Source organism: Neoarius graeffei, chromosome 8 (genome assembly GCF_027579695.1).
Source record: "Neoarius graeffei isolate fNeoGra1 chromosome 8, fNeoGra1.pri, whole genome shotgun sequence".
NCBI lineage: Eukaryota > Metazoa > Chordata > Actinopteri > Siluriformes > Ariidae > Neoarius > Neoarius graeffei.
This window is the reverse complement of record NC_083576.1, coordinates 14038049-14149360: the sequence shown is the minus strand read 5'-3', so window position 1 is coordinate 14149360 and position 111312 is coordinate 14038049. Positions and strand designations below refer to the sequence as shown.

Below are 111312 nucleotides of genomic sequence, written 5' to 3'. Positions count from 1 at the left end.
GCCACACAGAAAGGCCCTCGCTGGCGACGGGGCTCGAACCCGGACCTTCTTGCTGTGAGGCGACAGCGCTAACCACTACACCACCGTGCCGCCCTAGTTATCATATCATCGTGATCATTTGCATATCCAAACACATTATTTCACAATTATTTGCCAAAGGCAAGGTGAATATCTGTGAATAATAACAGCGGCAATGTCAGGGTAGTAGTAGTGGTTAGCACTATCACCTCATAATAGTAAAAGGACTAAAATGGACACACAAACATACATTATTATGAAGGGCAGCACGGTCACCTCACAGCAAGAAGGTTCCGGGTTCGAACCCAGTGAACGGCGAGGGCCTTTCTGTGTGGAGTTTGCATGTTCTCCCCATGTCCGCATGGGTTTCCTCTTGTACTCCGGTTTCCCCGACAGTCCAAAGACATGCAGTTAGGTTAACGTGGGGCAGCCTTGGGCTGAAGTGCCCTTGAGCAAGGTACCAAACCCCTGACTGCTCCCCGGGCGCTGTAGTGTGGCTGCCCACTGCTCTGGGCGTGTGTGCGTGTGTTCACTGCTTCAAATGGGTTAAATGCAGAGGATAAATTTCACTGTGCTTGAAGTGTGCATGTGACAAATAAAAGTTTCTTCTTCTTCTTCACAGCAAGAAGGTTCCAGGTTCAAACCTCATGGCTGACGGGGGCCTTTCTGTGTAGAGTATGCATGTTCTGTCTGTGTGGGTTTCTTCTCACAGTCCAAAGACATGTGGATTAGGTCAAATGGCGAGTCTAAATTGGTAGCCGATACATCGGTGTGTATGTGTACCTGTGACCAGATGAGGATTTGGATCCATCTGGTGTGCTATAATCTCATCTCATCTCATCTCATTATCTCTAGCCGCTTTATCCTTCTACAGGGTCGCAGGCAAGCTGGAGCCTATCCCAGCTGACTACGGGCGAAAGGCGGGGTACACCCTGGACAAGTCGCCAGGTCATCACAGGGCTGACACATAGACACAGACAACCATTCACACTCACATTCACACCTACGGTCAATTTAGAGTAACCAGTTAACCTAACCTGCATGTCTTTGGACTGTGGGGGAAACCGGAGCACCCGGAGGAAACCCACGCGGACACGGGGAGAACATGCAAACTCCACACAGAAAGGCCCTCGCCGGCCCCGGGGCTCGAACCCAGGACCTTCTTGCTGTGAGGCGACAGCGCTAACCACTACACCACCGTGCCGCCCGGTGTGCTATAATCACCCAAGAAAATTAATGGAAGCTAGTTGATGGCTTCCTGGATCGCCAACCCTCAACTAATTTGCATAGTCATCATATCGTCATGATCATTTGCATATCCAAACACATTATTTCACAGTTATTTGCCGAAGGCAAGGTGAATATCTGTGAATAATAACAGCGGCAATGTCAGGGTAGCAGTAGTGGTTAGCACTATCACGTCACAGCAAGAAGGGTCCAGGTTCAAACCTCATGGCTGATGGGGGCCTTTCTGTGTAAAGTATGCATGTTCTGTCTGTGTGGGTTTCCTCTCACAGTCCAAAGACATGTGGATTAGGTCAAATAGCGAGTCTAAATTGGTAGCCGATACATCGGTGTGTATGTGTACCTGTGACCAGATGAGGGTTTGGGTCCACCCAATCACCCAATCACCCAAGAAAATTAATGGAAGCTAGTTGATGGCTTCCTGGATCGCCGACCCTCAACTATGAAAATGGCAGCAGACAGACAGAATAAAAAAGAAAAAAGCGTGACTCGGTTGTTTGATTTACACGTTAGGTCCCATTTGTATTACCTATTAACAGCACAGGCTAACTGTACTAGCTACAAACCCTCTCCAGAGATACCATTAATCTTTGTTATTTTCTTCCAAGCTTTATTTTTCAGCATAAATACACATTAATAGGAGTATACGACAGGAAAACAATTTTATGTTTGTTTTTTTTTACTGCATCATACCCAATGGACTACTTGCACAAACACTTCTGCATTATAACCGAAACAGCACTTCTGCTCATCTACTATAAAGACAATGCTGCTGTTTTACACCTGGTGTCTGCAGGAGTTTCTGAAAATGAATATCCATCCATCCATTATCTATAGCCACTTATCCTGTTCTACAGGGTCGCAGGCAAGCTGGAGCCTATCCCAGCTGACTATGGGCGAAAGGCAGGGTACACCCTGGACAAGTCGCCAGGTCATCACAGGGCTGACACATAGACACAGACAACCATTCACACTCTCATTCACACCTACGGTCAATTTAGAGTCACCAGTTAACCTAACCTGCATGTCTTTGGACTGTGGGGGAAACCGGAGCACCCGGAGGAAACCCACGCGGACACGGGGAGAACATGCAAACTCCACACAGAAAGGCCCTCGCCGGCCCCGGGGCTCGAACCCAGGACCTTCTTGCTGTGAGGCGACAGCGCTAACCACTACACCACCGTGCCGCCCGGTGTGCTATAATCACCCAAGAAAATTAATGGAAGCTAGTTGATGGCTTCCTGGATCGCCAACCCTCAACTAATTTGCATAGTCATCATATCGTCATGATCATTTGCATATCCAAACACATTATTTCACAGTTATTTGCCGAAGGCAAGGTGAATATCTGTGAATAATAACAGCGGCAATGTCAGGGTAGCAGTAGTGGTTAGCACTATCACGTCACAGCAAGAAGGGTCCAGGTTCAAACCTCATGGCTGATGGGGGCCTTTCTGTGTAAAGTATGCATGTTCTGTCTGTGTGGGTTTCCTCTCACAGTCCAAAGACATGTGGATTAGGTCAAATAGCGAGTCTAAATTGGTAGCCGATACATCGGTGTGTATGTGTACCTGTGACCAGATGAGGGTTTGGGTCCACCCAATCACCCAATCACCCAAGAAAATTAATGGAAGCTAGTTGATGGCTTCCTGGATCGCCGACCCTCAACTATGAAAATGGCAGCAGACAGACAGAATAAAAAAGAAAAAAGCGTGACTCGGTTGTTTGATTTACACGTTAGGTCCCATTTGTATTACCTATTAACAGCACAGGCTAACTGTACTAGCTACAAACCCTCTCCAGAGATACCATTAATCTTTGTTATTTTCTTCCAAGCTTTATTTTTCAGCATAAATACACATTAATAGGAGTATACGACAGGAAAACAATTTTATGTTTTTTTTTTTTTACTGCATCATACCCAATGGACTACTTGCACAAACACTTCTGCATTATAACCGAAACAGCACTTCTGCTCATCTACTATAAAGACAATGCTGCTGTTTTACACCTGGTGTCTGCAGGAGTTTCTGAAAATGAATATCCATCCATCCATTATCTATAGCCACTTATCCTGTTCTACAGGGTCGCAGGCAAGCTGGAGCCTATCCCAGCTGACTATGGGCGAAAGGCAGGGTACACCCTGGACAAGTCGCCAGGTCATCACAGGGCTGACACATAGACACAGACAACCATTCACACTCTCATTCACACCTACGGTCAATTTAGAGTCACCAGTTAACCTAACCTGCATGTCTTTGGACTGTGGGGGAAACCGGAGCACCCGGAGGAAACCCACGTGGACACGGGGAGAACATGCAAACTCCACACAGAAAGGCTCTTGCCGGTCGAACTCAGGACCTTCTTGCTGTGAGGTGACAGCGCTAACCACTACACCACCGTGCCACCAAGAATGAATATCAATTATATTTATTGTATATGTAAGAATGACACTGGTGGCACGATGGTGTAGTGGTTAGCGCTGTCGCCTCACAGCAAGAAGGTCCGGGTTCGAGCCCCGTGGCCGGCAAGGGTCTTTCTGTGTGGAGTTTGCATGTTCTCCCCGTGTCCGCGTGGGTTTCCTCCGGGTGCTCCGGTTTCCCCCACATTCCAAAGACATGCAGGTTAGGTTAACTGGTGACTCTAAATTGACCGTAGGTGTGAATGAGAGTGTGAATGGTTGTCTGTGTCTATGTGTCAGCCCTGTGATGACCTGGCGACTTGTCCAGGGTGTACCCCGCCTTTCGCCCGTAGTCAGCTGGGATAGGCTCCAGCTTGCCTGCGACCCTGTAGAACAGGATAAAGCGGCTAGAGATAATGAGATGAGATGAGATGAGATGAGAATGGCACTGCAAAGCTCCTTTGAGTAAGTTGGAGAAAAGCATCAGACTGTGTGGTTTGTCATACTTACACTATTATAAAGGTAAGAAAATACCTGTTAATAGAACCAAACGCCCAATCTAACATCAACCCAACACTTTGACTTTATTGTAAAACTGAAAAAAAAAAAATTAGATGTTGCTGTTAGTGTCGTTGTACTTGAGATTGGACTTGGTCTCAAGACTGGTCTCGTCTTGGAATCGATCGCATTTTTACTCGGTCTTGTCTGAGGCTCGGACATAGAGGACTCGGGATTTTATTTCAAGACTGGTCAAGACCACAACTGTGGCAATTTCACTAAATTGCCTGTGCATTGTCTGATTTATTTGTTAACATCGTTAACTGTGATTGAATGTAAAATTCCCTGCTTCAGATTCGACCAATAACTTGACTCATTGCTAATTTATATATTTTTCTTCCTGTTAATGGCTGTCACCCCTCCCCCACCCCCTTCACACACACTGGTCTGGTTCTGGTCTTGATTCGGTCTCGCCCTGCCTTGGTCTTGGTCTTGACTTGATCTTAAATCCTCAAAGTCTTGGTCTTATCCTGGTCTTGATACACTTTGGTCTCGGTCATGACTTCCCTTAGCAAAAAGTAGTATACTTAAAGTTAATTTTATTAAGTATGCTTCAGTATAAGTATAGCAAGTATACTACAGACCATGTACTTTTAGTGTACTAGAAAGTATACACATTTAATACTTTTTCGGACTAAATTGGAACATTTCAAGTTTATAAAAGTATACTTTAAAGTTCATTTTAAGTTTGCAAAAGTACACTTTAAAGTACACAACAAGTACACTCATCTATATACTATCAATGTACTTGGTATATCCCTCTCGTATGCTTAAAGTATACCACAAGTACACTTATCGATATACTGCCATTGCACTAGTTATATACTTTTTTTTTTAGATTTTTTTGGGCTTTTTTCACCTTTATTGGATAGGACAGTGTAGAGACAGGAAATGAGCTGGAGAGAGAGACGGGGAGGGATCGGGAAATGACCTTGGGTCGGAATCGAACCAAGGATTTATGGGCTGGCCCCTTAGTTGACTGAGCCACGACGCCCCTTAGTTATATACTTCGAGTCCCTATTTTTAGTTTATTATTGTATACTTTAAGTATACTGTTATAAACGTTGGTTATTTCACTAGTTTACTTGTTATACTTTAAGTTTGCTTGGCATATTACTTGTAGCTTACTATTTATATACTGGAAATATACTCCTTAAAGTATTCTTAAAGTTTACTCATACTGTATGTACACAAGAGTGTGATGCATTTACAAAATCACAAGACAGAATGTTGAAAACAAGTTTGATATATTTTCAAACATTTCAAAAACCAAGACCTATGAAATCAAGTCCTTCCTTACTGGAGAAATTGATCAATAAAGTCAAGTCAAAAGTTTCTGTTTTTGTGTATGATTTTAAGGTACATAAAGATAATGCAATTGAGCACACATACTATATACTGTAAAGTTTTAAACTCCAGCATTATATTAGATTAATATATAAATTAAATGTTAAGCATGAGTCAATGACTTGACCTTATTATGCACTTGGAGCAAGATATACTAAGTATTAGTACTTTGTGGCAGAAAAACGTAAAAAGTATACTAAAGTATAAGTTTTAGTATTAAAGTATAAATGTAAGTCTTAGTATTAATGTACTTAGTCTTAGACTTTTGTTTATACTTTTCAGTATAAGCCAAGTATACTTCACTATACTATTCTTAAGTATCTAAAATATAGTTTATAAAAAGTCAACTTCAAGTATACTTCCTCAGTTTTAGTAAAAAATAAGTATACTCACAGTACACTTGAATAAACTTCTTTTTGCTAAGGGTTGGTCTCGGTTTAGGTGGTCTTTACTACAACACTATTTGTTCTCTTGTTGTACTGCCGAATGTAAACTCCCCATGGAAGCCCATTTCCTCTACTTGAAAAAATAGGTACCCTATGGGTCCATGTGGCGACTGCTTATAAATAAAATTGTTTTCTGATCCCATGTCTATACAATAAATATAGCATATATATATTTACTCTATGAGGCAGTAGCCACAAAAATGAAATGTAATCCAAAAAATGAACAATTTAAAAATCACAGAAGTAAAATATACCAAGTGTCAGTACTTTATATTATTCAACTCTTACCTTTTACAGTTTTCGAAACTGAAGCCTCCGAACCAAGGCTGACATACACACTCTGTCGCCATAACCCAAACTCTTATTTCCCAGAAATGGCCTGGCGCTAGAGCTCAGTGGTCTCAATATTCTTTTCGACAACTTCCCGTAACAACTCTGAAGTGCGTCACATCTCCATTACACATGGGACCACTGGCCAAAGAAGGCGAGGAAAGGGGGACAACTTGGAGTATATTTTAAAATAGGAACACACTTCCCCTCAGTAATAAGCATAAACATGTCTGAAAGCGATTTCTTTAGTCTAGTCCATTTATTTTGAATGGTGAACCGAATTGTTTACACTCACTGGTCATTTTAATAGCAACACGTGTATGCGCATGCTGCAGTGCGCTATTATTACACTCATTCTGACATTCTTACAACATGATGACATAGTGGTTGCAGTCTCTATATGAGGCAGTAGCCACAAAAAGTGAAGTCATATATTATGTCATAATAAGGAGAACATATGTATCTCATAATTACTATGTGCTGCATCATAATAGACTTACTATTTCATAATAATGAGAACATTATCTTAAAATTATGATGTAATATGACATTATTATGAGATAGTAAGTCATAATTATGAGACAATTGACATTCTACAATAAAAAAATTCTGCCAGTTGGCAGAAATGCTGTTGTATAAGAGGAACAAAATACATCGGGATGTGCTTTGATTGGAAAATAGTCAACTTCAGTGTTTGTGTTTACACATTAAATGATTTCATCGTTAACTATTTTATAACAACGTACACTCACACCCGCACCCACATACACTACACACTTATGACAAAAGTTTCAGCAATACTATAAATAACATTCCCTTCTTCTGCTTGTGGTACTTGTGGCTGTCTACATTCATCTTAACAACAAAGGACACTCATTTCAGGATTGTAACGTACGCATTTTAGCCAGAGAGGATCATTGGCAGAGAAGCCATTTTTGTCAACCTGGAACGGCCATCACTGAACAGAGGTGGGGGTCTAAGACATCATTTATCAACCATCTACAATGCGGTCTTGGACACTCTTCCCAGACGGCTGGGTGTACGCCAGGACCCAGCTGTTTTCGGTGACTCACAGGAGGACAGAAAGAGTCAGCTTGCCATTGATCACCCTAACGGGCAATCCTTTGATCACCCTAATGACTCGCCGTTCACATCCAGCCTCCAGTGACCCACACCAACATGATGCCTCAGGCCAAGTTTACATTAGACCGTATCTGTCTCGTTTTCTTCGCGGATGCACTGTCCGTTTACATTAAAACGCCTGGAAACGCCGGGAAACGGGAATCCGCCAGGGTCCACGTATTCAATCCAGATCGTGTCTGGTCCGGTGCTGTGTAAACATTGAGAATACGCGGATACGCTGTGCTGAGCTCTAGCTGGCGTCGTCATTGGACAACGTCACTGTGACATCGACCTTCCTGATTCGCTGGCGTTGGTCATGTGACGCGACTGCTGAAAAACGGCGCGGACTTCCGCCTTGTATCACCTTTCATTAAAGAGTATAAAAGTATGAAAATACTGCAAATACTGATGCAAATACTGCCCATTGTGTAGTTATGATTGTCTTTAGGCTTGCCATCCTTCCACTTGCAAGTGGTAAGTGACGCGCATGCCCGATATGCACTGGGATCACACACACAGCGGCTCAGTCCCGAATCACTGCTCATGCGCTTCACTCGCGCGCTCTGTGAGCTGCGCAGGGCCGGAGTGCGCACCCTCCAGAGGGCACTCGCTGTTCAGGGCGGAGTGATTTGGAGCGCAAGATGCCTGCGGAGCCGAGCGTATCCGTGTATTGGCGTTGCTGTGTGCACGCTAATCGTTTTAAAAACGTTAATCTGATGATCCGCTGATACGGTCTAATGTAAACCCCACCTTAGATGAGCTGGTCGTCAGAATTCTGATTCTGATTCTGATCCAGGAGAGGATAAATTTATCCTCTCCTGGATTATGTCCAGTTGCCCATTTCTACCACCCACAGTTTACTATGACCTGGATGATTGAGAATCTTCACAGACATGCTTGTGGTACTGATTTCATGCTTGCACACAGTAACAGGACAGAAAATGATGCAGTTCACAAAAATTCAAAGAAAATGCTTTCTTTTCTTTGATCTCTGGTACTCTGTTTCCTGAAACTGAAAATCTTCAAGAGATTATTTATTGTTGCTCCAGCTTCATGTGCACACCAGATGATCATATTACATAATCTCCTGTGGATTAGCATGTCCAAACTGCTCTCAGGGGAGACGACACAATCAGGCTGTCCATAGAGTATACAGTTAGGTCCATATATATTTGGACACTGACACAAATTTTGTTTGTTTTTTTACCTGTTTACTGAAACATATTCAAGTTATAGTTTTATAATGGATATGGACATAAAGTCCAGACTTTCAGCTTTCATTTGAGGGTATCCACATTAAAATTGGATGAAGGGTTTAGGAATTTCAGCTCCTTAACATGTGCCACCCTGTTTTTAAAGGGACCAAAAGTAATTGGACAATTGACTCAAAGGCTATTTCATGGGCAGGTGTGGGCAATTCCTTCGTTATGTCATTCTCAGTTAAGCAGATAAAAGGCCTGGAGTTGATTTGAGGTGTGGTGCTTGCATTTGGAAGATTTTGCTGTGAAGAAAACATGCGGTCAAAGGAGCTCTTCATGCAGGTGAAACAAGCCATCCTTAAGCTGCGAAAACAGAAAACACCCATCCGAGAAATTGCTACAATATTAGGAGTGGCAAAATCTACAGTTTGGTACATCCTGAGAAAGAAAGAAAGCACTGGTGAACTCATCAATGCAAAAAGACCTGGACGCCCACAGAAGACAACAGTAGTGGATGATCGCAGAATAATTTCCATGGTGAAGAGAAACCCCTTCACAACAGCCAACCAAGTGAACACTCTCCAGGAGGTAGGTGTATCAATATCCAAATCTACCATAAAGAGAAGACTGCATGAAAGTAAATACAGAGGGTTCACTGCACAGTGCAAGCCACTCATAAGCCTCAAGAATAAAAAGGCTAGATTGGATTTTACTAAAAAACATTTAAAAAAGCCAGCACAGTTCTGGAAGAACATTCTTTGGACAGATGAAACCAAGATCAACCTCTACCAGAATGATGGAAAGAAAAAAGTATGGCGAAGGCGTGGTACAGCTCATGATCCAAAGCATACCACATCATCTGTAAAACACGGCAGAGGCAGTGTGATGGCTTGGGCATGCATGGCTGCCAGTGGCACTGGGTCATTAGTGTTTATTGATGATGTGACACAGGACAGAAGCAGCCGGATTAATTCTGAGGTATTCAGAGACATACTGTGTGCTCAAATCCAGCCAAACTGATTGGTCAGTGTTTCATAATACAGATGGACAATGACCCAAAACATAAAGCCAAAGCAACCCAGGAGTTTATTAAAGCAAAGAAGTGGAATATTCTTGAATGGCCAAGTCAGTCACCTGATCTCAACCCAATTGAGCATGCATTTCACTTGTTAAAGACTAAACTTCAGACAGGAAGGCCCACAAACAAACAGCAACTGAAAACCGCTGCAGTAAAGGCCTGGCAGAGCATTAAAAAGGAGGAAACACAGCGTCTGGTGATGTCCATGAGTTCAAGACTTCAGGCAGTCATTGCCAACAAAGGGTTTTCAACCAAGTATTAGAAATGAACATTTTATTTACAATTATTTAATTTGTCCAATTACTTTTGAGCCCCTGAAATGAAGGGATTGTGTTTAAAAAATGCTTTAGTTCCTCACATTTTTATGCAATCATTTTGTTCAACCCACTGAATTAAAGCTGAAAGTCTGAACTTCAACTGCATCTGAATTGTTTTGTTCACAATTCATTGTGGTAATGTACAGAACCAAAATTAGAAAAATGTTGCCTATGTCCGAATATTTATGGACCTAACTGTATTTTCCGGTATTAAAAAAAAATAGTGACCTCTCGTCGATAGATAGATAGATAGATAGATAGATAGATAGATAGATAGATAGATTGGTTCTCATCATTAGAACAGTGTATCTACACTATAGTAGAATCCTCTTTGGATTAAGAGACTGATTACACCAGGACAGTGCTGGCAGTGAATGGAGTTGTATGAAATATTGGAAAGGAAAAAGAGAGTCGGAAAGCTTTAGGTCTTCTTCCTGTTTCACTTTGTTATCAGTGGCATGTCCAGGTTTTAAACAGGATTTTAGAGGACAAAGTTGCATTGATGGGCAGCACAGTGGTTAGCCTTGTTGCTTCACAGATTCTGGTTTTGAGCATGCTGGTCAACTAGGGCCTTTCTATGTGGTGCTTGGATGGGTTTCTTCTGGGTTCCTCAGTTTCCTCCCAGTCCAAAGACATCCAGAATAAGCTATCTGGCTACTCTAAATTACCCATAGGTGTGAATGCGAGCATGAATGGCTGTCTGTCTCTCTGTGTCAGCCCCGCGATAGATTGGCGACCTGTCCAGGGTATACCCCGCCTCTCGCCCAACGTCAGCTGGGATTGGCTCCAGCTAACCCTTGAACTGCAATGGATAAATAGTACAGATAATGAATGGATTCATGAAATTGCCGGCTTCCACTGGCAATTCTGATTTGTTAATCAAATAATGACATTACAGTGTTGACATTTTTGGCTTAATAATGAAATTACTCATTCATCTTCAGTAACTGATGATCAGGGTTCTATTAAACTGGGTGTAATGAGGAAATACACCTGGAATGGGACACCAGATCATTACTGACCACCACAGACCCACTCATTCACATCTATGGCCAATTTAAGGTCCGGTCCCACAATACCGATAACTATAACTATAACTAATAACTACAACTATAGCGATAACTATAAATAAATCGGTCCCCTGTAGTTTGTGGTCACACCAGACCAATAACGATACCTACTGTATAGCCCAGGTCTGGGTTTATCCGTATTGGTGAGATTACTTCTGGAGCCATTTTTCCAGGCCTGGACCTGATCCGATAAAACATCTGACCAATCAGGTAATTGTTTACATGTGACATTGTTTAAGCATATGCTATTTTCCCCAGGCATCTTTGTACATCCTTGCTGCATCATAAAGTCATGGAATACGGATTCACAGAAAATAAAAAATATAATACAAAGCACGGCTCTTTGTATTATGTGATTTTCCGTGAAATATCAATAGTAAATTGATAAAAATATAAATGCAGGTAAGGTATTTTAATTATGAACTTCAGCAGTCCAAACATTTGTTTTAGACTTTTTAATTTTTTATCCGTGATGCAGGGTGGCACGGTGGTGTAGTGGTTAGCGCTGTCGCCTCACAGCAAGAAGGTCCTGGGTTCGAGCCCCGTGGCCGGCAAGGGCCTTTCTGTGTGGAGTTTGCATGTTCTCCCCATGTCCGCGTGGGTTTCCTCCAGGTGCTCCGGTTTCCCCCACAGTCCAAAGACATGCAGGTTAGGTTAACTGGTGACTCTAAATTGACCGTAGGTGTGAATGTGAGTGTGAATGGTTGTCTGTGTCTATGTGTCGGCCCTGTGATGACCTGGCGACTTGTCCAGGGTGTACCCCGCCTTTCGCCCGTAGTCAGCTGGGATAGGCTCCAGCTTGCCTGCGACCCTGTAGAACAGGATAAAGCGGCTAGAGATAATGAGATGAGATGAGATCCGTGATGCATCATACGTATGAAATCGGTAACCAATCTGTAATATACTGAAACGTCTGTAAACTATTAGCATCCGAGATGCATCCAAATTAAAATCCGGAACCACTCCGTATTTTGAATCCTTTTTTATTATATTTCCTTAGTCCGTGACCTATCTGTATTATATCAACCACCGGAGTGTGTACATGGGTTGTTTTGAATTCAAGCTGTACAGTATGACCCGGAATAATGTGCTACTACTTGGATAAAAACTTCCATGACTATTCCTAAGTTGCATGCATTTATTTCCTTGAGTGGCAGGACCAAGCGAGATTATAGTGGGGATTATAGTTGTGGTGTTTCTGCTCCAGACTGGAACTAAATTCAGGCAGAGGTATAGTCATAATTGTAGTTATAGGTATAGTTATCGGTGTTGTGGGACCGGGCCCTTAGTATCGCCAATCCTACATGGACCTATGGAAAACACGTGAAACTCCACCGAGACAGCAGCCCAAGCTCAAGATCGAACCAAGAATCCTGACAATGCTACCTGATGTGCGACCGCACTACCCAGGCTTAATCAGTTATCAAGAAATTTGGTGAAAATACCTAGAACACTCCAATGATGCTTTCAACCAATGTATTTATTAGGCCTGCATGAAATTTGAATAAGAGTACAGAGGTACTGTATTGTGACAGTTGAGGAGGCAAGGCAACACTGGTCCAGAGATGTTTATTACTTTCCTGGCTTATTTGTCAGGAAGAGTAGAGCAGACATAAGACATCACAATACAATACAGGGAAACAGACAAAGAATGAAGAAAGTTTAACATTTAAATAATATTGGCTGCCTTTTTTTCGTGGTATATCAGATATATTCCATTTGGCTAGCATGATATTGGATGAACAAGTCGCTGAATGGAATATATCTGATATACCACTAAAAAAAGCCAGCCGATATCTCTTATCTCATCTCATTATCTCTAGCCGCTTTATCCTGTTCTACAGGGTCGCAGGCAAGCTGGAGCCTATCCCAGCTGACTACGGGCGAAAGGCGGGGTACACCCTGGACAAGTCGCCAGGTCATCACAGGGCTGACACATAGACACAGACAACCATTCACACTCACATTCACACCTACGGTCAATTTAGAGTCACCAGTTAACCTAACCTGCATGTCTTTGGACTGTGGGGGAAACCGGAGCACCCGGAGGAAACCCACGCAGACACGGGGAGAACATGCAAACTCCGCACAGAAAGGCCCTCACCGGCCACGGGGCTCGAACCCGGACCTTCTTGCTGTGAGGCGACAGCGTGAACCACTACACCACTGTGCCGCCTATTATTATTATTATTATTATTATACATGCACATTTGTTTTGGGGGCGGCACGGTGGTGTAATGGTTAGCGCTGTCGCCTCACATCAAGAAGGTCCGGGTTCGAGCCCCGTGGCCGGCGAGGGCCTTTCTGTGTGGAGTTTGCATGTTCTCCCCGTGTCCGCGTGGGTTTCCTCTGGGTGCTCCGGTTTCCATCTAAATTGACCGTAGGTGTGAATGTGAGCGTGAATGGTTGTCTGTGTCTATGTGCAGCCCTGTGATGACCTGGCGACTTGTCCAGGGTGTACCCCGCCTTTCGCCCGTAGTCAGCTGGGATAGGCTCCAGCTTGCCAGCGACCCTGTAGAACAGGATAAAGCGGCTAGAGATGAGATGAGATATTCAACACTCATTCTCCATTGGGTAGAGTGACGTAATACACGTAGGATAAGCGATATGCTAACAATATTGCATGCTCTCAAACCAAATGAACGAAACCTGCTAGAAGGGAACAGAACACATGTTTTTATTGCACCGAAAAAGTCTCCTGTATGCATAATAATAGATCATATTATAGTACATTCAATGATAGTTGAATCAATTTTGGATGGAAAGTGTCAACGTGTTTTTTTTTCACTCGTTTACTCTTGAATGCAAACACATTTTTATACTCCTACACATACATTTAATCTCAAACTCTTGCTACAGGTTTAATTCTCAACTATTCGGATTACCAATCCCATCATAGATTAAATTTACTAGCTTTACTCTGATCACATCCTTTAATCCTTTCACTCATGGCTTGTTTGTGAACTTTCCTCAAGCATGTGCACACACACTCTCTCTCGCTCTCTCTCTCACACACACACACACACAACCCCTACAGCGGAAGTATTATTTTTTTTCAGTTCTGTCTTCCCTCCCATAGCAGCACAATTACACCTTATAGTTAGACAGTTGCATCCGAAGGTAAGTACTTTCTTGTAAGAATGTACGGTAATTCTTACATTTTTCATTTTCATCTTCAATTTCCCAAAACCAAGCTGTACAACTCGCACACAAACACACACACACACACACACACTTGAGCAAGAGAAATGATGCAGAGGATGTGAGCTTTAGGTGTGTCGAAACAGCTCAGTCATCACTGTGAGAAAAGTAATTAATATTCGTGTTAATTTTCTTGCTCCTGAGTTGAAATTTCTCTCTTTCTTTCAGGTGATGTCTCTCCGTTCAGACCAGCGAGAAGATGGAGAGAGCACCTCCGGCTCCTCAGAGGCTAAAACAGACCGTTATGGATTCCTACTTGTTAATGGAGACTTGAATAACGATAGGTCAGTGTTACCACACACGCGCACACAGAGTGTGTAAGAGCTGGGTGTTCAGCTTAGTGTGTGTGTGTGTTCAATAAGGAATTTTTGTAAACTTGTTCTCAACCGTCATCTACCATTGCTTTCTCTGCTGCTCTCAACATCCTGCCACATTACCATGGTGATATTGGCCCTGTCAGAGTGTGGTTTCCTGTTGTGTGCATGTGTGTGTGTGTGTGTTAGGGTGTTTATTATGGCAGTTGTGCTTTGTCCTCTGATAATCTCAGAGATTTACATTTAAAGGCAGTTTGCTGCAAGGAACGATGTAAGCGTAAAGGTCAAATGTCAACAGTTTGGGAGAGAAAACATACAAATCTGTCCTGATGGAAATGGAAATATATTGCAGTATACTTTCTAACATATTGACCCATATGTAGATGTGTGCAAAAGTTTGCATACATCTCTGTTTTTTGTTTTTTTGGCTGTACAGTCAAAATATTACAGCAACTGTTATCTTTATTTGAAATATTTAGCAAGTTTATTCAAAATTTTGCATTCCTGCTGACATGCTGTCGTTATGTCATAGTTTGTTCTAGTTTATTTAAATATGCCCCATTGCAACATTCCTTTGTGGATAATGAGATCACAAGGTGATACGGTGGTGTAGTGGTTAGCACTGTTGCCTCACAGCAAGAAGGTTCTGGGTTCGAGCCCAGTGGTCGACGAGGGCCTTTCTGTGTGGAGTTTGCATGTTCTCCCCGTGTCTGCGTGGGTTTCCTTCGGGTGCTCTGATTTCTCCTACAGTCCAAAGACATGCAGATTGGGTTAATTAGTGGCTCTAAATTGACCGTAGGTGTGAATGTGAGTGTGAATGGTTGTTTGTGTCTATGGTGGGGTTTACATTAGACCGTATCAGCGGATCATCAGATTAACGTTTTTAAAACGATTAGCGTGCACACAGCAACACCAATACACGGATACGCTCGGCTCCGCAGGCATCCTGCGCTCCAAATCACTCTGCCCTGAACAGCGAGCGCCCTCTGGAGGGTGTGCACTCCGGCCCTGCGCAGCTCACAGAGCGCGCGAGTGGAGCGCACGAGCAGTGATTCGGGACTGAGCCGCTGTGTGTGTGATCTCAGTGCATATCACTTACCACTTGCAAGTGGAAGGATGGCAAGCCTAAAGACAATCATAACTACACAATGGGCAGTATTTGCATCAGTATTTGCAGTATTTTCATACTTTTATACTCTTTAATGAAAGGTGATACAAGGCGGAAGTCCGCGCCGTTTTTCAGCAGTCGCGTCACATGACCAACGCCAGCGAATCAGGAAGGTGGATGTCACAGTGACGTTGTCCAATGACGACGCCAGCTAGAGCTCAGCACAGCGTATCCGCATATTCTCAATGTTTACACAGCACCGGACCACACACGATTTGGATTGAATACGTGGACGCTGGCGGATTCCCGTTTCCCGGCGTTTCCAGGCGGTTTAATGTAAACGGACAGTGCATCCGCGAAGAAAACGAGACAGATACGGTCTAATGTAAACTTGGCCTATGTGTCAGCCCTGTGATGACCTGGCGACTTGTACAGGGTATACCCCGCCTCTCGGCCATAGTCAGCTGGGATAGGCTCCAGCTTGCCTGCGACCCTGTACAGGATAAGTGGTTATGGCTGGCTGGCTGGATTTGAAACAAGCAACATGTTTACTTTAAACATAGGGTATCGAATTCAACTCATTTTAGAGGTTGGGGTGGGGGACTGGAGAATGCAGAGGAAATCCAGAAGGACACAGGGAGGCAAGCAGGCAATTATCTGAGTTCAGGATCATTTGTGGGATCCTGGAGTTGTGGAACAGCAATGCTCCCTGCTGTAAAAAAACAACAACAAAAAAACGCTATAGAGTTGCAAAAATGCCAACCGCAGGAAACCTGATAAAGTCACATTAAATGTTTAGTTGAATTCATGGTTTTGTGGTAAGGGAATGCAAACCTTTGCACTGTGTGTATATAAATATATGTACATACTGTATATGTGTACAGTATAACATTTAGTCATGTAATTTTTTTTATTTGTCAGTAATGTCAGTACTGACAGATTTGTCATAATGTCAGTATCATCATAATGTCATTTTGTCATAGATTTGTCAGTAATGTTATTGTCAGATTTTTCGTAATGTTAGTAACGTCATTATTATCATAGATTTATCATAATGTAAGTACTGCAGTAGATTTGTCAGTAATTTCATTATTGTCATAATGTCCTTATCATCATAGATTTGCCATAATGTCATTTTGTCATAGATTTGTCAGTACTGTCATAGAATTGTCAATAATGTTATTGTCAGATTTTTCGTAAAGTCAGTAATGTCATAGATTTATCATAATGTAAGTATTGCAGTAGATTTGTCAGTAATTTCATTAGTGTCATATATTTGTTAGTCATGTCAGTATTGACAGATTTGTCGTAATGTCAATATCATCATGTATTTGTCAGTAATATAATGTAACATAGCCTTGTCATAATGTCAGTATCATCATAGATTTGTTAGTAATGTCAGTATTGACAGATTTGTCAGAATGCCAGTATCATCATGTATTTGTCAGTAATGTAATGTAACATAGACTTGTCATAATGTCAGTATCATCATAGATTTGCCATAATGTCATTTTGTCATAGATTTGTCAGTACTGTCATAGAATTGTCAATAATGTTATTATTGTCAGATTTTTCGTAAAGTCAGTAATGTCATAGATTTATCATAATGTAAGTATTGCAGTAGATTTGTCAGTAATTTCATTATTGTCATATATTTGTTAGTAGTGTCAGTATTGACAGATTTGTCATAATGTCAGTATCATCATGTATTTGTCAGTAATGTAATGTAACATAGATTTGTCATAATGTCATAGAATTGTCAATAATGTTATTATTGTCATAGATTTTTCGTAATGCCAGTAATGTCACTATTGTCATAGATTTATCATAATGTCAGTATTGCAGTAGATTTGTCAGTAATTTCATTATTGTCATAGATTTGTCATAATGTCAATATTGTCCTGTATTTGTCAGTAATGTCAGTATTGTCATTATTGTGAGATATTTCTAATGTCATTATTGTGATCAATTTGTCAGTAATGGCATTATTGTAATATAATTGTCAGTAATGTCCTTATTGTTATATATTTATCATAATGTCAATATTACAGTAGATTTGTCAGTAATTACATTATTGGCAGAATGTCATTATTGCCATACATTGTGTGTGCGTGCATACCACAAAGAGCAGTAATAAGCATACTTGAACCTTACAACAATATTGTTTACATGCTGTACTTGTGTCACCAGCAGTGATGACCCCTGTCCCGAGTTGGTGAGACATCGTGAAATGAAATGGATAAACCTTATGAGCCAGTGGGATCATGTTCTAGAGAAGAAGCACAGCAAGGTATGTTTGTGGGGCAAAAGACAGAAACATCCACAATTTATCAATCATCACACTCTCAGAAACCCCAAATCTCCTTCATCATCCTCATCCTCTCTTGGCTACAGATCAAAGCTAAGTGTCAGAAGGGCATCCCAGCGTCTGTGAGGTCCAAGTGCTGGCCCCTGCTGTGTGGAGCAAAACAGAGGAAAGAGAATAACAAAGATCTCTACAAAGTAAGTGAATATGTTAGTGAGCAATCGAGAAAAGAAAAGGAAATAGTTACTGGCTGTCTGTACATCTTTTCAGACATTTTACTATCATTATTCTAGAAAACATCTTTCTCCATGGTCGTCACATGATGCAGTTCAGCTCACATAATTATCCTGATTTCCATGTACCTACAACCCCAATTCAAAAAAAGTTGGGACAAAGTACAAATTGTAAATAAAAACAGAATGCAATGATGTGGAAGTTTCAAAATTCCATCTTTTATTCAGAACAGAACATAGATGACATATCAAATGTTTAAACTGAGAAAATGTATCATTTAAAGAGAAAAATTAGGTGATTTTAAATTTCATGACAACAACACATCTCAAAAAAGTTGGGACAAGGCCATGTTTACCACTGTGAGACATCCCCTTTTCTCTTTACAACAGTCTGTAAACGTCTGGGGACTGAGGAGACAAGTTGCTCAAGTTTAGGGACAGGAAGGTTAACCCATTCTTGTCTAATGTAGGATTCTAGTTGCTCAACTGTCTTAGGTCTTTTTTGTCGTATCTTCCGTTTTATGATGCGCCAAATGTTTTCTATGGGTGAAAGATCTGGACTGCAGGCTGGCCAGTTCAGTACCCGGACCCTTCTTCTACGCAGCCATGATGCTGTAATTGATGCAGTATGTGGTTTGGCATTGTCATGTTGGAAAATGCAAGGTCTTCCCTGAAAGAGACGTCATCTGGATGGGAGCATATGTTGCTCTAGAACCTGGATATACCTTTCAGCATTGATGGTGTCTTTCCAGATGTGTAAGCTGCCCATGCCACATGCACTAATGCAACCCCATACCATCAGAGATGCAGGCTTCTGAACTGAGCACTGATAACAACTTGGGTCGTCCTTCTCCTCTTTAGTCCGAATGACACGACGTCCCTGATTTCCATAAAGAACTTCAAATTTTGATTCGTCTAACCACAGAACAGTTTTCCACTTTGCCACAGTCCATTTTAAATGAGCCTTGGCCCAGAGAACACGTCTGCGCTTCTGGATCATGTTTAGATACGGCTTCTTCTTTGAACTATAGAGTTTTAGCTGGCAACAGCGGATGGCACGGTGAATTGTGTTCACAGATAATGTTCTCTGGAAATATTCCTGAGCCCATTTTGTGATTTCCAATACAGAAGCACGCCTGTATGTGATGCAGTGCCGTCTAAGGGCCCGAAGATCACGGGCACCCAGTATGGTTTTCCGGCCTTGACCCTTACGCACAGAGATTCTTCCAGATTCTCTGAATGTTTTGATGATATTATGCATTGTAGATGATGATATGGTCAAACTCTTTGCAATTTTACACTGTCGAACTCCTTTCTGATATTGCTCCACTATTTGTCGGCGCAGAATTAGGCGGATTGGTGATCCTCTTCCCATCTTTACTTCTGAGAGCCGCTGCCACTCCAAGATGCTCTTTTTATACCCAGTCATGTTAATGACCTATTGCCAATTGACCTAATGAGTTGCAATTTGGTCCTCCAGCTGTTCCTTTTTTGTACCTTTAACTTTTCCAGCCTCTTATTGCCCCTGTCCCAACTTTTTTGAGATGTGTTGCTGTCATGAAATTTCAAATGAGCCAATATTTGGCATGAAATTTCAAAATGTCTCACTTTCGACATTTGATATGTTGTCTATGTTCTATTGTGAATACAATTTCAGTTTTTGAGATTTGTAAATTATTGCATTCCGTTTTTATTTACAATTTGTACTTTGTCCCAACTTTTTTGGAATCGGGGTTGTATATTTTGTTCCCCTATTTACACCTAGGGGAAATTTAATTTCACCAATCCACCAAGTAGTGAACATAGTAGGTGTGAGGGAACTGGAGAACCTGAAGGAAACTGGCGTTCCCACAAAGAGAGCCACCAAGCAGTGAGGCTTGGCAACAACAAATCCAAACTCTGGATTATCCAGATACAGATAATCTTGAGTTTGGATTTGTTGCCAAGCCTTACTACTTGGTGGATCTCTTTGTGGGAACGTTCACAAAGTTCTACATAGAACCCAACAGTAATTAACCATCCAAAGAACCCTTGAGGTTCTTCAAATTGTTGCAGTTGCTTGCAAAACATCCGTTTCCTCCTTTGTCCAATAAACTTAATTTGGGTTGCTTGTGTTTTGTAAACAAAATGTTGCTGCCCCCAAGTCCCTGATGTCACTAGTTGTTGGTGCTGGAACCAGTCAAGAACTGTTTGTTTTAGCATGGAAACAAGCGAAACAGTTCCAGATTAGACAACAGTGAAATGCAGCTCCTGGTTGACAGGGTTAGAGTAGCAAAATACCTTTCGTTTCCCATGACTTTTTGACCTGTTAGTTCAAGTTTGTCTTTCATTCCTCTGGTAATTTCTCTCTGTAAGGTTCTGGAGTCATCCCCGGGTCAGCAAAGTTGGATTGATGTCATCAAGAGAGATACAGACAGACAGTTTCCCTTCCATGAGATGTTTCAAACCAAAGACAGCCATGGGTAAACACACTCTTATTCTCTATCCTTCTCCTTCTTCCTTAATCATCATTCATGTCTCTGTTCTGACAAACCACCAGCTACCAAAACACAGGCCGTGCTTTTGAAACTGGTACATGATAATGATTTGCCATTACTACATTTTTTCACACCTTACAAAGAAAGTTAGAAAATCACAAAGGAAGATGGGCAGTCCAGAATTCACAAACTTTGTGTCTGAAATTGAGATCATATATAGTATTTCAATTAAACTGATTCACACCAACTCAGCCTGTGTTTTAACAGCATCCATCCATCCATTATCTGTAGCCGCTTATCCTGTCCTACAGGGTCACAGGCAAGCTGGAGCCTATCCCAGCTGACTACGGGCGAAAGGCGGGGTACACCCTGGACAAGTCGCCAGGTCATCACAGGGCTGACACATAGACACAGACAACCATTCACACTCACATTCACACCTACGGTCAATTTAGAGTCACCAGTTAACCTAACCTGCATGTCTTTGGACTGTGGGGGAAACCGGAGCACCCGGAGGAAACCCACGCGGACACGGGGAGAACATGCAAACTCCACATAGAAAGGCCCCCATCGGCCACTGGGCTAGAACCCAGGACCTTCTTGCTGTGAGGCGACAGTGCTAACCACTACATCACCGTGCCGCCTGTTTTAACAGCATGGGATTTTTTATTTTTTATTTTTGGCAGGGGTTACAGTGAAACTAATACAAATGTCTGGGGTTTTTTTCTATTTCTTTCTGCTTCCATGTGAGAAGTCAGCAGGGCTTGTTGCAGGTTCTGAAGGCGTACACTCAGTTTCGGCCTGACGAGGGGTACTGCCAGGCACAGGGTCCTGTGGCAGCAGTGCTACTAATGAACATGCCCATGGAGGTACATATCTGCAATCAGAAACTTGGCTATATAATGAAATTTAAGACTATTTAACAGTTATTCCACGAAATCAAGTCGTACGTGAGCTGATAGCTGACGAGACACGTAGCACCTAGTTGGCTATAAGCCATGTACGACGAGATTGAGTGGAATAACTGTTTTATTCTATCCACATTCACTGGATTTTGAGAAACAGAACATTTTGATTTTGATTTTTTGCAAATTCAATAAATAAAAACTTTATACAAAACGTCCGACAAAATCATTTCCGCTTAGAATGTAAACAAACCAGCGAAATGACAGTAGCAATTTGTGAAAAATGCGATAATAATAATAATTCTTGAATTAAAAAAAAATATATATATGTTCTTACCATCAAATACTTTTATTCCATATTTTGTTGCTTTTTTTTGTATTTTTGGGAAGTTTTGTTTTCAAGTAGAGTTTTTATTTCGTACTTGGTTACTTCAGCAACACACTTCGCCATTTTGTTGTTTTTGTTCTTCTTCTTTAGGTTTTTTGGTGGTTGGCAAATCAACTTAAAAATTCATTACCGCCACCGACTGGGCTGGAGTGTGGAACAGGAGATATCAGGGAAATAAAACTATGTTCTTTTAGTTATTTCTGTTTCTTTTAAATACTTGATAACAAAGCCGCCATTTTGTTTTCCTCTACTCACGGTATATGAGCTGATAGCCTAGTAGTAGAGTAACCAATCAGAGCGCACGATTGCTCATATCCAGTGAATATGGATAGAATAATTATGTATATACAGATTGGTGACAAATTAATGGAAATTATGACTCTGTTATACTGTGGGGGGCATTTATTTTTGATGGTATGGTTTGGGTCCAATTGTCCCATTAGATGGAAGCATCAGTGGAAATCAGTGCATACTTATTTTGATTGATCACCATCCTGAAGGAAGTGGTACCTTCCAGGATGACACTGCCCCCATCCACAGGGCATGAGGGCTCACTGATTGGTTTGTTGAGGATGAAAATAATGTAAAGCACATGCTATCGTTTTCACATTCATTAGATAGCTCAGTTGAACACCTATGGGAGATTTGAGTCATGTTTTAGGCCCTGTCCACACGGCAACGGATTCAGGTGAATCTGATAAAATTGTTTATCGTTTCGGCCTGGCGTCCACACGGCACCGGCGTTTTGGGTGCCCCAAAACGAAATCTTTTGAGAACGGGTTCCAGAGTGGAAAAATCTGGCAACGGCCCCGTTGCGAAGTCGTCTGGATGAGTAGAACGGATTTGTTTACGATGACGTCACAGCCACATGACTGTCAGTGCTTCACGCCGGGTAGAAGTGTAACGAACTCGATGCGAGTTGTCAACAAATCCTATAACTTGGTTCATGAAACGCGCTTACAAAATATTTTCACTGTGAATATTTATTGTGTAATGGTGCAAAGTGAGAGAGAGAGAGAGAGAGTGAGAGAATATCCCTTAGGGCAGAGTCAATCCCGCCAGCAAAAATAGGGAAAAAAAGGAGCGATCTCACCTCTTCAGATGTTGGTTTAAGTCCAACAATACATTCCTCAAAAAGGGCGTAGAAGAACAAAGTAATCCATCAACGTGTAGCATTCAATTTATTCCGGACCATTAAAGAATTCTGGAGGATATCAGAATGTTGGCGCACCGGCTTCCATCTACCCCCGTTCATTCCTCTCTCTCTCCATCTACCCCCGTTCATTCCTCTTTCCGCGTCTCCATTCAAAAAACGAGCACGTGATTTAAAGGGACTATAGTCATAGGATAGGGACTGAGAAAGTGTGTGCGTGTGACAGTGACAGGGATAGTCACTGTGCGCATGCGCAGTTATGCGCATGTGTCTACTTCTATTGTTCTGGTGTCTCCGATGGGACCGTCTTACAGCGCACGTAGAGGTGTGGCATGTGTATTGCATCATTTTCAGCAAGCGTTGTGTTGCCATATGAACCTGATATTTTACTGATCCGTTGCCCATGTGGACGCGATATTTAAAAAAAAAAATCTCGTTGCCGTTGTCGTGTGAATATAGCCTTAGACAGCGCTCCTCATAAAAACACCAATGAATGGAAGTATCTTGTGGAAGAACAGTGTTCATCCCCTCACTTACACTCCAGAGACTTGTAGAGTCCATTGCTGGGTTTCATGTGACGTCATATCCGCCTCATTAGTTATTCAAAACTTTAGCTGGTGGTCTACCAAAGCTCAGTTGACAAAGTGTTTGTACGGAGAAGGTGCGTTGCTTTAAGTTGTTTGAATTAATCAAACTGTGAAACTGATAAAAGTTTCTTCAGGGTTCCCCGTGAACTAATAAAAAAGGGTGAACGAATACAGGATTTCACAAAAAGACGCCGAGAAAGGTGGCTTTTGAACCTCTCACTGAAATCGAAAGGAACCGAGTCGAAGCATGCTTGAGTTTGCAGTGATCACTTGGTGAAATATTTGTATTTCCCTCTCAGCTACGGCCTTAGTGTTTTCCAAGTACTTTTCTTGCTATGTGTCGTTATTTTACAGTACTTTTTTAAAGTCACGAAGCGCTAAAGTCTCCAGCTGTTTCTTTGTTTACTCCCCACAAAGTCTATATGCATGAAGGTCGCGACAAAATTCTTACCCAGCCATACAGTTACAATGCGCCGTGATCACTTCTTCTCCGTCTTGTTTAACTAAGATCCAGGTCTTTAAAAGGGTTTCTGATGATCTTTGCGAATGATTTACCTCAGAGATAAGAGCCAACACAAGTGAGAATCCAGCAACCTGTTGTTTGTTTACACTTCAACTTGCAGCGCTTCGTTGTAAAGACGCGAACGAAAAGCTTTAAAAAAAAAACATACACAGGCAAAACCAATCCAGAATTCATTCGGCAGCGACTTGATAGCGAGGTCCTTTACCCAGCCACATACAAAAAAGTTGTAAGCCTCCATACTCTTCCACGCTTTCATCTGTTTTGCGGTGTAGAAGGACATTTGCAACACCAGATAGTTCGAGATGTCGGGGAACTCGACTGAAGGGTAGTTTTCGAGATCGTATGACAAATCCTTCTTTCCCAGACTGTAGGGGTCGATTCCATTGCACATAGCGATCTTCTGAATATATCTAAAGCCAGCAGCGGCTTCTAGAATACGAGCGAACTCTGATACGTTATCGCTAGTTGCTTGCACTACGGCAGCTGTTTAGACCACCAGCTCATCTCATCTCATCTCATCTCATTATCTCTAGCCGCTTTATCCTTCTACAGGGTCGCAGGCAAGCTGGAGCCTATCCCAGCTGACTATGGGCGAAAGGCGGGGTACACCCTGGACAAGTCAGCGGTAAAACCGCTAAGAAAAGTCACAAGACTGAAACCCAGTGCTCATGGTGGTTCAAAACCTTACACTTCCTTTAATTTGTCATCCGTTTGTATGTGTATGATTAGGTTGAGAAGCCTAGATAGTCATTTTATAAAATGCTAATCCAACTGCTAAACTTTGCAATACAACTGCTAATCTTTGAACTTCCTTGACAATTTCAGGAAGCGTTCTGGTGTTTGGTCCAGATCAGTGAACTCTACCTCCCTGGCTACTACAGCCCTCTGCTGGTAGGGTAGAATTACTACAACTCACAAGTCACAAATGGGGAGAAAATCCAGCATGATACATTTTTATGTTCCATTGTGTTTTCTATATCCACAGGAGGGAGTTTTGTTTGATGCTGCAATTCTCTTTAGCGTGCTAAAAAGGACATGCCCGGCTGCATACAAACACATGCAGAGACAGGGGGTGGAGCCTCTCATGTTTGCCACTGATTGGCTGATGTGCCTGTATAGTCGCCACCTGCCCTTCAACACTTTACTCCGAGTCTGGGACCTCTTCTTCTGCAATGGTGAGGGATGACTGTGATACAGGTTTGACTGTTTCAGCGAGTCTAATACGTGTGTGACTGATATATGTGCATCCTGCAGGTGTACGTGTGCTGTTTCAGGTGGCCGTGGTCTTAGTGCGACGGTGCTTAGGGGAGGCTCGGCAACGGAAAGAGTGTGAGGGCCAGATGGAAACGCTGGAGAGACTGCGGTCAGTTCGGGGGCGTGTCCAACATGAACAAGCTGACGCCTTTATTCAAGAGGTGAGGAATTTGGGTGGGGTTCTCAAACTGGAATAACCATACTTACAGATGCATAGGCTAATTAAAGATTCTAGTAGTTGTCAATAAAATATTGCTTAGAGTAGAAAAACCATCCACCCATTATCTGTAGCCGCTTATCCTGTACAGGGTCATGGGCAAGCTGGAGCCTATCCCAGCTGACTACGGGCGAAAGGCGGGGTACACCCTGGACAAGTCGCCAGGTCATCACAGGGCTGACACATAGACACAGACAACCATTCACACTCACATTCTCACCTACGGTCAATTTAGAGCCACCAGTTAACCTAACCTGCATGTCTTTGGACTGTGGTGGAAATCAGAGCACCCGGAGGAAACCCACGCGGACACGGGGAGAACATGCAAACCCCGCACAGAAAGGCCCTCGTCGGCCACTGGGCTCGAACCCAGAACCTTCTTGCTGTGAGGTGACAGTGCTAACCACTACACCACTGTGCCACAGAGTAGAAAAACCAACCTTTGTAAAACTCCAGTTTCTTTAAACATGCGAAAAAACAAATAATGATGATAACTGAGGGTTGACAGATCTCAGCAAAAGTTTCCAGCCAAACTACATCTCAAAAGACATGGAACTAGTCAAAAATGATTTGCTTTTTTCTCTTGTGCAGGGAAACAAGGTCACCATAGTGCACACGCATTTCTGATTTGAAGTAATATTTAACAGTTATTCCACGAAATCGAGTCGTACATGAGCTGATAGCCGGTGAAGCGCGTAGCACCGAGCTGTCTCTAAGCCATGTACGACGAGATTGAGTGGAATAACTGTTTTATTCTATCCACATTCACTGGATTTTGAAAAACAGAGCATTTTTATTTTTACTTTTTGCAAATTCGATAAATAAAAACTTTATCCGGCGGCACGGTGGTGTAGTGGTTAGCGCTGTCGCCTCACAGCAAGAAGGTCCGGGTTCGAGCCCCGTGGCCGGCGAGGGCCTTTCTGTGCGGAGTTTGCATGTTCTCCCCGTGTCCGCGTGGGTTTCCTCCGGGTGCTCCGGTTTCCCCCACAGTCCAAAGACATGCAGGTTAGGTTAACTGGTGACTCTAAATTGACCGTAGGTGTGAATGTGAGTGTGAATGGTTGTCTGTGTCTATGTGTCAGCCCTGTGATGACCTGGCGACTTGTCCAGGGTGTACCCCGCCTTTCGCCCGTAGTCAGCTGGGATAGGCTCCAGCTTGCCTGCGACCCTGTAGAACAGGATAAAGCGGCTACAGATAATGAGATGAGAAAAACTTTATCCAAAACGGCCGACAAAATCATTTCCTCTTCGGCGGACTTCTTAAAAACCTATCGATGGCTGCACGGATTGACTTTCGTGGTGTTGCTTTTTGTAGAAAGTGCCGTCTTGCTGTAGCCTGCGCCCGCCCATCCTAAGTGTGACGCAACACGGGGGCCTGTTGCGAACTTAGTCTGGCAAGGCAAGCTATCTCCAGCTCTTCCAAGCTCCCGAAAAATCAGGAGCCAATCAACTTTGAGCATCTCCAACGGCCCTGGGTAGAGGCGTGTTCAAGGCAGTGACATAGTAGAACTGCGATCGGAAGCCATAGATTGTTTACAGAATCTATGCTGGAAGCGCTTCATTCACTAGAAACATTACGAACATGGAGCAGCGGCAAGCCTTTGACACAGCGGTAGATGCTGTATTGAAAGCATTCAACGGGAAGTTCTCATTGAAAATGGAGCAAAGAGCAGCCCTGGAGGTATTTATCTTCTTCCTGTTACTCAAGCGGTTTCCGTTGCGTCACATACGTCAGAGGAAAGAGTGATGTGATTGGTTTAAGCTTCGTCACAGCCTTTTCTGGCTTCGACCAGTAGCAAACTGAGGCATTTCAGGGAGGCGGGTCAACCACGCGCTTTGGGAAACGGTTGGGCTTAATATCTTTGCCAGACCAAATGCTCGCAGAGCTTTGAAGTTTTCGTTAGCCAGACTAGTCTTGCTGTTGTGTTGAGGTATAGAATAGCTTTAGACATTTATCTAATTCTTCCTTGGACATTTCAGTTCTGTCATTTCCAAACTTCTTTGAGCTTTTGAACCAGTCTAAAAAAAATTCAACAAATTTTAAAACTGGCGAAATGACAGGAGCAATTTGTGAAAAATGCGATAATTATTCTCATCTCATCTCATTGTCTGTAGCCGCTTTATCCTGTTCTACAGGGTCGCAGGCAAGCTGGAGCCTATCCCAGCTGACTACGGGCGAAAGGCGGGGTACACCCTGGACAAGTCGCCAGGTCATCACAGGGCTGACACATAGACACAGACAACCATTCACACTCACATTCACACCTACGGTCAATTTAGAGTCACCAGTTAACCTAATCTGCATGTCTTTGGACTGTGGGGGAAACCGGAGCACCCGGAGGAAACCCACGCGGACACGGGGAGAACATGCAAACTCCGCACAGAAAGGCCCTCGCCGGCCACGGGGCTCGAACCTGGACCTTCTTGCTGTGAGGCGACAGCGCTAACCACTACACCACCGTGCTGCCTGCAATAATTATTATTATTGAAAAATAAAAAAAGATACATTCTTACCATCAAATACTTTAATTCCATATTTTGTTGCTTTTTTGTATTTTTGGGGTTTTGTTTTCGAGTAGAGGTTTTATTTCATCCTCGGTTGGTTCGGCAAAACACTCCACCATTTTGTTTTTCTCTACTCACGGTATATGAGCTGATAGCCTAGTAGTAGAGTAGCCAATCAGAGCGCACGATTGCTCATATCCAGTGAATGTGGATAGAATAATCCTTTTTATCCTTATTTCATATCGCCAATATCAATTCCATCATCTCCTTTCCCCTGTTCCAGTCTTTGAAATCTTTTATAAAACAGAAATTGTACGTTATACATCAAGTGTACATGGTAGATACACTGTCTGCACTTATAATCCAATCTATGGTGTATTCCTGCCTTGCCTCCAGTGTTCCCAGGATAGACTCTGGATGCACGGCAACTCTTATTGAAGATGCATGAATGAGGTTTAAGCAGACTGAAACTCTTGGACAATCTGCTGTGGGCAGTTAGGCGTCAGGAAAACAGCCCTCATAAACCATAAAGAAGAAATTAATGTCATTTAACAGAACAGGGATTTAAACAATTGTAGTGGATCCAGAGCCTCTACGAGGAAGACTGTATGCAGCCATGGCCCAAAGGGTCGCTGGTTCGATTCTCTGGACCAGCAGGAAAATCCATGGCTGAAGTGCCCTTGAGCAAGGCACCTAAACCGCAATTGTTCCCCCAGGCGCGTGTGCTCGTTGTATGTCGCTCTGGATAAGAGCGTCTGCTAAACACCTGTAATGTAATATATGCCTCGTATATAACAAATCAAAAAACGATTCATTCTCATTCTCTCCTTAATCCTAGGTGTGTTCGGTGCCCCTGTCATTGGCAGATCTCCAGCGCCAGACTGAGAAGGAGTTAGAGAAATGGAGGAAAGAGCACCCAGGCTCGACCTTTGACCCTCGAGATCGTTGCCATGGATATCATATGATATGGGAGAAAGGGAAGGATAGGGAGACGGAGAATGAAAAGAAGGCGAGTCAGAGCGGAAACCTGAGTGCTTCTCTGCTGCGTTCGCACTCATCTCTCTCTCCCGCAATACTTCGTAAAAAATGGAGAAAGAGAGGAAGTAAAGCAGAGACTGAGGACTGGGAGGGACGAAGGCTCTCAAAACAAGACAGTGATGATGAAGAGAAAAGGAGGGCGAGCGTGTGCGGTGTAACCGGAGAGCTACGGGCGAAGACGCACAAGACCTCACAGGAGTTTAGTGCACACTTACAAAAAGACCGTAACACAAGTACAAACACACAGCGTATATCAGTTACGGAAACACTGCCGGGTTCTGATTCGTCAGATCACAATGCCGATGTGTTTGAGGAGGAGGAGGAGGAGGAAGAAAACGATACAGCTGTCACTGCCATCCCATCACACACAGACAGTAGTGAACGTGAAGAAGAAACAAGGCTGCCTTCCAACCTGAAAGAAGATGATTTACAAACAGGTAACAGTCAACAGGAAATAGAAAAACAGCACAGCACTGAGACATGGCAAGATGAACAAGAAAAGAAAGTACAGACTCCCAGAGACGACAAGGAGGAAGAAATTTCAACGCAGCAAGACCAACAAGAGGCTGAAACACAAGAGGAATCGCAACCTTCACAACTAGAGGAAGCGGACGATGCAAGAAACAAACCTGAAGAGGAAACACAAGAAAACAGAAGTAAACAGGAAGAGGAAACTGAAATTAAGTCCTGTAAACCTGAAGAGGAAGTACAGTTTAATATCAGCACACAAGAACAGGAAGTGAATATCACTCAACAGGAAGTGGGAATGGAGGTAAATACTGACACACAGGAACAGGAAATACATGTCTGTATAACGTCATGTGAACAGGAGCAGGAAAATGAAATGAACTGTAAACAGGAAGAGGAAATGCAGATGAGTAGTAGTAAACAAGAAGAGGAAATAGGGACAAATAGGCAAGAACAAGAAGACATACATCTGTGCAGCACTGAAGAGGAAGCAATATATAACAGCAATGAACAGGAAAAGGAAATAAAGATAAAGGGCAGTCAACAGGAAGTGGAAATACAGGAAGAAAAGGAAATAAAGGCAAGCAGCAGTGAACAGGAAGTGGAAATACAGATAGAAACGGAACTAAACGTAAGCAGCAGCGAACAGGAAGAGGAAATACAGGAAGAAAAGGAAATAAAGGCAAGCAACAGCGAACAGGAAGAGGAAATACAGGAAGAAAAGGAAATAAAGTCAAACAACAGCGAACAGGAAGAGGAAATACAGGAAGAAAAGGAAATAAAGGCAAGCAACAGCGAACAGGAAGAGGAAATACAGGAAGAAAAGGAAATAAAGGCAAGCAACAGCGAACAGGAAGAGGAAATGCAGGAAGAAAAGGAAATAAAGGCATGCAACAGCGAACAGGAAGTGGAAATACAGGAAGAAAACCCCCCAGCAAATAGTGATAATGAAGAAGAGAATCTTAAAACATGTCTCATGAATGAAAAAGACCTGGCTAAAGATGAGCAGCAGCAAAAGGAAGATAGCGAACAAAACAATGAATTTGAACAAAGATTGGAAACGGAAGAGGAAATGCATTCAAACGTACAAACTCTAGAAGATCATGAGGACACAGAGGATCACACACCTTCTGTTCAAGAGGAAGATCATGTCAGAGGTGTCCGCTGTGAAAGCAGAAGTAATACAGACGTAGAAATGGCACAGCAAGGGCAGGAAGGTGAAACGGAGCATTCAGAAGAGACGGAAAAGGAGGCACAGATTAGTGATGCACCACGGGAGGAAACGGAGAGAACCATCATGGATGAAGAAAAGAGAAGTAGCAATAATCTCACAGCAGATCCACAGGAATCAGAAACAGCACCATCTTCACCTTGCGTTCCACCAGCGACAGTGATGGAGCATTCTGGAGAATCAGAGACACCACAGGACTCCAACAAGACCCAGGATGAAAGCATGGAGGTTCAGAAAATCTCCACACCTGAGCATGGAGAACCTGAAAGAACCAATGGATCTAGCAATCCAGAGCCTCTACAACCAGACAACAAGGAAGAGGAAACGGGAATAGAGATAAATATTACAGCTGGCTCAAACCCACACCCTCAGCTCCGGCTTCGGAGGTCCTCCAGCTCCCACACCTCCTATCCAACGATCCTCTCTGAGGACACGTTCAGAGAGCCAGACCAAAGCATCAAACAAGAGTCAAAGCCAGAAGAATCAGACACCACACAGCCAACACGAACACAAAGCTCCAAACCCGAGGATCCACAGAAACCACAATCAAAGTCAGGCAAACCCAAACGCCGGGGTCTGTTTCACCGACTCCGGGCTGACACGCCTTCTAAATCCACCATCCCCAAGATCGTCATCCAGGACTTCAGTGAGGGAGAGGAGAAGCTGAGCTCAAAAGAGAGGAGGCGGCGGAGGAGGATGCAGGAGAGGAAAGAAAAGGAGGAAGAGAAGGAGAGGAAGAAGCTCGAGAAAGAGCTGGAGAAGGAAAAGGGGAGGGAGAGGAAAAAGCCTCAGACGAGAGGGAAGAGTTTTCAGGTGCTCAGTAGAAAGCATGACGACAACGATGACGTTTTCTCTGGGAAGAGCGGCTCTCAGACGATCGGACCTAAAAGAACCTCTTACTCTGAGAGCTACTTCTGACGGCAGTGTTTTGTTTTGTTTTTTTGCTAAATGGACTGTAGTACAAGTCATTCGTTTTGCATCAGAGCAAAATAATCCAAGAATAAACGAGGACAGCCCCATCATGATACTGAAAAAATGCTGTGTGCCAAATATTACTGAGTAAGAAGACTGTAACGAACATTGGCCATCAACGTTACCCAAAACTTGGAAACAAATAAAGCTTCAAATAATGTTTATCCCAAACCCCAACCTTGGGTTACGTGAACAGCAAATAGAGCTGATGGAAATGTAAATCATAGCATGTAATAATAATAATAATAATAATAATAATAATGCAATAGTTTAACTTTCTGCTTTATAGAGAAATGCTTGTAAAACTCATTCCTCTTTTCAAAGCAACTGTTAACATCCATGTATATACATCTGATCATTAAAGCAAAATATGCTGATTTTACTTTTTTAATGCTTTACTCTCTATCGTCTGTCTTTAAATCAGAAATTAATGCCAAAGCTGAAAAGCATGGACGTTTATCCAGCCAAGTGTAGTTACTGTACTTATTTACATAAGGGAAAAAAAAAATCACCACAGGGTATGCTGTTAAAGGAAAACAATCAACCCAGGGATGGTGTGGATTATTTTTCTGAAACACCAAATCCCAAAATGTTTTAATTCCATTCTACTTACACCACAACAAACTGCCAACAATTACACTACCGTTCAAAAGTTTGGGGTCACTTTGAAATGTCCTTATTTTTGAAAGAAGAGCACTGTTCTTTTCAATGAAGATCACTTTAAACTAATCAGAAATCCACTCTATACATTGCTAATGTGGTAAATGACTATTCTAGCTGGTTTTTGGTGCAATATCTCCATAGGTGTATAGAGGCCCATTTCCAGCAACTCTCACTCCAGTGTTCTAATGGTACAATGTGTTTGCTCATTGCCTCAGAAGGATAATGGATGATTAGAAAACCCTTGTACAATCATGTTAGCACAGCTGAAAACAGTTTAGCTCTTTAGCCCATGTTTACATTAGACCGTATCAGCGGATCATCAGATTAACGTTTTTAAAACGATTTGCGTGCACACAGCAACACCAATACACGATTTGCGTGCACACAGCAACACCAATACACGGATACGCTCGGCTCCGCAGGCATCCTGCGCTCCAAATCACTCCGCCCTGAACAGCGAGTGCCCTCTGGAGGGTGCGCACTCCGGCCCTGCGCAGCTCACAGAGCACGCGAGTGAAGCGCACGAGCTGTGATTCGGGACTGAGCCGCTGTGTGTGTGATCCCAGCGCATATCACTTACCACTTGCAAGTGGAAGGATGGCAAGCCTAAAGACAATCATAACTACACAATGGGCAGTATTTGCATCAGTATTTGCAGTATTTTCATACTTTTATACTCTTTAATGAAAGGTGATACAAAGCGGAAGTCCGCGCCGTTTTTCAGCAGTCGCGTCACATGACCAACGCCAGCGAATCAGGAAGGTGGATGTCACAGTGACGTTGTCCAATGACGACGCCAGCTAGAGCTCAGCACAGCGTATCCGCGTATTCTCAATGTTTACACAGCACCGGACCAGACACGATCTGGATCGAATACGTGGACCCTGGCGGATTCCCGTTTCCCGGCGTTTCCAGGCGGTTTAATGTAAACGGACAGTGCATCCGAAGAAAACGAGACAGATACGGTCTAATGTAAACTTGGCCTTATTAGAGAAGCTATAAAACTGACCTTCCTTTGAGCAGATTGAGTTTCTGGAGCATCACATTTGTGGGGTCGATTAAATGCTCAAAATGGCCGGAAAAATGTCTTGACTATATTTTCTATTCATTTTACAACTTATGGTGGTAAATAAAAGTGTGACTTTTCATGGAAAACACAAAATTGTCTGGGTGACCCCAAACTTTTGAACGGTAGTGTAAAACGTGTCAATTTTTTAAAAATAAATAACACATCATGTTTTTTATGTTTATACATTTATTACAAAGAGTTGTTTCATTGCCAGTGTCTTTTTCTCTAAGCTAGTTTGGGGAAAAAAAACAACAACAACACAGCTTGTCATGTTAATGAGAAACCAGCAAATGTAAAGCAAGTCCTCCGTCCTGAACACTTTCCCACTGAGGAAAAACGGAACAAAGCGCCAAAACAACACCAAGACTCCTTATATAACTGTTAAACAAGCATCTGCTTACAGAAAACTTAACATTATTTGTGAAAACGCAGTTTGTATCCATTTATCATCAGCCTTCGACTATATGGAGCTGTAAGCGCTGCTGTTGTAGAAAATGAATCGATACCCAATGACCAATTAATCAGATTAAGAATCCAGCGGCACTATGGTATAAATTACTTGGTATTTGAATGTTGTGACTTCCTGAATCAGAATTTAACCTCAGTAAAAGCCAAAAAAAAAAAAAAAGAGTGATGCTTTAATGGTAATGTACGGAAGCCGCGAGAGGCCCTTCATATGATCTTTTTTTATTCACCTTGTTATCCCGAGATAACGACATAATTAATTCAGGATCTCGAGAAAACAACACAACTAATTTGAGATCTCGAGAAAACAAGACCGTTATTCCGAGATCTCGAGAAAACAAAACAATTATTCCGAGATAACGACATAATTAATTCAGGATGTCGAGAAAACAACACAACTAATTCGAGATCTCGAGAAAACAAAACAACAAATTCGAGATCTTGAGAAAACAAAACCGTTATTCTGAGATAACGACATAATTAATTCAGGATGTCGAGAAAACAACACAACTAATTCGAGATCTCGAGAAAACAAAACAATTATTCCGAGATAACGACATAATTAATTCAGGATGTCGAGAAAACACAACTAATTCGAGATCTCGAGAAAACAAAACAACTAATTCGAGATCTCGAGAAAACAAAACCGTTATTCCGAGATAACGACATAATTAATTCAGGATGTCGAGAAAACAACACAACTAATTCGAGATCTCGAGAAAACAAAACAATTATTCCGAGATAACGACACAATTAATTCAGGATGTCGAGAAAACAACACAACTAATTCGAGATCTCGAGAAAACAAAACAACTAATTCGAGATCTCGAGAAAACAAAACAACTAATTCGAGATCTCGAGAAAACAAAACAACTAATTCGAGATCTCGAGAAAACAAAACCGTTATTCCGAGATAACGACATAATTAATTCAGGATGTCGAGAAAACAACACAACTAATTCGTGATCTCGAGAAAACAAGACAATTATTCCGTGATCTCGAGAAAACAAGACAATTATTTCATGATCTCGAGTCAACCCCTGATCAAAATACTGCCTTATTAGGTGATCGATTATTCCAGACATTCTAATGACCAAAGTTGCGTCTATACAGGATGAGAAATAGCCCCAAAGTCAGCATATCACAAGTCTCTTGGCGCACCTGAATGAACCATTTCTCAGCTGTTTACTCGAGATCATGAAATAATTGTTTTGTTTTCTCGAGATCTCGGAATAACGGTTTTGTTTTCTCGAGATCTCGAATTAGTTGTGTTGTTTTCTCGAGATCCTGAATTAATTATGTCGTTATCTCGGGATAACAAGGTGAATAAAAAAAAGGATTATATGAAGGGCCTCTCGCGGCTTCCGTAGTAATGACTGGTTTTATTGTGTAAACCAGTCATTTATAGGTAACTCATTTGTGCTTGAAGTGTCCTTTAATGGCTGCTGCAAGGTCAGGAATGAAATTTGACTTTGACTTGTGAGTTCAGTACAGTGATTTGGGCGTGACGTGTCTTCTTTTGACCGCTTCACTTCTGATTCAACTTTTAAAACAAACAAAAACTTTGAAATGACAATAAAAAGGACGTTCCATGTGGATCATCCATTTGTTTTTTCTTGTTTCTGGTTTCCGAGTGCGTCGCTGCTGTAGGGTTCATTCTGACTGTCTCTCGTCCTCGCTGTCGCTGGCGAGCACTTCCTGACTCTGCACTGTCTGGTTGGTCGGCTGAGAACCAGCCGGCAGCACGGAGCCAAAGAAAAGCGAGCAGAACTGACAACGAGAGAATGAAAACGTGATGAATAACAGCTGATCAGATATGCACGTCTTTTTAAAATACAATAACGTTGTAAAACCTTCTTATTGGGGGGTCTCTCGACTGGCTCCTCCTCCTCCTCTTCGCTGAGCGGAAGGCTTTTGCGATTGGTGGAGGAAGTTTGCGGTTGAGGTTGAAGTTTGTGGGACGGCCCAGCGATATCACTGGTCTCCATGGCGATGAGATACGAGTCTATGTCATCGCACATGAAGTCATCGACTGGGAGTTCAGGTTCAGGGCGGGGCCTGGGAGACGGTAAGGAAGAGAGCCTGAGCAAAGTTATACATTAATAAAAATGTATGTAATTAGTAAATAGTGCCAATAGTGTCTGCTCACAAACATCTCCTTACCCATCGGGTTTGTTGATGTGGTTACGTTGGTGTGCGTCTTCAGAGAGAGTAGCGAGTACAAAATCCACCTCTAAGACACTGTCGGAGACACTCAGGACAACGGGGCTAACACACACACACAGTACAAATTAACTATAAAGTACATACATTTAGGACAAAACAGAACAATCTGTGGTTAATGTATTAAGTAGTTTACCTTCCAGGTTCATCAAAGTACATAGAGATGGGAAGACCAGCTGTCTCAGCAAAGACCAACAAACCCTGTGAGCCAGGGAGAAAGGGTTTAAACGAACATACAGCATTCTGAAGTCATTTTCCACGAGCAACATTTAAGTACCTCATGTCATTATCTCTGGCCGCTTAATCCTGTTCTACAGGGTCGCAGGCAAGCTGGAGCCTATCCCAGCTGACTACGGGCGAAAGGCGGGGTACACCCTGGACAAGTCGCCAGGTCATCACAGGGCTGACACATAGACACAGACAACCATTCACACTCACATTCACACCTACGGTCAATTTAGAGTCACCAGTTAACCTAACCTGCATGTCTTTGGACTGTGGGGGAAACCGGAGCACCCGGAGGAAACCCACGCGGACACGGGGAGAACATGCAAACTCCGCACAGAAAGGCCCTCGCCGGCCACGGGGCTCGAACCCGGACCTTCCTGCTGTGAGGCGACAGCGCTAACCACTACACCACCGTGCCGCCCCAACATTTAAGTATTAGGAAAGCAAAAGAAACTGCGGTCACTGAAAACAATAAGACGACAAATAACAATTGAACACACAATAAACTCAGGGTTCTCCAGAAAATCTGAAGTAGCCGGCTAAAAAAAACAAAGTAATAGGGGCCAAAGGCATGCTAATGCTAGGGGGTCTAGCCCCACCCCTACAGAAAATTTAGAAGTTTACATGCCTTCTGGTGCACTCAGCTAATAAATAACTCACCATTTCCCTGTAAAACACTTGCAAAATGTGTGTGAAATTTCCCTCCAGATGCGTGTGTGTGTGTGTGTGTGTGTGTGTGTGTGTGTGGCTTTCTCAGTTACCCTCTAGTACTGGCTCTGTAACATACAGTTGTGGTCAGAAGTTTACATACAGTGACATGAATGTCATCTTGGATTTGAATGTCAAGGCAATATTTGGGCTTTCAGTCATTTCTCTGAACTGTTCTTTTTCTGTGGCAGAATGATTGTACAGCATACATCTTTAATTAAAAAAAATAGAATTTGGTGCACAAGTTTTAATTTTCTTTGGGTTTTCTGAAATCAACACAGGGTCAAAATTATACATACAGCACACCTAATATTTGGGTAAAATGTCTCTTTGCAAGATTCACCTTGACCAAACGTTTTTGTTTACCATGAACAAGCTTCTGGCAGAATTCTGGCTGGATATTTCACGACTCTTCATGGTAAAATTGGTTGAGTTCAATTAAATTTGTTTTTTTTTTCCCTTGGCATGGACTCGACTTACAAGCACGGTCCATATATTTTCAACAGGGTTGAAGTCAGGACTTGTTTTAAGCTTAATGTTAGCCCGCTTTATCCTCCACAACCAGCTTTGATGTGTGTTTGGGTTCATTGTCCTGTTGTAACTCCCAAATCCCAAGTCGTGTTCAAGTTTCTGATGGTTTATGTTGAAGAATTCTGAGGTAGTCCTCCTTCTTCATTATTCCATCCACTTTGTGCAATGAACCAGTTCCACTGGCAGCAAAACAGCCCCAGAGCATGATGATCCTACCACCACCACCAGCTGGTACAGTGTCCCTCTGTACATGGCGGTCATTGTGGCCAAACAACTCAATCTTTGTCTCATCTGACCATACAGCTTTCCTCCAGAAGGCTTTTCTTTGTCCGTGTGGTCAGCTTCAAACTTTAGTTAAGCTTGAAGGTGTCAATTTTGGAGCAGGGGGTTATTTCTTGGATAGCAGCCTCTTAGTCCATAGTGATCTGAACTGTAGACAGTGATCCATCAGCTTCCAGTTCATGGCAGGGATGTGCCATGGTGGTTTCCAGGTTGTTCCTGACCATCCAAACCAATTTCCTTTCAGCTGAGGGTGACAGTTTGGGTTTTCTTGAAGCAAAGTGGCTTGGCAAAGTGACTCCACCTCACAATAACTTGCATACAATTGTTTGAACTGATCTTAGAATTTGCAGTTGTTTAGAAATGGCTCCAAGAAACATTCCGGAGTTGTGTATATCTGCGATCCTCTTTCTCAGATCTGCACGGAGCTCCTTGGACTTTCCCATTTTACTGTGTCTTGGTCAAGCCAACGAGTGCTGTAAACAAACCCTTTTTATGAAGGCACAGAGAAGCTACCAGCTGTAGTGAATCATAATTAGTAACAGGAAGTTAAGAGACCTCAGCCTTGGCAAGATAAGAGACAGTTTGGAAGTTTCAGCACCTCTGAATTAATAATCTAAGTGAGCATATGTAAATTTTTGACCCTGTATGTATAATTTTGACCCTGTGTTGATTTCAGAAAACTAAAACTTATGCACCAAATTCTAGTGTTTGTTTTTTTTAATTAAAGCTGTATGCTGTACAATCGTTCTGCCACAGAAAAAGAACAGTTCAAAGAAATGACTGAAAGCCCAATTAGTTATTTGCACTTTATAAAGTATGAAACCTTAGCTAAGGGACCAGACATCTCTATACTTCAGGTAGCTTTTGGATATGCAAATAATTCTTAGATAAAGAATGATGAATTTTCTAATTATTTTCTCTAAGTTCACTTATCATTCATACCCTTCTAATCTAATAAATTGAAGAAAACAAAACTGAATTCACACAACTTTATTTACATTTCAATTTTGCTTGTTGTACCCCAAATAAAACAATGATAATACTTTACAGTCTTTGGATCTGGGCGCACAATATTCATGTCAACTTTGTTTAAATATCCTATCAGTGAAAACTGAATGAAAGCCAATCAGAGCATGAGAACCGATCAACAAATATGTCGTCGTTTCCGGTCATGTTAGACCTGAATCGAAAACAAACAAACAAACAAACAATTTTGTAGTGAAATAACTGGATTTGCAGCAAATTATGAGCAGCGGAGACTATATAAATCGCTTGAACATTGAAAGGCAAGGGTTTTTTTCCCCCTCTGGGCACGAGTAGGTGGAGAAAACCGCTGGTCGCCGGAGCTTGTGGACATCTCTGAAGCTTAACCAGTGGAGAAGCTAAGAAACGCTTTTATTTTCTCATCTCATCTCATTATCTGTAGCCGCTTTATCCTGTTCTACAGGGTCGCAGGCAAGCTGGAGCCTATCCCAGCTGACTACGGGCGAAAGGCGGGGTACACCCTGGACAAGTCGCCAGGTCATCACAGGGCTGACACATAGACACAGACAACCATTCACACTCACATTCACACCTACGCTCAATTTAGAGTCACCAGTTAACCTAACCTGCATGTCTTTGGACTGTGGGGGAAACCGGAGCACCCGGAGGAAACCCACGCGGACACGGGGAGAACATGCAAACTCCACACAGAAAGGCCCTCGCCGGTCACGGGGCTCGAACCCGGACCTTCTTGCTGTGAGGCGACAGCGCTAACCACTACACCACCGTGCCGCCCCGCTTTTATTTTCTACCAAATGTTATTTTTGGCCATTTATAATTAATACATCAAATATTCTCACCATGTTTACTAAAAATCCAATTATGCATTTTTCAAGCATCTGTATGAATCCTGATCATCTGTGTTTCATACAGAAAGGGACAAATTAAAGGAAAAACTGTACTTATGATGTATGTATGTGGGTCTGTCTCAGAAACTGGGTACTGTGGGGGTCCCCCACTAAATATACTCACAGTCAATAAACTATACGGTTTTGAATGGTGATGTTGGTTTTAATTTGAAATAAAATGATGAAAGAAATAATACAGATAAAACTAAATCTTTGATGTGAATACTTTATTCAGAATTTGGCAAAAATTCTGCAAATTTGTGGAAAAATGGCGGCTTGATCTGGGACATGATAAACGGTCGACTACATCGCATTCCCTTAAAAAGGTTGTAGTCCACTGAAAAGTCGACAGTTATCACTAATTGTATTTTAAGTTGTAACTTTATCCACCTAAGGATTGGCGCGCTCACAGAATAATCATAACCGTAATAAAACATCATGCAAAATATTTGATCACCGTTGTAACTCCATTTTCCGCAAAACCAATACGATCGTGTGTTTTGATCTAAACGGAAAGCCTCAGGGTCGAGGTCACTACCTCACCAAAAGTAGTAACTTAAAATCACTACGCCATATAAAAATTTAGTTATAAATCTGCAATTTTGTTTTTTAAAACGAAAGCTGAAAGTTAGGTATAGAATATGTTTCTTACAGAATATGTTACGATGGTAGCTGGTCTTGTATGAATTTCTGAGCTATAAAATGAGTTGTGGTCTATTTTTTACCGTAGCGTGTTATTTGTGTGCGGGGAAGGACACACATTAACAATTTGCATGTGTAGAATGGAATTTTCCACTCCAACAGTTAGAATTTGATCGTGCTTCCATTTGCGGTCTGTTACGCCGGTGATCTGTTCGGACGTTATCACTGAAAAGGTGAGTTTTGACAGTTTTATTTTGTTTTAGTCTTGCAGTATAAAGCAATAGAATGTTTCTTTTTCATCTTACTTTCATATTTCGCAGTGTTTGCGTATTTTTGGCCAATATTTTGCAACCATGGTCAATTTAGATCAAACTTTTGATAGAATCTACGGCCAGTCATTTTGCCCCGCCCCCACCTCGCGTTCCGTCCGGTGCGGTAGTGATGTCCCGTTGCTCGCGCGCCGCAGCAGAGACCCGCGCGACCTTCAGCCGGTACAGTCGCTGTTCTTTTACCACCGCCGTTATTCTCATTTTTCCGGTGTGTTCTTGATTTTTCCATTGTGTCCTATTTCGCCATATCAAATACCCAAAATGTATCATATGATTCATATTTAAGTGAATAATCAATTCAGTCATCATAACTTGGCATTTTTAACCCAAGCAATCAAAAGAGGAAATTTATTCAATATTTTCACTCATCTGTGAAGGAGGGGCTTTAATTCTTCATGACGTAGTTATTTTATATGTAAATCAATTTTACAAAAGCATTTGAATTGTAATAAAAAAAATTGTCCACAGTGGAGGCCAGATAAAGCACGATAGTATCTTTATTCTTATTAAACATGACAAAAGAAACATTGAGTGTTAGGTAAATGCAAAAAAAAAAAGTAAAATTAGAAAATTTCTTTTTTGACCATAATGTCCCAAATGAGAGACCAGTTTCTGAGACGGACCCAGGTATGTGTGTGTGTGTGTGTGTGGGGGGGGGGGGGGGGGGGGGGGGGGATTTATTTTTGCTAGCATGGTTTGCATCTACTTGTCCCTTAGACTGAAGCATCACTGCAAATCAACGCAAAGATTTTCTGACTGCTCTATAATGAAACGTTTCTCTCCTGATGGGTGTGGCCTCTTTCAGGATGTCTCCACCCCCATCTACCAGGTACCAGTGCTGATTGAATGACTTGATAAGGATGAAAATGAAGTAAATTCTTTGCTATGGCTTAAAAAAACCCATTCGAGGAAATATCTTGAAGGAAGTTCCGTAAGTCGATGCAGAATTGATGCTAGTGTATGGATGTTTACCCTGAGCTCTTTGAGGCAGAAGGTGATGCTGGTCTGAGAGCCGATAGCAAAGTGATCAAACTCTTCGGAGCTCAAACACAACTCGGTCATCATGGCTTTTGAGGAGTCTGGTGAGAAATGGAGGAAGAGACCAGTTAAATTTAAGTTTTTCTTCAGAAAAAAACCCCAAAAACATCTGGATGTCAAATTAAAATCAATACATATTTTGGTTGTAAAAGAAGTCGGTTATTTGGGGGCGTAAATGTAATTTGAGTGCTCCGGTTAAAAGTTCTCTAAAAGTTACAGCCACTATTCAGTTTAGACTTCAGCTTCACTAATTTTGTACGTTTAATATCTCATCTCATCTCATTATCTCTAGCCGCTTTAACCTTCTACAGGGTTGCAGGCAAGCTGGAGCCTATCCCAGCTGACTACGGGAGAAAGGCGGGGTACACCCTGGACAAGTCGCCAGGTCATCACAGGGCTGACACATAGACACAGACAACCATTCACACTCACATTCACACCTACGGTCAATTTAGAGTCACCAGTTAACCTAACCTGCATGTCTTTGGACTGTGGGGGAAACCGGAGCACCCGGAGGAAACCCACGCAGACACGGGGAGAACATGCAAACTCCACACAGAAAGGCCCTCGCTGACCACGGGGCTCGAACCCGGACCTTCTTGCTGTGAGGCGATGGCGCTAACCACTACACCACTGTCAGGGTTTCTGCAGGCTTGAACAAGTTCAATTTAAGACTTTTTAAGACCTTTTTAAGACCATAACAGGTTAAATTTAAGACTTATGCCGCACAAAAAAAATAAAGAAAATTGGGAGAGCCTGAATTACTTTCGAAATAACAAAATTTATTATCATTCACCAATGAACTCATTACATCCCTAGGGTGTGCTCTTGCGTTAATGAGGAACTAAGTTGCAGTGGAGCCAAAGACATCCCGCAAATCACTTGAGGATGAGGCATTCGATTCTGTACGGTTTGTGTGTTGTAACGTTACAGTTCGCATGGAGTTAGCTGATACACCGTCTCGAGATGTGCCTGGACCTGACAACGGTGAACAAAATTGAGTGATGGCATGCGAATGTTGCAGACTTTTATGGGCAGCCTGGTGCTTCTCCGCTTTCGCGTGCGATTCCGGTGCCTTTACACCCAGGGTGCTGAGTTTGAGTTTGAGTGTTCTTTTGCACAATGTGCAGTACGCCTTAAACGGATTGTTTGGTACACGTTTTAACCAGTCTACGAAATCATTGCGTTCAAGCCAGCAGTCGTTAAACTTGCATTTGCCCATTTTGCTACAAACCGTGACAATAGGGCTGTGCGATATGGGAAAAAATTTATATCCCGATACATTTTCTCCATTTCACGATATACATCTCGATATATTTAAACCTCCTCTAAAGAACCCCATGAAATCTAACTTTTACTCTTTACTGTTTTCACTACAATCCCTGCAGATTAAATAACATTCTTGGTTAACTTTACAGGTGGTTTTCAACAACACATTTTACATTTTCATGTTGGTGATTAATCACAATTGAATTGAAATAAGACTATTTTTATTCAACAAAGATGTGGCACAAACTGCAAAAACAATCTTGAAAATTGCAACAAAGGGGCAACACAATACAGAGCTGCTCAGAGCTCAAACCAATAAAGCGCAAGCTCAACACTGAGGAAGACATTTAGCCTCAATAAGAAAAGTGCTCACTCATTAAATTATTTAAAAAAATAGATCTCCAAGCTATTAACCTGACTACTGAGAACCACTGGAACATTCACAATAGAGAGAGAGATTGAGGGAGAGAAGAGAGAGATCTGCAAAGCATAATTTTCCTCTTTGCACACTTTTGAACTGAATGTTTTCTGGCTCTGCCTCTCAGATGGGTATAATTCCGGTATTGCCTCCTCTGTAAAATGTCTGCGACCAGGCAACTCATATTTGGGATCGAGTGTGTTTGGTCATTTTTGGAAGCCTGGTTTTTCCACTGTACTAATTGGGATCATGTCTTCGGCAATGAAGTCAGTGATTGCATCCGTTATAGCTCTCCATCTCTGACTCGTTTTCCCATATGGGGTGGCTTTGGAGAACGAGGCCGCTATGGTCATTTGTTTAGCTTGGGTTAGCTCGTGGGCAAGTAGTTCGGAGTTTAAGAGACTCTTCATACTGTCCCGGGTGAGTTTTCAGGTGATGGAACACAGGGGCGCAGAAACGTTTTTTGACCTGGGGGGGATAAAGCTGCCAGCAAACCAACCCCAACCCCACCATGTGTTGTGCGAGGAATATACTCTGATGCCCTCAGGGCAGTGGCATTACTCAGCTAAGACAAAAAAACCATCACTCCTTCATCCCTGCAACCTTTAGCTTAGGCCTACTAATAAATAAAGAGTAGGAATAGAGCACACCTGTGATGTCTGGTGCGCTCATGTGCTATTTACCACTGACACGACAGGATGTCATGTGGGTTGAATATGTGTGTGTGTTCTGGATGACTGCTGACTGTTTTGTCTACCCTTTGTATTTATCTATAGCATCTAGGTCTGTGTAAAGTGTAAACCAGTGCATCCTGACTTTCTAACTATGCCTGTGTGTTGCGTGAGCAGCAGTCAGTCAACAACTCTTCGCAAAGTTTCCTTATGAAACAATATGCTCGCTGAAATTATGGCAGGGAACGCCAGATTAAAGGTCTGATGACACGAACATGACTCTATGCAATTTCTTAAATAAACTATACAACATGGCAAACATGTTAGATTTCTGTTATAATTACGTGAAAAGAAGCTGTTGTTACGCGAATATCCAACTTTTAATTGCACAGCGCAAGAAAACTGGGTCCGTGGCTCGCGGCCATGCTGTGACGTCAGCGGAAGAACACGCTGCGGTTCACTGGCTGTTCTACTCAATGGAAATGGCGCATGAAAACGCCGGTGAACTCTCTAGTGCTAGCTCTTCCTCTGAACAAAAGAACAACCAAATACTGGTACTTTAAGCAGTGATCATGATGGCATGATTTTATCTGATATTAAATAAATGAGATTGATAATAATGTGAATGTTCACAACTAGTACATACAAACTCTGCAGCTTCTGATTCAGCAGCTGCGTCATACTCCGCAAAAACATCAGCAAGCACCTACAATATAAATGGAAATGCAATACACCAAGCTCAAATGACTTTTGGAAAGTATAATTTCTAAATTTTTTCTACATATTCTTGAAGTCGGTCATCGGGGTACTTGCTACCGTTCCCTAACAACGCATGGCAAAGGGTAAAGTGTAGTGTTGCTACGAGTACTTGCTAAAACCTCCGGTGGAAGATCCTCGATGTGCTGATAAGACATACAGTTCTATATAACACACAAGTGTCACGATAATCACAAAACCGATGCAAATTGTTAAAATACCTAATTTTTAAGCAATCATGTGTTGATCTCTTCCGAATAGAATCTATGATAGCCTCCCCTCTTTACCCTTTGCCTCTCGTTGCTAGGCGGCAGTTGCATGAAAGCCGCAAGCTTTCACAAGCAAATACATGACTGATATCACGCCGACTTTATGATTACATTTATGATTATCATGAATGTGTACTCTATGAGCGCTCTGGAGCGAGTCACTTCCAAGATGGCCGTGCAGACCGCAGTGTTACTATTTTTAGCATCATGTCGGAGCACTCTATAGCTCTACGTGCCTTTATCTTATGTCGTTTCTCAACACATGTTCTGACAGGAGGACTGTCTTTGGAGGAGTCGCCTTGTCCCAGACGACTGCTGGATCCGGCATAGCTACTAGTAGACCCCCTCCGGAATACTGTAGGCACTGCTGATGGTAGTAACACACGTTTGTGCTGAACTGCACACCCAAGAGATTCTTTTAAGCTGGGAAGGGTGTCAAAACAATCCAAATCGAAGTGTTCAGAGCACAGGACGGATGTTGGTGAGGGCTCCCACTTGTCACGAGTGCGCCTGACTTGCCTCACCACTTCGCATGCAGCTCGGGATCTCTGGGAAACTTGAATAAACTTACCCCATCCTTGTGGGTTTTGGAGCAAAAGCCGGCAACACAATGCGAAGGCATAATAACTATATATATAATACTAATAATGATAAACTGAACACCTGTCGCATCAACAACAAACTGGTAAGTGAGGAGGAAGATTCTTTCGCTGACGTCATATAGCTCCTCCTCTTTCGTCTCCTGGGTGCTGCAGCCCCGTCAAATTTGCCCAAATAGCCGCGTTTTTTATCATAACTTGTAAAATAGGCGCCTTCGTGAATTAATATATGGATCATCGGGAATTACTTTTTATGTTATAAAACATCGCCAAAGATGTCAAAAACGTGTCATCAGACCTTTAAACATTAAAACTGCCTTCTGAGCACTGTATCTACAGGCTACCACCGAAAGAAGGAGGCTACCAGAAAGGCATCTCTACTCCGTACGATTTTACTTTCACTACGACATTACTTTGAACAGACTATCAAAAAATTGCAAGGTGATATGATAAAGTAAGGCACAGTTTACTTACAGTCGTTGTTTTTTGAAAAAACGATGCAATCGTTTTCTACCTTTTCGGTTTGGCACCCTTCATCATGCCGTGTTGGGGTCCTGAACTAGGAGCTGTCCCCGATATGCCTGTCAAACTTGTTGTGGGTAACCACAGCAACCAAGCTCGAGCTCGCAACCTGTGCAGTCTGCGCAGCTCAACCAACCGAATATCAGTCTTTGTTTTGTTTTATGTGAGTTGTTGCAACTATGTATGTACTGCTGTGCACCTCAATAAACCGAATGGTAATTAGTCTTTTGATTTTTCCGTGAGGTTTGCCTTATGCAAAGAAAGACAGCATAGACGTTTTTTCCTCCCTATAAGTGGGGGGACCAAACGAGGTGAATTTAAATCTGGATGGGACGAATCCCACCCATCCCACCCTCTATCTGCGCCCGTGATGGAACATATATGTAGCGCTGCTGCCTTTCGTGATGACAGGTTTTTTTGCACACTTTACAAACTGGCATTTGCTGTTCCACGTCCTCCTCGCGATATCCAAAAAAAATGCCAGATGACTGACCCCTTACTAGTTCTTTTAGGAACCAATTCGCCCGCTTCCATTTTTAATTTGTCGCTGAAATTGACAGAGCTTACACGGTAGCCTACGCAACACCAGCGATTGCACGAACTGAGTCAGCGCTGTAAACCGGAACCAGGAAATCTTCCCGCCGGCAGTGTTGCCAGATACTGCTGACGTTTTCCAGCCCGAAATATGTTCAAAACCCGCCAAAACGCACTTAAAACCGCCCAATCTGGCAACACAACCGAAACTAGAAAATCTTTCTGGAAGTTCCTTTCAGCACCGAGATGCCAACCAATCCCGGGTGACATCTAGGTGCTGAAAGGAACTTCCGGGAAGATTTTCTAGGTGCAGAATAATTCTGCACGTAACCTAGGTCTTAAATGACCCAAATGATATTTTAGACCAACAGTGCAAAATATCTCTGTATTTTAGACTTAAAATTGAAAATGTGTAATTTTAGACTTTTTTAGACTCCGCGGACACCCTGCACCGTGCCGCCCTTCGTTTAATATGTCCGCCATATTTGCGATGAACCTAATTTTTGACTGAAGATATAAAAATGTACAATGCAAACCAGTGTGTAACAAAATGGGACAATCTTAAATGCTGAAGACGGAGGGGGGATATAAAAGTGAAAAATAAAGACGTAAGGGCTTAAGAGGGCTCGATTGCAGACCTGGGTTTGAGCTTGTACTGAGTTGAGAGAGAGAGAGAGAGAGAGAGAGAGAGAGAGAGAGAGAGAGATGCTCTTTCAGCCACCTGATGCATCTGAAACATGTTGGAAAACCACACTGACCACAATTACCAGTGTACCAGCATCAGGCCCAGTAAAAAAGGAACAGTGTCTCGTTCTTGTGAAGACGTTTTACAGAACAGAAAATAACAGGGAAACCCGACACACCATCACCTGCATCGTCTTCCACGTGGGTCCTGAGCCAAACTCGATCACCGCTCACAGACACACTCACTTCCTCCAGAGAGGGCGGGAAATGCAGAACTGTATCCACCCACAACCTGCACACAGACGACAGCGGAGACGCTATAGAAGAAACTGAGAGATACAGAGTGAACTACAGATACAGGAAAAGAGAGATAGAGGGAGGAAGGAGGACCTGGGTTGGGCTTGAAGCACGTTGGTGCAGGTGTCCTTGTCAAACACTGCTTGCAAGCTTTCACAGTCCTGAAAGGATAGGTTGTGTGTCTTTAAAAGCCCTGAAACACACACACACACTTCATTATTTTCATGTCCCAAAGTGTTTTATTCCTTTTACACCCCACTAATGTGTCAACAATTACCTTTTTTTTTAGTTCATGTTATTACTTACAATTATACTGTAGTAGCTATAAAGCGCTGTTGCCTCACCAACCTTTCTTCCTCTCTCATGAAGTTAAGGTGACTTATTTTAGATTTTTCGGATCACGGCTCCGCCGACGGCAGTTAAATACTACCGCTAGAAAAATAAAACATCTGTGCGTATTTTTATTTTAACCGCCGAAACGTACAAAAAGAAATGTAAAAAAAAAAGTCACATTTTTCTTGTAACAGCACTGTATCCCTGGTACTAGGTCATATTTCTTTAAGTAAAAAGTATTAGAATCGCAAATACAAACGACAAAGTGTGTTGTATATATCCACTTCAGCCGAGTCCGAAAACGAAACTATTTACGACTGAGTATTCACTTGAATGTTTTTATGGTATTTACGACCGCTTTACGACAGTGTCAACCTCGTGCTGACCATGGCTGACGCTGACAGCATGGATTCCGAGCTATCGCCTCAACTGTACGTAAGCATAAAGTGTGGTAAAGAAAAGGCTTTTCACTGTCTCACTAACCAAAACGTGGGCGATTTCGTCTCTCAAGCGTTGAAAGTAAACAATGAAAAGATCAAAACGATCTTTGGTTCTCAGAAAGAAGGTGGTGATGTAACGAGCGCGATGCCGAATATGCCTGCCATAACGTTAGTTCGCGATTTTGGCTGCAAGTATCTGACTGTGGAATTAGAAGAGGATGGTGCCGCAGAGAGTCCTATCGAATCAAGTAGCACGAACGCATCAGCCTTCAATGTGCATATATATATATATATATATATATATATATATATATATATATACATACTAGTGCATCTCAAAAAATTAGAATATTGTGAAAAAGTTCAATATTTTCCATCAGTTACTTAAGAAAGTGAAAATGTTGTATATTATAGACTTATTACACATAAACTAAAATGTTTCAAGCATTTTTCTATTTTAATCAGTATGGCATACAGTACAAAAACATAAAAAAACCCATCTCAAAATATTAGAATATTTCATTTCGAGTTTGAGTAAAACAGTATGAACACAGTGTATCTCTCGGTCTAGTTCAGTACACACAACCACAATCATGGGGAAGACTGCTGACTTGACTGTTGTCCAGAAGATGATCACTGATGCCCTCCACAAGGAGGGTAAGCCACAAAAGGTCATTGCTGAAAAGGGTGGCTGGAAAAGGTGCACAAGCAACAGGGATGGCCGCAGTCTTGAGGGGATTGTCAAGAAAAGTTGATTCAAGAACTTGGGAGAGCTTCACAAGGAGTGGACTGAGGCTGGTGTCAGTGTATCAAGACCCATCACGAACAGACATCTTCAAGAAAGGGGATACAACTTTCGCATTCCTAATATCAAGCTACTCCTGAGCCAGAGACAATGTCAGAAGTGTCTTATCTGGGCTAAGGAGAGAAAGAAATGGACTGTTGCTCAGTGGCCCAAAGTCCTCTTTTCAGATGAAAGTACATTTTGCATTTAATTTGGAAATCACGGTTCTAGAGTCTGGAGGAAGAGTGGAGAGGCACAGAATCCAAGGTGTTTGAAGCCCAGTGTGAAGTCTCCACAGTCTGATGATTTGGGGTGCCATGTCATCTGCTGGTGTTGGTCCACTGTATTTTATCAAGTCCAAAGTCAACACAGCCATCTACCAGGAGATTTTAGAGCACTTCATGCTTCCATCTGCTGACGAGCTTTTTGGAGATGCTGATTTCCTTTTCCAGCAGGACTTAGCACCTACCCACAGTGCCAAAACTACTACCAAATGGTTTGCTGACCATGATATTACTGTGTGTGTTTGGCCAGCCAACTTGCCTGACCTGAACCCCATAGAGAATCTATGGGGTATTGTCAAGAGGAAGATGAGAAACACCCGACCCAAAAATACAGATACGCTGAAGGCCACTATCAAAGCAACCTGGGCTTCAATAACACCTCAGCAGTGCCACAGACTGATCACCTCCATGCCACATCGCATTGATACAGTAATTCATGGTAAAGGAGCCCCAATTTATTGAGCGTATAAATGAATATACTTTTCAGAAGTTGGACATTTCTGTATTGTAAATCCTTTTTTTGATTGATCTTAGGGAATATTCTAATAATTTGAGATGCTGGATTTCTGATTTTCATGAGCTATAAGCCATAATCATCAAAATTAAAACAAAAAAGGCTTTAAATATTTCACTTTACATGTAATGAATGTAGAATATATGAAAGTTTACCTTTTTGAATTAAATTATGAAAAAAGGAACTTTTCCATGGTATTCTAATTTTTTGAGATGCACTAGTATGTATGTGTGTGTGTATGTATATAAAGTGTGTCTCTTGAATTTAAATTATTTTATCATCTTAATCCGACATTGAAATTTTGCCATGCAAAAAAAAAAAATTGGACAAGGACACTTTTATTTTCATTTCGACCGGCATCATCAAAAACATGTTGAAAAAATCCGTGAACCTAAAGATAAAAAATGGGTGGCCTAAAGGAAAAAAAATAAATACACAGCTTGTCATGTTATAAAGACATGTTCCTGAAGACTTTCCCATGGCGGAAAACATACTGACTGTTAAAGGGATAGTTCGGGATTTTTGACATGAATCTGTATGGCATCCCCATCAATAGTGTCGTGCAAACACACTGACTTACCCCTGACAGCATCCTGTGAGTCCAGTTCTTGTCCAGTTTTGGTCCAGACGAAAGTAGTCCGGCAAGTTTGTTGGGGTCACGAAAGTAAAACGTTTTTCGTCTCAAAACAGTATGTGTTCAAAAGAGTGATATATTTGCATCACAAAACCACTGCCAAATAAAAAGTCAGACCTCGAAATCGCTTGGCGCTATTTTCTCTCCCTTCTTATCACTGCGAGCTGCCGCCAGGTGACAGCCACGGCTGTTTCATTCATTGTTTACTAGTGATGGGAATTTCGGCTCTTTTTCGGGAGCCGGCTCTTTTGGCTCTTCTTACTATAAGGAGCCGGCTCTTTCGGCTCCCAAACGGCTCCTGAGATTTTATTTTTGATTTAAAGGAATACGCCACCCCCAGATGAAATTGAGTCAGTCCCTGCAGTCCCTAGAGTTGGATGAATGAGCCAAAGCGTTTTGTAGCCGACCCAGCCATTGTCCTGATCTATAAACGCCCAGGTTAGCTTAGCTTAGCTTAGCGTAGTCGCTGTAATCCGGCGTGTCCAGCTAGCATTGTCGTTGCAAAAGTGAATTAAATAACTCAAGATTTTTTATAATTATTTCTCATGACTTGTACAGTCACATCGAGTACACATATCAATGCAAATTAACACGAAGGGATTTACTAGACCAATTTATATCTGGAACTATCTTCAGCCACAGCACAGGCAAAGCACCGCTGCAGGCGCAAAGACACCGCGCAGCACCTGAAAACGGGTGCGCAGCGCCTGAAAACCCATTTTCAGGCGCTGCGCGGTGTCTTTGCGCCTTCCTTTTCCTACCTATTCCTTTAATTGCTGCAATTAACTAGTTAATTCTGATTCTATTTCTCCTCTCAGTTATAATCTGTCCTGCTTTTGAAAAGATCCTCTCTGGGGGGACAGATGCTGCCACTATACACATCCTCCGTGCCATCACGTGTGTAAGCCGTGGATAGAGTGCAGCCTTGGTCTCCCACCAGCTTAGTGGGTCTGCATTTCGCTGTCACCTGGCGGCAGCGCGCAGTGATACCGAGGGAGAGAAAATAGTGCCAAGCGATTTCGAGGTCTGACTTTTTATTTGGCAACGGTTTTGTGATGCAAATATATCACTCTTTTGAACACGTACTGTTTTGAGACGAAAAACGTTTTACTTTCGTGACCCCAACAAACTTGCCGGACTACTTTCGTCTGGACCAAAACTGGACAAGAACTGGACTCACAGGATGCTGTCAGGGGTAAGTCAGTGTGTTTGCACGACACTATTGATGGGGATGCCATACAGATTCATGTCAAAAATCCCGAACTATCCTTTTAAGGCCTGGTCCCACAATACTGAAAACTATAACTACAACTATAACGATATGTATGAATAAATCGGTCCCCTGCAGGTTGTGCTCGGTGCTCACACCAGACCGATCACGATCCCTACAGCCCAGGTCTGGGTTTATCCGTATCGGTGAGATCAACATCTGACAAATCAGGTAATTGTTTACATGTGATGCTGTCTAAGCACATGCTGTTTTCCCCGGGCATCTTTGTACATCTTTGTTGCCTCATGAAGTCACGAAATACAGATTCGCGGAAAATAAAAAATATAATACAAAGCACAGATTCATGGATATGTGAATAGTAAATTGATAAAACATATAAATGCAGGTACGATATTTTAATTATGAACTTCGGCATTTAATTGTTTTATACTTCTTAACCTTCATCCTACCAAGTGGGGTCCATCTGGACCCCGCACCTATATGTTTGTTTGCCATTTTAAAAATATGTGACATACTGCCTCACCGTTTTATGAATTTGTCGGAATTTATGTCTTAATTAAAACACTAAAGCACCGGAAGATCAGCTTTTTGCATTGTGAAGGTATAATTAATTTGTTACTGGGGTCCAACCGGACCCCAGAGTAAAGTTTATCTGTCTTTCATTTTATAATTGAATAGCACACTGAAAGTTAACTTCTTTTATTTCTTTTATGTTCCATAATGAAACTACCAAGGCATTCCTTCTTGGGGTCCGTGTGGACCCCACTGCTGCAATAAGCACAGGCTGCAAAACAAAAGCCTGAAATTATTTTACAATTACTTTTTTGTTTTAAATTCTGTAAGAAAAGACCTAAGTTGTAATCCAGAATGTTTTACAGCTGCATGAGCTGCAAAAATCATGTATATAATGCCAATTTTTTTTGGTGCGCTATAATTTGCTACATGTATGCTAGTTATTGCAATATTATTGCAATGTTATTGCATTTATAATACATTATTGATATTCAGCCATAGTGGATTTTGTTCTTCAATAAAGTTATGTCTGTTTGCTGCATTGAATTGGTTCTTACTGCATTGATTTCAAGGTATTCCCTCCTGGGGTCCATACGGACCCCGCCTGGTAGTTTGTGTATGTAAAATTGGCTGGTAGGATGAAGGTTAAGTGTGTTCTTTATGCCTTGGGCCCTTTAGTGTATTGCTGTTATTAATACAAGATGTTCTGAACAAAACTTATCTGGTGATTTTGTCTTTATAAGCTTTAATTTTAAAGAAAAGTATTGGGGTCCAAACGGACCCCACATGGTAAGACTAAGGTGTAAAATAGCATGGTAGGATGAGGGTTAATTTTTTTTTTTTTTATCCGTGATGCATTATCTGTATGAAATCGGTAACCAATCTGTAATATACTGAAACGTCCGTGACCAATCTGTGAATTATTAACGTCTGTATTAAAATCCGTAACCACTCCGTATTTTGGATCCTTTTTTATTATATTTCCGTAGTCCGTGATCTATCTGTATTATATCAACCACCGGAGTGTGTACATGGGTTGTTTTGAAGTCCAAGCTGTACAGTATGACCCGGAATAATGTGCTACTACTTGGAAAAAAATTCCATGACTATTCCTAAGTTGCATGCATTTATTTCCCTGAGTGTCAAGACCAAGTGATATTAGAGTCGGGGTTATAGTTGTGGTGTTTCTGCTCCAGACTGGAAGTAAATTCAGGCAGAGGTGGAGTTATGGTTGTAGTTACAGGTATAGTTATCGGTGTTGTAGGACCGGGCCCTTACAAAGCACCAACACTTGAGACTCCTTCCATAAATGTTTCCTTCATGAAAGCTCCACTATATCAAGGACCAAGCTTGTGTTTACCATGTTTGCAGTGCAGCGTGATTCTCAGACGACTCTTCTCAGCGTTCATCTCAATCCGGCACTTCTCCACAGAGCGCTCAAGAGACGAGAGAGACCTGAACACCGCCTGTACACTCTGAGACAGAGAGCGAGAGAAAACAGAAACACATTAAAACACTGACTCTACACAAAGACATTCAGGAATCAAAGAGTTGTAAAGATTCATTGATTTGAATCATTGCTCACATACATATTCACACCTAGGCAAAATGTACAGTATCCAATCCTCCTACTGGCACGTTTTTAGAGGACGGGGGAAAAAAAAACAACAACACAGAGACATGCAAACTATAACATAATAAATAAATAAATAAACAAACAAACTGGCGGGGCGGCACGGTGGTGTAGTGGTTAGTGCTGTCGCCTCACAGCAAGAAGGTCCGGGTTCGAGCCCCGTGGCCGGCGAGGGCCTTTCTGTGCGGAGTTTGCATGTTCTCCCCGTGTCCGCGTGGGTTTCCTCCGGGTGCTCCGGTTTCCCCCACAGTCCAAAGACATGCAGGTTAGGTTAACTGGTGACTCTAAATTGACCGTAGGTGTGAATGTGAGTGTGAATGGTTGTCTGTGTCTATGTGTCAGCCCTGTGATGACCTGGCGACTTGTCCAGCGTGTACCCCGCCTTTCGCCCGTAGTCAGCTGGGATAGGCTCCAGCTTGCCTGCGGCCCTGTAGAACAGGATAAAGCGGCTAGAGGTAATGAGATGAGATGAGAACAAACTGGCACACAAGAAAGTAATATCACAGACTTTAAAAAAAAGAAAAAAAAGAGGGTGAGAAGAAACCCATGAACGTAGTAAGACTTTGCCTGTTACCTTGATGGGCATCTTGCAGCGAAAGGCTTGGTCTGGAGGAGCCTGGTACCTCTGGAAGAAGAGCGGAGACATCAGGAAGCAGGCGAACGCTGATCGGGATGAGTTCACTGTCCGCAGGGTTAGCTGCAGAGACGCAAGCACATGATGTACGGAACATACCAAGGCACACAAACATATTGGATAAATAAATAAAAATATCAAAAGCAGAAACAATACATCACACTTTTTGCATAAAGACCTTTAAAGGTGCTATATGTAAAAACTGGCCATCTGTCGAATTCCTACTCCAAACAAATAGGGGGCAGTATAATCACCAGAAAGTTGGATGTCCATTCCTGTTATAAGCAACAAGGAAATGTACAGTCCTTCCTCTCCCTTCCCCTTTTCTCTTTGCCCTTCTCCATCAGATTTGACTGATTTAACCAACTTTTTAGCGAAACAAAACAAAAGGTATCCACTGTAACCGGCAAAGCAAACGAGGCAGGTTAGTCACAAGATGGCGCCCCGTCCCAAAATGCAACACAGTGTGATGTAACTTGACATTCTCTATAATCGGGGCCAGTACCTTCAATATGATAACATGATTGACAAGAGGTTACAACATGCATACCTGCCAACCTTGAAAAAATTTTATGAGTACAATTTTACAATTTCATGAGTAACCCCCCCTCGCGTCAACCTCACCCCAACCCGGCGCGCATGCGCCCCCACAGACCAAAAACACACTTTCAATCCAGTTTTATTGATTGACCTTGGGAACATAGTCCAGTTTTGTAAAACATTCCTATTGATAGACTTTGGGAAACTGTTATTGATGGCTCTTGGGAACTTCCTTCCGTTTTGAAAAGCACAACAAACATTAAATACATGTGCAAATGAAATGAAATTAAACCAGAGCCACTCTTTCAAAATAAATAACAACACATTAAATTAATACAGTATGTAAAAAAGGCACTTTCAACACAAAACATGGTATGCACAAATTTCCCATGCAATAGGTTTAGACTTTTGCATTTTTTAACAAGTTCACCAAGGCTCTGTCCTCAGTCTTCTTCTGTTCATCATCGTCCTTGAGGCTCTTTCAAGAGACTTCCGTACGGGCTGCCCCTAGGAGCTACTCTATGCAGACGACCTGGTTCTGATATCTGAATCTCTCGAGGATGTGCTCAATAAATTCCAACGTTGGAAGGCAGGGTTCGAGTCCAAGGGCCTGCGAGTGAATGTGGACAAGACAAAGGTGATGTTTCTTGGCCCCAATCTAAACCCCCTAAAAGACTCGGGAAAGTTCCCGTGTGGTGTTTGCCGGGGTGGCGTGGGTAGCAACTCTATCTTCTGCACAGGCTGTTCTCATTGGATCCATAAAAGGTGTAGCGACATCAAAGGAAGGCTCACTGCTGACCCATGCTTCAGATGTAGAAGGTGTCTAGGAACAGCCCGCCCAATTGACAACAGGCCATGCGAACATGTCACTGTTGACGGTCAGACGCTTGGAGTCGTTGACTCCTTTTGCTATCTGGGTGACACCATCACATCGGGTGGTGGCTGTGAGGCTGCTACTATTACAAGAACTAGATGTGCATGGGGCAAGTTCAGAGAACTCCTCCCAGTCCTGACATGCAGGTGTTTGTCTCTATCAACACGTGGGAAAGTGTACGAAAGCTGTGTAAGGAGTGCTATGCTTTATGCTAGCGAGTGTTGGCCCCTGAAAAGTTGTGAGCTCGGAAGATTAGAAAGAAACGAGAGGGCCATGCTGTGTTGGATTTTGCATACCAAGCCTGACGATAGATCGAGCACATCTATCTTGAGAAGGAGGCTCGGTCTGACAGACCTGGAGTCTACCCTCAGGCGTCGGCGACTTCGCTGGTTTGGCCACGTGCAGCGTAGCAACTCCATCATCAATCGCGGATGCCACCTTGAAGTCGCCGGTCGTAAACGTCCTGGCAGGCCCCAGAAGTCCTGGCAGGAATGCGTGAAAAATGATCTGAAGGCTGCTGGTCTGTCTGCCAGCGACACCCAAGACAGAGCTCGATGGCATGCTGCTGTTCTCCATGCGACGTCCGACCCACTCTGATGTGGATACACGGACGCTAATTTCCGGATAGTGAGTGAGTGAGTGAGTGTTGCATTATACAGTAAAAATACTGCATTATACAGTACACTGCAGTATTTTGTAGTACGCTTTTTTCATGTGCAAACTATTGCATTTGCATTCGAAATATTGCATTTACTGCAGTAATACTGTATAAAAAAAGCATTTGATACTGCAGTACCACGCAGGTTTTTTCATAAGAGGGATGACCAATTTTCGACTTCACATCATCTGCAAACATTCTAGGCTACCATTGACAGAAGTTACCGACTGCCCTTAAGATATACAACACGCTACGTTTTGTTGAGCACATCAATAAAGTGGTACTTATCATAGTGATTCAATGACCGCGCGAGAGGAATTGTAATCAGGTTTCGTTGGTTACCGCATCGAATATGCAACCTCGAGTGACGGCTTCGAACTTAAATGAAGAACTAGCCTGTACTGCTGGTATTGTAAATGCACAAAATAACGGCTAGGAAGCTCGAGTACACGTGAAACAACCGTTTCTGTTACAAATATAAAAACGACGTCTCTAACCGACATTTCAATCCCCGACTCGCTCTAGCCACCTGGCTGCACCGCTGCACTCAAGTCAGAGACGCGAAGGAGGAAGGGGAGGGGTGAAGAGGGCAGAGCCACACGCTCTGGAAGAGGGGCGGTGGGATTGGGCAAAGCGTTCCATTCTGGCTTTGAGTTTTCTCACAGATCAGCGGTATCAACTTCAGCGAGAACTTGACTGAAATGCGAGTTCGGACGATATGCGTACTTTTTAATGTGAAAACGTACAGTCGTACAATGAGGTAAAAATACGTAGCGGCTACGCAAGATGCGTACAGGTTGGCAGGTATGCAACATGTCCTTGGGGCAGCACTTGTACTTCTCCTCTCCTCCACGGTCTAGAGGTTAGAGAAGTAGCTTTGGGACCAAAAGGTCGCTGGTTTGATTCCCTGGACCAGCAGGAATGGATGACGTGTCCTTGAGCAAGGCACCTAACCCCCAATTGCTCCCAGGGTGGGGTGTGTTAGGGTCCTGTTGCAAATTGCTCTGGATAAGAGCATCTGCTAAATGCCCGTAATGTACTGTAATGTAATGGATGCTACAGTGACCCACTATCGCCTTTTGAGGTACAAAGTATTTCGAGATGGACAGCCCGTCCTGTCTCAGGGCTCACTGGTTAACATGCTAACTTCAGTAGATATCTCTGAAACAGAATACATACTGTAGATGCCTTTGACATAACATCAAATCTTATTTCTTCACATGCTGTTGATAATTTTAGTTAATTTTTGAACGTTTTAAACTAAAGTTCTTACATATAGCACCTTTAATACAGCAATATTAATGGCCACATGACCACGCAGGCATAGACACTAACCCCATCCGCAGTGGGCTCCAAGTAAAGCTCTTCTCCAATCCTTGAAAGGGAGTGTATTGCTTTGGCCAGCACTGTAAGATACATACAGAAGGGTTAGGGTTACATACAAAAAACACACTAATGATACCATGAAAATATACAAATAATATCCCAGCAAACGCAGAACCTTTCCCTAATGTTGGCTTTTGATCGCCTTTTTTGTGAATCGTTTTATAACATTTTGGGAATGTTCTATCATGGTTAAAAAAAAAAAACAAAATCAGCACTATTCCTGAAATATTCTTCGAAAGGAAATTAAATAGGTATAATTTTTTCATCTCATCTCATTATCTCTAGCCGCTTTATCCTTCTACAGGGTCGCAGGCAAGCTGGAGCCTATCCCAGCCGACTACGGGCGAAAGGCGGGGTACACCCTGGACAAGTCGCCAGGTCATCACAGGGCTGACACATAGACACAGACAACCATTCACACTCACATTCACACCTACGGTCAATTTAGAGTCACCAGTTAACCTAACCTGCATGTCTTTGGACTGTGGGGGAAACCGGAGCACCCGGAGGAAACCCACGCGGACACGGGGAGAACATGCAAACTCCGCACAGAAAGGCCCTCGCCGGCCACGGGGCTCGAACCCAGACCTTCTTGCTGTGAGGCGACAGCGCTAACCACTACACCACCGTGCCGCCCGGTATAATTTTTTATTTTATAAAAATTATTATACCCATTTTTTTTTCAAAATAGGTATAATTTTTTTAACTACAAACTAACAGGCTTTTGCAGGAAGTTCTCAGAGTTTGCCAAAGGTTGCTTTTATTTTTGCAGAGAAACTAATGTTCTGGATGCAGTCCATTCTGGAACATTTACACGGAAATTACAATAAATAGGACACTGTTGAAAATATTTTGCTGATAAAAAGGAAATGCAGATTTAAAATATTATTACAGATGCAGGATACTTAGAAACATGTATTCTATTCCTTTCCAGCATGTCTCATTCATTTGGTTTGATAGCATGCAATATTATTAGCATATTACTTATCCGATGTGTATTACGTCACTCTACCCAATGGAAAATGAGGGTTAAATATGGTTTACAATATTGCATGATTGTCAAGACAACATGACATCACATGTCAGATATGATGCGAGTAGCCAATGAGAAAGTTTTCTGCTGTGCATGTGCAGAAGCATTTCTGTGTTTGCCGGTGGCGTGGTAAACCATCACAGTGAACTGAAAATGCCATAAGATACGTATTACAAGTAAAACTTCTGCGCTAGTGAGCGACTAACAATTTGTAAACCCTGTTAACTTCTTGTAAAATCTATCATTGTTCCATCGAATGTGTTTGTATTATAATAATAATAATATTGGCTGGCTTTTTTTTTGGTATATCAGATATATTCCATTCAGCTAGCATGATATTTAGTGAGTTGAACGATATCTGATATACCACTCAACGTCAGCCAGTATTATTTAAAATATTCTGTATTACATTTGTGATTGTGTATTCTGTAATGACAATAATAAATATATGTGGTTACAGATATTATTCATGTGAGGCGGCACGGTGGTGTAGTGGTTAGCGCTGTCGCCTCACAGCAAGAAGGTCCGGGTTCGAGCCCCGTGGCTGGCGAGGGCCTTTCTGTGCGGAGTTTGCATGTTCTCCCCGTGTCCGCGTGGGTTTCCTCCGGGTGCTCCGGTTTCCCCCACAGTCCAAAGACATGCAGGTTAGGTTAACTGGTGACTCTAAATTGACCGTAGGTGTGAATGTGAGTGTGAATGGTTGTCTGTGTGTATGTGTCAGCCCTGTGATGACCTGGCGACTTGTCCAGGGTGTACCCCGCCTTTCGCCCGTAGTCAGCTGGGATAGGCTCCAGCTTGCCTGCGACCCTGTAGAACAGGATAAAGTGGCTAGAGATAATGAGATGAGACTATGTCTGCCCTGTTCTATTATATACTAATTAGATGACAACCAACCAAGGGTGGGTTTCCCAAAAGCCTCTTAACACTAAGAGCATCTTAACTAGGATTGAGAGCGTTTATTGTGCTGCTCGCTTTACCATTTAACGATGATCTTTGTGCTACGATGCTTTTGGGAAACTCAGGCCAGGTCTGTACGAGTACAATAACAGGTTTGTCTAGGGATGGTTCAGAGAATGTTCCCCCAATGTTCCCCTAACGTTAGAAGAACGTTCTCCTAACCATCCAGAGTTATTTCAAATTATTTAAAAGTTACAGAACCATTAAGGGAACCTTCTCTGAACTATAACACGCAATGAAACTTTATTTCCATAAAGAAAACTTTCCTGGAAAACAAAACAGTAAATTATTCACATATCTATGTCACCTTTGACATTTCCTCCAGTTGCAACGCAGTCCATCCTTATACACTTTGCACAGCATTAATTCTGAAAAACAAATTATCTAACTATTTCCGGAGACATTATTCCAATTACTGTAGTGATATTTTTTTTCATTTACAGTTAAACGCAGATGCTGGTATAAAACATCCTTTATAACAAGCAATTATTTAGATAAATAAAATCATGAAAACCCTTCTAAACTGTTTACAAAACTTCGCCATGTCGCGCGCTGAGATCAACCAATCAAATCGTTCCACGTCATATTAATGCGACAGGGCTTCTGTCACCTCCTGACATCGGAGGAATCTCAAATCACTTCCTGTTCAACAAACAGGAGAGTTCACTCCCTGTAGAAGCTGTTACTTCATTCCCTATGTAGTGTACTCATGTAGGAGCTAGGGAGCTATTTGAAATTTAGCCATAAGTGAGGCAAAGAACAAACATTGTAAATGTAGTTCCAAGCAATTGCTTATTTATCTAATATTATTTATGTTCTGTCTTAGTTTAGAAAGTCATTAATTATCAGTGTTTCACGTTCAAAACATAAACTGGGAATGTAGAATGTATGGAAAGCATCGAATAAACTTCTCAAACGGTTTCCAGCCCAGAAAACAGACAGCCTGGGAATGTTTTATTTTAGTCAACAAAGTCAGCATTCCACCAGAAATGTTCTGGGAACGTTCTGTTTTGGTTAACAAAAGTCAAAATTCTTCCAGCAATGTTCTATTTTGGTTAACAAAGTCAGCATTCTTCCAGAAATGTTCTTGGAACGTTCTATTTTGGTTAACACAAGTCAAAATTCTTCCAGCAATGCTCTATTTTGGTTAACAAAGTCAGCATTCTTCCAGAAATATTATGGGAATGTTATATTTGAGTTAATAAAGTCAGTATTCTTCCAGAAACGTTCTGGGAACGTTCTATTTTGGTTAACAAAGTCAAAATTCTTCCAGCAATGTTCTATTTTAGTTAAAAAAGTCAGCATTCCACCAGAAATGTTCTTGGAACATTCTATTTTGGTTAACAAAAGTCAAAATTCTTCCAGCAATGTTCTGGGAACATTCTATTTTGGTTAACAAAAGTCAAATTTCTTCCAGCAATGTTCTATTTTGGTTAGCAAAAGTCAAAATTCTTCCAGAAATGTTCTGGGAACGTTCTGTTTTGGTTAACAAAAGTCAAAATTCTTCCAGAAATCTGGTCCGTGTACTTTTTCAATCATTCATTATTCTATTTTGGAAGTCACATGAGAAATGAAAAAGGACTCTCATCTCATCTCATCATCTCTAGCCGCTTATCCTTCTACAGGGTCGCAGGCAAGCTGGAGCCTATCCCAGCTGACTACGGGCGAAAGGCGGGGTACACCCTGGACAAGTCGCCAGGTCATCACAGGGCTGACACATAGACACAGACAACCATTCACACTCACATTCACACCTACGGTCAATTTAGAGTCACCAGTTAACCTAACCTGCATGTCTTTGGACTGTGGGGGAAACCGGAGCACCCGGAGGAAACCCACGCGGACACGGGGAGAACATGCAAACTCCACACAGAAAGGCCCTCGCCAGCCCCAGGGCTCGAACCCAGGACCTTCTTGCTGTGAGGCGACAGCGCTAACCACTACACCACCGTGCCGCCCCTGAAAAAGGACTCGTTTATGAATTTTTACACTTGTGTATGACTTGTGAAATGGAATCCAGAGCCATGTTTTGATGTTTTTTTAGTTATTGAAAATGAGTCATTGAACAGCAGAAAAAGGGAAAAAGCAATTTTGAAAAATGCCGTTCTGAATTGCGTTTTAGTTTATTTAGAACTTAGGTTTTGGGTGACCTGGAAGTCTAAGCTTGTGGGCGGGTTGGGAGCGTTATGGTTTGTTTATTCTCATCCGCATGACATGGCGTCTTTGGAGGCATATTCCGACTTAATTTGCGAAATGTTGCGAAGGCATGCTACGCATGCAGATATTTCACAGCACCTCAAAGACATTGGCGCAGGACATGGCTGTTCTGTTATGAGTGTAGGGAGGTTTTGTGACGCTTGGAATAAATGAATATTACAAAATAAGAAAACGATCAGGAATGTTGTCCACTTTTCTAATACTACTATTTGCTGATGGCAATACATTTCGAAAACAAAATAGAGCCATTTCTGCTTGTATTGTTTTAAATAAAACACCAAGCTGCACCCTTTTTTAAATTTCATCTTTCATTCCAAAATAGAATAATGAATGAACGAACAGACCATTCTTCCAAAAACATTCTGAGAACATTCCATTTTGGTTAACAAAGTCAGCATTCTTCCAGAAATGTTATCTGAACGTTATATTTGAGTTAATAAAGTCAGTATTCTTCCAGAAACATCCTAGGAACATTCTATTTTGGTTCCCAAAGTCAGCATTCTCTCAGAAATGTTCTAGGAATGTTCTATCTTGGTTAATAAGGTAAGCATTCTTCCAGAAACGTTCTTGGAACATTCAATTTTGTTTAACAAAGTGAACGTTCTTCCAAAAATGTTTTGAGAACATTCTATTTTGGTTAACAAAGTCAGCATTCTTCCAGAAATGTTATGGGAACGTTATATTTGAGTTAATAAAATCAGCATTCTTCCAGAAACATGGTCCGTGTACTTTTTCGTTCATTTATTATTCTATTTTGGAAGTCACATGAGAAATTAAAAAGGACTCGTTTATGAATTTTGGTTACCAAAGTCAGCATTCTTCCAGAAACGTTCTGAGAACATTCTATTTTGGTTAACAAGATCAAAATTCTTCTAGAAACATTCTCTTTTGGTTAACAGACCGTTCTTCCAAAAACATTCTGAGAACATTCTATTTTGGTTAACAAAGTCAGCATTCTTCCAGAAATGTTATGGGAATGTTATATTTGAGTTAATAAAGTCAGCATTCTTCCAGAAATGTTCTGGAAACATTCTATTTTGGTTAACAAAATCAGCATTCTTCCAGAAACGTTCTGTGAGCATTGGTTATCAAAGTCAGCATTCTTCCAGAAATGTTCTGGAAACATTCTATTTTGGTTAACAAAATCAGCATTCTTCCAGAAACGTTCTGTGAGCATTGGTTATCAAAGTCAGCATTCTTCCAGAAATGTTCTGGGAATGTTCTATTTTGGTTAATAAGGTTAGCATTCTTCCTGAAATTTTGTGGGAATTTTAAAGCACAATGTTCTTGTATTATATGACAACTGACCAGAAATTTTCATCAAAGATAGCTTTTAGGCTTTATTTTTTGTATCCAAACTAACATTCTGAGTAATTATTATGCAATAGTTATTAAAGTAGCTTGTTATATTAGAAAATTAGTGCATCTGTCCTTTTCTATTAGAAAAATAGCCATTTGGAAACTATGACAACCAACCAGATTTGTATCAGGACAGTAACTGGTTTATGTAGGGATGGTTCAAAGAATGTTCCCTGAATGTCAGGGAATGGTTCCAAAGAGGTTTAAAAAATGTCAGGGTTACCAGAACATTAAGGCAACTTTTTATGTGCCATCATCGGTTACTGCATGGTTCCTGAGACTTTCAAATAAGAATGTAAAAGTTACCAGAATATTCTAGGAACCACTGGGGGTTATACTGCAAAGGTGATTTAAAAAGTGATGGGAATTTTTGAACCATGATGAAACAAATGGCCCCAGAATGCTCTGGGAAGCAACAATTGTTAGTTGGGTTAATATCATATCAACAGCACTAATTCTAGTTTCATTAAAATTGCTGTTAGATTTTTAAAGTTGATTTTTAAGCTTAGATTAGCAAATGAACAAGAAAATTAAGAAACATATGTGACTGACATAATTCTAAATTCATATTCATTCAAGAGTCAAGAGTAATCTTTTTCTTCTTTTGGCTGCTCCCGATTAGGGGTCCCTGTCTTCCGCATCCTTCTCTACCACACCTGCCACTTCCATGTCCTCTCTCACCACATCCATGTATCTCCTCTTTGGCCTTCCTTGTTTTCGTGTATCTGGCAGCTCCATCCTCAACATTCTCCTTCCAACATGCTCTGCATCTCTTCTCAGGATGTGCCCATACCATCTCAGTCTCATCTCTCTTAGCTTAATTCCCAAGCTCTCCACATGTGTTGACCTTCTGATGTGCTCGTTCCTTATCCTGTCCAACCTTGTCACTCCCATCGCAAACCTTAACGTCCTCAACTCTGCCACCTCCAACTTTGCCTCCTGTCTCTTTGTTAAGGGTACTGTCTCCAATCCATACATCACAGCTGGTCTCACTACTCTCTTATACATCTTACCTTTCACTTTTGCTGGGACTTTCCTATCACAAATGATAAGAGTCAAGAGTAATAAGGTGTGTATATGCTTTCATTCTTTCATCTTCAGTAACCTCTTTGTCCTAGTCAGGGTTGTACTTGGAACCGATCCCTGAAGCACTGGGCGTGAGGCAGGAATACACCCTGGATGACACACACACACACACACACACACACACACACACACACACACACACACACACACACACACACACACACACACACACACACTCATTCACTCAGTGGGGCAATTTTTCTCTGCCCAGCCCAGATACCATGTTTTTGGGAGGAGACTGGAGAGCTGCCACAGATAGGAGTCCGAGCTGAGGATCGGATCAGGGACCCTTGAGCTGTGAGACAGCAGCTCTACCCACTGTGGCACCATGCCATGCTATACATTCTTTAATAAACCATAAATAATAACTAAATAATAAGCAGTTGATAGTGGTCTCTACAGTCACAAGTTCAAATGATGTTATCGATGACCTTTTCTCACTTTGTAATTCATGGTGTCAACTGTATTTATTTATTCATTTGTTTGTTGATGGAGTTATTTATTTGTAAATTTGCTTAGTATCATTTGATCGGATTTAGCAGTATAATCGTAAACTGAAACACACCTTGTCGTACATCCTGCATAACTCGAGGAACCACAGAAAAAAAAAAATTTCCCTGTGTACATTCCTGCCTGCTTTTAACCTGCTTCTGATGTCTAAGAAAAAAGATCCTAAAGCCACTCCTGTTTACACCACCCAGAATGTGTTCCAGTGACATGGAAGATGCTGGTGAGTATTTTTGCTTTGATATATCAGACAATTAAAAAAAACAAAACAAAACATGTTATAAACCACTGTGACCACAGTCGCACACTTTCACTGTGATGGCAAAATGAATAGTTATGAAACACACGTGCAAGTTTACCCAAGCGTGACAATAGACAGAGAGTATGAAAAGAAGACTGTACTTCCTAGGGAAGATGTCAACTTGACACACTTGTCTTTCTTGTCTGTCTGGTTATGTGTCATAGCTGAACACACCTCTGTGCCTCTCTTGGCCTCCATCAGCTGTGTGTATGAATATCTTTCAAATAGAAACAAAATCGCTGCTTACTGGAAAGTTCAACAAAAATGGCTGGATCTGTATGATATGGAAGTATCATCAATTTGAAGTCTGAGAGGAATAACGTGTCGTGCTTGGAGATGAACTGAAGACTTGAAGAATTAGAAGATGTGGATATACCATACTTGAGGATTCGATGGAATTTTACCTTTGGCTTTGGACAAAAATTGAACGTTGTGTGTTTTTTTGTTTTGAGTGTACTAATATCTGAATATCTTAGTTTGTTTGGCATGTGTGACATGTAGCCTATTCTTTCATTTTTGATGTGTGTAAATGGCAGACGCAAACTCTGTATCGGACTCCCAGGTCTTGTTGCAGTCCATGCTTCAAAGGCTGAGGCTTCAACCAAGACCCGAGAGCAACAGCACACACACACAAGACGAAGTGCAGTATAATACAACATTGATAGAGCAAAATGGCGGTGCTGCAGAGAGCCTACCTCAAACCCCGCCAATGTACAATTTTGATTTTTCGATGGGAAGCAAACCGGTTGTGACCAATCTGGCTGTACCACCGGGTCTGGGTTTGACTGGTGTAACAACATCTCTTTCCCAAGAATTTTCCAAAGGAATTGATGTTTACAATTCAGGAATGTCATCTACACCAAAATGGAGAACACTAAGTTGGGGGTTTATGAGCAACCACACTGTATCAGGAGGAAACAGTTATGCCAGTACATGCCCGGATGATGATGTGATGTCCAAGCAGGCCAGGAAGCAGAAGTTCTCTCTGACAAAAATGAGTAGTGGCAATGTCTCATCTTTACAAAAGGTAGAAACGTCATTGCCCTCAACAAACACATCAGACCAGACGGAATCAAATATCAGGGGCCAGAGGGTTGGATGTGAAGAAAAGAGATGGACCCAGAAGATGAAGGAAAAATGGAAGGAGAGACACAAAAGCATATCCAGAAGAGAACCAGATAACAGAGAGACAGAAGAACAGAGCAAAGTGGCAAATGTAAGTTTTAGTGGCTTTTTTTTTTTTTGCTTGATTTGAACTAAGGATTTTTTTTTTACATACATCCAGTCTCAATCTTGTTGCATTTCATCCCAGTCTGTTAAAGAATTCACTCTCATTCTATTCTCTATGTAGAGCATCAGGTCTCCAATTCCTGTCCAAACTGTGCCCAATGAAAACAACACAACTAGAGCATTTAATGAGGAAGTTGGTATCCAGCTCCAGCCAATCAACAATGGTCCTGTCAAAGACATTCCCAGTCCACTCGATCACATGAGGTACGTGAAATATGAGCTATGTATTTATCATAGCTTATCTGTCATCTTTGGGAATGTTGCCCAGCTCATCTGCTGAACGAGAAAATAAAAATGCAACTTGTGATAAGGAATTACAACTAAAGCACTGAAATATGATGGTGTTTATAATGTGTCAAGACTCATAGTTGTATTTCACAACCAGCAAGACAGTCTTACTAAAGATCTATCATTTCAACCTGGCTGCTACTGGAAAGCCAAATGTCCTGTTGACATAAATGTACCAAAAAAGACTCTAGAATGTGGTCAAATCTAATAAGCTTAAGTTCAGTTTGTTTTCTAGTAAACTACTAAACAAAGAACATTAACAAAGTATCTTTACATTGTTAGCAACCCTTCCACACCCTTTTTTTAAAACCACATTACAGTCACTTTACAACCCTGATTCCAAAAAAGTTGGGACAAAGTACAAATTGTAAATAAAAACGGAATGCAATAATTTACAAATCTCAAAAACTGATATTGTATTCACAGTAGAACATAGACAACATATCAAATGTCGAAAGTGAGACATTTTGAAATTTCATGCCAAATATTGGCTCATTTAAAATTTCATGACAGCAACACATCTCAAAAAAGTTGGGACAGGGGCAATAAGAGGCTGGAAAAGTTAAAGGTACAAAAAAGGAACAGCTGGAGGACCAAATTGCAACTCATTAGGTCAATTGGCAATAGGTCATTAACATGACTGGGTATAAAAAGAGCATCTTGGAGTGGCAGCGGCTCTCAGAAGTAAAGATGGGAAGAGGATCACCAATCCCCCTAATTCTGCGCCGACAAATAGTGGAGCAATATCAGAAAGGAGTTCGACAGTGTAAAATTGCAAAGAGTTTGAACATATCATCATCTACAGTGCATAATATCATCAAAAGATTCAGAGAATCTGGAAGAATCTCTGTGCGTAAGGGTCAAGGCTGGAAAACCATACTGGGTGCCCGTGATCTTCGGGCCCTTAGACGGCACTGCATCACATACAGGCATGCTTCTGTACTGGAAATCACAAAATGGGCTCAGGAATATTTCCAGAGAACATTATCTGTGAACACAATTCACTGTGCCATCCGCCATTGCCAGCTAAAACTCTATAGTTCAAAGAAGAAGCCGTATCTAAACATGATCCAGAAGCGCAGACGTCTTCTCTGGGCCAAGGCTCATTTAAAATGGACTGTGGCAAAGTGGAAAACTGTTCTGTGGTCAGACAAATAAAAATTTGAAGTTCTTTATGGAAATCAGGGAAGCCGTGTCATTCGGACTAAAGAGGAGAAGGACGACCCAAGTTGTTATCAGCGCTCAGTTCAGAAGCCTGCATCTCTGATGATATGGGGTTGCATTAGTGCGTGTGGCATGGGCAGCTTACACATCTGGGAAGACACCATCAATGCTGAAAGGTATATCTAGGTTCTAGAGCAACATATGCTCCCATCCAGTTGACGTCTCTTTCAGGGAAGACCTTGCATTTTCCAACATGACAATGCCAAACCACATACTGCATCAATTACAGCATCATGGCTGTGTAGAAGAAGGGTCCGGGTACTGAACTGGCCAGCCTGCAGTCCAGATCTTTCACCCATAGAAAACGTTTGGCGCATCATAAAACGGAAGATACGACAAAAAAGACCTAAGACAGTTGAGCAACTAGAATCCTACATTAGACAAGAATGGGTTAACATTCCTATCCCTAAACTTAAGCAACTTGTCTCTTCAGTCCCCAGACGTTTACAGACTGTTGTAAAGAGAAAAGGGGATGTCTCACAGTGGTAAACATGGCCTTGTCCCAACTTTTTTGAGATGTGTTGTTGTCATGAAATTTAAAATCACCTAATTTTTCTCTTTAAATGATACATTTTCTCAGTTTAAACATTTGATATGTCATCTATGTTCTATTCTGAATAAAATATGGAATTTTGAAACTTCCACATCATTGCATTCTGTTTTTATTTACAATTTGTACTTTGTACCAACTTTTTTGGAATCAGGGTTGTAATCGGTACCAACTTTATATTGTGTTTATTTATTTATTTGTTTGTTTTCATAGTGAGACCTTATTTTCACCGGGCTCTTTCAACCTGATGGAAGAGATTTTCACAGGTCAAGAGTGGGCCAAGTACCTCCCATCCAACACCAGCAGCCAATCAGAGTCCAGTTCCATCACACAAGACCAAGGAATGGGATTAATAAATAGTATTAACCAGTCAGGTCAAAATGAGCAAACCATGTTCAGCCAATGGAATTACAGAGCGGCCACGGTCCCTAAATTTGGAATGATGCCATCACAAATGAACTCTGGAAGTTTTCACAACATGGACACCACTGAAAACATGTTTCAACAAAGAAATACTTCAAGTTTTGCAATGTTTGAGTTACACAATGGTCAGTGTGGACTGTCTGATTCAGGATCAAAGCAATTGGAGAGCATGGATCTGAGTGTCAGAACATTAGAGAGCAATCATCCAAGCAAAGAGCAAGCGAATACTTATCCACATAGTCAGTCAAACACTACAGGACTAGCTATAAATTCATCATTATCCAGTGAGCAAAAGGTGAATCAGTCGCAAGTAATGGAAATAAACCACAACCAACCTGGAAGTGTGCATGAGGTTCTCCCCATGTTGGAATTATCATATCGTCAGGTAAGAATTGTAACTGGAAAGAGTATATTAATTTAATAAGAGATTGGTAATGAAAGGAAAAGCAAACATAAAATGGTGTTGGGTGAAAACTGCCAGAACCACTTCAGTGGTCCTTGGTGTAGATTCTACAGGTATCTGGAAATCTACTAGCGCAATGACCATCATTATTCCAAAACATATTCCCTGAGTTGATCTTTTGATGATTTCTGTCTAACATATCATAAGTGTTCAGATCTTTGAGAACCATCCCATTGATAATTAATGATTTACATCATTTCCGTTCTCATAAAACTATTCAGTGAGCGCTTGTGCTCTGTGGATGGGGTCAGAGTCATCCTGGAATAGACCACTCCCATCAGGATAAAAATGTTTCATTGTAGGATAGGGAGCAGAGGTGGACAAAGTACCCACCTTCATTACTTAAGCATACATGTCAACCTATACGGAATGTCCGTATTTTATACGGATTTGATTCAATAAACGTAGTATACGGGCATATAAATAAAGTTATACGGATTCTTTAAAAAAACTTCAATATTTATTTAGAGCTATAATCAATTCCCACGATGATAAAAGAGCGCATAACATTTACAAACGTACTGTACACCACAGACAGCCAGTAAAGAGTCTTATGAAATCGCGCGTTATCTTGTGGTAGCAAGACTTCGTTCCACTTTTGATCATGCGCACACCGCATTGCAAGAATCCCACCAACCGTGAAGTCATAGACATATAAACATAGACGCCGCCTTCTGCGTAGAATCATACGTCATCCTCGCCGCCATATTGGATGTGGCAAAGTGGAGATTCTTCAATCGTCTCTGGTATAGCGTCTAGACAGTAGCCGAGAATAAAGATGCCTCATTCATGTGCTGCGTTTAACTGTACCAACAGGTTTACTGTCCAAACGAGATCACATGGGATTACCTTTCACAGGTGAGACTGGAAAAATACTTTCATTGTATTTGGTCATTATAACGTAATTTTACAAACAGATTTTTCTGACTTTGTGGCTAATATGAAGTCTCGTGCATAATAGCCGCTCGGTGAAACCTGTCTCCAAACAACGAAGTATTTCCTTCGTAACTACGCTGATAACACTTTGTGTTTTTGTCAAACATTGGAGCTTTGTATTCATTCTGAAGGTTTATTGTTATTAATATTGAATAAAAAGTAACTGGGATATATCATTGTTAATTATCATTCAAATTTTAGGCAAATTATTTTAATTTGCATCTTATACGGATTTTATAAGGGAAATACGGATTTTGGAGGTTGGCTATACAGGTTTGATTGACCAAAGGTTGACATGTATGCTTAAGTCAAAGTACAGATCCCACTGGTCAAATGTTACTCTGATACAAGTGAAAGTTGTCCAGTCAAATTTTTACTTAAGTTAAAGTACTGAAGTACTTGCTTTTAAAAATACTTAAGTATTAAAAGTACATTTTCTGTCAATGCATCGTTGTATTATTGCCACAACGCTTACAAAACCTAATGCTGTTACCAAAGACAGAAATATGAATTCGCAAAACAAACGCATGCTGTGCCATCATGGTGGTTTAACGTTAAGCTAGCTAGTCAGTGAAGCGCCACCTGACATGCTAGCAAACTCTTTTCAAACTCGAAAAGAAAGATTTCTACATTCTGTTTATTTTGCAAGGTTATGCTAAAACATATTTCTGAAAGGACTTCAGATAAGTTAACGTTATTCATGTTAGCATAACTCCGTTTTTACATGCTAACTAACAGTGTCCAAGTTAACTAGCTATGTGTAAACATTAGCCATGGACAAAGCTACGGCAACTTGGCGGGCAAATCCATAGAAAGTCATTTGACTAACCAGACTGCACAGCATAGGCTCCAGCGCTGGTTAGTCCAGCGTCAAATGTTATCGCTAGCTCTAAAAGCACAGACAACTTTGTTGCAAGCTTTCTCTTGGAATAAAATGTTTACATCCCTCAATATGCTTCCGCAGGTTGGACGGCGAGTTTTTGTAGGCCGTGATGTGGTTCGTTTTTGGCAAACAAAGCAAACGTTTAAAACGAAAAGAATCTTTAACCCATTCAGAAAACTGAAACATGGGTTTTAGGTATGGTCATGGGTGTGTGTGCATTCTCCAGAAGAACTGCCTCCTTCCATTCTGCCATCAACTGATCATGTTAAATAAAGCTGCTGAGAAATAATTGATCTTGATTTTATACAGTCTATGGATGTGACGTGACCCTAGTGATTACTGATCGGCTGTCTCAGTGTCACCTGCGAAAAAACCATCACGTTTTAGAAAAGAAAAGTAAAAAACATCCACTTTCAAAGCTGCTTCATAATAACGAATAACGAGGACCTTGATAGAAATGTAGTGGAGTGAAAAGTACGATATTTGCCTTTCAAATGTAGTGAAGTTAAAGTCAGAAGTTTCCAAAAAAAATACTCAAGTAAAGTACAGTTACTCAAAAAGTGTACTTAAGTACAGTACTCAAGTAAATGTACTTCGTTACTGTCCACGTCTGATAGGGAGGTGATCAGTCAGAAGAACTTTGTCTTGATTTGCATTGACAAATGGACCCAAGCCATGCCATGAAAATTAATAAATGCCCCCATAACATAAACCATTTTCATACATGTCAACCTATACGGAATGTCCGTATTTTATACAGATTTGATTCAATAAACGTAGTATACGGGCGTACAAATAAAGTTATACAGATTCTTTAAAAAAAACTTCAATATTTATTTAGAGCTATAATCAATTCCCACGATGATAAAAGAGCGCATAACATTTACAAATGTACTGTAGACCACACAAAGCACAGACAGCCAGTAAAGAGTCTTATGAAATCGCGCGTTATCTTGTGGTAGCGAGACTTCGTTCCACTTCTGATCATGCGCACACCGCATTGCGAGAATCCCGCCAACCGGGAAGTAACATTTTGTTTGAAAAGCGTATTTCCACCTGAGCGACTTTCACTAGCGACTGAAAAGATTCTGAATGGGCACTCCGGCAAGATCAACACAGACACTTGCTGTGACATGCAGCCTAGTGAGGTATTGGTGCGGAATGCTAAAAAAAGCTGTCATGGAGTACAATTCAGAACATTAGAGTGACACTTTGTGTTTTTGTCAAACATTGGAGCTTTGTATTCATTCTGAAGGTTTATTGTTATTAATATTGAATAAAAAGTAACTTGGATATATCATTGTTAATTATCATTCAAATTTTAGGTAAATTATTTTAATTTGCATCTTATACGGATTTTATAAGGGAAATACGGATTTTGGAGGTTGGTTATACAGGTTTGATTGACCAAAGGTTGACATATATGCATTTTTTCATTAATTTGTCACTGGTCTGTATATTGTCTATACATATGTGCAATTCCATATAGTACCAGTCAAACGTTTGGACACATCTTCTAATTCAATGTTTTTTTTCTTTATTTTCATTCATTTAAAGACACATGTCTTAAAGTAATGACGAATGTTGTTTCTCTTTACTTAGCTGAGCGGTTCTTGACATAATATGGATTACTACAGTTGTGGTGTTGAATAGGGCTATTTACAGTATTTTCATTATTTACTATTTACTGTTCGATCTCAAACGTATTAAGAAGGCAAGAAATTGCACTAATTAACTTTTGACGAGGCACAGCTGTTAATTGAAAAGCAATCCAGGTGACGACCTGATGAAACTGGGTAAGAAAATGCCAATGGTGTGCCAAACGTCAACAAAGTAAACAGTGGCTGCTATGAAGAATCTAAAATATCAAACATATGTTCCAGATGTTATTTCATAGTTTTGATTTCATCAGTATTGTACTACAATGTAGAAAATAGTCACAATACAGAAAAATTGATGAATGAGTAGGGGTGTGCAAACTTTTAACTGGTACTGTAATGAATCAAACAGATTCATCGATTAACCAAACCAGTTGTGGTTAAAGATTAGATTCAAAACACTAATTAGTTTTATTAAAATTTGAGATAGATTTAAGGTGACGTGTATGCATATTGATTTATTACCTCGCTTGGGACGGAGTCCATCAGGGGGTGAGGTATTGTTTTAGTGGTGTTTATTTGTTTCTTTCTTTGTTTATTAACGATATTATGGGAAAACAGCTGGACCAATCTTCACGAAACTTTCAGGATAGATGGGCATTGGTCTCAAATAGAACCTCCAACATTTTGAGGGTCATCTGGTCAAGGTCACCAAAAAGGTCAAAGCTGTTTTTGTTGTGGCTACTGCCTCATATAGAGGCTCTAGCCACTACGTCATCGTGCTGTAAGAATGTAACGATCGTGCACTGCGCATATGCATACACGTTCCGATTAAAATGGCCGGTGAGTGTATACAATTCGGTTCGCCATTCGAAATAAATGGACTAGACTCAAGAAATCGCTTTCAGACATGTTTATGCTTATTACAGAGGGAACGTGCGTTCCACTGAGCTCTAGCGCCGGGCCATTTCCGGGAAATAAGAGTTTGGGTCATGGCGACAGCGTGTGTATGTCAGCCTCAGTTCAGAGGTTTCAGTTTCGAAAACTGTAAGAGGTAAGAGTAGAATAATATAAAGTACAGACACTTGGTATATTTTACTTCTGTGATTTTTAAATTGTTCATTTTTGGATTACACTTCATCTTTGTGGCTACTGCCTCATAGAGTAAATATATATATACACTATATTTACTGTATGGACATGGGATCAGAAAACTATTTTATTTATAACCAGTAGCCACATGTACCCATAGGGTACCTATTTTTTTCGCGATATCTTCCTTCATATTTATCATAAGTGCTACCGGGCGAGGTTTGTTTTGCCTGGTGACACTTGTTGATATTTGTATTAATCTGTTGAGCCTTGAGAAGAAATTTATAAATGGTTATTACAACCCTGTTAGGGTTTTGCTGGGATTCAAACCTGGTTCGTTGGTGTGATAAGCCAGCAAACCCCCACTAGGCCACCAGGGGGATGACTCAAATGCAGAGGCGTGAGGCGGAAGTAGAAAAAGTATCAAAAAGGTTTATTTACAATATATACAAAAAATATCCAAAAAGTAAAGATACAAAAACGCTCAGAAGATATAAGGGAAAAAATAAAAAATCCAAAAGTACAAAACAAAAGCCAAAAAAACAGAAAAGAAAAGGCAAAAATACCAAAGCTCAGAAGATCCAAAAAAACACAGTAACTACTAGGTCCAAAAGAAAAGCAAAATGCAAAATAAAGAACACGGTACAGAGGAAACTGGAGATAAACATAGCACAAAGACTCCGTGACAAGAGGACTGAACTCAGGGGGTATAAATACACAAACTAAATAGAACACAGGTGAAGATAATCAGGACTAAACAGGCAATTAACACAAACACAAAACACAGGAACAGTGGCGGCCTCTAGAGGCCAAAACAAACATGACACGAAAAGGAAATAACAGCGGCCTCTAGAGGCCAAAACAGTCCTAGTCCTAACAAACCCCGATTCCAAAAAAGTTGGGACAAAGTACAAATTGTAAATAAAAACGGAATGCAATGATGTGGAAGTTTCAAAATTCCATCTTTTATTCAGAATAGAACATAGATGACATATCAAATGTTTAAACTGAGAAAATGTATCATTTAAAGAGAAAAATTAGGTGATTTTAAATTTCATGACAACAACACATCTCAAAAAAGTTGGGACAAGGCCATGTTTACCACTGTGAGACATCCCCTTTTCTCTTTCAACAGTCTGTAAATGTCTGGGGGCTGAAGAGACAAGTTGCTCAAGTTTAGGGATAGGAATGTTAACCCATTCTTGTCTAATGTAGGATTCTAGTTGCTCAACTGTCTTAGGTCTTTTTTGTCGTATCTTCCGTTTTATGATGCGCCAAATGTTTTCTATGGGTGAAAGATCTGGACTGCAGGCTGGCCAGTTCAGTACCCGGACCCTTCTTCTACGCAGCCATGATGCTGTAATTGATGCAGTATGTGGTTTGGCATTGTCATGTTGGAAAATGCAAGGTCTTCCCTGAAAGAGACGTCGTCTGGATGGGAGCATATGTTGCTCTAGAACCTGGATATACCTTTCAGCATTGATGGTGTCTTTCCAGATGTGTAAGCTGCCCATGCTACACGCACTAATGCAACCCCATACCATCAGAGATGCAGGCTTCTGAACTAAGCGCTGATAACAACTTGGGTCGTCCTTCTCCTCTTTAGTCCGGATGACACGGTGTCCCTGATTTCCATAAAGAACTTCACATTTTGATTTGTCTGACCACAGAACAGTTTTCCACTTTGCCACAGTCCATTTTAAATGAGCCTTGGCCCAGAGAAGATGTCTGCGCTTCTGGATCGTGTTTAGATACGGCTTCTTCTTTGAACTATAGAGTTTTAGCTGGCAACGGCGGATGGCACAGTGAATTGTGTTCACAGATAATGTTCTCTGGAAATATTCCTGAGCCCATTTTGTGATTTCCAATACAGAAGCATGCCTGTATGTGATGCAGTGCCGTCTAAGGGCCCGAAGATCACAAGCACCCAGTATGGTTTTCCGGCCTTGACCCTTATGCACAGAGATTCTTCCAGATTCTCTGAATCTTTTGATGATATTATGCACTGTAGATGATGATATGTTCAAACTCTTTGCAATTTTACACTGTCGAACTCCTTTCTGATATTGCTCCACTATTTGTCGGCGCAGAATTAGGGGGATCGGTGATCCTCTTCCCATCTTTACTTCTGAGAGCCGCTGTCACTCCAAGATGCTCTTTTTATACCCAGTCATGTTAATGACCTATTGCCAATTGACCTAACGAGTTACAGTTTGGTCCTCCAGCTGTTCCTTTTTTGTACCTTTAACTTTTCCAGCCTCTTATTGCCCCTGTCCCAACTTTTTTGAGATGTGTTGCTGTCATGAAATTTCAAATGAGCCAATATTTGACATGAAATTTCAAAATGTCTCACTTTCGACACTTGATATGTTGTCTATGTTCTATTGTGAATACAATATCAGTTTTTGAGATTTGTAAATTATTGCATTCTGTTTTTATTTACAATTTGTACTTTGTCCCAACTTTTTTGGAATTGGGGTTGTAGATAAATGGTAACATCTTGAACGTCTTACTGGAGACAAGCTATGTGCCAGCCTGCTTCAAGGCCTCCACCATTATCCCTGTCCCCAAAAAGCCAAGGATCACAAGATTAAATGACTACAGACCCATCGCCCTGACTTCTGTTGTTATGAAATCCTTTGAGCTCCTTGTGCTTTACTACCTTAAAGCCATCATTGACCCACTCCCCATGCAGTTCACCTACAGTCCCAACAGATCTGCAGACGATGCTGTCAACATGAGTCTTCATTTCATTCTCCAGCACCTGGACTCCCCAGGAACCTATGCTAAGATCCTGTTTGTGAATTTCAGTTCTACCTTCAACACTATCATCCCAGCTCTTCTGCAGGACAAGCTGTCCCTGCTGAGCGTGCCTGACTCCACTTGCAGGTGGATCACTGACTTCCTGTCTGACAGGAAGCAGCACGTGAAGCTGGGGAAACATGTCTCTGACTCCTGAATCATCAGCGCTGGATCCCTCCAAGGCTGCACCCTCTCTCCTCTACTCTTCTCCCTGTACACCAACAGCTGCACCTGTAGTCATCAGTCTGTCAAGCTCCTAAAGTTTGCAGATAACACCACCCTCGCTGGACTTATGTCTGATGAGGATGAGTCTGCCTACAGGTGGGAGATTGATCATCTGGTGTCCTGGTGCAGGCAGAACAACTTAGAACTCAATGCTCTAAAGACAGTGGAGATGATTGTAGACTTCAGGCGGAGCTCTGCCATACCCTCCCCATCACCCTGTTTGATTCCCCAGTGGAGTATTTCTGCTTCCTGGGCACTATAATCACTCAGGACCTTAAGTGGGAGATGAATACCTGATCTCTCACCAAGAAAGCACAGCAGACGATGTTCTTCCTGCTGCAGTTGAAGAAGTTTGATCTGCCAAAGACTTTTACACCACCATCATCGGGTCCATCCTCACCTCCTCCATCACAGTCTGGTATGCTGTTGCCACTGCCAGAGACAAGGGCAGACTGCAACGCATCATTCGTTCTGCTGAGAGGACGATCGGCTGCAACCTTACATCTCTTCAGAACCCGTATGAGTCCAGGACCCTGAGGAGAGCAGAAAGGATTGTGGCCAACCCCTCTCACCCCAGACACAAACTTTTTGAATCACTCCCCTCTGGTAGGAGGCAGCAGTCCATTCAAACCAAAACCTCACGCCATAAGGCCAGCTTTTTCCCCACTTCAACTGGCCAGAGATAAGGCCAGAGATCCTCACTGACTCTAAACTCTAACCTCACACTTTCAGTCTGTGACATTAATGCACTTCGTCTCTGAACTGCGATTTTGCACATCTCATAGTCATTTCATGCACCTTCATTCCGTGACCTTTTATTGCACATTCCATCACACACTGTATAGCTTGGGTATTTATTTAACCTGTTGCACATATTCTCTTTTTCTTGCACATTCATGTCATGACTCTTCTTCATCTTCATCCTGTGACCTATTTTTGCACATTCCGGGACATACTGTACAGCTTGGACTTCAAAAGAACTCATGCACATACCCCTTAAATATGTCCACTTTTCAAATTTGTATATTTTGGGTTCTTCTCATTTTTATTCTATTTATATAACTACTTTTGTCTTTTTTAAAATTCCTTTATCTTAACTGTTCAAGCACCAACCACTGAAGCAAATTCCTTGTATATGAGAACATACTTGGCAATAAACTTGATTCTGATTCTGATTCTATAATACAAACCTGTATCTGATGACCCAGTTGAAGTCACTACACTTTTTTTTTGTAACTGAACGTGCACGTGAGTTCTTACCATTTCCGTTCTCTCAGTATTTTTTTAATCTCTTCTCTTCTCAGTCCAAAGACAGTTCTTCTCTGAAGAAGCAACTATCTCTGAGCCGCAAGCGAAGTCACTCCAAAGAGGGAAGAGTTTCAAATGAACGTTGGAGATCAGAAACTGATGAAATGCATGAGTGGAGACATAATTCCTCCCCTTCAGATCCAGCACCAAATCATTCCCCTGCCTCCTCCACCTCCTCCCTCCAGCACTCTGTTTCCCAGGATTCAGAGTCGTCAGCGTTGACAGAAACTGTGATCAAAAAGGTGAGACAGTTCATGAAACTAAATTGTTCAGCAAATCCCTGATCATTGTAACATGTGTTTATACTCTCATATATGACGTGATCAGATTTAAATGGTTGTATGAAAATTTAAGGTAAATTAGAGTAAGGGGTGGGGTTTAAGATTACATCATTGTTATCACACTGAACAAAACTGAACCGTATCTCCCTTACTTATTCACAATTCTCATTGGATCACACTGGCACTGGTGGAAGGACCAGGGAATAAGGAAATACAATGAGTCATGCTGTTATAGGAAAATAATCAATGCCACAGTGCTGCGAATGGGGTCTACTTTGACATGAAGAAGAGTTACTGTAACCACCAAAAAGTTGAGTCTTTTCCAATAACTGAAGTATATTTTTCCTCTTAGGCCACAGAACATAATGCTAACAATTACAAATTTGCAACTTAATAGTACAAACAGCTCATAAGTCAAAAACCCCTCTACAGTTTTTCATATTACTTGGAAACCAGAAAGCTCAATGTCCTTTTTCCTGAAGACTTGCTGACACTGGAGACTCGTTCCAATCATCCATCCATCCATTATCCATAACCGCTTATCCTGTGCAGTGTCGCAGGCAAGCTGGAGCCTATCCCATGTGACTATGGGTGAGAGGCAGTGGCAGCTGGTAGTCTTTCAAACAGGGGAGGCTGGTCGGTTACGATATTTCCAGATTTTAAAAGAAAAAACAAAAAAACATCAATTTTGCCCATACTCTTGCCTCTGATCTGGCTGATTGTTGGCAGCGTCACAAACTGTGAAATAACAGGTTCTTTTGGCCCATTAGCCTACTGTCCAATATACATGATGGTGGTGTTGGGGGGTATATTTTAACATTTTATATTTTAAAATTGTGGCATGTTGTTTAAAAATTGATCATTATTGAAAGCAGCTCTTTGTCAGAAACCTCAGCAGTAACAGCAGAGTGTTCTGGAATAGGCACAAGCACTGACCTTGGGGAGCCAAACATAGAGCTGGGTGCCACACATTTCATTCAATGACACTTTCCCTATATTTTACTTATTTTGACTGAGAAATGTTTTATTGACAATTTTGATAACCCTTCACTTTTAATCCAGGTCTGTAGTGTGAAATGTTCTCGGCTGTGTTTTTGTTTAAAAATGTTTTCCAAATTGTAGCTGTGTTTAATTTATATCCAGAAAAATATATATTCCAATATAATATACTCAGCATAAACATTTTAAATAGATTCTATTGCTGAGCTCGTGTCTTTTATATGCCCTTGTGAAATTGTGCAGGTCATCAAAGCCCACGTTTGACCAAATCACAGAACCGGGTTTAATCAAGAGACATGGCCAACAATGCATTTTCCTCGTCACTGAACTTGCTGTTAGCCAATTCACTTTCTCATACCAGGAGAGCTGAAAGGAATGAGTATTATTCCCTACCTTTTTCACCAAGTCAATTTGAGGTGTTGGTCTACCCTGCTCTTTAATTTTAATTTTTTCCTCGAAAGGAAGACTGGCAAATGGCTTCGCCAAAATAAAATCAACAATGCTCGGCATCCGTGCACAGCTTTCTTGCTAGCTGACTAGCCCCCTCAAGTTCAAGTTCAGTCACTCAAATAAACGAAATTTCTGGAACTAAGATAGCAAACTTGACAACACTATATTTACACTTTATTTACAATGAAAATATATACACACTAAAAAAGCTGGTAGAAACCGTATGTAATGAATGAAATCGAAATGTAAGCTGATCTCTTACAATACGCCACAGCACTTGCGAATCCGCATGGGACTGAACTGAAATTCACCGCTGCCTGTCTATATTTGAAACGAGCTGTCAATCAAAGAAAATATCCAGCCGCTTTCACCAATCACCAGTTTCCTCGCGGAAAGCTTTGCCATGTCCCTCCCACTGTGAGGCTGGGACTCCGTGGGCGGGCGTTTTCGCAGTATTTGTCCAATAATCGTCTTGCATTTTGAGATTGAAAAGCGCATAGCTCCCAAATGCCATTGAAGTCCACTGAGGCTGGGCTGCATTGCACTGTCACGAGGGGGAAAAACTCACGCACACATTAGGCGAACTGGGGAAAGTTATAACGGAATTATTTCGCACTGTAGTTGGGTTGAGCACATATATTTCTATGATTCTGGATCTGAAATAGCAATGTTATAAGGTCGGCTATAACATAAGTCTAGCGCAATTCATCCTACACGATGTTCATCATTTTTAGAGGAGGCTGAGCCTCCCTCGTTGTCTTAGAGCAATCGCCCGTGGCGAGAGGTGGGGTACACCCTGGACAAGTCACCAGATCATTGCAGGGCTGACACATAGAGACAAACAACCATTCACACTCACGTTCACACCTACGGTCAATTTAGAGCCACCAATTAGCCTAACCTGCATGTCTTTGGACTGTGGAGGAAACCCACACAGACACGGGGAGAACATGCAAACTCCACACAGAAAGGCCCCCGTCGGCCACTGGGCTCAAACCTAGAACCTTCTTGCTGTGAGGCAACAGTGCTAACCACTACACCACTGTGCTGCCCCGTCAGTGATTATATGCTTGTCTTTATTAAATAACAACATGATATTTTTTAAGATTTGGGCTTAGATCATATGCTGCGTGCTCCATAAATCCCTATGAATGATCGGTTACTATAGAAATGATAACATAGTGGAATAGTCGCATGAATATAAACTTGTGATTTGCCTTGCAGCCAGCACTACTGTCAGAGCTGCTATTTTAGAAAATTAATCCACTTCCTTCTGTGGTATAATTAAGTAATATTGGCTGGCACTGAGTGGTATATCAGATATATTCCATTCAGCTAGCATGATATTGAACGAGTTGAAGACGAGTTCAATATCATGCTAGCTGAATGGAATTTCTCTGACATGCCACAAAAAAAGCCAGCCAATATTATTATTATTATTATTATTATTATTATTATTATTATTCATACACATTCCTTTCGGGTGTTCAACTTGTCTTTCTCTTTCAAAATTCTCTCAAAATCTTCCGTATTTAACGAAGCAAACCTGTCAGCCATGTTTGTTTAAAAATTGTCCCAGTCGCTTGCTTGCATGGAAGTTTTATGTCTCCGATGTGTGACGTTATGTTGTCTTGACAACCATGCAGTATCATAAACCATATTCAACGCTCATTCTCCATTGGGTAGAGTGATGTAATATATGTAGGATGAGCGATACGCTAACAATATTGCATGCTGTCAAACCAAATGAATGAAACTTGCTAGAAGGGAAGAGAACACGTTCCATCGAAAAAGTGTCCTGTATGTATAATAATCACGGGCGATTGCTCTAAGACAACGAGGGAGGCTCAGCCTCCTCTAAAAATGACGAACATCGTGTAGGATGAATTGCGCTAGGCTTATGTTATAGCCGACCTTATAACATTGCTATTTCAGATCCAGAATCATAGAAATATATGTGCTCAACCCAACTACAGTGCGAAATCATTCCGTTATAACTTTCCCCAGTTCACCCAATGTGTGCGTGAGTTTTTCCCCCTCGTGACAACATGATGCAGCCCAGCTTCAGTGCACTTCAATGGCATTTGGGAGCTATGCACTTTTCAATATCAAAATGCAAGACGGTTATTGGACAAATACTGCGAAAACACCCGCCCACGGACTCCCAGCCTCACAGTGGGAGGGACATGGCAAAGCTTTCCGCGAGGAGACTGGTGATCGGTGAAAGCGGCCGGATATTTTCTTTGATTGACAGCTCGTTTCAAATATAGACAGGCAGCGGTGAATCTCAGTTCAGTCCCATGCGGATTCACAAGTGCTGTGGTGTATTGTAAGAGATCAGCTTACATTTCGATTTCATTCATTACAGTTTCTACCAGCTTTTTTAGTTTGTATATATTTTCATTGTAAATAAAGTGTAAATATAGTGTTGTCAAGTTTGCTATCTTAGTTCCAGAAATTTCGTTTGAGTGACTGAACTTGAACTTGAGGGGGCTAGTCAGCTAGCAAGAAAGCTGCGCACGGATGCCAAGCATTGCTGATTTAATTTTGGCAAAGCCATTTGCCAGTCTTCCTTTCGAGGAAAAAATTTAAATTAAAGAGCAGGGTAGACCAACGCCTCAAACTGACTTGGTGAAAAAGGTAGGGAATAATACTCGTTCCTTTGAGCTCTCCTGGTACGAGAAAGTGAATTGGCTAACAGCAAGTGATCCACATCAACAACAGTAAATAGGCTACTTTAGTAATATGTCATGGATGGACCAAAAATATAGAATCTATTTAAAATGTTTATGCTGAGTATATTATATTGGAATATATATTTTTCTGGATATGAATTAAACACAGCTACAATTTGGAAAACATTTTTAAACAAAAACACAGCCGAGAACATTTCACACTACAGACCTGGATTAAAAGTGAAGGGTTATCAAAATTGTCAATAAAACATTTCTCAGTCAAAATAAGTAAAATATAGGGAAAGTGTCATTGAATGAAATGTGTGGCACCCAGCTCTATGTTTGGCTCCCCAAGGTCAGTGCTTGTGCCTATTCCAGAACACTCTGCTGTTACTGCTGAGGTTCCTGACAAAGAGCTGCTTTCAATAATGATCAATTTTTAAACAACATGCCACAATTTTAAAATATAAAATGTTAAAATATACCCCCCTAACACCACCATCATGTATATTGGACAGTAGGCTAATGGGCCAAAAGAACCTGTTACAGTATTTCACAGTTTGTGACCCTGCCAACAATCAGCCAGATCAGAGGCAAGAGTATGGGCAAAATTGATGTGTTTTTTCTTTTTTCTTTTAAAATCTGGAAATATCGTAACCGACCAGCCTCCCGTTTGAAAGACTACCAGCCGCCACTGATAATAATGTATATTATTGATGCTGTGAGCAGTCAACACTACCGCTTTTATCGCTCATATGTATGAACTGTATTTTGTGTGACTAACTTTCATCATCTGAATTTTTCTTAATTATCAGAGGCGAATGGACAGCAAACGTCATGTGCGATTTGCAGAAGAGGTGACCATTGTACCACCCCTTGTTCTGTTGGATGCTGATGGTGATGCTGATGCTGATGATTATGGTCACAGCAGCAATGAAGGCAACAATCAGGGTGGAGAACAGTCGCCGTCGCACTCGTCTGTTTCCAGATGGGTTGGGGTACTCAGGAGTAAGACCAAGAGGAAGTCCAAACTTAAACTTCCACGCGTAAGGACTAAAAAATATAATTTTGTGTGATATAGTTGCAAAAACTACAAACACTACCTTCACCTGAATAACACTGGTATTACAACGTACTATACTTCTGTAATACAGTACCAGTCAAAAGTTTGTACACCCCTACTCTACTCATTCATAGGTTTTTCTGTATTTTGTATTTTCTACATTGTAGAACAATACTGAAGACATCAAAACTACGAAATAACACATGGAACATATCTGGAATTATGTGGTAAACAAAAAAGTGTTTAAAAAAAACAAAATATGTTTGATTCTTCAAAGTAACCACCATACTGTTTACCTTGATGATGCTTTGTACACTACTGGCATTTTCTTAACCAGCTTCATGAGGTAGTCACCTGGAATACTTTTCAATTAACACGTGTGTCTCGTCAAAAGTTAATTAGTGGACGAGTTTCTTGACGCCTTAATGTATTTGAGATCAAACAGTAAATAGTAAATAATAAAAATACAATACATAACCCTATTCAACACCACAACTATAGTAATCCATATTATGTCAAGAACTGAACAACTAAGTAAAGAAAAACAACATCCATCATTACTTTAATACACAAAGTGTCGTTTAATTCATAAAAGTAAAGAAAATCATTGAATTAGAAGGAGTGTCAAAGCTTTTGATTGGTACCTTACGTGATAATTTATGTAAAGAAAACTCCGTGATCCATTCTGAAGTAAATATCTCTAAATTTAGCTAACTAGATAAACACCTATATATATTTTAAAATCAAAAATTTGTGTAAATATACATATGCTTATCAGCCAGCTTATTAGGAACACCTCTACAGATTCAAACTCATGCCCTTATGCAGTCAGCCAATCATGCATCAGCAGCACAGTGCATAAAAGCATGCAGATACAGGTCAAGAGCTTCAGCTGATCTTCACATCAAACTTCAGAATGGCAGAAGTTCATGGATTCGTGGATAATTGCATGAATGTGCATCGGTGTTCGTACTCCAGGCCACGCCTACAGGAATCACAGACTCCGAGCGATATTTAACAGTTATTCCACGAAATCGAGTTGTACATGAGCTGACGAGACACATGGCGCTGAGTCGGCTGTAAGCCATGTACGACGAGATTGAGTGGAAGAACTGTTTTATTCTATCCACATTCACTGGATTTTGAGAAACAGAGCATTTTTATTTTTTGCAAAATCAATAAATAAAAACTGTATACAAAACGTCCAACAAAATCACTTCTGCTTAGAATGTAAACAAACCGGCGAAATGACAGTAGCGATTTCTGAAAAATGCGGTAATAATAATTCTTGAAAAATAAAAAAAGATACGTTCTTACCATCAAATACTTTCATTCCATATTTTGTTGCTTTATTTTTTTGTATTTTTAGGGTTTTGTTTTCGAGTAGAGTTTTTATTTCGTCCTCGGTTGCTTCGGCAACACGCTCCACTATTTTGTTTTTCTCTATTCATGGTATATGAGCTGATAGCCTAGTAGTAGAGTAGCCAATCAGAGCGCACGATTGCTCATATCCAGTCAGTGTGGATAAAATAAAAGCAAGTTATTCCGAAGTGTAAGTTTAAAATGTTTTGTACCTGCACTTACCCTACATTTGTGTCACAAACCTGACACGTGCCACAGCCATTTTCTCTTTCACAAATTCAACAGCACAACAATTTCGCCAAGTAAAATGTCCACTCTTTGTTTATTATTATCATTATTATTTTTATCATTATTATTATTTAATGACCATATTTAAAAAGGCCCTTGATTACCTCGCCCACGACGGAGTAGGCGGGGCGAGGTATTGTAATCAGTGTGGTTTGTTTGTGTGTCTGTCTGTTAACAATCTAGCGTGTAAACGGTTGCACCAGTTGACTTCAGAATTTCAGGTTAGGTGGGCAATGGTCCGTAGATTACCTGATTAAATTTTGGGGGTAATCGGGTCAAGGTGAAGATCAAGGTCAGCAAAAAGGTCAACCTTTGGGTCAAAATAACATATTTTCCATTATAACTCAAAAACAGTTGCCGATAGACAGATGTTTACTATTATGAGCATATAGGAACTCTCATTTGGCGCCATGATCTTTGACGTTGAGTGACCTTTCAAGGTCAAACTCAAGGTCACGGATTTTCAGAGGGCTGTGACTTGAAAACGGTTGATGGTAGACAGATATGTACCATTATCAACTTATAGGAAGTGCCATATGGGCTTTCATTTGGCACCATGATCTTTGACCTTGAGTGACCTTGAAAGGTCAAACTGAAGGTCATGGGTTTTCGAAGGGCTATAACTTTAAAATGGTTCATGGTAGCCAGATATTTACCATTATCAACATATAAGAAGCCCCGTATGAGTTTTTCAGTTGCCACCATGACCTGTGACCTTGCATGACTTTGAAATGTCAAACTCAAGGTCATGGATTTTCACAGGACTATAACCTGACAGCTGATGATTGAGAAATATTACCATTATGAGGATATACATTGGCATGCAAAAGTTTGGGAACCCTTATTGAAAATGTCTGTTACTGTGAATAGTTAAGTGAGCAGAAGATGAACTGATCACCAAAAGGCATAAAGGTAAAGACGAGACATTTCTTTTCAGCGTTTTCTGCAAGATTTGCGTATTATTTTTGTTTTGTACAATTGGAGAGTGAAAAAAGAAAAGGAACACCATGCGAAAGTTTGGGCACCCCAATACATTTGAGTTCTCAGGTAACTTTTACCAAGGTTCCAGACCTTAATTAGCTTATTGAGCTGTGGCTTCTTCAAATTCTTCGTTAGGAAAGGTCTGATGATGCAGATTTCAAAGCTGTATAAATTCTCTGACTCCTCAAACTTGTCCCTAAAATCAACAGCCATGGGCTCCTCTAAGCAACTCCCTCGCATTCTGAATAATAAAATAATTGATGCTCACAAAGCAGGAGAAGGCTACAAGAACGTAGCAAAGTGTTTTCAGGTAGCCGTTTCCTCAGATCGTAATGTTATTAAGAAATGGCAGTTAACAGAAACAGTGGAGCTCAAGGTGAGGTCTGGAAGATGAAGAAAACTTTCTGAAAGAACTGCTCATTGGATTGCTAGAAAGGCAAATAAAAACCCCTATTTGACTGCAAAAGACCTTCAGAAAGATTTAGCAGACCCTGGAGTGGTGGTGCACTGTTCTACTATGCAGCGACACCTGAACAAATATGACCTTCATGGAAGAGTCATCAGAAGAAAACTGTTCCTGCGTCCTAGCCACAAAATTCAGCGTCTGAAGTTTGCAAATGAACATCTAAATAAGCCTGATGCATTTTGGAAACAAGTCCTGTGGACTGATGAAATCAAAATAGAACTTTTTGGCCACAATGTGCAAAGGTATGTTTGGAGAAAAAAGGGTGCCAAATTCCAGGAAAAGAACACCTCTCCAACTCTGAAGCATGGGTGTGGATCGATCATGCTTTGGGGTTGTGTTGCAGCCAGTGGCACAGGGCGCATTTCATTGGTCGAGGGAAGCATGGATTCGAATAAATACCAGCAAATTCTGGAAGCAAACATCACACCATCTGTAAAAAAGTTGAAGTTAAAAAGAGGATGGGTCCTACAATAAAACGATGATCCAAAACACACCTCAAAATCTACAATGGAATAGCTCAAGAGGCACAAGCTGAAGGTTTTGCCCTGGCCCTCACAGTCCCCTGACCTAAACATCATTGAAAATCTGTGGATAGATCTCAAAAGAGCAGTGCATGCAAGACAGCCCAAGAAATTTGTAGAACTGGAAGCCTTTTGCAAGGACGAATGTGTGAAAATCCCCCAGGTAAGAACTGAAAGATTATTAGCTGGCTACAAAAAGTGTTTACAAGCTGTGATACTTGCTTCGGGCCCTTTTCCTTTTTTGTCATTTTGAAAATGCAAAAGATGAAAATAAAAAAATTGTTTTTGCTTAAAATATAAAGGGAATGAGTCATCTTTAACTTTATGCCTTTTGGAGATCATTTCATCTTCAACTTGCTTAACTGTTCACAGTAACAGCAATTTTGACCAGGGGTGCCCAAACTTTTGCATACCACTGTAGGTATAAAATAAGTGCTGCCGGGCGAGGTTTGTTTTGCCTGGCAACACTTGCTTAAAATAGCTGATTTGAAACACATCTTTGTAAGAATGAAACACAGAATAACTTAACAAGAGAGCATGAGAGATGAAACAGTTTATTAACTTGTGTATATTTAAAGGATGTAGTTCATTTCAATAGTAATTATCCAAGTTGAAGAACTGAAACACTCTGTAATGCCAAAGAAAATTTTTACTAATGGTTACAATGAAAATGTATGTTTAGATATAACTGATGTAACCTTCCATGTAGGAATGATACACATGAAGTTTCTACTTTAAAATGTCTTATTCAGTTTTTTTTAAATTGTTATTTTTTTTTACACAAATATTGTGTTTACATTGTGTTCTATATGTATTTGGTAAATGTGGTTGGTTATACATATATATTTTTTATTATTTAGTCTACTATATGTTCTTCAATAAAACCTGAGAACCTGATGATTTAAATATCAAATAACATGACTGGATGTTTAAATATGGCAAATATACCACAACAAACATGCACTTATTGTGATTTGTGATATGTTTGCGAGAATGGTGTAAAGAAATAAACTTCTTATTATAATAAATTGAAATGAGAGACCTACGTATATGTTCTAGTAGCATAAGGCTCATGTGCATAGTTAAAGAAGTGGTCTGTGATATGTCCGAGTCAAAGCACACAGGACGGTGTCTAAAGCACTGAGCACATACGGTGTACATCTTCCTTCCTGATTTTCTGTCCTTCATAAAGTCATGTAGTACGCTTTTCAACTTGTTCAACGCTTGTCATCTAACACTTGTTACCATTTTATAGTTAAAGCAGTCCCTGAATGCAAAAATGTTCTCTGACTTTTTAAAATCTTCTTTAACCACAGGTGCCAATAATTCCTACTCGTGCTGAAATTCAGCTGTATAAGTGAAATGATTTTGATGAAATAAGGTTTTAATGTGATATCTAGTTATTGTGTAATAGTCACATTTCTGCTGAGATTCTGGAGAGGAGATCGGTGGTCGCAGTAAACCTGATGTCCTCTGATGTACTGAGGTTCGAATCACAGTCCTGAATCTCATAAGTATGATAGGCTTTTGAACCTCCTGCAGGCTGAGCCGTCCCGTTGCTCACACCTGATGTCCAAAGGAATAAGCCCCTGAGTTGTTTGAGCTCATCTCTTCCTGTTTGATTGTCATCTGGCTGCACTTAGTATCGAGGTCAAGACTTGGAGACATACTGAAAGATTCTGAAACCTGAATAAGAGATAGAGCAATAGAAAGTGATATCAGTCTCAGGTATTGCCATGATATACACTTTACACCAGGGATTCTCAACCTTTTCTGCTTTAAGTCCCACCTGTTCATACTTGTACCGAGTTAAAGAAAGATCCCGAATTATTGTGGCTCATGTGTTCTATTAGAACCTAATAATCTATATGTATGGGATGCAGCAACACTCCCTGTTACAGATGGGAGCCCAGGAATTAAATAAATGCAATAAAAACAAACTGTTTTTAATTGTAGGTATTGTATTTAAAACTGTATGGATGTGTCAGAAGCCAAACCATGCGTGCAGGGCATTCTCACTCAAAAGGGATTAATGATCCAAAAGTGGAGTCTGGTCGATTAACGCAAGAACTTATTGCCATGTTTGTGTTCAGCAAACAAGCAAGTTATTAAAACCATGAAGTGGATATAGAAACCACTCAATGGGATTAGATCCTTACACGCTAACAAAGAAGGATTTTTCCTACGAGTTGGAAAATTATCCATCTGTTGAGTTCCCCGACATCTCAAACTACCTGGTGCTGCAGACATCATTCTGCACGGACACACAGATGAAAACCTGGAAGAGCATGGAGGCGTACAACTTTTTATATGTGGCTGGGTTAAAGATCTGGTGATCAGGACACTACAAGATAAATCCTATATTGCTTTTGCCTGGGTAAGGAGGAATTTCTGGGCTTTTTGTTCTTGTCTTTGTGGTGGCTTATAGAACGCTAGAAGTTTTAGTATCGAGTGTAAACAAACCACCGCTGTTCGATTCTCAATCCTCCCTGCTCTTCTCTTCCAGCAGGCATCACAGAGCCATATAATTTACCCACAAACGTATTTATTTATTCTCCCCACTGCGCGTGCATGCTCTGTGTGTGTGTGTGTGTGTGTGCGCGCGGAGGAACGTGACAATAATAAAGGCTTGTTCTTATTAATTTACCCACAAATGTATTTATTCCACTTGAAAGGTGTATGTCAAACCAGCTACCGGATTTGGGACACTACGACATCCTGAAGTATTTAGTATTTGGCTTCAAACTTGAAAAAAAATTCGCAGCCCACTAGATGGCGTTCCACAGCCCACTAAGTGGTTGAGAAACACTGCTTTACACAATTCATGATCCAATCAACCAGTCGTGTCACAAGAGAGGTCAGAGGAGAACGGCTAGGCTTGTTCGAGCTGACAAAGGCTACAGTAATTCAAATAACTACTCTATACAAACATGGTCAGTAGAAAAGCATCTCAGGATGTGTTACATACATAAGCAGCAATGTCTCACTCACAGCCAAGGACAGGAACATAAACATACAGTGAGATCTGATTCTGCTTTTGATGTTTGATCTTAACGTTAACTGAAGATCTTCACCTGTACCTGCCTGATTTAATGCATTATGCAGTTGCAATAGATTAAGCTGACTGAAGAACTGCATGAATGAGCAGATCATTCAAATAAAGTGGTCAGTTTGTGTATATTTTCTCCAAAAATGTGTGTCGTAATGTTTTTTTCATTAACCAGTATTTAATAGGCAGATATGTGGTAATTATAAGTCATTTCCGATGCATAGTTTGCCTATTAGATTTTAACCAGCGGTTCCAGACTGCATGCCGTTGTGTAACTATATACCTTTATGACTAATGTGATTGGATTTACTGAGTAATTTATTATATATTTAATAAATTTATAATGTACTGACTGGCAAAAGTATAGGAATACAAACATACAAGTACAGGATAAACGCACAAAAAAAATTGCCCCAAATGTAGTCGATTAGCCATGAAATGTTGTATCCAGGTTCTTGGATTTGTAGTGGAGCTGTGAGGGGATTGTTGAGAACAAGTAAGCCAAGCAGGAAGGCTTTCTTAGCAAAATAGAGTCCTCACTAAAATGGCTTCACCACAAATATCCATCCATCCATCCATCTATCCATCCATTTTCTATGCTGCTTATCCATTCTTCGTGTGCATGTGACATCATGCTTATTTTCCAAACCCGGAAGTCCACCATGTTGGATGATAACAACAACCAAGATGGCGGTGCCTCACGTGTGAGCTGCTGCAATGCTTCGTGATTTTCTTTTGATTTCATTGCCTTTGAAGAAAGACAATGCCTACTTTGTATGCGGGATTTAATTGTAGTAATAATGCTTCTCATGACAAAGAGAAACGGTTATTCAGAATTCCCAAGTTCTTCAGAACTGTCCAGAGAACACTGTGCATACGCTGTGGTTCAAAAACATACATCATCAGGACTTAACTGAGCAAAAAGCTAATTACACCCGTGTGTGTAGTGATCACTTTATATCTAGTAAGAGTTCATTGCTAATTAAAGCGGTTTTCTGCTAATTAAATTGAACTTTTGAGCTTTAACATGAATGCTCTGCTTCTCACCTTGCAGGAGCACCAACAAACCTACGCGATAAAACAAATCCAGATTGGCTATCAAATTAGGACACGATAAGATCAAGATGAAAACTTATCTCGCAGTATCAAGAAGCAACAGGATAAATGAAAGATCTGCCAAGAAAGCCAGATTAGAAGCAGAGCAAACCTTAGCGAATTTGGATACACAAGGAGAACAATGTGGGTCAACTTTGCCAAGTAACTTTGTTTGACTGATGCACTTTTTTTTTGTAGAACGAGATAGTTCACAATATCAGGGTAATGAGATTAAATCCTCTGTATAATCAGACAGCTTTAACATATACAGATCAAAGCCACATATTTCAATCTTGACTTGGCAGAGGACTCCAGAGAATCATAATATTTCAAGAAAGTCAGAGATGCATCACAGTTATTGTTTGCACGAGACGGCATTTTGGATTTGTAGATCATCCAACATGGTGGGGGACGCATACGTCACACCATTTTGTCACGTGGTTGCACATGAAGAATTGCAGGCCATGGAAGAGCTCAAGCCAATCCCAGCTGACTTTGGCTGAGAGGCAGAGTACACCCTGGACATGTCACCAGTCTATCACAGGGCTAACACATAGACAGACTCATATTCACACCAATTTAGAGTAGAGTAGCCAGTTGACCAAATCTGCCTGTATTTGAACCAGTGCTGTAGTCGAGTCACTAAACCTCGAGTCTGAGTCCAGTCTCGAGTCCCCAGTGTTCAAGTCCAAATCATTAAAAAAAATTCGAGTCAAATCCGAGTCGAGTCCACTATTGATACGAATCGAGTCCAAGAACAAGACTCCAACCGCACCATTTGACGGTGGCTGTTTCAGCGCTATTAACATTAGTTTGTTCCTGAACATAACGTATGAACAGGTGAATGTGCATTCTCTTTATCAGGGAGTGTGAAGTATTCTGTCAGAGATGGTTGGGAGACGGATGTAAGTGCAGAAGGTGTGTTTATTAATACAAGTGAAGACGGTAAACAATCCAGAATGGCAGGCAAAATTGTAAAATGGTGAAACAGGCAATAGGTCAAGCGAGGCACAAACAGGCTATCGTAGACTCGGCAGGATCAAAGACGAGAAACAGGAAATCAAACAAGGAAATAAGGCTCGGTAACGTGTCAGAAACACAACTCAATACTTCGCAAAGTAAGTGTGTTTTCACACAATTTTTATACAGGCACAACGATTGCGCCTTAATCATGTGCAGGCGCGAGTCGTTTACGGCGTGCACGAGAGTCCGTATGGCGCACGTGCTGTCCAGAATGCGCTCAAGAGTCTTTCTGGTGCATGCGCCAAGGTGCACAGGTGTGACACTCTTGCATGAAATTAGTATAAAAATTAATGTAGATATAAATATTTTATGCCAAATTATTATGGCACTTTACAAAAAATAAAGAAAAATCAGAGCCCTCGTCCAATTTACAAGTCCGAATGCAGTTAATGCACGAATCCGAGTCATCAGTGCTCAAGTCCAAGTCAAGTCCTTAAAATTAGGGCACGAGTCGGACTCGAGTACTACAAGCCTGCAATAAACAAACTTACACAGACACCTAACTTGTCCTGACTGGGATAATAGAGAGGGTGTGTGTGTGTGTGTGTGTGTGTGTGTGTGTGTTTAAGAATAAATAGATGTCACCTCTTCAAATTTCTTTGCTTTGTATTGTTTCGCTCCTTTCAGGAAGTTTAACAGGATGATGTCACAGAGGACCGTTGCCTGTAACCAGTGAGAATTATGATTAGTGTGTGTGTGTGTGTGTGTGTGTGTGTGTGTGTGTGTGTGTGTGTGTGTGTGTGTGTTTATGCCACTGATCTTACCAGGCCGACTGAGGTGCCAGCTGCAACTACATTAATTACTGTAGGGATTAAGTTAAATTTTCCAGCCTGGAAAAATAATAATAAAAATAAGAATAGATTTCATACATTATAAAAAAAAATGCATCTGCACTTTTGAGTACACACACACACACACATATTATACTCACAGTGCCGGACACAAGTATGTCAAAGCGAATAGCAAAAGCTTTATGAAGTGTGCGATATTCTTGGCCATCTTCTGACCTAAAGTACTTTGCGAACCTGAAAGAAAGAGACAAGGATGGATATGATTGTGTTTGTGAGAGCATTTGTAGGCTTATGTTTTAGTGCAGTTGTAGTTGTGTGGAGTTGTACTACTACCTGAAGTTGTATCCTCGTGATATTTTGCTGTTTTTAAAGGCCGAGTCCAAACGTGTGAATGAGTATTTGGGTTTACAGTTGTCCACATGGAAGTCCAGATTGCACACCCAGGCTATATTAATTCCAATCTCTCCTCCCTAATTCACACACACACACACACACACACACACACACACACACACACACACACACACACACACACACACACACTGTTAACCATGTCAGACTAACAAAAAAAAAATTGTGAAGACGTTTGCTCTGGAGCTGGAAGGGAGTCTATGGAAGTCTATCTCGCAAATAAATCTTTTCCATAAATACATGTCCAGTGAGACTGTTACGAAAATCTACCATGGTTTACTATGGTTTTTATGTAGTAACCATGATTCTACCATGGTATCTCATGGTTATTCTAAGTACTATGAACCAACCATAGTATTACTATGGTTTATCCATGGTAGTAACCATGGATCTACTATGGTATTTCATGGTGATTCTAAGTACTATGAACCAACCATAGTATTACTATGGTTCATCCATGGTAGTAACCATGGATCTACTATGGTATTTCATGGTGATTCTAAGTACTATGAACCAACCATAGCATTACTGTGGTTTATCCATAGTACTGCAGTAGCTGTGGTAGCATCATAGTTGTATGTGTAATAGGTCATAGTAACTACGAAATTAGTTTAAAAAGGGATAGTAAGGTTTTTAAAAGGATGCACTAACTGTAGTATTACCATGCTTTCGTCCAACAGTCAATGCTGTAGAGAAGGATCTCGATTAACAGCCCAGATACATTAACATTTAGTGGCTCAGGGATTGGAGTAATATCAAAAAAATTTTGGGAAGCCATGGCCTAATGGTTAGAAAAGCAGCTTTGGGACCAAAAGGTTGCTGGTTCAATTCCCTGGACCAGCAGGAATGGCTGAGGTGCCCTTGAGCAAGGCACCTAACCCCCAACTGCTCTGGGTATGTTGAATGTTGCTCTGGATAAGAGCGTCTACTAAATGCCAGTAATGTAATGTCATGAACTAAGGAAAAAAATGGATTTCCAGCTGTCCAAGATGGCTGTCCATATAAAGATAATGAATTCAGCTACATGGTGAAGCCTTGATCAGGTTTATAGACAACAGTATGCCATACTCTGTCCTAAACCACACCACCAAATCTGTTCGATCACTGAGGAGTGTACATGGAGACTGGGATCCTGCAAGGCCCAACAAAAAGTAGGACGCAGTGTAGCAATCAATAAAACTCCATTTTCTAATGACACAGTGATGATTATATCAATCAAGCAAGAACAATACAGTTTATTATATTCACACTGACTGGATATGAGCAATAGCGCGCTCTGATTGGGTACTCTACGACTAGGATATCAGCTCATATACCATGAGTAGAGAAAAACAAAATGGCGGAGCGTGTTGCTGAACCAACCGAGGACGAAATAAAAACTCGACTCGAAAACAAAGCACCAAAAATTAAAAAAAGCAACAAAATATGGAATAAAAGTATTTGATGGTAAGAACATGTCTTTTTTTTAATCTAGAATTATTATTATTATTATTATTATTATTATTATTATTATTATAGAATTTTTCACAAACTGTTCCTGTCATTTTGTCGGTTTGTTTACATTCTAAGCGGAAATTATTTTGTCGGACATTTTGTATAAAGTTTTAATTTATCGAATTTGCAAAAAATAAAAATAAAAATGCTCTGTTTCTCAAAATCCAGTGAATGTGGTTTTAATAAAACAATTATTGCACTCAGTCTCATCGTACATGGCTTATAGCTGACTCGGTGCTACGCGCCTCATCAGCTATCGGCTCATGTACAACTCGATTTCGTGGAATAACTGTTAAAATACTGTTAACTGCTATAATGCGTAAATCTGAAATTGAGAAGTTTTCAATTATTGTTGATTACAATGGGAAGGAAAGAAAGTCTGGAGCAAAAGTTGAAAACGAAAGTTTTGAACGTTACACAATGGACATAACTCAGGTATCACTTTATCTTATTTTTCTTACGTTTCTATTTTGTAAGAACAAACAGAAATGACTGAAGGTGTGTGTGGGATTGGGATTTTAAAACAGTCCTGTATAGTTCCTCTAATTGGCAGCAGATATTTAATTCACCTACGGTACCAGTCAATAATTTGTACACCCCTACTGTACTCATTCTTAGGTTTTTCTGTATTTTATATTTTCTACATTGTAGAACAATAATGAAGACATCAAAACTCCGAAATAACACATGGAACATATATGGAAATATGTGGTAAACGAAAAAGTATGAAAAAAACAAAACGTTTAATATTTTAGATTCTTCAAAGTAGCCACCATGACGCTTTGCACACTATTGACATTATCTTAACCGGCTTCATGAGGTAATCACCTGGAATGCTTTTCAATTAACATGTGTGTCTCGTCAAAAGTTAATTAGTGCAATTTCTTGCCTTCTTAATGCGTTAGAGATCAAACAGTAAATAATAAATAATAAAAATACAGTAAATAGCCCTATTCAACATCACAACTGTAGTAATCCATATTATATCAAGAACTGAACAACTAAGTAAAGAGAAACAACAGCCATCATTACTTTAAGACATGAAATGTCTTTTAATTCATAAAAATAATAATGAAATACCATTGAATTATAAGGTGCGTCTAAACATTTGACTGGTACTGTACATGATTACAATCTACATTATTTCTGCAGCTCGAGCCCAAAACTTAAGAAGGAAACACCAGACAACATCCAAACACACCCCGGGTGAGCCATTACTTTTGGCCTAAACAGGATGTTATACGTATATAACCAAATTAGAAGCATAGTCATCTGTTTATTTCCTAACTGTGATCACATTAGACCAGGACAATACACCTTCTCGTCAGCAGAGGTCTGCCTCGCTTGAATTCTAATTAGTACTTCCAAGGCCACCACATGCATAGCCTCAGTGCGAAGTCTTGCCAACCTTCGAGTTCTGAGCCTCATGTACTGTGATCACTATTCTTTTGTTTTGTCCTTTGCCTTGACTTTGGCTACTTTTTAGGTTCACCATTCTTGTGTTTGATCATTGCGATCATTGCAGCGTTGCGTTTTGGATAGTGTTCCATGGCTTCCTGAACATAGATCCTCAACCTTCTCCCAAGTCTCGTTCATTACATGTGTATACAAATAGGTGAAGTAGTGGTGGACAGGGACAGCTGTTTAAACAATCCTTAGGGAATGCCAGTGAATATTGAAAGATGGTGTCTATAAAACAAAAGAAAAGTGTTTTTCAAACAGCAGATGAAGAGATACACTGAGGTGCAGGACTCACTTTTGTTGAGATGTTTTCGAAATCCTCGTCAGCGTACTTTAGCACATCTGCTACTCGGAAGATTGGGCAGTCTGTGTTGTTAATGGGATCGAACAAACAAGACAGATTGGTGGATTGCTTGATATTCCCCCTGAGAGAGAGAGAGAGAGAGAGAGAGAGAGAGAGAGAGAGAGAGAGAGAGTTATGGTTTGGAAGCAAATCATCGCCGTGATCCAGTGAAAGTGTATTCGTGTCTCACCTTATCACATTAAAGAGAGGGAAGCGAATGCTGTTCTTTATAAAGATTGTGAAGTTCTTAGCCTCCTCCATTGGTTTTCTGAGAAAAGGACAGCAGCAGAGAATCAGAGTTTATAGAGTTTCTATGCTAGGTTTCTAGCAGTTTACTTAAAAAAATATATCCAACACGTACCACCCACAAATTTCTTGGAAATTTTTAATTACAAAGAGGATAAGTGGTTTAGATCAGGATGTGGACATCAATAAATCATTTCAGTGAATGAAATGCTATAAACCCATGCAAATGATCCAAAAGGTATAGAAGATGATCTCAATTAAAATCCTTACGACATACAGTACTGTGTGCAAAAATCTTCGGCACATGTAAAGAAATGCTGTCGACCAAAAATGGCTTAAAAATAATGAAATGTTTCAACATTTTAAAAAAATATTATACACAGTAAGCAGTAAGCCATAATAAATGAAACAAAGTCAATATTTGGCATGAGATAACCCTTAAAAAAAAAAAATAGCAGTCTCAGGTCCAGTGAGTGCAGTTTTATAAGGAAATGAGCTGTAGGTTTTACTGAGCATCTTCCAGAACCAGCCACAGTTCTTCTGGACACTTTGATTGTCACACTCGCTTCTTCATTTTGCACCAAAACCCAGGAGCCTTCATTATGTTTTCTGTTTTAATCTGAAAAGCGCTCTCTTATGTAATATGCTACTCAGATACAAACATTTTTTTTTCTCTGTAACATTTAATTTTGTGCTGAAAAAAGACGAACGTTTGGAACTCTACAATGTTTTTGTACTGACTCGATAATGTAGAAATCATAAAATAGAAATCTAAAACAAAAGTTTGTTTGAAAAAAAAAAAAGGGTGCCGAAGACTTTTGCACAGTACTGTGGATATAAAACACACGGAGCCTAGTATACCACAGCAAATGGAGTTAAATTGTTAAACTCAATTCCGACTGGTCAGAAGGAAGGTAATAACAGCAGCTGTGGCAAATTATAGGTTTCTATAAATGTATTTGTGATGTGTAATACATTATTCATTTCTATAGTGGGTGACACAGTGGTGTAGTGGTTAGCACTGTCGCCTCACAGCAAGAAGGTTCTGGGTTCGAGCCCAGTGGCCGGCGGGGGCCTTTCTGTGTGGAGTTTGCATGTATGTTCTCCCCGTGTCTACGTGGGTTTCCTCCGGGCGCTCCGGTTTCCCCCACAGTCCAAAGACTTGCAGGTTAGGCTAATTGGTAGCTCTAAATTGACCGTAGGTGTGAATGTGAATAGTTGTTTGTCTCTATATGTCAGCCCTGCAATGATCTGGTGCCTTGTCCAGGGTGCCTCTCATCCATAGTCAGCTGGGATAGGCTCCAGCTTGCCCACAACCCTGCACAGGATAAGCGGTCACGGATAATGGATGGATTTCTATAGTAACAGCTCATTCAGAGCAACTTATATGGTGGATATACTGTAAATGATATCACAAACTAACTTGTTTCCTGGATGTTCCACAACACTAAGGGTAGTATCTCACTGGGCTGCGACAGCCTGTGACTAGTTGGAGACACAACAATTGTGATAAAATATGCAAATTAGCGACAATTTTCACTTGGAATCACACTGAATTGATATTGGCATATTTTATCGCAATTGTTGTGTCTCCAACTAGTCGTAGGCTGTCGCAGCCCAGTGAGATACACTCGCACTTCCTGTCTCACGGAAACTGACTTGAGAAGGGTTCGCGATGGCTTTGCGACACCAGCGACGCATTTGCGACTATTTTAAAATTTCAGCGACGAAGGAGCGACACTTTGCGACTCATGCGAGGAAATTAAGAAGCCCCGCGAATGTTTCAAGACACTTTTGAAACTCTCTCGCGAATGACGTTCGCAATTTGTCGCAAGCTGTCGCAGCCCAGTGAGATACTGGCTTAAATGTCACTGTAAATGGATTAAAAATAGGATGTGTTATTATATAATTACCTCTGCCAAGGAGGTTATGTTTATCAGTGCAGTTTATTTGTCTGCCTGTGTCATTTGTCTGCCTGTAAGCAGGATTGCGCAAAAATGATCAAACCAATTTCCATGAAACTTGGTGGAAGGGTGTAGCTTGGGCTAAGCAGGAAGCCATGAAATTTTGGCATGGATCAGAGTCACAGGGCGGATCCACAAATTTAGCTTATTCTTGGCCGAAGTCTGCATACAACAATGCCATACATCTTAAAGTTCAAAAGTAAAAAAAAAGCATAACCAATGTAGAAATATGATGACTTCTTCTTACTCCTTGTCCAGCACTATTGCCAGGTCAGGGTCCATGTGGACCCTACTGATCCACATATCATATTAATTGGAGCATATATCTGTGAAGATTCTCAGTCATCCAGGTCATAGTAAACTGTGGGTGATAAAAGAGAGCAACTGGACTTGCTTGAAGATTCTTGAAGATGTTTCACCTCTCATCCGAAAGGCTTCTTCAGTTCTGTCTGACTAATGGGGAGTATCAGGTATTTATCCTCTCATGGATGAAAAGCAATCCTAAGGTGTCGCTGAGTCATCCTGTTGGTGTGGGTCACTGGGGGCTGGGTGTGAATGGCTTAGAGAGTTGTTGGGGTGATCAATGGGTTGGGGCACACCCAGCCCCCAGTGACCCACACCAACAGGATGATTCAACGACACCTTAGGATTGCTTTTCATCCATGAGAGGATAAATACCTGATACTCCCCATTAGTCAGACAGAACTGAAGAAGCCTTTCGGATGAGAGGTGAAACGTCTTCAAGAATCTTCAAGCAAGTCCAGTTGCTCTCTTTTACCACCCACAGTTTAATTGGAGCATAGTTTTACACCAGATGCCCTTTCTGCCACAACCCTCCCATTTCTGGGCTCGGAAAACAACCATTCACATCCTATGGGCAATTTAGAGTAGCTAAATGCCTGACTGGATGTCTGCAGTTAAGTAAACCATGGGAGGAAACTCACACAGAAAGGCCCCCATCAATCACTGGACTCAAACCCAGAACCTTCTTGCTGTGAGGCGACAGTGCTAACGACTACACCACCGTGCTGCCTGTAGAAATACGATGACTGCATATCACAATCCACATTTATCGGTACCAGAGGATGACTAGTATCTGTGAATGTGGGTTGCGATATAAAGGCTTCAGCGAGACACAACTGTATTTTGACATAATTCTAATAGTTTTGGAAAATATCCAGACAAAAAAAGTAATTGCAGTTGCAGATTTGCATATCATATGCCCCTTTTCCACCAAAGCAGTTCCAGGGCTGGTTCATGGCCAGTGCTTAGTTTGGAACCGGGTTTTCTGTTTCCACTGACAAAGAACTGGCTCTGGGGTCAGAAAAACCGGTTCCAGGCTAGCACCAACTCTCTGCTGGGCCAGAGGAAAGAACCGCTTACGTCAGCAGGGGGGCGGAGTTGTTAAGACCAACAACAATAACAAGACCGCGAAAGATCGCCATTTTTAAGCGACGAGAAGCAGCAGCTGTACAAACGCGAAGTCATCCATTATTATTATTGTTGTTGTTGTTGTTGCTGCTGCTGCTGCTGCTTCTTTCGTGTTGTTTTTGCTTCGATATTCGCGCCAAGGTTTATGCAAACGTAGCGACGTAACTGACGTATACAGCGACGTAATGACGTATACAGTGATGTAACTGACGTATACAGCGACGTAATGACGTGTCTTCCCTTAGCACCGCGAGCTATGGAAAAGCAAACTGGTTCTCAGCTGGCTCGAGAGTTGAACGAGTTGTGAACCAGCACCAGCACTGGCCCCGAACCAGCCCTGGAACTGATTTGGTGGAAAAGAGGCAATAGAAGAGTCAACTATTGTCCTTGGTGGAGGTTTGTGCTCTCCGAAAGGCCTTCTACTTGTAAAAAATGTAATTGTTGGCAAATTCCGTGGTAAAGGAGGATTTCTTGGTAGTGATGGAATTACATTTTCCAGTCAATGATTATTTTCTTAACAGCACACCCTATTGGGGTTTGTTCCTTATGAGTACCATTTGGACTGGGTACTAAATTGAACACCAAAAAAATTTCAAAAAACAAGTAATGTGAGAAGTTAAAGATCCCAAAACTGACTACTGCCATGGCACAACATGAAGTGTGCTTTGACTTAATAATACTGTTTTACAAATGGAAATGTATAAGTGGAAGTGTGCCGTCACCACAAGATGAGGAATATCTGACAGTTTTGACCTTGTGGTGACATTTGGCTGCTTTTAAAAAAAATCCTACAGCTTTTATTTAAAATAGAAAATGTTTCCTTTCAGTTACCTAGGTAACGTGTAGCGTCGATAACAGTTATTCCACAAAATCGAGTCGTACACGAGCTGATAGCGCTATAAGCCGTGTATGACGAGATTGAGTGGAATAACTGTTTTATTCTATCCACATTCACTGGATTTTGAGAAAAAGAGCATTTTTATTTTTTGCAAAATTGTCTTTATACAAAACATCCAACAAAATCATTTCCACTTAGAATGTAAACAAACGGCGAAATGACAGTAGCAATTTGTGAAAAATGCTATAATAATAATAATTCTTGATTTTTTTTTAAAAAAGATATGTTCTTACCATCAAATATTTTATTTCATATTTAGTTGCTTTTTTTTGGTGTTTTCTTCTTCTTCTTCTTCTTCTTCAGGTTTTTTTTTTGGCGGTTGGCAAACTGACTTAAGGATGCATTACTGCCACCGACTGGGCTGGAGTGTGGAACAGGAGTCATTGGGAGTAAAAAACGATATTCTTTTAACTATTTCTGTTTCTTTTCAATACTTGATAACAATTTTTGAGGTTTTATTTTCGAGTCGAGTTTTTATTTCGTCCTCGGTTGGTTCAGCAATACGTGCCGCCATTTTGTTTTTCTCTACTCACGGTATATGAGCTGATATCCTAGTAGTAGAGTAGCCAATCAGAGCGTGCGATTGCTCATATCCAGTGAATGTGGATAGAATAAAAAGGAATATTACTTCAAATCAGAAATGCGTGTGCACTATGGTGACCTTGTTTCCCTGCACAAGAGAAAAAAAGCAAACCATTTTTGGCTAGTTTCATATATTTTGTGTGTCTTTTGAGATGTACAACCCCGATTCCAAAAAAGTTGGGACAAAGTACAAATTGTAAATAAAAACAGAATGCAATAATTTACAAATCTTAAAAACTGATATTGTATTCACAGTAGAACATAGACAACATATCAAATGTCGAAAGTGAGACATTTTGAAATTTCATGCCAAATATTGGCTCATTTGAAATTTCATGACAGCAACACATCTCAAAAAAGTTGGGACGGGGCAATAAGAGGCTGGAAAAGTTAAAGGTACAAAAAAGGAACAGCTGGAGGACCAAATTGCAACTCATTAGGTCAATTGGCAATAGGTCATTAACATGACTGGGTATAAAAAGAGCATCTTGGAGTGGCAGCGGCTCTCAGAAGTAAAGATGGGAAGAGGATCACCAATCCCCCTAATTCTGCGCCGACAAATAGTGGAGCAATATCAGAAAGGAGTTCGACAGTGTAAAATTGCAAAGAGTTTGAACATATCATCATCAACAGTGCATAATATCATCAAAAGATTCAGAGAATCTGGAAGAATCTCTGTGCGTAAGGGTCAAGGCCGGAAAACCATACTGGGTGCCCGTGATCTTCGGGCCCTTAGACGGCACTGCATCACATACAGGCGTGCTTCTGTACTGGAAATCACAAAATGGGCTCAGGAATATTTCCAGAGAACATTATCTGTGAACACAATTCACCGTGCCATCCGCCGTTGCCAGCTAAAACTCTATAGTTCAAAGAAGAAGCCGTATCTAAACATGATCCAGAAGCGCAGGCGTCTTCTCTGGGCCAAGGCTCATTTAAAATGGACTGTGGCAAAGTGGAAAACTGTTCTGTGGTCAGACGAATCAAAATTTGAAGTTCTTTATGGAAATCAGGGACGCCGTGTCATTCGGACTAAAGAGGAGAAGGACGACCCAAGTTGTTATCAGCGCTCAGTTCAGAAGCCTGCATCTCTGATGGTATGGGGCTGCATTAGTGCGTGTGGCATGGGCAGCTTACACATCTGGAAAGACACCATCAATTCTGAAAGGTATATCCAGGTTCTAGAGCAACATATGCTCCCATCCAGACGACGTCTCTTTCAGGGAAGACCTTGCATTTTCCAATATGACAATGCCAAACCACATACTGCATCAATTACAGCATCATGGCTGCGTAGAAGAAGGGTCTGGGTACTGAACTGGCCAGCCTGCAGTCCAGATCTTTCACCCGTAGAAAACATTTGGCGCATCATAAAACGGAAGATACGACAAAAAAGACCTAAGACAGTTGAGCAACTAGAATCCTACATTAGACAAGAATGGGTTAACATTCCTATCCCTAAACTTGAGCAACTTGTCTCCTCAGTCCCCAGACGTTTACAGACTGTTGTAAAGAGAAAAGGGGATGTCTCACAGTGGTAAACATGGCCTTGTCCCAACTTTTTTGAGATGTGTTGTTGTCATGAAATTTAAAATCACCTAATTTTTCTCTTTAAATGATACATTTTCTCAGTTTAAACATTTGATATGTTATCTATGTTCTATTCTGAATAAAATATGGAATTTTGAAACTTCCACATCATTGCATTCCATTTTTATTTACAATTTGTACTTTGTCCCAACTTTTTTGGAATTGGGGTTGTAGTTTGGCTGGAAACTTTTGCTGAGATCTGTCAACCCTCAGTTACCATTACAGTTTGGGTTTTTTTTCCCGCACGTGTAAAGAAATTGGGGTTTTACAGAGGTTGGTGTTTCCATTCTAAGCAGATATTCTATTGATAACTACTTGAACCTTTGTGTGTGTATGTGTGTGTGTGTGTGTGTGTGTGTGTGTGTGTGTGTGTGTGTGTGTCCCTACATTTCCTGGGTGTCATTCTCTGCTGGACACCAGCCTAACATCTCACATCGATCAACCTCAGTGATGCACTTGCCTGTTTTAATCCCTACAATGTGGAAACAGAAAAGAAGAAGAAAAATGACTGGGAAGATGCAGGTCTTAAACAGATGATAAAGACAAATGACAAAAATATGAGAACGGGAGGAAGACCAGAGAAAAGTCAGATAAACTGCTGACTCCCTGACCACCTTCAAGTGCAGACTGAAGACCCACCTCTTCAGGCTGCAGCTCTCCTCTGCTTCCCTGCCCACTGTGTAACTGCATTTCGGTCGTGATCAACCCAGGCTGTGTATTGTCTAGCCTGGGGTTAACCGTTGGCATTTTATTTTTCTCTATTTAATTGTACTTTGTCAGCTCATTTGTATGGGTGGTTTGTTTTGTTTCCCTGGCTGTTTGCTGGTACTCTAACAGAATATTTCATGATATGTTATTCTGTCACTTGTTCATTTGACACTAGAACTTTCTGGTCTAGATATTCAACAATTCTTGTACCTGATTTCTGCACTTGTTGTATGTCACTCTGGATAAGAGCATCTGCTAAATGCCTGTAATGTAATATAATGTAATGTAATGCAATGTAAACGGGTAGGAAGGAAAGAAGGAAGGAAGGAGACACACACCATCTCCCAGGTTTGAGTACTTGTGTTCCTCACAGTCAAGATCAGTGGTGCAGTTAAATTTGCTGTCATGCTAAGAAAGAGAAAGACAAGCAAGTATAAGGACATGGATATACAATAGCTGTGTGTGTGTGTGTGTGTGTGTGTGTGTGTGTGTGTGTGTGTACAGTATTATTGCACTCATTATTATAGTTCTACAGGTTTATAAAAGACCAACCTCGGGACATGTTCCCTGCGTCTGATTGGCTGTGATGTACATTGCTGTGATGATGCAGAACACTGAGGTACCCTGAGAAATGTCACACCATTTGGTTTCTCACTGTGAAACACTTCTTACTTTATTACTGGAGCACATTTTGTGGTGAACATGCATTGCTAACCTGCGCGGGCATCACATAGTCGGCAACATCCATTAGATTGTCGCTGAAGAAGCCAAAGCCCTTTACTTTAGTCATGACTGCCGACTCAATCCCCGTATCACGGACCTGATAGGCCTTCTCATGGACAAACACCCAACTGTAAACACACACACACACACACACACACACACACACACACACACACACACACACACACACACACAGCAGAAAGCAAGCAAAAGCATTTGTTGATTATTTGATTTCTGATTATGCGTCTCTTGGTTTTCCCCTCAAATTGAAGAAAAAGCCAGGCGTCTAATCGAATTGGAGAATGAAAGTCATTATGTCCTTTGCTTACAGAAAGCATTTATCTCACAAAATTGGCTAATTTGTGACTGAATTTTTTCAGCGTTCATTAAATAGGCATGAGTAGCCAAAGAATGATTTCTTACCCCCCTCCCCCCAAATTCTTGAACAATTTAACATAATAATAATAATAATAATAATAATAATAATTTTACTTTTTAAGCGTAAATTAGGATAGGTTTTGATTAAAATTTTTTCACATTTACATATTTATATATTCAGATTTCTTTTTTCTTAACACAATTTTGTATTTTTATATAGCTTTATTGTATATATATCCAGCTAAATTTTAGATTATTAATGTATAAGAGATTAATATAATAATAATAATAATAATAATAATAATAATAATAATAATTTATTTCAAAGCATTTCACAGTCTCAATGCTCTAACGATAAAAATAATAATGATATGAACAAATAATAAATTGTAACAATAACATATAATATGTTAAAAATATAATAATAATAATAATAATAATAATAATAATAATAATAATGGTGGCACGGTGGTGTAGTGGTTAGCGCTGTCGCCTCACAGCAAAAAGGTCCGGGTTCGAGCCCCGTGGCCGGCGAGGGCCTTTCTGTGCGGAGTTTGCATGTTCTCCCCGTGTCCGCGTGGGTTTCCTCCGGGTGCTCCGGTTTCCCCCACAGTCCAAAGAGATTAATATAATAATAATAATAATAATAATAATAATAATAATTTATTTCAAAGCATTTCACAGTCTCAATGCTCTAACGATAAAAATAATAATGATATGAACAAATAATAAATTGTAACAATAACATATAATATGTTAAAAATATGGGGGCGGCACGGTGGTGTAGTGGTTAGTGCTGTCGCCTCACAGCAAGAAGGTCCTGGGTTTGAGCCCCGTGGCCGGCGAGGGCCTTTCTGTGTGGAGTTTGCATGTTCTCCCCGTGTCCGCGTGGGTTTCCTCCGGGTGCTCCGGTTTCCCCCACAGTCCAAAGACATGCAGGTTAGGTTAACTGGTGACTCTAAATTGACCGTAGGTGTGAATGTGAGTGTGAATGGTTGTCTGTGTCTATGTGTCAGCCCTGTGATGACCTGGTGACTTGTCCAGGGTGTACCCCGCCTTTCGCCCGTAGTCAGCTGGGATAGGCTCCAGCTTGCCTGCGACCCTGTAGAACAGGATAAAGCGGCTGGAGATGATGAGATGAGATGTTAAAAATATAATAATAATAATAATAATAATAATAATGGCGGCACGGTGGTGTAGTGGTTAGCGTTGTCGCCTCACAGCAAGAAGGTCCGGGTTCGAGCCCCGTGGCCGGCGAGGGCCTTTCTGTGTGGAGTTTGCATGTTCTCCCCGTGTCCGCGTGGGTTTCCTCCGGGTGCTCCGGTTTCCCCCACAGTCCAAAGACATGCAGGTTAGGTTAACTGGTGACTCTAAATTGACCGTAGGTGTGAATGTGAGTGTGAATGGTTGTCTGTGTCTATGTGTCAGCCCTGTGATGACCTGGCGACTTGTCCAGGGTGTACCCTGCCTTTCGCCCGTGGTCAGCTGGGATGGGCTCCGGCTTGCCTGCGACCCTGTAGAACAGGATAAAGCGGCTGGAGATGATGAGATGAGATGAGATGTTAAAAATATAATAATAATAATAATAATAATGGCGGCACGGTGGTGTAGTGGTTAGCGCTGTCGCCTCACAGCAAGAAGGTCCGGGTTTGAGCCCCGTGGCCGGCGAGGGCCTTTCTGTGCGGAGTTTGCATGTTCTCCCCGTGTCCGCGTGGGTTTCCTCCGGGTGCTCCGGTTTCCCCCACAGTCCAAAGACATGCAGGTTAGGTTAACTGGTGACTCTAAATTGACCGTAGGTGTGAATGTGAGTGTGAATGGTTGTCTGTGTCTATGTGTCAGCCCTGCGATGACCTGGCGACTTGTCCAGGGTGTACCCCGCCTTTCGCCCGTGGTCAGCTGGGATGGGCTCCGGCTTGCCTGCGACCCTGTAGAACAGGATAAAGCGGCTAGAGATAATGAGATGATGAATGTTTCATACATTGCACTTTAAAAAAAAAACTGTTAAATTATTATTATTTGTAGTACTTTTACACTTGAAAAGAATGTCTTATAACCAGGGCTGCCTTTAACTATAGAATAAATTCCTCTATAAATAAAGAATAAATAAATTATAAGCAATAAATGACCTCCTCAGAACAAAATTATTTCATGAACATTCATTTAAATGTGTACAATACTAATTATTTTGGTTATTTATTACGGGCAATAGGCTTTTAAGCATTTTAGTCTTGAAATTTCCACTGGCGGAGCACATTATGTCTGAGTTATTTATTATTTATAAATTGTTGACAGACCTAATCAAACTGCCTCATAATAAACAGAATCACTTTTATAAGGATGTGTTGTGATTTCCTTCACTGCAAGTAAATTAAAAAGCCACACACAACTTCATGGACTCTCTCTCGCTCTCTTTTATTACATGTTCACACCTGCTGTCTGATTCACCCAGATGTTCTACTCCTACGACTCACTTTCTGCTATTTTGGATGGTCCCACATGGATATCCTACAGATCTGTAGTTCCTAAAAACAGTTTATACCCAAATCTCATTTGCGCTTCAGTGTATAATCTCACCTGCATGCTGTACATTTCTACCTGCTGTTATCATAAAGACTGTCTTGTGTTCATCCCAGGACTCTTATTCATCATCCCTGAATACTGAACATTCTTTCAGTACCCTTTCTACATCTGTAATGATTTCCATCCATTTTCTACCGTATGCCACCTATCCATTTAAGGTTGTAAGTGGGCTTGAGCTAATGATCTCTGACATTAGGTGAGAGGTGGGGTACATCCTGGGCAGGTCACCAGGTTTGAACCCAGGGCCTGCTTGCTGTGAGGTGACAGTGCTATTTATAATCACATCATCCAGTGTCACCAAGAAGAGGTTCCCTTTTGAGTCCAGTTTATACCTCCCTCATGTTGTCTCATCTCATCTCATTATCTCTAGCCGCTTTATCCTGTTCTACAGGGTCGCAGGCAAGCTGGATCCTATCCCAGCTGACTACGGGCGAAAGGCGGGGTACACCCTGGACAAGTCGCCAGGTCATCACAGGGCTGACACATAGACACAGACAACCATTCACACTCACATTCACACCTACGGTCAATTTAGAGTCACCAGTTAACCTAACCTGCATGTCTTTGGACTGTGGGGGAAACCGGAGCACCCGGAGGAAACCCACGCGGACACGGGGAGAACATGCAAACTCCACACAGAAAGGCCCTCGCCAGCCGTGGGGCTCGAACCCAGACCTTTTTGCTGTGAGGCGACAGCACTAACCACTACACCACCATGCCGCCCCTCTATGTTGTCTAGGGGAGATTTTGTTGTCTCACCACTGTCACCTCAAGCTTGTTCATTAAGAATCTAAATCTACAACCGGAGCTCATTTGTTATCACGTCTATTGTAAAAATTGCTTTGAAACATTAATTGCATTTAGTACTTCGAATGGTTCAAAGTAGGTCCTAGATAGTTGTTCTTTTTTATAATTAGTATTTTGTTATTTCTATTTCATACACACATGTTTTCAGGGGTAACTGTGCAACAAAAAAAAAATACAAGCTATTTTTTAAACAAATAGTAGTTATTTCACTGAGTAGATCAGTTTACAGAAACTGTCCATGACATTGCATAATTGCGCACACGCACGCACACACACACGCTATCATTTCAACCACATATACAAGCATGTAAACATTCCTCAGCTCTTACCCAACAAAGTAAATGATGATGAGGAGTTGAGCCACACGGTTGATAATTCCCACCGACCAGCTCTTGACCACCACAGACTTGGTCGTCTCATAGGTGAAGAAACCAGCGACCCAGCCAAACATGATGAGGTCAGCTGGTAGATCTGTGTGTTAACAAGTGTACGATAAGCTCCTGTTTGTGTCCGCACGGATAGAGGAGAAGGCTGCAACACATGAGCTACAGCCCAGCTTATCTTGATTCCCCAGCCTCTGCTGAATGAAGTTTAGTGCCTTCGACTTCCAGCACTAAATGCAGGAGTGAAAAAAGAGAAAGACGGCTAAATGACCATTAACGCGCTTCTCTCTCCTCCCTCTTTCAACTCTTCCCATCTTGTTTCCCTGGAGGCCGCTACGTTTCCTTAATGATCCGTTCATTTGCGAACCTCTCAGGCTCTTCTAAATAAAGTGTGAATGCGAGCATCACCATGTCGAACAATTCAGCTGCTCGGATATTTATTTCACGGCTCTATCCAAAAGCACACTGGTACTTAACACAGCTAATAAATGGGTTCATTAGCATATTAAAATATTCAAATCAAGTGAAATAAAAACATGTTTGATTTTCTTATTGTCATCACAGGCAGACACAGAGCGCAATAGAATGAAATAGTACCCCTAGGCCTTATGGATTATTATTTTTTTTTCTTTAACACAGCTTATATATGGGTCTGTCTCAGAAACTGGGTACTGTGGGGGTCCCCCACTAAATATACTCAGAGTCAATAAACTATACGGTTTTGAATGGTGATGTTGGTTTTAATTTGAAATAAAATGATGAAAGAAATAATACAGATCAAACTAAATCTTTGATGTGAATAGTCTATTCAGAATTTGGCAAAAATTCTGCAAATTTGTGGAAAAATGGCGGCTTGATCTGGGACATGATAAACGGTTGACTACTTCGCATTCCCTTAAAAAGGTTGTAGTCCACTGAAAAGTCGACAGTTATCACTAATTGTATTTTAAGTTGTAAAAGGATTGGTGCGCTCACAGAATAATCATAACCGTAATAAAACATCATGCAAAATATTTCATCACCGTTGTAACTCCATTTTCCGCAGACTCAAAACCAATACGATTGTGTGTTTTGATCTAAACGGAAAGCCTCAGGGTCGAGGTCACTACCTCACCAAAAGTAGTAACTTAAAATCACTACGCCATATAAACATTTAGTTATAAATCTGCG

General features: G+C 41.1%; 4 protein-coding genes across 7 annotated transcripts; 2 read left to right on the top strand and 2 right to left on the bottom strand.

Moving 5' to 3' along the window:
• Window positions 1-14143: 14143 nt before the first annotated feature.
• tbc1d10c (TBC1 domain family, member 10C) lies at window positions 14144-32387 on the top strand. The gene is made up of 10 exons (XM_060927329.1): window positions 14144-14251; window positions 14501-14616; window positions 17945-18044; window positions 18149-18256; window positions 20648-20754; window positions 21524-21638; window positions 25151-25216; window positions 25311-25500; window positions 25580-25740; window positions 29140-32387. Exons 2-10 carry the CDS (start codon window positions 14504-14506, stop codon window positions 31954-31956), a joined length of 3777 nt encoding a protein of 1258 aa, XP_060783312.1. The 5' UTR covers window positions 14144-14251; window positions 14501-14503; the 3' UTR covers window positions 31957-32387.
• A 3133-nt stretch (window positions 32388-35520) lies between these two features.
• On the bottom strand, window positions 35521-61115 carry rad9a (RAD9 checkpoint clamp component A). Of its 4 annotated transcripts, none has more exons than XM_060927324.1 (11): window positions 60855-61115; window positions 58507-58577; window positions 55040-55162; window positions 54193-54307; window positions 48193-48292; window positions 47982-48094; window positions 42015-42121; window positions 36567-36631; window positions 36371-36475; window positions 36061-36289; window positions 35521-35977 (listed from the first exon to the last, which is right to left on the bottom strand). In XM_060927324.1, exons 1-11 carry the CDS (start codon window positions 60886-60888, stop codon window positions 35861-35863), a joined length of 1179 nt encoding a protein of 392 aa, XP_060783307.1. In that variant the 5' UTR covers window positions 60889-61115; the 3' UTR covers window positions 35521-35860. The 4 variants fall into 4 exon arrangements, with proteins under 4 accessions (XP_060783307.1, XP_060783309.1, XP_060783308.1 ...); XM_060927326.1 differs by having other exon boundaries at window positions 36061-36265; window positions 60855-61114; XM_060927325.1 differs by having other exon boundaries at window positions 47988-48094; window positions 60855-61114.
• A 4608-nt stretch (window positions 61116-65723) lies between these two features.
• zgc:113229 (uncharacterized protein LOC550612 homolog) lies at window positions 65724-88930 on the top strand. The gene is made up of 7 exons (XM_060927322.1): window positions 65724-65939; window positions 66182-67233; window positions 67369-67511; window positions 69583-70177; window positions 79096-79341; window positions 84320-84550; window positions 84735-88930. The coding sequence occupies exons 2-7, from the start codon at window positions 66547-66549 to the stop codon at window positions 84765-84767; spliced, it is 1935 nt and encodes a 644-aa protein (XP_060783305.1). The 5' UTR covers window positions 65724-65939; window positions 66182-66546; the 3' UTR covers window positions 84768-88930.
• A 32-nt stretch (window positions 88931-88962) lies between these two features.
• p2rx3a (purinergic receptor P2X, ligand-gated ion channel, 3a) lies at window positions 88963-110359 on the bottom strand. Its single transcript, XM_060927323.1, has 12 exons — window positions 110089-110359; window positions 105987-106122; window positions 105824-105895; window positions 105610-105679; window positions 104951-105035; window positions 98043-98120; window positions 97805-97934; window positions 94477-94613; window positions 94284-94377; window positions 94117-94182; window positions 93938-94015; window positions 88963-89871 (listed from the first exon to the last, which is right to left on the bottom strand). The coding sequence occupies exons 1-12, from the start codon at window positions 110208-110210 to the stop codon at window positions 89746-89748; spliced, it is 1194 nt and encodes a 397-aa protein (XP_060783306.1). The 5' UTR covers window positions 110211-110359; the 3' UTR covers window positions 88963-89745.
• Between the last annotated feature and the right edge of the window lie 953 nt (window positions 110360-111312).

What these genes read in the sequence shown, in the direction of transcription:
- zgc:113229 (XM_060927322.1), top strand. Translation starts at nt 66,547, where the DNA reads ATGGCAGACGCAAACTCTGTATCGGACTCCCAGGTCTTGTTGCAGTCC. An exon ending in AGTCCACTCGATCACATGAG is followed by an intron (nt 67,512 to 69,582) that starts GTACGTGAAATA and finishes TTGTTTTCATAG; the next exon opens with TGAGACCTTATTTTCACCGG. An exon ending in CAGAAACTGTGATCAAAAAG is followed by an intron (nt 79,342 to 84,319) that starts GTGAGACAGTTC and finishes CTTAATTATCAG; the next exon opens with AGGCGAATGGACAGCAAACG.
- tbc1d10c (XM_060927329.1), top strand. Translation starts at nt 14,504, where the DNA reads ATGTCTCTCCGTTCAGACCAGCGAGAAGATGGAGAGAGCACCTCCGGC. An exon ending in ATAACAAAGATCTCTACAAA is followed by an intron (nt 18,257 to 20,647) that starts GTAAGTGAATAT and finishes TCTCTCTGTAAG; the next exon opens with GTTCTGGAGTCATCCCCGGG. An exon ending in CAAACCAAAGACAGCCATGG is followed by an intron (nt 20,755 to 21,523) that starts GTAAACACACTC and finishes CCATGTGAGAAG; the next exon opens with TCAGCAGGGCTTGTTGCAGG.
- rad9a (XM_060927324.1), bottom strand. Translation starts at nt 60,888, where the DNA reads ATGGACTGCGTTGCAACTGGAGGAAATGTCAAAG. An exon ending in CACGCTGCACTGCAAACATG is followed by an intron (nt 48,293 to 54,192) that starts GTAAACACAAGC and finishes TGTGTGTTTCAG; the next exon opens with GGCTTTTAAAGACACACAAC. An exon ending in CACATCAACAAACCCGATGG is followed by an intron (nt 36,290 to 36,370) that starts GTAAGGAGATGT and finishes AACTTTGCTCAG; the next exon opens with GCTCTCTTCCTTACCGTCTC.
- p2rx3a (XM_060927323.1), bottom strand. Translation starts at nt 110,210, where the DNA reads ATGTTTGGCTGGGTCGCTGGTTTCTTCACCTATGAGACGACCAAGTCT. An exon ending in TCGAAAACATCTCAACAAAA is followed by an intron (nt 94,614 to 97,804) that starts GTGAGTCCTGCA and finishes TGTGTGAATTAG; the next exon opens with GGAGGAGAGATTGGAATTAA. An exon ending in CTGGCACCTCAGTCGGCCTG is followed by an intron (nt 94,016 to 94,116) that starts GTAAGATCAGTG and finishes CACTGGTTACAG; the next exon opens with GCAACGGTCCTCTGTGACAT.